Consider the following 118,026-nt stretch of genomic DNA (forward strand, 5'->3'; position numbering starts at 1 on the left):
AACCAGATCACTTGATAATCTTCTCACTGTACCATTGTAAAGACAATCTAATCATACTGATGTGGTACACAATCATTTGAAGGGACATGTCGATTTTCTTTCTGAAAGAGTGGTTATACTGTATTTGTCTACCTAGATGTTGTGTTTATGCAAATGTTCAGTCTATCATCATAATCTGACAACAACAAAATTACGAGGAAAATATGAATGATCGGTTTAAGGTAGATTATTATGAGAATATTTAGGTTATGAGAGTAACCAACACAAGTTCCTGCGAGAAATGTTGGCAGCTTCTCTTTAAAAAATGCCACTACTTTGTTTTGACCAGGAACCTTCACCATGAAAATATGTTAAATATATTCTTGATAGAATAAGAATGGAAAGCACTTAATGTTTTCTGTAATAGACAATAGGTCTGGAAAATATTTGATTTGGGTCTGCAATGGAGAGATTGGAATGTCAAACTAATGTTTAACTATTGTCTTGTTGTTAATTGTGACCATGTGGAAATATGACTATTGTGTTCATTTCTGATAGATAGATTCCATTTGAAAAGAGCAGACCTGCACTGTCTTGCTTATATGGATTAGCCAAACATGCACATCTGTTCCTGAATGGAGTATCTGCCCTTTCTCATGCTGCTGCTATAGTCTTGATTTGATCTCCTGAGAAGCTCTTATACAAAAGGTACATTCACAGACAAATTTTACTTAAAATTTTAGCATGTCTGCCTCATGAATTGTCCCTCGGGGATATATTACGTTTTGTTTTTGTTTTGTTTTCCAATTCAATTCAATTGAATAATACATCTGATGTCCAGAGCTCATCTCCATCCCTTGCCCTCGGACTAATGCTTAAATCATGCTCCGTCATACGACGGTTTCGTAGGACGAAAATAACAGATCTACAAGCTCACAACCCCACTCACGATTTCCGCCACGCAACACCATCATACGCCAAAGTATAAATCGGGCTTAACAGGTGGAGGTTCAATGCCCATGGTTGGAGCTGTGCTTGGTATGCTGAAAAAATCTTGTTAATTTAAAGCCTCACATGGTCACTTTTTTTTATGAATAAAATGTAATTTTGTCCCATCTGTAGAGTTAATACAATATAACTTATACAATTAGGGTGGTTATATTTTGTCTCCCTGCTTTTCTATTGAGGCATTTAGATTGTGTCAAAGGTCATCATGTCTCACCTAGACACTGAATTTTGACCTGATGGTCAAGATTTAATTTGCAGGCTGGCTCTATTGGCTCAATGGTAAAAATCTTGCGCAGGAAACCAGGTTCTAATCCGGGGTAGAAGAGGAAAGTTACATAGTGCTGCTTTAACTCCAGAGTGTAAAAATGGACCCAAATAAGCCAATTTCAATATTGTTTTTACATCAAGCTATCCGTCATAATAACCATTCAGAAACAGGAAAATAAATAGCCTCTCCACTTTTATGTGTAAACCTTGTAAGCTGAAGGATGCAAAACTCAGTTCATGAGTCTGCACAATAGACCTACATTGTATGAGAATAGAATGTAAATAAAATATACAAAATATACACCAGAAGAAGATTGTTCTGTTGAATACTCTGAATGAGAGAGAAGATGATATATGTACAGTAGCCTACATGCTTGAGAATTGTGGAAGAAATGTGGTTGTCTTCACATACAATTAGGGGAAGAAGCATTGCATGCAAGCTCTGCGAGTTGAGGCTGTTAAGCACAGTATTTCACTTGATGAAATAGAAGTCTCACGAAATGTTCAAATTCTGATTCAACGCTTCACTATGCTGGTGTAACAATACACCATATTGAGTTTCACTTTCTGCAAGGAGTTTAGATTTTGGGGGCTTTTAGATGCCATTGCATACATTATAGCAGACTTAAACAATTGTATTATGTTGAAGTTTCCTACAAATCTCAACGTGCAGTATTTAATTTCTGTCTGCCAGCTCTATTATCTATTCAGCAAAATGACTTGCCAATAGGACACAGCCATTAAAAACAGATTATAGCATAACCAATGTTTAAAATGTGATTATAACCAGATGTGGATGCAGATTGTATCTAAGGCAGAGGATTTTCCATATCACACTAAGCATGTTTGTAGAATAGAGCTTCATGTTGTGCCATGAGAAAAATAATCAGCACTCAATCATATCTCTCCCCTCTGGTAAATTTGTAAGACCTATTTAAAAAATATATATCAAAATGGATACTTCATTGACTGGAGTCCCCCAGTGGTCTATACTTGGTCTGCCCCCCCCCCCCCCCCATACACCAAATGTCTTTGCCAAAAATCGTCGATCTACAAGCTCACAAAGCGTTGTGTTGCAAGGTTAGCATGTAGATCTGCTATTTTCACAAATGTTCACCCCATAGGCACACTAGGGTTCATCTGGTTAAAGCTTGTTACCTCTGACACTATTTGGCCATGCTTTTTATATACCGTTGAATACTACCCTAATACATTAATACATCATTAAAATCAAATTGCATAATAGAAAGACAGAAATTGAAATGATGGAAATAATACCTTTTACTCCACTACAATTATTTAAAAACTTTAGTTCTGCAAAGTACATTGCAGATTTAAATTACTAGAGGTTTGGGCCACTACGCGGCCCTCACACCTACGTTGCACCGCTGATCCGACTGAGATGTCTGAGCCATAGTGACGGAGGCCTTGTCAGAGCACCCGTCTGCAGGCGTTCAGGTTGGGCAGTGGCTGCCCACCAGTTTGGGGGTTTGAATACACTGTGGCGTATACGGCTTTATCGAGCGTCGATCTATACGAACACAATTGGCCTGTGTTCGGGGGAGAGAAGCCGGGCGGCGAGGGTGATACTTATCACCCTCCCCTAGGGGCTGGGTTAGTACCTGTCAGCAGGGAGTGTTGGGCAGGAGGAGTAGGACGGAGGCTCGGTGGGGGAACAGAAATGTGTGGGGGGAGGAAATGATTATTGACATAACAAATAAATTGGGGAGAAAAACGTAAAAAGCAACAAAAAGAAAGGGGTGGGGGGGGGTTTACCTGTTTGTCGGTGTTCTCACATAATGGAGATCGCTGTATCTGTCTGTCTACCTGTGTCCCTTTTATGCCCATATATGGAGATCCCTGAAGTCATTAGTATATGCCCATACACAGTATATGGGCATATCGGTTGGTTCGGTGGTTCTGGACAACCGCCTGGCCGAACAACTATCATGATTTGTTTTAGAATTTGTTTGAGTCTGATGTCATGCTGTCACAGTCAGCATGACACACACTGTGTGGGTGTTGCTGCAGTGGGAACTATAAGGTTATATCTGAGTCATGGTGAACTCTATATATGGTTATTTCTGAGTCATAGTGAGTCACCTGCTGCCCACCCCGCCCATTAGCCAATTTTAATATAGGATAAGATTATTACAAAACATACATTAACCACTTAAGCCCTATTTTATATTTCGGCTAGTCGAAAATAGCAGATCTACAAGCTCACAATGCCTGTGATATGACGTGTTGTGAGCTTGTATGCCATTTTCAAAAAACTTTGACACATTTTGAAAAATAACTGTGAAATAGGCCATTCATAATGAGTAGCCTACTGTACATATATTTTGATGTTAATACTTTTTACTCAAGGCATTTTTTGAGTAGTAATATTAAAAAAAATATATATATATATAGGCTATATACCTAGAGAGAGAGAGAGAGAGAGAGAGAGAGAGAGAGAGAGAGAGAGAGAGAGAGAGAGAGAGAGAGAGAGAGAGAGGGAGAGACACAGAGAGACAGAGAGACAGAGAGACAGAGAGACAGAGAGAGTATGTTTATATTGTGGTATTGCTACTTTTACGTAAAGTAAAAAATCTGCACCACTGCAGATAACCTTTCTTCTGTTTACGTTTTCTCCACCGTAACAAGAACTGCAGTTTTCCAAAGACATAAGAGGGCCATGCTTGTAGCACCTGTACAGGGAGGCTTATGTGATATGATGAATAGAGTGATAGAGTAAAAGAAATGAGGAGAGGGCGGTAATTACACTTAATGGCTGGAAATGCTCCTCTTCAAGACATCTTTGTGCCTCATGTCTGATTATGGGTGGTCATTTTCTGTTCTCTGATGAAAAACCAGAGCTCTTAGACGCTGGGTTTTAGTGATGATAGCGGGACAGGACAATAGGCTATTGAAAGGCATTGTCACATTCACAACTTAAATGTCAGAGGTTGAGGCTGTTGAAAAGTCCAAGTCTCGATTTAGGGCAATAACACCATGCTGCAAAGGCCCTGCAGCCACAGGCGCACCGTTTCTCCAATCTGCACCAAACTTGGCACAAACACTGTTCAGGGGTCTGCCATGACAATAGTCACATCAGGGGCCCCCGGGGGCCACAGGCACCATTGCTCCAATCCGCACCAAACTTGACACAAACACTGTTCAGGGGTCTGCCATGACAATAGTCAAACCAGGAGCCACGTCAGGGTCCGCCGGGGGCCACAGGCACACCATTGCTCCAATCCTCACCAAATCATGCCACAAATACTGTTCAGGGATCTGCCATGACAATAGTCACAAGCACACACACAAATGTGGACACAGATGGGAAGCTAAAGCAGTGTTACAGCAGTGTTTAACATTTCAAATGGCCATAACTCAGTGACCATGCTCTGATCAGAGCAATATAGGTATGGATTTGAAGGCTGCATAGCGGCCTGAAACTCTAGTCCTTAGTAATCCCTGAGGACTGATAATGACGCATGTTTAAAAAATATTACTGAAAGGTAATATACAGCACTGATTTTCAAAGTGGGATCCGGAGACCCCATGGGCCAAATGAGGAGTAAAATCACTTGACTAGGCCTGCTATGAGGTGTCCAGTCCAGTGAAAATCAAGTAAACTGATGAGTAAATCACAGGGTAGGGCTGATACTATGTAATGGAAATGGTACAATATACCGTTAAGCACTTTAGCAGTCGGACACTTCATGATTTTAAGTTACAGTGGCTGTTTTTATTGCTTTGTTTTAATTTACAGTTTTTATGTATTGCACTAAATTATGTTCTTGCTTTTTGCATAACATGTAAATATATATATATATATATATATATATATATATATATATATATATATATATATATATATATATATATATATATATATACTGTATATATATACTGTATATATATACTGTATGTATATACTGTGTATATATATATATATATACACACACACACACACACACACACACACACACACACACACACACACACACACACACACACACACACACACACACACACTGAGAGATTACAGAATGGTGGCTGAATGACATTTCATTTTGATGAAAGATGATTGCTGTTTTCAAGTGTTGATTATTATGATGTGTGTTTTCTCACATCATCAAAATACTCTCCAAGGACAATTGTGATTACCTTTAAATGAAATCCAACAAGGCAGTTCATTCAACTTCCATGTTTGGTCCTTAAAATCTCAATTTGTTTGAACGTACAAAGATAAATAAGTGTCACATTGTCACAAAACATTTTCATTTTAATTGCAGATAAGCAATTATGTGTGAAGGAAAATGCCTCATAGAAACAAAGCTGCTTATTAGGATGTTTACCATGGGCTATGGGATCTGTCGAATCTACACATATACTGTATGGACTAGTAATGTAACTAGTAAAGTACTGACATTAGTTTGCAGTTGCATCCCATCTTTGGGAATGGTTGTATTTGAAGTAATGTAAGAAAATATACGAATATTACAATAAATACCAAAATGTACAAATACAAAATCGCTGCCAGCATGTTCCAGTGGATGTTGAAGATTTTGAAGATGCAAAAACCAAAACAAAAAACAATGAGCCCACAAACATAAATAATATTTTTATTTTATAATTCCAATCAGGAGAGATGAGATAACTCATATGGATACAGGATAAACGAATGAATTTAGAAGTGATGACACAAACAAGACAAAATTGGAAGTGCAACACTATAAAATTAAAGCTGATAAATCGGTACGTCTCTCCTGATTGGCTGAAATTGGCCACCCACCTGAAAATGTATTTTCTGTTTATTAAAGAGTTGGAGAGACGGGTAGAACCTTGTTACCGAACAAACACTCTATAGCAATGATTACTATCACTAGTATCACTTCTACTTTTGAGATTATTTAATTTCAATATGACATATTTCCTTGTGAAAACAGCCGATCTACAAGCTCACAATCTTTCGTATCGCAACGATGTGTGAGCTTGTATTTAGGCTATTTTCACTAGTTTGGGTCCCGGGAGACATCAAATGTATCTTTTGGGTCTGGGAACCACTGATCTAGAGCAGTGTTAGTGAATCAGGGCCTTGGTTCATGACAGAAGGAAATACTTTATGCTCATCAACAGACCAACAGGGTGGCCATAGCTTTAGCTCATGGGTAGAGTGGCAGCCTGTGAGTCCGAAGGTCAATGGTTCCTTTCCTGTCCCTGGCCATGGGGTGTCCATGAGTGGGATTCTTATCCCCTAATTGCTCCCCTATACGTGCTACATATGACCACCTCAGCTGGGTAAAGCTGAAATCTAGTTTCCCCTGTTGGAATCATATAAAGTCTTTATTATTATAAACAGCACCCTGACCTCCAATATTGACCCGTGAAAACAAAATGCTGGTGCTACTTAGCTTATTTCATATTTTAGGCTTAAAGGCAATGGGCATTTTTTCTCTCAAACATCTTACAGTGGCAGAAGGGCACCCCCGACATCCACTGTCGAAATATGAAGCCGACTGTTGCGGCTGATAATAGTCCCAATGACTAATCAGCCAGCAGGCTAAGCCTGGGAGATTTAGAAACTGTATGACGCGCATTAGAAATGTAAAATATTCAGTTCCAAACAAATGCTCAAGTTTAAAATGTTTTACTTTGAAGTTCAGTGCACCAATCATTACAAGTTACAATAAATAAATGTAATAAATATGTGCCAAGAAATCTAATAAATTAAACAGTGAGCAGTAAACAATAATATAGATGCGGTCAACAAAAATATAGCTCTCCCAGCTCACCCTGCCTCCAATGGGCAAACCAACTCATGAAGGTGAGCAGGTGAGAGCCACTATTTATAGTTGCTGAGGCCCACCCACAGAGACACACCCATCAACAATGTGCCAATGCGGTGCCTTTGTCAATCACATCAATAATCCTATCCAGTGCACAAATGCAATCCTCATTTGGCTCCTACATTCCGGCCCCTAATTATGCCTGGGCATTAATTACACACTTATTAGTATGCAGGAGACAATTAACCTTAGCGACATTTCATCATTCAAAAAATAGAAAAATCAATGCAATTCATTCATATGCATAATAGTCTGTCAATAGAATCTTCATCCATATTCTCCCCTCCGTCTGCAAAGAAGAGAAATAAAGGAGCGAGGAGAGAGAGATAAAAGTTCAAAGAGATTAAGAGCTCCAAGCGACAAAGGATTCACAGAGCAGGCGTGCTCCAAGTGAAACTTCATGACCCCTCTGCTTTCTGAAGCTATGGCAGTCTGCATTTCCTCTCTGCTTCCTGAAGATACGGAGGTCTGCGTGTCCTCGTGCAGCCACTCATCATCCAGACCCGGCTGAACAAGAATCCTCCTATTCCGAGCCAGATCCATCGACCTCTTGAACCTGAGACGCCAACCAACCATCTTTCTCAACCAGAACTGTTCAGACCTCAAGCGAGATTCCACCCTGGCCCCTCCGGAAGCCATCTCCACCACCGCAGCTGTCAACTCAATGCAAGAACTTGTGATGGATTTCACTGGAGCCACACGTGCCTTACCACCCAATACAAAAGAACAGCGGGCCTCATGAAGTTCCTCTAGCCAGACTGTACACTCCTGGGCAGCACCGACTGTTAAAGCATCACTCCAGCCCAGCTGACTTCTGTACGGGCAGTGAAGGCTTGTCTTGGCATTTAGCACCACAGGTGCAAGGAATCCCATGGGACGTTCAGCAACTTTCCTGTTGTTCTGCATCCTGACAGCAACCAACTGCACAGAACTGTTGACAGACTCCATGAAGTTGTGGTCTTCTTCATCATGAGTGCTTTCAGGGACGTCTGTCTTCATCTGCTGCTCCCACAGCTGGTCAAGTCCTCTGACCGAAATCCGGTTGACGTTGACATCATGACTCACACGAGCGGTGTCAGCTGTGCAGTCTCCTCTCGGGGGGCCATTCACGGTCCAACCCAACATTGTTCTGACCGCATACGGACCTCCATCCACGCTTCTGACCACCTCCCACGGCTCCAAAGCCTTGGGAACATTAGTTCCAATCAGAAGATCCACCCCTGAGTCGATCGCTGTCATCTTGATGTGTTCAAGGTGCGGCCATTTCCGCAGATCTTCCTGCCTAAGGATGTTACCTTGGTGGACAGGCATACATTTCTGCGTGAACAATGTAGGTAGCTCACAGACCAAATCTGTGTCCAGCCCAGCTACCTCCAAATCTATCACAATGTGACTGCCCACCACCTTCTCCTGACCCATTGTCCGTAGGAGAATATCAGTCCTCCTTCCTGAGAGATTCAGCCTGTTCATGAGCCCTTCTGTACAGAATGAAGCCGAGCTCCCAGGATCAAGAAAAGCATATGTGACCAATGTTGTCTGACCATTCTTGGACTTCACCCGAACCGGAAGTATGGCAAGTGTACAGTCACTCTCTCCGGCCCCAGTAAGACAACTAGACTGCACCGAGATCAAAGTGTTCTTTTCTGCTGCCCCCGCTTCTCCTTGAGCTTGCCTTGAACCTTCCTCATATGTAGAGTAGACATGCAACATGGTGGGATGGCTCATACTGCACACATTGCACACAAGGCGTTTGTGGCAGTCTCTGCTTCTGTGCCCAATGCACATACAGCCAAAGCACACCGCTTTCTCTCTCAAGAAGGACATCTTCTCAGTGTGCGTCTTCCTTTCCAATAGCCGGCACATGTCCAAGGAATGCCCAGCTCCACACAGCAAGCAAAGATTAACAACAGATGAGCTGTGTTCCCTCCTTAATCCAGCGTCAATGTTCGTGTCGACTGTAGCGACAGTAGTCGCAAAGCTACTTCCTTTTGCTTCAGAAAAGTACTGTGGTTTAGCAGGCCTCACTTCCTTCCTCGGTACTGCAGGGGAGGAATCCTGTAGATCCCCAAACAGTGGGTCACTTGCCATTTTCACCTGCCCTTCAATAAACTCTACAATCTCGTGAAAGGTGACCCTGCGATGGAACCTTTCCTGCAAACTGTAGGCGACATCTCTCCACTTTTCCCTGAGCTTATAAGGCAACTTCCTAACAACTGTCTGCATGTTAGCAGGGACATCCAGCTCGTGTGTGGACTCGAACTCTCCTAGTGCATTGTAACAAGCCCGCAACAAGAAGCTGTAAGATTGAAGAGCCTTGACGTCCTCAGACTTTAGTGCTGGCCACAAGAAGACCTTGTCCATGTAAGCAGATGTGATCTTCAATGGGTCGCCAAAGTGCTCTTGCAATAAGGATTTGGCCTTGGCATAGCCATTTTCAGGTGACATGAACCGACAGCTTCGAACCATGTCTCTAGGCTGCCCTTCAGTATATTGCTCAAGATAGTATAAGCAGTCCTTTGCACTGCGAGTCTTCTCTTCGATGCAATGCTCAAAGGCTCTCATGAAGGTTTGGTACTCCAAAGGATCACCATCAAAGATCTGAATGTCACGCCGTGGAAGAAAGAACAGTGACTGTTGTTCAGCCAGCAAAGAAGTGATCTGGTTTTGTTTCTCCAAGATAGACACCAGTTGACCATGATCGATGCTGCCTTGCGTTAAAGGTGCAGGTTGGTATGACTGCGACTGAGGACATGCTTGAGTGTTATTTGTTCCACTGCCTACAGCACCAGACACTCGAGAGGTGCCGGAAACTTTCAAGACATGTATTTTAGCTGCTGATGCTGCTATCTCTATTTCCAAATCCAACTGTTCTCTTTTCTTTCTGACCTGCGCCTCTTGCTCTTCCAGAGCCTGTTTCTCCTTAAGTAGCTTCTGACGAGCAAGGAGTGCTGCCATGTCTGCCTCTGCTAGTACCCGTGCAGACAAAGTAGACGAGGCAGTGGACCTACACTTGCTCCCTACAGAGCTCTTTTTCTTTGATGCTTCAACTGCAACATTAGAAATACTGTCATCAGGGTTAACATCATCAACAGAGGTTCGCACCTCATCCTCATGTTCTGAAACACAGGAAACATTGCCATTATTCACTGCATTAGGCATTTCAACATGAAGTGGGTGTGACTGATGTGAAGTAGAAGTAACAGTATTTAGCATTTGACCATTAATGTCTGAAAGCCATTTATTAGCATTTTCAATGAATTCAACTATGCGTTTGTGCATGTTTGAAAACCAAATATTTTGTCTTTCTTGTTCCTCTGGAGGAAGCAATGGCATGACTGAGCCATGAAGCTGACTTGCTTCATCATACAGTGCAGACACATTGTGAAGATGAGATTGCACTGTTTGAGCATTATCAGAACTTTGCATAAGCTCATTGATTACTTTTAAAACACCTTCAATTTTGTTAACCTTAGCTTTTCGTTCCGTTTGAAAATGTTCAATTGCATTTACTAATGCTTTGCCAGTGAGCTTTGATTGTTTTTTCTGTTCATTTGAATGGAACTCCATTGTGCATTAAAAGAATGAACAAAAGACAATACCAAACCCATTCACACCCAAATCGAAAATTAGCACAAGCCCTAGTAGTAGTCTGTGTGTGTAAAATGTAAAAAATAATGAAATTCACAATTAACAGGACACATGTAAATCGCCTAGGCCTATTGTTCCCCACTAAACTGCCTAAATAAATCTAAGCTATCCAATTCAACCCCTATGTCTTCAGCATGGAACGATAGGTATTTACATGCCTAGATATCTCAGTTCTGAGACGGCAATCCTGGGCCAACCCAATCCGGGCCATAGAATGTGGGCCGAACCCGTTCATGCACAGGAAAATAACAAACCAATAGCCTATAACCGGAGCTATAGACTAGAGCAGCTTTGCCTAAGGGGAACAATAAAGGCTGAGTGTATGTGTGCTTGTAAGCGTGTGTAACAGCAACTGTGTTTAGGCTATGCGTGCGTGTAGCGTAGACTGGGCATGAATGAGTCAAAGTAATGAATGAATGCAACCTTACGCTGCCGGTGCGCGTCCATGCGCATTCCAGTTTCCTTGTTTGTGAAGCGCTGCAAGAAGCTAGGAATTCAACGTCTTTTCCGTGGATCTGCGCTTCAGATGCAGTTTTTGTTGACTATGTTGCGGCTGATAATAGTCCCAATGACTAATCAGCCAGCAGGCTAAGCCTGGGAGATTTACAAACTGTATGACGCGCATTAGAAATGTAAAATATTCAGTTCCAAACAAATGCTCAAGTTTAAAATGTTTTACTTTGAAGTTCAGTGCACCAATCATTACAAGTTACAATAAATAAATGTAATAAATATGTGCCAAGAAATCTAATAAATTAAACAGTGAGCAGTAAACAATAATATAGATGCGGTCAACAAAAATATAGCTCTCCCAGCTCACCCTGCCTCCAATGGGCAAACCAACTCATGAAGGTGAGCAGGTGAGAGCCACTATTTATAGTTGCTGAGGCCCACCCACAGAGACACACCCATCAACAATGTGCCAATGCGGTGCCTTTGTCAATCACATCAATAATCCTATCCAGTGCACAAATGCAATCCTCATTTGGCTCCTACACCGACTAACCACATATTGTCGCTATGGTGATAAAATGCTATGAATAAGTATTATTAGAATACTACAATCCACCTGCGTTGTCTAGATGAAGTACAAAAATTTTTATTTTGTTTGTTTTCAGATTACCTTAATTTTCATCATATTTTGAGAAGACATAAATTAACATTCTACTATCATGGCTGTTTCTTACATTTTACAGTTTATCTGTAGTCCTTGGTAAAGGCTACATTTCTATAGCGCCTTTCAACCAAAGTGCTTTACAAAGTGCATTACATTCACAGATCCACGCACCGACAGCAGAGGCAATCATGCAAGACACCAACTTGCTCACCAGGAGCAGTTAAGGCAACTCCGCACCAAACAGACTCGTCCAGACTATTGCAGACTACTCCAGACTGCAACAGACTGGTATTCGGTTGGCAAAAGTTGCCATTTAAGTCTGTCAGCCGACTGGCCATTCATGTGCTAATTAGACTTTTAGCGTGCCAGCGTTGCCAGGTCTGCTTATTATAAGCGACTTTGGGCTTGTTTCCCTGCAAAGCCACTTAGGGATGTTCCCATGCGTTTTTTCTTCACTGACGTGCAGTGGTGTAAAGTAACTAGTACATTTACTCAAGTACTGTACTTAAGTACAATTTTGAGGTACTTTTACTTTACTGGAGTATTTCCAATTGTCTATACTTGTACTCCACAACAATTATTTGAAATGTTTAGTTACTAGTTACTTTGCAGATATAAATCATTATGAAACATACATTAACCACTTTAGCCCTATTTTATACTTTTAAGCTATTTGAAAATAGCAGATCTACAAGCTCACAACGTGTTGCGATGCACGCGTTCTGAGCTTGTAGATCTGCTATTTTCAAACATTTTTGTACTTTTACTTTTGGTACTTTAAGTACATTTTTATACCAATACTTTAGTACTTTTACTCAAGTAAATGTTGAATTCCAGACTTTTACTTGTAACAGACTCAGAGTACATCTATTGCATTCAAGCCTGGAATTTCGTCATTTTAGGGGCAAGGCCACTTGGCCTTTGGTGTTGTAATTTTTTGGAGGGCACAAAGGCCCTGCCCGGCCTTCCTGCCAGGGCAGGAAGGCCATCCAAAAAAATAATAAAGATTTTTAAGTCCAAAAATGATTTTTAAGTCCACGGAAATAATGCATTTAACTTGAAGGTTAAGGATGATTGTATTTTAATATATTATAAGAATAGTATAACTATCTGTGAAATATTACCCATTTATTTCACAAAATAATGTGTTGGCAAATGACCAATATTTAGTTATATAGGTCTCAATATGTCACATTCAGCCCTGGACTTCACTGACTGAAGTAGCGGTCACATTAATCACATTAGATTCACAGAATGTATTTTACCCACAAGTTATTTTCATTCAAATGAAATGTGAATGAACTTGCACTAATAATGACTTTAGTTGATTTTTCACTCTTTAAAATATAGTATTTCTTAATTATTAATAATTACAGCTTGTAGATTGGCTATTTTCACGATTTTAAATTGTTTTTAAATAATAATAAAAAAGGAACATACAAGATTTCCACCCGACAGCCATAATATATAGCCAATATATGGTTCTGTATCAGTATATGAGTCCGTTTTTGAAGATTTCATTCTAATTGGCTACTAGCCTGAATATGAATTTCATGAGCCTGGGTAGGTCACCCTGGCTTGGCGGAGATATGCCCTGTAGCACACTCCGCACAGCAGCAGCAGCAGCAGCAGGTGAAAGCAATTCACTTAATTGCTCGTTCTCTCTCCCTCTTTCCGTCTCCTCAATCTCTCGCTCGCTCTTTCTCTCTCAATCTTTCACTCTCCCTTTTTTCTCTCCCTCTGTCTCTCCCTCTTTCTTTCTTTCCTTCTCTCTCTGCCGCTTTTTACCTCCCTCTTTCTCCCTCCCTCCGTTTCTCTCTCCGTCTCCCACTTTCTCTCTGTCTTCCTCCCCTCTCTCTTTCTCTTTCTCTCCCCTCCTCTCTCTCTTTCCCTCTCTCTCTCTCTTTCCCTCTCTGTCTCTCTCTTTCTCCCCCCTCTGTCTCTCCCCGGCCTCTACCACTCTTCCTCTGTCACTATCTCCCTGCTTTACGAGCCTATTCATGCAATGCTTGAACTCCCACTCAGAAGGACATGTTTACATACTTGCGCATTACATATTTATACATAAACACGGATGCATGTGACTCCGTCACTGGACAAATTTACACACCTGCTCCCAATCACCACAGCGCAAAAGTAGGGCAAATCAATCAATCTCTCTCTCTCTGGGAGCAACAACAAGAAACAGTGAATGTAGGTTTTCATAGACATGGTCGCTTGTTTCTCTCACATAATCTGGCAACACCGACAGCCCTCTGTTGTCACTGCCACTGCGCTACCAGTCGGCTAAAAAGCTGAACATGTTCGGTCGGCTCTGGGTCGGCCGAAAAGGTCCCGACGGACCCCCCGACGGACCCCTAACCGACTGGCCGACGCTTCCCGAAGCCAATTCGGCCCAAAATCGGGCCGACTCAGATTGGTCTGGAGAGGGCTTTAGGGGTTCAGTGTCTTGCTGAAGGACACTTTGACACAATGCTAGGAGGAGCCACTGCAGCTGCTTTAGACCTTGTAGTTGTATGTTAAATATGTTAGTAGGATGAGGATTCAAATTGAAACAGAAAACAATTATATGAAGTTATTAATTAGGTACAAATTGATTGACAAATTCATGACGAATGGGAATGAATGATCACCTGTGAGATATGACAAAAAGTGTCTGCAGTCTGCGGGCAACCCAGTCAGTAGGATGGTTAACTGCAATTTCACAACATACCCCACTCTTTAAACTATTTTAAAGTCTACATTTTATACAAGATTCGTAGGATTTCAAGTGCGATGGAATTGCGATGGAATTTTCAATGGCACAAGTCAAGGTTGGAATTCAACTTGTTTCTGCACTCTGGTCGATGCACAATGATTTATATAGGGTGCATCTTACAGCAAGCTGCCTTTGTGTTTGTCAAGGCTGGAACGCACAGCAGGGCGTGTGCACACACTGTGCTCCACTTAAACCAAGGTCTGAACTTATCCATACTAAATAGCCAAAATAATAATGAATAATAGAGGCAGCAGTGGTCTAAAGGTTAATATTCTATGAAGGTAGAAGATTATTAGTTAAAATGATCAAATAGCATCAGCCATGCACAATGCCAACCTTCATTATCTCACCAGTTTGCCTTACATGTACATAAACAGCAGAGAGAGAGAGAGAGAGAGAGAGAGAGAGAGAGAGAGAGAGAGAGAGAGAGAGAGAGAGGGGGAGAGAGAGAGCAACTCTTTACCTCTCCAAGAGCAGTGTGTTCTCCACTCATTACATCTAATGTACGCAGCACTTTTCCTTCAGATAATCTGTTCTTTAGGTCCGACAGCCAGTGCTGTGGCACTCAAATTGCAGCATCTAATTATGAGCAGTTACCTTCAAACATGCTTACGTTAAGCAGAGGAAAGAGAAGGGAGTTCCTTACATTAAGCTACTATAGCACAATGAGGTTTTTTCAGGTTGTTGTTTTTTAATGTGGGTTGACAGTAGGTCTTTGGTTTCTCTATAGCAGGGGTTCCCAAACTTTTTCAGCTCGAGACCCAAAAGATACATTTGGCGTCTTCCCGGGACCCAAACTTACAAAAAAAAGCTACATTATGAACTAGAAAAAGTGCTCCTCGGAGCACAAGTCTCCGCCAGGTCAGGTAGGTTATTATGGCCTCCTGGTGGCGCTATAATGGCCAATGTGAAAAGGGTGCCATTTCTTCTTAGGCCTTGCACGACAATCGGACACTGCATTCATGATTTGAGGCATTTTGTTCCAAAAATGTGGTTTGCTAATTTAGACCTGCTGGTGGCGCTATAACAGGCCAAGGTGAAAAGGGTGGCATTTCTTCCTCGGCCTAGTGGGAATGTGCGTGCCAAATTTCACGGAAATCGCACACTGCGTTCATGATTTGAGGAATTTTGTTCAAAAGGGAGCTATCCTGCAAACTTTGGAAGGCAATGTTAGCCAAGTCGGATGGAATATGAAATATCGGACACATCCATGTTGATCACATGACTATAGAGATACTGTATACCGATTTGCGTGATTTTTGGACAGAATCTGAAGGAGTAAGAGCAAAAAATTTGTATTACAAAACTCAGCCTCCTGGTGGCGCTCTAAAAGGTATATGTGAAAAATGCAGGGCAAAGGTTTTTTCTTGGCCTCTAGGGAGTGTGGGTGCAAAGTTTCACACAGATTGGTGCAGTTATAGCTAAAAACGTGAATCGGCCTGTTATAGCGCCACCATGGGGCTGATGTGAACGTTTTCAAGTGGCATTTCTTCCTGGGCCAAGTGGGAATCTCTGTGGAAAATTTCACGGAAATCGCATGCTGCATCATGATTTGAGGCATTTTGTTCATAATGTACCAATCCTGTAAACTTTGGAAGCCAATTTTAGCCAATCATGATGGAATATGGAAAATCAGACAGATCCGTGTTGAGCACATGGCTATAGAGATACTGTGTACCGATTCGCGTGACGTTTGGACCAAATCTGTAGGAGTACAGTAAATAAATGTGTTTTTCAAAAAGCAGCCTCCTGGTGGCGCTATGACAGGCCCATGTGAAAATTTTGGGGCAGAGGTTCTGAATTGGCATCCAGGGAGTGTGTGTGCACAGTTTGGGAGCGACCGGGCCAACGGTGCCGGAGATTAGCTGGTGACAGACGGACACACACACACACGGACACACACACGGACGGACGGACGGACAGGGGGTAAAACACTCTCTCGCCATGCCTATCGGCCTGGCGGAGACAATTAAGCACTTATCCCTATTTCAAAAATATCATTATTAGAAAAATCTGAAAAAAGCAACACTGCTGGTTCTGTTGGATCTCTCTTTCAATTTGCTATCTCTCCACTGGTGGCGGAGCAAGAGATATAAGCTATAGTATAATTTAATAATAATAACTTGACTAGATCGTGTCTTCTTAAAAAGTTATTTTCAAGTTCTCAGAGGAGAAGAGGCTCTTGTGGTGGAAATGTATCCAAAAAAAGAAAGAATTTTGACTGACAACTTGTAGTAACATTTTAGATTATATTATTATTTGTAGGTTAAAAAACTGACATTTACTCATGACCCATAAAAACAGTAACACAAACTGGGTTGCAACCCGTTATATGTTTAGAAACACTGCACTATAGAACCATGAACAATTCTTCAGGTATTATTTGTTATTTTAAGGAGGTTTTTGTTTTCTTAAGATGCAGCTGCAGTGGATGGAAGGACAGCATAGAAATACTATGGTTTCTCTGATTTTGGATTTGATTGCCTGTGAGAAAGGTAATCTCTGAGAAAATGCCATGGTAATTTCATTCAATCAAATCAACACATCAATCACTTCATACATTAATTAATGTTATTGTCAATGTTATTTTGTTTATGTATATTTATATTCTTTAAATCAGATATTAGACATATACTAAGAGTCATGGTTGAGTTATTACATGGAGATCTACAGTACATTATTAAGATTGTGTAATTGTTGGTGATGGTGACATTGGTTATTCCAATAGCGTCCATATTTCATTGATAATCAGGAGAATTTCTTGCAAATTCACTGTACTGTAACTACAGACTTTTAAATCCATTTGGAGCAGATAATATGCACCAACATTTAAATTATATTTTACTTAATTAACAGGATTTTTTTTTTTACCCCTTCTCCTCAATTTAGTCGTTATGCCAAATAATGGGACATAGATAGAGCCTTCGTCCTACTCTTCCCGCCCAACACTCCCTGCTGACAGCCACCGCCCCAGCCCGTAGGAGTGCACTTTATCATGGGGGCTTCCCGCCCCCCAACACGGGCCAATTGTGTTCGTATAGATGCTCGACAAAGCCAGATGCACACGGTGGATTTGAGACCACAACCTCCATGGTGGTGGGCACTGGGCAGGCACTTTACCACTGCACCACATGAGCGCCCATTAAAATGAATACATAATAACATGCACATGCGCATGCACATGCGCACACGCACACGCACACGCACACACACACACACACACACACACACACACACACACACACACACTGTCATAGCTGGCTCTTGCTGTGACAAATAAAGGGGTAGGGAGACCAAGGTAAACGTATAGCAAATACTGTTTATTAAATAATCCCTGGCAAAAAGCAACTGAAGCATAACTGAATGAACGCAAGCACAGCTACCAGACGGAAAACCCATTGGACTTAACCAGATCATAAGAAAACAAAAAGAAAATGGAATGCTATCTAGCCCTAAATAGAGAATATACATTGGCAGAATACCTGAGCACATGAGCACCACGCAAAACAAAGGAAAGCCTTGACTAGGTAGGCTACAGACTCAGTTAACAGCCTTGCAATAGAGAGTTTTTTTTGTATACTATTTAAATAGTTTTGAGGAAGATGCTGCTAATTGTCCTAAAGTGACTGCAAAATATTGCTGCTATTTGTTTAAAAAAATCTTTATAGCCTGTAGCCATGATATATAACGACACAATTTGACATAGCTCTGTTTAACACAATGCTGTACCCACTCCAACTGTATACTTCCCCCATTTCCTTAAACTGTTTTTATTATATTTTGACACTTGACACAAGTGAATGAAGTAACAAAATATGATAAGGTTAAGGATCCAATGTGGTGTGGAGTCAGTAAATCAGTAGTGTGTGTAAATGTATGCATAGTAAACATGGTGTAATGCAAGGTGTGTGGATGGAAAGTCAAAACCTAAAGTAACGCATGGAGAGCTGAATGGAGGCTGGTGGAAGACAGCAGTCTTCTCTGGATCTCTCTCAAGAGTGCCATGAACATGAACTGAACTTGTAGGCCCTCCATGCTGAGACCCAAATTATTTTGGGGGGTCCCCAGATGATTAACTTAATGTCCAACATTGTTTTCTCACTCAATAGTAAACAAACCAACATACAGTATGTGTATACATGGTATCTGCGCATTTCTAAAGGTACAATTTATTGACTTTTAAGACCTTTGTAATACCAAATTGGCCTTTTTTTTTATTACTAAGAAAGAGGCAAACATTGTGAAAATAGCCGAACTACAAGCTCCCACTCCCTCCTCTTACTTTCCACGTGGACGACACAACACAACAGGCCTTTCCCATAGCCCTCTGTGTAAATCAGTGGATCTCAAACGTTTTCACGTCAAGGACCCAAAATTCATATCTACAGTAGCCTCTTTGGCTGTGGACCCACATCTGAAAACATTTTGTGCCGGGACCCCCACACAAGATTTGTGCTGTTAAAATGTTCAAAACCTTTCAAAGATTTTCAGGATTTTTGGAAAATAGCTGATCTACGCATCACATTGCAACGCTTGTAGATCGGCTATTTTCAAATTGCCGGTATAGGGTTAAAGTGGTTAAACTTGGTTTTGATGCTATACTGTATTAACTCATTTAGCTATGGGGAGGCCCTGGAACCCCCTCCATGACCCCTTGGAGTCCCCGGACCCTACTTTGAGAAGCACACTGCTCTAGATCTTATTGTAGGAGACATTTCCCATGTTATTGCTGCCCAGTTGAGGGGGCTGCAGCAGGTTCCAGGGGCAGACACGGAGGAGCCATTATGGCCTACAGCGTTGTCAGACTACAAGCCCCAGCTCTGTTTGAGCTCTTTAAGCAGCAGGCGCTTTTCTCCATGGACTGATGTTCTGTTATTTTGCTATTATTTTGTTTATTATTTTGTTATTATCATGTTAAGATCAACTTTGAGTGGTCCTAATCTAAGACTATGGATGTTCCAGAATTGCATTGTCTTCCATTAGTCCCTGGCTTGAATCTATAGCTATAAAACAGAGTTTGCTTATCAGAGGATCAATTCTTTTGTAATGTTTTGTTATTTTGTGTCTGTTTCCGCTGGTATTTTCAATGTGCTTCCTGAATGTCATGCAGAGTGACTCTCTTGAATCAATTCAATGCAGCTACCGTAATGCTTGTATTTCAATATGCTTGCAGAAGTTAAACATGCATCTTTATAAAAGGCTACCCAAAAAGTTATTTTAATGCTGGAAAGATTGTGATGATTATGGTCAAATATAAATAAATACATAAATAACTATACCAGAAAATGTAGGCTGCTTATTCAAATGACATTTTTTAATTGTCTCTACTCTTTAGAGACATGGAATATATATATACGTATATATATATATATATAATTTTTTTACGGCACCACTTGGGAGATTTGTATTGTACTGCTACTGAGAATGTGTTTTGGTGTTAGCATGAAAATAATGAAATGTTGTGGTTTAATCTTCTTCCAGGCTTTTTATTTCCATTGCTCCTGTTGAGCTGTAATTTAAATGCAATTTTAACCTCAGATTGCTGTTTTCTTTAATGCTAATCGTTTGTACTGAATACCCTGTTTGCTAGTCCCATTTAAGATAGGGTTATTTATAAATGAAATCAGAAAATGCTACAAGGGTCAGTAAGCCATCAGTCACGTTGCAGCCCATCAGGAAAACAAAGTTCAGTGTCCTCTGTAGTGGATTTCATTTGACATTAACAATAACACTCCAAATGTAGCTTTCTAAGCCAAAGTGAGCTCTGTGAAAGATACAGTAGTGAAGGACAGGACCATGGAAATAGACAAAGCAGCAATGTTTAATACTATCCAGGGATCAAATCTCGTAATAATTAGACATAACTAGGACGGCACCAGCCAATTTGGGGCCATGCATGTCGGGAACGATGCAAGTCGTGATGCGAAGCTCTGCCAATCAGTTAAGCCGACGGGTCGGGTTAGCCAATCAGGGATTTATACTGGTTTAGCGACACAAACATGACGTGACGCTCTGCCAATCTGTGAAGCCGACGGTTTGGATTGGCCAATCAGAGAAGCCGATGCATGCAACCTCCCGAAAACACAGAGAATGTCTGCCTTTACCTCAGACCCGCGGGCCGACAGATACAGATAGGCTATTTGTGATTTTTCGCTTCTTGGAAACTGTTGGTCCGTCCGGGTGCCATTTGGCTCTGCACACTCTGGGTTATATGAGACACACGCCAAGTTTGACATGCAGATAGACAGACAGACAGACAGACAGACAGAGATTCCATGAATCTAAAACTGTATTTCCCCAACAGGGGACTATAAGGTCTACAAAAAAGACAGAATCTAAAACTGCATTTCCTCCACAGGGGACTATAAGGTCTACAAAAAAGATAGAATCTAAAACTGCACTTCCTCCACAGGGGACTATAAGGTCTACAAAAAAGACAGAAGAAGCACAGCATGTGTAGCCTACTCTTCTTCTTGTTGTATAACCGAAATAAGCCTCACATACACAATGCTGCGGGCTTTACACAGATGAGCCAGGTTCAGAAAAATACTGAAATTAATTAAATGACAGCTGTCAGAGACAGGTGCTGCGGACCACACTGTCATCCAACGCCTGCACAACTAATCACAGAAATATTGTTTCTCTGTAATGTAAGCTGCTGCTGACATGAATAGATAAAATGGTGGACATTTGCTAATGACTTGAGAGAAGCGTAACAGGTCTTTCACACATGGCCTTTTCACACAGGAACTAGTTGGACAACTATGCTGATATGCCCATATATGGAGATCTCTGTATCGGTCAGTCCATGTCCCTTTTATGCAGTATGCCCATACTGTATGGGTATGCCCCCTTTTGTGCCCATATATGGAGCTGACTGATTTGTTTGCGCCTGATGCCATGACGACACAAAGGTTAGGCAACACAATCCATATTTGAGCGTAGCTGCATTGGCAACTCCTTCTATGGTTATGGCTGAGTCATGGTGACATGAGCGGCCGGCCGGTCCTCCCTTAAGCAAATTTTAATATAGGATGGTACTTTATAGCGCCACCATGACGCCAATTTTTGCAAAACAAATTCTTTGCTACTATCCCTACAGAATTTGTCCAAACATCAAGCAATTCGGTACACCTTATCTCTGTAGTCATGTGATCAAGACGTATCTGTCAGATTTCCCATATTCCATTCCAATTGTCTATGATTGCCTTGCAAAATTTGCAGGCGTGGCTCGTTTTGCACAAAATGCCACAAATCATGAACGCAGCTCCCGATTGCTGTGAAACACACACACTCACAGTAGGCCAAGAAAGAACCTACACCCCATTTTTCACATTGGCCTCATTGTGGCACTACAACATTATCTTTTTCCCTCTCCATATATATAAAGCCCCGGCCCCGGCCCGGCCACTTTGCGTTTTCTTCAAAACACACTTTTTGCTATTACTCCTACAGTTGTCCAAAACTCAGACAAACCGGTACACATTATCTCTGCAGGGGTCATGTGATCAAGATGTATGAGTTAGATGTTTCAGATCCCATTCCAAGTGGCTATGACTGCCTTCCAAAGTTAACAGGCACTGGCTAGGCAGCCCGGCCTGGCGGAGACCTGTGCTCTGAGGAGCACACTTTAATTGATATCAACTAACTTCATTGATAATTAAGTGATGATATTGTGTCGTCAAACCCTATAGAATGGAAAACCTATGGCACATGTGCTCCTCCAGGATAATGCACTGTATGGTCCTGTCATGGTCAAACAGGAAGGGAGAAGCCAAGAGAGATATGCAGGCCAGGGTAGTGTGAGAGTTGATTGATACTGTATGGCTAGCCCCTCATTTCCGATAAAAATGTCTTTCCCAGGCATGAAACATAAGGCTCTTACATACACATAACTCAATGTAAAACAGATCAAATTTGTAGGTTGATTGGTTAAATGCTTTTAAATGGCATCTCTGCTCTTTTCAATTGCGTAAGCAAGGGGTACACGCTGGGAGCTAAATGGCTTTGATTTTCTCATGGCCTACAATTGAGTTTAATATACCAAGAGAATTAGACAGATGACCGGTAGGTATGGTATCTGGCACCTCTGCCTGCAGCCTGTAGAACATTTTGAATACATGGCCAAAGTGGGCCATTGAGCCAGTTAAAGGATCACTTCACACATTTTCAACCATTCATAATTTCAATAAAGGAGAGATCAAGTTGTTGCAAATAAAACGTTTTATTGAATAAAAGATAAAACATTTTGGCGATTAGACTCTGTTAACATTTAAAGTAAGCTTTTAATAGGGAGAATCTCGAAAACTGTCTGGAATGCCATGGAATTAGCTGAGCACCTTCATGCTCCATAAAAGATTAACCCGACTAATTTGGTAACTCTGAAAAAAAATGTAAACATGCTGAAAATATAATGGAAAAGATTGACATAAAACTTGATGAGAACATTCATGCTTCCTGGATGATGAAACCTTACCATTAGTGACCTTTCATCTATCTCCACTCTCAGGCCACATTGTCAACTTTGCGCCCAAGATCTCAAAATGTAAATGGTAGATTGCCATGAAACTTTCATGCTCCCCAGAAGAAGAACTATTTTGATTTGGGTGACCCATGACCCCAATTCTCGAGCACCACCCTCAGGTCAAACTTTACATTTGTTGACCCCTGGTGGCAAGGCTCTAGAGATGGCGATGTTGATTGATCAGTTGCTCTTGGGCCCGGACTACACCAAATGACCAAGCTGGTCATTGGTCGGTTGTAGGTCCTGGGGGTGGTGCTGTGCTCCCATTGGTGAACATCTATTTTCAAACCGTCCTCAGGAACACAACACAACACAACACCAGTATTTTGTTTTAAAGCTATACAAAAGAAGTTCCTACTGTGCTCTATGTGAACCTGCATTATGAAGTCAAGGACATTTTCTTTTTTGTTCTCAGCCTAAGGTTGGATATCAATGCTTAACTTGAAAAGCTATTTTGTACTGACCAATTTGTAAAGAACAACTTTGAAGTCAATGGAGGTACTGGCAGTGCTTTCCAAGCTCTAAGAGCATTCCTGGGCAATTTTCTGCACAATATAGGAGTCCATTTTGCGCTAAAGTAGACCTCAAAGGAAATTTCAGCAAGGTTTATTAACAAGGAGTGCTGTTCAGTAAATAAGCAGATAAGGCAGTGGATGATGCCGGCAACATCTGCACTCTCTATTATATATACACACACACACACACACACAGATATTCTTTTTCAGGGGGTCTTTGTCAGCTAAATTAGTGTGAGAACCGTTACCATTTGAAAAATCAATTGAACTCCTGCTGCACCATATAAAACCAATGGTATTACAGTGGATTCTTTGTCAGCTCTTTGATATCTAAAATGTTTTAATGATCAAAACATTGCTGTTGTCATGGTAAAAATGAAATGAAAATTACTGATTACTTGCAGGCTGCTGAAGATAAATTTGTTCCAATGTATTTTGTCTGTTCTGTTAAAACAGAAAAGCAATGAATGAAATCACACTCTCAATATATGAAAACAAACCAATGTGGCATCTCTGGGCCTCCATGCCTAGCCTGGTAAACCATCGGTCGTGTGAATTCACATTATCATGAGTCTTCTGCAGACCGGTCTGGCCCCAGCGCTTTGTGGGCATTTTGCAAAAACAAAAAAGTGGAAGAGCCAATCAGCGTCTGTCTGTGGGGGGGTGGGGGGGGGGGGGGTTTACCAGGCTGCTCCATGCCTTCTTGCAAAAGGAATGAGTGGAGTCCGGCTTTATTGGCTGAAGAAGAGTTGAATAATTAAAAAGATGTTGTAGTAAAATGTAACTTAACAATGACAACAATCGCTCACATGAGTGTTTATTGCTTTAGATTACACAAACCAAAACAGCAAGTCAATATAATAACAGGAAACCCATGATGATACACTTAAAAACAAAGTAAGCTATGAACAACTTTATACAGTAATATTCAAATAATCCTTAATAGTATAGGGATAACAATTCTGTCTTTGTTTGGCCAAGAGATATGTGTCTTCTGGCAGCTTCTGACTAAAGAAGAGAGAACGGAAAATACAGATAAACAAAGCTGAAAACTGATAGAGTGGACAAAGCAGTAAGCTAACCAAGTGCTTAGAACAAATAATTCATTTTCAACCAAAGTGGATGTATGTCAGCTTATTAGGTGAGGTAACTGTGGGACATATACAGTAAATATTTCAGTGTTAATTTAACTCTCAGAGTGCAAATGACCCACTGAGGATTTTACTGTGTACTGCACCATCTGACAAGGAAATGTCCTATGAACATGCTTCTGGGTTCCCTGAATGTGTCTGCATGGATGACTTGATTTCAACTAGATAAACTCAATGGCAAAACACATACACAATAGCTTGAGTTTGACTCTAAAGGTCCTTACACACCGGCGAATGTGCGAATATACGCAAAATTCGGACTTGTTCCGAATAATTAAAAGACGCTTTTTCGCTTCGCTTTTCCGCTTTTTCGCGCCATGTACGCTTGCATTGACTTTATAAGGTTTTTAAAAAAAGCGTATTATTCGCACAAATCGCCCCGGTGTGTAAGGACCTTTAAGGCGGTTACACACCGGCGAATATGCGAATATACGCAAAATTCGGAAATTCGGACTCGTTCCGAATAATTAAAAGACGCTTTTTTCGCTCCGCGAAATGGGTGTGGAAGCTTGCATTGACTTTATAAGGTTTTAAAAAAAAACTTATTATTTGCATGAAAAGGACCTTTAAGGTCCTTACACACCGGCGAATATGCGAATATACGCGTCTTTTAATTATTCGGAACGAGTCCGAATTTTGCGTATATTCGCATATTCGCCGGTGTGTAACTGCCTTTAGTATGACGAATGTAAGGCATTCAACATTTATTTAGACGTTTTAAGAATCTGATACATTCTTTTGAAAATGACACCCCAAGGTTGCTAAAATGAAAAAAAATAAAGTTTAGGGAAATGAATGGGGCCTGAACCTTAGGATGATTGATTCACTGCATGTAATTATTGGTTTCTGCTGATTAGAACACTTCACTTCAAGTTATAGTCAAATGTGCTGCAAGGAAACAGCTTTGTCTTTGTTTATTACACAGGTAACTGTGTGAAACAAAATCACATTCTCAAATATGAATACTTACATTAGCTATTCATCTCCCTCTAGCCTTATGTAATATTAAAACTAGCATAACACTGCCTCAACATAATATGTTGAGGCAGTGTTAAAAAGAAATCACCAGGATTCTTCCCACTGTCACCATCTAGTGGCTTAATCCACTAAATTGGACAACTAAAATGTACTGATTTAGCTGCCAGTCAATCTATTAGCTGATTCTCTGTACAGATTTGAAGATTAATATTTTACTTTCTATGGTGGATTTTCTGACCCATTAATTAATGACAGAGAATACAGACATGACAATGTTCCCATTTAGGATACCTGGAGCATAAATGCAAAGCATAGCTACCCGTTTCTGGCTACTTGTCAAGCCAATTCTGTTATTCTAATCGTAACCACTTAAAGCCTACATGCTTTGACTGGAGTCACCCAGGGATCTACACAAAGCACTCTTTTTTTCCCACTTCCATAAAAATCGTAGCCAAAAAAATAGCAGATCTACCAGCTCATGTCGCTGAATGTTCACCCCCAGAACAGGGACACTAGGGTACTCCATCGCACGAGGATGTCACTTGTCAAAAAGAACAGATCTCTAAGCGCCTCACATTAACTGTTAGATCTGTTCTTTTTGCAAAGTGACACCATTGTACAACGGCATATAAATTAAGCTTTAGAAACACCTGGCAGAGGATCAGTGCAACACATAAGTGTAATGCATGCTGATGGCAAGTGTCACTTCAAACACATAGTTTAAATGAATTAATTTAATTAACAGCAAAAACAGGTTTTTGCTCTCTGTCCTTGGCAAGTGTGTGGAGTCAAGTCCAATCATGTACAGACTTCAGACGTATTTTAAAGTTTGTTATACTGTCAGTACTATATCAGTTATGGTGAGTAATTAATAATTGTCAGTAACAGTAGCCACACAACACTGTCCACATGAACCATGCCGGTGAGCACCTTCAATCAATATGTCAATTCTCCTTCAATCCATCCAGGTGGTTCATCATCACAATCGTCATAAAAGGCTTCAGGTGAACGAGGGGAAAGAGTTGACAAAAAGAAAATAATCTAAAACACAGGCAACTTAAATCAAGGAGAGTAACAAGATATAGGCACACAACTATGAAGATAAAAGATCTTTAAAAAAAAAAAAAAAACAGTATGGTTTGTGGTTATGCAATACAGGTTTGTAAAACATGTTAGGTCTCTTAGGTTTGCCATCAGTACTGTAAACAGGAAGACTCAAAAAACAAAAAAACAGCATATTATATTAAGTTACTAAAAAAAATATCAATATCATAGTGGGGGGCAAAAAAAAGTATCGCCTTAATTTGGGTGAGGAAAATGCTTAGGGTGAAAGATATTCCAACTCCAAAGTGCTCCAAAAATTATCCAATAACATGTACAGGTACGTGTAAGGAATGACTGAACAAGAGATATGCAGTTGAGCATTACATTTCAACGCCATGCTTTAAATTTGTGTCGGGGAAACATTCACATGTCACACACGTCAAAAAACATTCAGATGCAAATGCATAGTAGAGCATTTTATCCAGCATTTAACAGAACTAAAACTTCTTCTTTTTATTAAATAAAAGCCTATTCAAGACAAAATAATTAAGCCCTGATTAAACTAGAGATATTTCATTGAGTGACTTTAGTTCACCAGTTCAATAATAGCCTTGCATAGTATTCGTTTCAGTATGTTGCCTTAACATGTTTGGCTGATTGTGAACAGTAGATGGCAGCAACATGTAACAAAACAGAACAGAAATCAAATGATCTGCGGGTTCCTACTGTTCTCATAGACAACACAACACTGTGTAGTAGTACACTTAAACATATACTGTATAAAACAAAACAAGACTAAAGTGTAGTATTGTAATAATGTTGGGAGTAAACGTTAACTGGACAGAGTATGTCAAAAAGATTTCAGACAAGTAAACGTCTTTAAAAACAGATACTGAGGTCACATTCCTGACTCAAAGCTAATGCAGACAGGTCAGTCTCAGACTGGGATTAGGCCCTTATTTAACACTTTGCCAATGCAATCATCAGAAATGGTCGCAGAATGTTCCCAAAGATAAAGTGCTTCAAGTTAGTGACATAGATCACTTTTAACCACGAAAGAAATCAGTCCTAACCTGAGTTAAAACAGTTCAAAAAATTACTCCATTTTCAAAGCCAGTCTCTAAAACAGAAGATTCTACAGCAATGGAGATTTGTTAACCTCAGCAGTCTTGATGCAGCCCAGATTGCATTGACAATTATAGCCCATCTGTCTTGTAAAATATATTGCTTTTGTTTTCACTAACGCCTGCACAGTAAAACCTCAATTTAATTAAAGTCTGAGAGTGTTACTTCTCTCTCAAGAGGCTTTCACTGTTTGTTCTTTTTTTGTATCTTATATTGTAGCCTTTTTCATTTAAATATGATAAAAAACCCTGAACACCATAAGTGACATCGTAAAGCCTTTTCAACAAATCCACGGGAATGTTTGGATGCAGCTACAATAGACCTATGTGAAGTATTTCTCTACAATAACCCTGAAAAGAGTTGCAAACAGTTGCAATGCCACATCAATGAAAACATACAGTGTCTGTTCTTTGGCTTTAGCAGAAGGACATCTAAAACATTTGAGAGCTACATACACATTCAATATCACCGTAATAATGATGTAAGTAAACATTAAAGAAGGTGCATGTGCACAAAGTCAAAAGAGTTGCCCGCCATTTTATGACAAGACACAAAAAACATGCCAGCAAAATGCTCGTTTACGCAGCAAAATCCAGAGTGTTAATTTTACTTAAAAACGGACCAATCTTTAACTGTGCATGCACACTCAGTTTCAGTTGAAACAACGTCAGGCGTTAGGGATTAGTAGACATGGAGCTAGTCATCCCTGTTGAGTGTCTAGATGAGCCTCTGCCCCAAATGCTCCTCCAGCCACAACAGTAGAGGCCGTAAGGAGACAGGTCCAGCCTCTACGTACATCTGCAGCAGCACCTCTTGCAACATAAGCAGCAGGGGTACACCCAAGCTCAGCAACTCATACAGGTACGCATAGTCCTGGGCATTGTCCCTCAGGTGGAGGCTTAGCACATGAGCCGTGCCACGCACCCAGTGGGACAGCTGCCGGGGGGCATTACACACAGTGCGAGTCACACTCAGAGGCCAGCTCAAACCCTTCCTCAGGAACGAGCGTAGGGTACCTGCTGCTGACTGGCTCGGCTGGCCATCGGTGGCACTATGCCCAACCGCGTCTCCGTTTGGATCCGGGCCGGCAGATTCATCCTGCAGCATGTTTCCACGGTGATTCTGAATGAGGGAGGGAGAGGTTATAAATATTTGGTCGTTTAAATCTAAAGCCCAGTCCATACCAATGATTCGCAACTGCTGCAACTGCAACCACTTGCTTCCACTTGCAACAGAATCCCAAGACTGCACCGACCTGCAACGGGTCGGACCGCTGAAACTGGTTGCAAGTTGCAACAAGTTGCATTGCGAATCTTTGGTGTGGACTGGGCTTTAAGTAATTATGAACTAATAATCTGCCTGACAAGATGCTCCAGAGAACTTACTGAGCGCATGTTGAAATGATTCCGGCGTAGGTTCGTTCCGCTTTTACGTTGAGCAAAATGAGGTTTGCAATACAGTTTACCTGCAAGATGACAACAAATGATCACGCTTCCTGAAAGATAATCATCCTAGATCTTAAAGTGATACTGTATGTGGGCAGGGTGCAGTGAGAGAATTGATACATAAACAAAAAAACAGAACAGTAAACAAGCTGATGTTTGATGACATACCCTGCTCAGAGTCAAAGGCATGTGCTCCTTGACGCAGGGCATTGCCGCATGTATGACACTGAAAACACTTCCTGTGGAAATAGAGTCCCTCGGCACAAATGCGCTCCACTACATACACACGCCTGTCGCAGGAGTGACACTTATCACTTGACTGGGGGAAGTCCCTTCGCACAGCACCCTGGGAAAATAAAGAAGAGACGAGTGCATGTTAGGAATGTAGTCAGAACAAGATATTATAATAATGATAGACTGGACCATCGTCAGGCTTAATTTTCAGGAAATGGAAATCATAATGTGTTCCAAATCCAATGGATCCAATGTAGATATTATTTATTTCAGACACAAGCTCTTGTTTATACTTTTCATTGGTATTTATAAATGTATAGACAGACTTCAACCTGCCGTCCCTATTTTGGGTATGTCATTAAGTGAAAGATTATGTGATGCTACGCATTGTGAGCTTGTTGATCACCTACGGTTCCCAAGGCTAGTCTACTTAATAGGTATGTTTATATAGTATCAGTGGATATATGTGGATATATATACACCTTGGTAATAAGTGTGTATATTTACCTCAGTAATACATGTGGCTATATAGACCTCAGTAATATACCGCTTGTGGATATATATACACACCTCAGTAATACATGTGGGGATAGACCTCATTAATACATATAGACCTCAGTAGTTTGTTTATTAAAGGATCCTCATTGGAGACACACAAATGAGCCTCTAGTCTTCCTGGGGTCCTAGTAGGAAACCCACCAGTGATCTTGCTTCGTCCAGATAATGACATTCATTTCAGGCTGTCATATCCTGAATATCACCTAGCTCAGACAGACCTGCTTACCGGAGATGATGTCGGTGATATTTGGGGTGATAAAGGAGGTGATGTTGGTGACATTTGGGGTGACAAAGGAGGTGATGTTGGGGGTGAACAGTGGGAGACTCTAGACATGTGGTCATTTTCTGCTTTAGCTCCTACTGCCATAGACACCTTCCCAACTGTCCGCTAGCATTCAGCACAGAAGAAAAGACAGAACACAGACGGTGAAGGAAGACAGCAAGCAGGAAAAACAGGACAGAAAAAGGTGACAGGCATCCCTTTGAATACTATATATAGACACACGATTAGGTAAGGAAACAGAGGTGTAACAGTAAAGGAAAAAGATACTCAATTGTTAATGCCAAACTACATTGTGTCTCAAGAAGAACAACAATTAGTGGGCCTTAATTATTTGGTCTGTAATTTGTCTAAATGGAAATGTTCCTACTTTGAGCGCTGATTATTTCTGTGTTGAGTAAAGGGAGAGAAGTTCCTGCCCATCACATTAAAAACATTCCAACTACAACATCTGGCCATTGAGATGGAGCAGATTGTCTGGAATGGGAGGGGCTGAGGAGGCTGCTAAGTGCTGAACCACAAAAAGACCCACTTCTATTCTGATGAGGAGCCTTGGCAACTAAAATACAAGGTTATTCAATGGAGCCTAAAAATAAAGTTCAGATTCTTAATATGCTACGTATTTTCGTCTATATTTGTATGCTGTGATTACAGTAACAGCCCACATGTGGATAATGTAGAGTTGGGCATACAGTATGCCACTTTGAAACTACGTAAGTATTTATTTATCTGCAGAATTCTGTCTGTTGCTGAAATAGAAACACTACTGTGTCATGGTCACTTAATTTAAGCAATTATCTATAAACCAAAAATCTTTGCTGTATCCTAGCTCTCTTTTTAGAAGCAGACTAGTATGTATAGAAGAAGTGCCAAAATAATTAGCACAAATGTGGAAGTGCGGAAGAAGCCACTCACCACATGGCTATGACTCATAGAGTCGTCGAGTTCCTGTAGTCTACAAGTCTTTGATTGTCCAGGTGGACATAAAAGTAAGATGACAGAGAGAAGAGAACATTGGGATAATTAAAAGTGGGCATGACAGGCAGAGCTGGAAAATCAGTGTATTCTAATTTTATGTTTGTTGAGAACATTCAAATACAGGAACGCATGCAGCATACATACATACATACATACATATACTAATGAAGAGACGTGAAAGCCAGAAGGGACTACAGGGAGTTTACCTGTAGCTGTAGAAAGAATGAAGGTATGGCTGATGAGAAGGTTTGAGGAGGTGAAATGGAGATGGAAGTGAAGCCAGGCTGAAGCTGGTGCACAGTGGTTATAGAAACAGGAGGAGGGAGAATGGGATCTGGTATGGCTGATGAGAAGGTTTGAGGAGGTGAAATGGAGATGGAAGTGAAGCCAGGCTGAAGCACAGTGGTTATAGAAACAGGAGGAGGGAGAATGGGATCTGAGAGAAGAGTCTTCCCAGAGAAGATCATTGAACCGTGAGTACACAGACATAATGAGGGTTGATGATTAGGGGAGATCAAGTACAATCAATCGTGCCAAGGTCTGTTTTTTTTAAGTTATTTAAAAACTACTACAACTAATTCAGCTATTGTAACTAATACAATACTGACAGTATCTGTATATCTCAAACCAAGAGAATTCTGTTTTTCATTAAAGCTACAATCCATAAGTTTTCTGTCCATTGTCTCTCTCAAAGAACAGAGAGAGTTAATTGCAACAATGTCCAAACTGCAATTAAGAAGGTGGCATATCTAGTGTTGTCTGCTTAAAATAAATTTATTGACATCGTCAACCGGTAGGTGTCCTGCCCGACACCAGGGTAGCATATGTGCTAGTTATATTGTATTACTATACCATAGAAATGGGGTTAGAATAGCATTTTATTCATTACATTTAGATCTGGATTGTTGCTTTAACATCAGTTTCTGGAAATGAACATGCCTGACTTTAACATTTCTAACTAGAAAAAGTGCTCCTTGGAGCACAGGTCTCCGCCAGGTCAGGTAGGTTATTGTGGCCTCCTGGTGGCGCTATAATAGGCCAATGTGAAAAGGGTGCCATTTCTTCTTAGGCCTTGCACGGCAATCTGACAGTGCATTCATGATTTGATGCATTTTGTTCAAAAAAAATGTTTTGATAAATTAGACCTGCTGGTGGCGCTATAACAAGCCAATCTTAAAAGGGTGGCATTTGTTCTGCAACTTCCGCAACGTGCAAAGTTTGACCGCAATCGGGCGCTGTGTTCATGATTTGCGGCATTTTGTTCAAAACGAGCCACTACTGCAAACTTTAGATGTGAATCTTAGCCTTTCAGGATGGAATATGAAAAATCAAACAGATTGACCTTGATCACATGACTATAGAGATCATGTATACCGATTTTCGTGAATTTTGGATGAAATCGGAAGTAGTAATATAAAGAAATTTGTTTTACATAAGTCGGCCTCCTGGTGGCGCTATAAAAGGCAAATGTGAAAAATGCAGTGCAAAGGTTTTTCCTTGACCTCTAGGGAGTGCGCATACAGAGTTTTACACAGATCGGTGCAGTTATAGGTAAAAACATGAATCTGCCTGTTATAGCGCCACCATGAGGGCGATTTGAAAAATTTCAAGTGGCATTTCTCCCTCTGCATAGTGGGAATGTGCGTGCAAAGTTTCACGGAAATTGCATGCTGTGTTCACGATTTGAGGCATTTTGTTCAAAACGGAGCATTCCTTTAAACTTTGGAAGCCATTTTTAGCCAATCAGGATGGAGTTTAAAAAATCGGAAACACTTATTTCGTTTAATGACTATAGAGATACTGTGTACCAATTTGCATGATGTTTGGACAAAATCTCTAGGAGTACTGTCAAAAAATTTGTTTTGCAAAAAGCGGCCTCCTGGTGGCGCTATAACAGGCCCATGTGAAAATTTTGGGTCAGATGTTCTGAATTGGCATCCAGGGCGTGTGTGTGCACAGTTTCACTGCGATCAAGCCAACGGTGCGGGAGATTAGCTGTTCACAGACGGACACACACATGGACGGACGGACACACACACACACACGGACGGACGGACAGGGGGCAAAACATACTCTCGCCATGCCTTTCGGCCTGGCGGAGACAATAATAAAAATGCTTGGATTGATACATCCTAACTGCCACAATGTGGCTTGATGGATCACACACAGTGAAACTTAACTGTGTCAACATAATCTGTGAACGCTCTTTGAACATGACCCGTGATGGCATTAAATCTTTAACAGGCCTGAAGTTCTGTTGTTGTATAATCACTCCACACTACAGTACACACAGTGATCACGACCCAAAGGACCACTGCTGTTGATGACGATTTATATTTTGTCGTACGATAGCGTTGAGGACCGGAAATAGCCGATCTATAAACTCACAAGCTTCTGAGCTTATAGATCTGCTATTTTGAGCCGTCGTACGACAGAGCATAAATTAGGCATTATGTCTCTCACAATAGTCTCTCAAGCCAGCCTATCTCTGCCACAACCTTCGAAAGCTCCAGAAACAGCCTGTAATTCCACTTGGTAAAAGTTGAGAAGAGGAAACTGTCATCGGATGACACAGCTTCCTTTTTAGAATTTTGCAAAGTTCAGAAAGAGTTCAATCAAAAACATCTGGACAAAACAACAGTCCAACAAAAAAACAACTAGACAACAGGCTGTTTTCACTCCTGTCTGTCCCTGTGTGTTTCCCTGTGTGTGTGTGTGTGTGTGTGTGTGTGTGTGTGTGTGTGTGTGTGTGTGTGTGTGTGTGTGTGTGTGTGTGTGTGTGTGTGTGTGTGTGTGTGTGTGTGTGTGTGTGTGTGTGTGTGTGTGTGTGTGTGTGTGTGTGTGTGTGTGTGTGTGTGTGTGTTCCTGTGTGTGTGTGTGTGTGTGTGTGTGAGAGCAGCAAATCTCCGGCACCGTTAAACCGATCAGCGTGAAAGTTTTCACACTTCCAGCAGGCCAAGGAAGAACCTCTGCTCCAATTTTTTCAAATCGGCCTCATGGTGGTGCTATAACAGGCCGCTTCAACTTTTGGTCTATAACTCTTGTCTCCTAAAAATGTTGTCCAAAACTCACAAATCGGTGCACATTATCTCTGGAGTCATGTGATCAATATCGATATCAGTCAGATTGTTTAGTTTAGGACTGCCTGACTTCCAAAGTTTGCGGATCCTGGGTAGGCCTGGCGGAGACCTGCGCTCAGAGTAACGCACTCACTCTAGTTTTTACTACTCACTGTCAGAGCTTCTGAATTACTGTACAGACAGGTAGGAGAAAGCATTTGCAAATGTTTGGAGGGAACGTGTCTCGTCTTGAGAGAGTATTTCCAACATAACAGACATGGAAGGGGAAATTATTTTAATTTAATGATGTCAGCTAACAGACAGCCAGGGCAAAGGAATTAAAAAAAATCATTCAAAATAGTTGTTCCTAAACCTGAAATCACCTATGTCATATTAAAGACGTGATCATGGGTACTGAATAAGAAGCCAGGGAAGGGAATATGAACATGCAATCAGCACACTCAGTACTCAGAACTAAACCAGTGGTTCTCAAAGTGGGGTCCATGTACCTCCAGGGGTCCTTGAGGGGGTTCGAGGGGGTCCCCAGCTATGTCACTGAAACAAATGGACCCATGCAGGTCTCTAACTCAGAGAATTAACCCTTATGGGTCCATTTGGCTCCATGTGTACCCTCTCATTGTTATGGGGGTCCATGGCCTAATGCATAGCAAACTGTGGGTCCTTGAAATTAAAACGTTTTAGAACCACTGAACTAAACACACAGTGAGTTGTTGGCAGGCAGTGCAAGCAAGGCAGGTTGCGAGGGGTCAGAGGTCAAACGTCTGATAGTCACCTTGGATAGAGAGGTGTCGTCCCCTGAGACTAACCCACTAAGATGAAGCGCTTTCTCCTTTACACTCTTTTTCTGAAAATCTCTAGCGTGGTTTGTCTGAGCTTTCCTCTGCAGGACGACATGGAAAATGGACACAAAGAACAGGCATCAGATGTCAGGAGAGAGAGACTAACCCCATCAGTACAGTAATACATTCTCTCACCATTCCATGAACGTGCCTTAGTGGAGACATAATTAGGTGGACTAATAACCACATAACAAGGAAAACAATACACACTGTTGAAAGCGCTTTCTGTTCGGCTTTCCCCTGACAAAGGTCAGCTTTGACAGTCAAGTGTGTGTTGCGCGGTGGAGAACAATGGTGTTCCTGTGCAAGGTCGAGGCTGCTTTATTGCATTAATTTCACACCTCACTTGATATGACTTGCTCATACTAGGTTCAGTAGACTGAGACAACCACACAGACCTGGCACAGAGAGTAGCAGCGGTGGAAGAAGTGCTCTTGATTATTTTTGCTTAAAAAGTATAGCACCACAATGTATAAATACTCCGTTACAGGTAAGTAAGTCCTGAATTTGAAGTTTTACTTCAGCAAAAGTACAACAAAGTACAGCACTTGAGTGAATGTACTTAGTTACTTTCCTTCACCACTGGATAGTAGAGACCGTAGCAGTCTTCTAGTGAAGTTCACTGGTTGGGTAATCCCAATAAAAAGTTGTTTACTTATAGACACATGGCTCTGTGTGAAAATTGAATAAGGGAAACTACAGTATGCCTACAGTAAGCTGTTCTTAGACCAGCCATTAATCTGCCTGTATCTGCCTCAGCCTCTCTGCATGGTCTCTAGGCCTGCTCTTGCCATTGTGGTCAGGCAGGATAATTTGGGTCTGACTTCACCATCTGAGTACACATTACACAAGTTTAAATGTATAATCACGACAAAACTATATATAATCAACATTCACTTAACAACTTTAAAACTGGCGTCCCTATTTTGGGATGCACTAATTTTTCAACATTTGTAAAAAAAAAAATGTCCCGAAATGGCGAAAATAGCAGATCTACAACCTCACAATGAGGAGTTTATAGATCAACTCTTTGCGCTATTCATCATACGACAAAGTATATAGGGCGTAAGTTCATTGGGGTCTTTACAGAATACATAATGATCATGAGATTATAATGTGGGAGGATGACAGCCAGAGGAGGGGGAAAAAGATAGAAGCTGGAAGAGAAGAGATAGTGTTCACCTCTGAGATCTGTTCATCCACCTCCTTGAGGCGCTGCAGCATTCTTGTCATGGTCCGGACCGCTGAGTGGCACGAGGGAGACAAGCCCGGAGGGTCTGTGCTCTCAGGCTGAGGCTGGGGCCTTGTCTGAGCATGTGTTTGATCAACATGTCTGCATTCCCTAAGAGAATGCCGGGCCTGCCGGGGGCTGGGGGGAGTTCGGGGCTGGGTGTGGAGTTGAGGTTGGGGTTTGGGTGGCGGTCTGTGCTCGGCTGCAGAACCGACACAGGCTGCAGACTGGAAGTGTAAACACACAGGGACCGTAACAGCTTCCCATCAAGCAGGAAATATTCATTAATCTGACTAGGGGAGCATAGAGCTGTGATGTTCTGTACTTGGATTTATATTAAAAAAAAACATTTTGCCTCTAATATTCTTACACACAGCGTATTTTGAGTGTGTGTTTATGTCAGTATGTGTGTATGACATACATACAGTACATACTGTGTCGCTTTTGCTACTATCTGTGTTGTGCATGTACAGTATTTGTTATCCTGTGATGTCTATGGCTGCTCCAGTGTACCTGTGTCCTGGGGGGAGGTTTAGGCGAAACAGGTGGCCTGAGGTTGAACAGGGGCTCAGTCGTGTCAGCAGAGCGAAACCCAGAGGACATCTCAGAGTCAGACTGATTTTCCACAAAGTAGAGTTAATAGGAAGAAATGAAAGTAGGAAAAGAAGGAAAAACTGGCAAGCTAGTGGCTAAAAGACAAGTGCAGACATCCTGGCATTAAATAAAGGAACACCACAGCTTGTGATTGAAACTACAAACCAGCCTAGGAACGCTGGCTCACAGCAAAGTCTATTTTAATATCTGTGTCAGCAATGAAAAGAAATTAACCATCCTGGTGTGGTAAAACTCTGAGAAGGAGGTTGACTGTTTTGATCAAGTAAAATAATAAAAGTAGGCCAATGTGAGCCCTTGGGTGGGGTTTGTACAGTACCTGTCTCCGTAAGGTGCAGGTGGAGTTGCTCTCAAACTTGGCCCGCAGCTGGGTTGCCATGGAGCGTACCCTGTTCACCTTGGGTTCCTGCTCCTCACACACAGAGGAGCCATTCTGAGTTGAGAAGTTGGTGGCCTATATGGTGAGATAAGAGAATGACTAATGTCACATAAAAAGCTCAACAGTTTAGGAGAAACATCTGTCACTCTTTGAAATGATGTGTCATTTCCATCACACGTGGCGGTTGGGACCACACACATTAAAAACTGTGTCATTTTGTGAGAATGGCAATACATGGTATAGTACAGTATGATGATTTTGAAGTAGAAAGCAATTTAACAAACCTCCTCCAAATAACGTCTCCTTTTGTAAATGGGGTCTGTGGCCTCGATCTTCTTCTCATCCTGCAAGCAAGGGAAGAAGAATTCATGAATTAATGATTCACAATTAATTAGTATAATTAAGTGCAGTTTCAAGTGTTGTGTGGAATTAAACTTACATTTTAAGTGGCAAATTGCCAAGTAAATCAAAATTCTAAATTCACACTTCCCTAGTAAAAATGTGGGTTTGCTTGGTACATACAGTACATAACGTATAATCAAAATAGCTATTTAGAAAGAAACTGGTTTCATGACAGTTGTGATGGGATATTTTCATGTCAACAGTTTCCATTGCAAACAGTTCCTCAAATGACTACTATGTGCTTTCATTTTGTTCTATTTGAGAGTTCTTGAGACTGATTGTGTCAAAACAGTTTTTTAAATATGTTCTGGAGAGACTGCATAATGGTAAGTCAACTTATTAAAAAATAATAAAGACAATGGCGACAAAACAAATCCTTCATAGCCTACTTTTAAACAACAAGAACGTTTTTTCAGACATGTTTGATAAATATGTTTGCACATACAAGGAAATGTATTTGGCTGTTGCCCTCTAGTCAGCCTGGAATTACCTTTGGTATCCTTTTCCTTGGCAGTGTAAGACTGTGGCTCTTATTCATATTCCTAAAATATGACTTTGATGGATTGTTTTCATCTGCCCCTCTGGAACCTGAAACATAATTTGTGAATGTGTAAAACTTTTCCACAGTAATTATGAATTAATAATAGGCCTATATGCCAAATAAAGTCAACGTATACTTTTGTATATGTTATATAACTGCGAGCAGCACTTAACAGGGTACAAGCACAGAAGATGATGACTATGAGAAGATGATAATACATGTTTATTCATAAAAAATATAAATAAGTTATAATTTCTCAAATTTGTTGAGTAGTGAGAAACCTGATTTGGCAAAATGGCAGAAAATCTATCAGGTGCAATGGGTGTGGTTTATAGGAATAGATTCACCTGGACCCACAGAATCCAGGAAAAATTACATTTTGTTTGTGAGACTTAAGGTCCTTACACACCGGGGCGATTTTTTTCATGCGAATAATACGGTTTTTTTTTAAACCTTATAAAGTCAATGCAAGCTTCCACATCAGTTTCGCAGAGCGAAAAAAACGTCTTTTAATTATTCGGAACGAGTCCGAATTTTGCGTATATTCGCATATTCGCCGGTGTGTAACCGCCTTTACAGTTCAAACGTTTCTGATACCCAGATACCTTTACGGTGGAAAAATAATCCTAACCGTACAGTAGGGTTCTGGCAGATCACCGCTTGGACCACTTAAAGAAATCCCTCCCTATCCGTATTATTGGGACGCTATACACAGTTAGCTATGGCTAAAAAATAATACATTCTATCATGTGTAACAATTTAACCACTTTCAACGTGGCTTTCCTAAATTATAGAGCATATCCTTTATAAAAATAATAATTCAATAGCGAAAATAGCTGATCTACAAGCTCGTGTCGTGGTGTGAGATGTTGTGATCAACTATTTTTGGCATTGGGCTGAAGTGGTTAAGTGAGGCTTAAGTGAGCGATCTGCTATCGCTGTGACCATGAGGTGACAACCTCTTCACACATGACCATTCCTCTGTAACATGGTACAGTGAATTCCTCTCATGCCACAATACATGACAGACGGCTTCTGTGCCGCAGAGAAATCTATTGACAGGAAATCATATGACATATGACGTATGAGAACATTTCTTTCAGTGAATAAAATGGTGTTTTACAGTACATACCTAAACACCATACCATAAATAAGTGTAGGCACCAACGCAGAAACAAAGCAGAAACCAAAAATATTCTAGGTGCAGGCTGATGTGCTCGTAACTATTGAAACCATACACGCTGAGACTGAGCTCATAATGGAGGATAGTGCAGACATGGTCGAGGGGATGGCTGCGGGCCATGACAGTGATAGCTCGCTCTCAGTTTACTCCTGGTATGAACATTTTGTCCGCTATAGGGGGAAATGCTGTTTGGAGAGAACAGGATACCTGAGGCAGGTAGAGGTGTGCCGCGGAACAGCTCGTAGAATTTGGACAGGTACGTGATCATCGTGCTTTTATCGAGGTCCTGGCCAGCAGGCATTTCCTCTCCAGAAGTGAATGGCTTGATCCCAAACTCCCGCTCAGCGAGGTCAAAGGCCAGCTGGAGATTAGCAACCCAGTCCTCCTCGTTAAGTGAATCAATATCTCTGATGGTGAAATGAGACAGTTGGGTGGCATAAGAAACACATCACAAAAAAGGAGACAGACAAGAATGACTTGTTTGCATCATGCACAGTAAAATCCTCAGTCTTTAATTCTGAGAGAGTACAAATGTACCAAATGGCATTTGGTTATAGAGTTACAAATAGTGGATAAATTAACACTGTGGAGTTTACTGCGTACTGTACCGAGATAATGCTATCGGGGGGAAAACAACAAGTAGTGACTGGATTCATGGATTTCCTGGCACTGAATTATCTAAAATAAAGCGAGATTCTAATAACTTAACACAGTGCCAAATCATGTCATTAAGGTACCATTTATATTTTTCAAGATTGAAAAAGATCCTGCTCATAGTAAGCTACCAAAACATATCACAGCTCAATTCTTAAGATGGAATAGGAGTCTTTTTTGTGAAAGGTAGTAATCCTCATTATTATTATTTTCCCAGCCCATGGGAAAGAAAGTGTCCTTAATAAAAACTGTGAAATGTAGTCGGTACACAGCACTGCTAGCTTGCATAAAATGTCCTTCTGTACTCCAAAGTAGCTCGAAAATGGACTATGTGTTCTATGCTCTGTCGCACCTATCAGTGAGATAGAGACTGCAAACACAGTATCAGCAAGAGCCTCTAGAAAGGGTCAAGTGTCACTCAAGCGGTGAGGAGGAGGCGATGGTTTACAGAGAATAAATCAGAAAGCATGCATATATCCCATGCCTGGCATACTTCAGTAACTTCACACACCCATAAAACATGTATCCCTTTAGTAGGAGTTTCACAGATTACAGGGAGGGTTTTGTGTTGCAACAAACTATACCTTCATTTCAATTTCAGCCATACATATTTAACGAGGCAGCTATAAGGGCCAGGACGCTTCATGTTGCTATGTACAATTCCGACCGTTATCTCAAAGTGGGCTGATAACAGTGTGAGACTTGACGTCATGAGCAATCTATTCTATAGAATGGGGTTGCATGGTGACACTGTATCTTTCAATGCAGGTTAGCAGAGATGTTATCTAAAGGGAGTTACGTACATGAGCTGGGGTTTGAACCTGTGGATGAGGGCACAGAGCGCCAAGCCACTTTGCCAGGAGGATGTTAGGTCGGTCACGCTCACGTTCCTATAGCCCTCTGTCTGTTTCTGACACCAAGTGAGCAGTCTCCCAGGTCTGATCTCTGACTCTAGACAAGAGAAAGAGAGGCACACCAGAATAAAAACCATTAAAAAAAAAGAACAGTCACTCAGGAATCCAGAAATTACAGGCCATGGCACAGAGGCTATGGCATCATCGATAGGAACCAGCCTGCTGACAGTAAATGAGGTTCAAACAGATACAGATACTGCTGTGAACTGAAATGGGTGCTGAGGAATGCAGACATCTCTGTCAGGACATGTTCCACCTCACTACCTGTGTAGAATAACTACAAGACAATGTTGTCTGGAGGGTGATTTATTGAAGGTGATTCATATACAAGCTCACAACTCGTCACAGCACGACGTGTTGTGAGCTTGTAGATCAACTATTTTCGGTGTACGACACGGCGTGCAACCAAATATAAATCAACATGAGGCCTAGTTTAGCATGTAGGCGTGTCTTTATTGTATGTTCTAGTTAAACAAAGACCAAATATATCAAAGTACACATTGTCCCATTGTGACACAGTTTAGATGTTATGTGATGGCAGAAACACAATGTAGGTTACTGTAGCAATTTTCTATGTAGAGATCGGTGTTATTTTAATTCATAAAAAGGTAGCTATATGTTTGTGAGGATATAAGAAAATAGTCAACGTAAACACAAAAATATCAAATGCAGCGGAATTTGGAGACGGCAATGTATATGTGCTTTTCTAATCCATCAACACAAATGGGGCTGTAATGGAAATAAATGATGTCCCTCTGTCAACCTGCCAGGAAGAGACCAGTCTGTCTTTAACCACATTAAGCTTGGCGTCCTCTTTGGCAAATTAAAAAAAAGATCTTCTGGATTAAAAACAAACGTTCAATTTCTTTCAAACTTTTCACATAAAAAAAAGAAGCAAAAGCACAGAATATATTGTGATGCAATGCGTTGTAAACTTGTAGATTGGCTATTTTCCCTATTCGACGTACAACAAATTATGTAGGGCTTAAGTGAGCTGCAGTGCTTCATGAGAGCACTGCTTGAACAGTGTATAAAGTAAAACCATCAGATCCAAATCCTTCCAAGTGTTCCAACCGCTTAGACTCTCTATTCTTAGTAAAACGGACCTGAGCTACAACTGTACATAGGATTGTTTTTTTCCGTATACACCAAATCTCTTCACCAAAAATAGTCGATCTACAAGCGATCTGCAAGTTCACACGCGTTGTGAGCTTGTAAATCTGCTATTTTAGGCAAATGTTCCCCACCATACCAGAATAGGCAGGCTGGGGAAAAAGTGGATAGCTGCACGCTCATTGAAATACCATCAAGCTTTCCATTTATTAGTCACGTACCATGTCTGGCCAGGTTGACAGGTCGCCGTATATCACGCTCCAGCGAGCAAGATTTCAACTCTCCAGTGATGTGCAAGTGACGCACCTTAGAGAGACAAAGAAATGAATGTATTGAAAAATTATATGAGAGTGCATCCAGTTGCAACAACGAGGGCTCTGCGAGCTGCTTCAGAGTGGAGTCTTCTCACCTGATGTGGCCTGACACAGGAGGAGTTCAGGTTAGGGTATCGGGTCCCAGGGTCTATGGTGTATTGCTCAAAGTTTTTGGCTAGGTTTTCAGGCGTTGTCTGTGGAAGTAATCTATAAAGACTCTCCCTATGGACACAAATGGTAAAGAAGAAAATCAATGAGGGTGTGATTTAGAGTTAGGCACAACCATAGAGGTATAATATAACTAGAGGGCGGATTGCCCCGCCCCCAGCTATTCATTTCAATGAAAGTGCTCAGTGGCGTTTTGAAGCACCCGGAAGTCTGCCGGAAGTAGAAATATTGGGTCGTTTTTTAGTCGTTTCGAGCAGCCATAGTTATGAGCATGCGCACTACTGTCCTTTTTGCGTCCTACGTCACAAATTACGTCCATGAACGAGCCTGTGTGTCGAGCCATGAACGCGAGATATTTATTAAATACACTCGAGGTGCATATTTGTAAATGCATATGTATTTATGTATAATATGTTTACATATTTATATTATATTATCTATATTTATATATATAAATATCTCAGTATTTTTTGCTTGTGCATGTATTTCTCCCCGCCTGTAGTTCCAGCTTTGGCCACTGGGGTGGCGGCTTCAATGTTTCTCAGCAGCTCTGGGGGCCTGGGCACAACACAGTGGTAGTTGATCAGGAAATGGAAAAGATAACCGTTGTTCCAATGGATCCAATGTAGATATTATTTGGTCCCAAGCTCTTTTTAATACTATTCATTGGTTAAATGTTTATAAAACCCACAGACTTGACCATTTTCAACGTTGCATCCATATTTTGGCCATGTCAACAAAAATGTTACCATTTTTTAAAAGCTCATAGATCAGCTATTTTGCTACACTTTGTGCAACACTGTCACACAAAGTAAAAAATAGGACTTTCATTTATGAAAAAAACTGAAAAAATGAAATATGGAGATACAAAGTCAAAGTTTCTACCTGACAACAATGATATGCAGGGTATAGTCACAAGCTAGGTTAAGTGCTTTGACAATGAAAATGTACGCAAATGAATATATTTTGAGCAAAGTAAATCAGTGAACCACAAGTGAGACAACTCAGACACACGCAAAATTGTTAGCGTGCATATTTTACATTACAGTCATTTAGCAGACGCTTTTATCCAAAGCGACTTACAATAAGTGCATTCAACATAGGTAGGCAAGATATTTGACAGAATAGGTGCAACTTAAATGTGCATACAGTATCTCAGTCTGCAAAATGGATGTATTCTGCAGCTTTACACAGCTTTTTCTGAATCCCACCCTAATTAACTTCAATGTGACTCAAAACTACCATTAAACGTCACTCTACTGTAGCAGAGTGTGTGTGTGTGTGTGTGTGTGTGTGTGTGTGTGTGTGTGTGTGTGTGTGTGTGTGTGTGTGTGTGTGTGTGTGTGTGTGTGTGTGTGTGTGTGTGTGAGACAGAGACAGACACAGAGAGAGAGAGAGAGTGAGAAATTACCTCTCAGCCAGCACCTCTAGAACTGGTCTACCCTGAGCCCAGCTCTTCACCATCCAGGCTGTGTCAGAGGCAGCCAGGAATCCTCGGGCACACCCCGTCCCCATGGGCCAGAAGGGCTGCAGATCAACACACACATAAACCAATTTACACCTGGCCTCCCTATTTGGGCATATCACTCTAAGCAAGAAATGTCAAAACTTTTCAAAAAACGTCAAAACCTTTACAAATATTGCAAAAAAATAGCAGATCTCCAAGCTTATAGATGGGCTATTTTCACTGTGTGACGCAGTCATATGATACACACCCTATGAAGCCTTCAATTCATGGTCATTTTTATTTTATTTGTCGCATTCCTTTTTTTTTTTAACTCTTTATTTTCAGGCTTTTGTTGCATTCCTGAGCCAATAATTTGATGACCGGCGGACTCAATTGACTTGCATTTGAGTCTCTGCCGGTCATCAAATTATTGTCTTAGGAATGTGACAAAAACAAAAAATGTACTACTTTAAGTAGTTAATGGTACTGTAGAAACTATGCAGTGTGGACATCTTCTGCATTTTGTGCTCCGTTTCATTTGAAAGTTATGATTTGCTTGCAATACCATTGCTATATTTCACTTTTAATAAAAGTTACTCGCACACTGCTAATCCCTTCTTACCTCTAGTAGACTGTCTCCAACGAGAGACACTAATAGCTGGTGTCCAAATCGCTCCCTAACCAGCGCAGCGTTGTCTGAGGCGTACATGTTGGTGAAGTCAAACATAGCCACATCTGGCTGCCCACAGTGGTTCTCAGCAAAATCCAGCGTGGGAAGCTCGTAGTTGGTGCCAAAGGCAGCAGCCTCGCGGGCGTAGCACAGAAGAGCTTCCTGGTTGACGTTCTCGCTGCTCAGCAGCTTCTCTGTGTCTATGTAATCCTGTTAAACAAAAGCCTTACAGTCAGAGGGAATTCAAGTAGAGGACATACAAGCTTAGTAGTTTGTTTTAATTCTGTCCCCTTTTTGTTCTTTTATTTTAAATAGAGCTTTTGTATCATCTACCCCAGTTTTCCCCAAATGGCGTGCCGAGGCAGAAGGAGAAAAGGATTTTGTGACAACCACACATTATTATTGTAATACATTATATTAAACTATACAAAAGGTTCTTTGATTATTGAGTGCACACTCATTCCCCAATACAAAGGCTAATTCCACACCGTAATATTTTAAGCACAATTGTCGTCCCTATTTTGGTCATGTCATTATAGGTGATTTTATTGTATTTTTTATTTTAATATCCCCTCTTGTGCCTTGGGCACAAAAAGTTGAAAACCACAGCTACACTTTATCAGAAACATTATTTTCTTATGCGCTGCCCTTTTCACAATCGCTGCTTTACAATTTGACACACCTGCTGCTGGCAATATCAATGTAAAACGTGTCTGCTTACATGGATGACAACTCCTTTGTCTAGTAGGCTTTGTTTCTTGGCTGTCATGACAAAGTAGTGAGTGTTGTCCTTGTAGTACACAATGTTCTCCAGATCAACACCTACAAATTAACACACACACACAATGAGACCTAGGATATGTCAAAAAACATCCATCACAGTGAATGGATGTATTGGCGCACACACACACACACACACACACACACACACACACACACACACACACACACACACACACACACACACACACACACACACACACACACACACACACACACACACACACACACACACACACACACACACACACACACACACACACACACACACACACACACACACGTGAATGGATGTATTGGTTCTCTAACACTATTTTATGCTATTAAGTAGTAGTCATTCTCATTAATGCAGACAGAACAAAAATAATTGTATTCCTTTCACAGGAACTGTCATTCGCTTCATTATGTCGTCACTGTCAGGCAGAAACCTTGTATCTTCATATTTAATATTTTTATGTTTTGTATTTTCATAAATGAATGCTATGCGATATCATCACTGGTATCGCCCACTCTCTCTCAGAGGTCCATATAAGCTCCTGTTTATGACAGGGTCAATGATGTGTGCATTGCTGCTTGTTTGCAATACGACTACTGTGTGCCCACCCGTCTCCGCCTTGAGGTCAAGGAAAAACTTCTGGTTGAAGATGAATGCCACTCCACTGATCTCCTCCACCGAGGCCTCTGCAGTGGTGTTCCTGTTGATGAAGTTCGCTGTGATGGCAATCGCCAATTTACCTCGGAACTCCTTCCTCTTGAAACCTGAGAGGGAGACACGCACGCACGCACACACACACACACACACACACACACACACACACACACACACACACACACACACACACACACACACACACACACACACACACACACACACACACACACACACACACACACACACACACACACACACACACACACACACACACACACACACACACACACACACACACACACACACACACACACACACACACACACACACACAGAGAGAGGGAGGAGAAACAGACATGGAAATAATATTATGTCTTCCTGAGCCAACAAGTCTGTTAATCCAAAGGAAATCTAGTCTTCAACCACAATCACAGGGCAGTTATTTAAAGATAAGAGCAACAAGGTACTGAAGGAAGGCTTTATATAAACCAACGAAACAAAAGACAAGGAGTACATGAGTGAGAGTTAGACCTTGACTTCTAATAGTAATTAACCTTGATAGATTTTTTCACAGCTGTCAGAACAGCAGTAAAGGTTCCATTCCTATGTTTATAACATAAACATTCCTTAATCATTAGTCATTCTATTTTATAGTTTCAGATGTCAAGAGTTTGTTAAATATCTGCCATGTAATTTATCACACCTTAATAAATCTTGACAAATGTATTTATTTGAAATATAATTCAATCAATCTAATGATCTAATACACTTGGGAAAATATTACATTTTCCATATCCTATGAATTTGGGAAATGAAATTAGGTAAATGACAAACTTATTTCAGTTCTTTCCAAGACTAAACTCACTGAACTGAGACATGGGCTCCAGCTTTTACCGCAAGACTGATTCAGTTACAGCAGGCTCCTCTTGCTGACATGTTCACTATATTTTTGTGAAATAAGCCGTTAAAATAAAAATTAGCCGTTAAAATCACAAAGAAAACACTGTGATACTTTTTAACCACTTTCAACCCGGTGTACCTATTTTGGGAATGTCACTGCGACGTGTTGTGAGCTTGTACATCGGCTATGTTCACTATTCGTCTTATACAACAAAGTATACAAAGATGTCGTCTCTAACACTTCAGAGCTGGGACTGTATGTAGGAAAGGAAATCCAATAGATTTCAGTCTCAGTAACATAAAATAAAAGTATGAGGCAAGAGCTCCCTTTTACGATTGTCATTTCAAGGCACTGTTCCAAATGCTGCAATGATTAGCTGATCTTCAACTGTGCTTTTAGACAACAATAGCAGCTCAAAAGCAGTGTCACTGAAGGGAAAATTGTTTCCCAGAGGCTTCTTCATAATTGTTTAATGAGCTAAACTTCATAATGTCCCCAAATATCCTTATTAGGAATAAACATTGCATGTGAATTGTTAGGTGAGCATTTCAGAGAAAGAGAGAGAAAGGGGGGGGGGGGCAGAAATGCATAGCAACCACAATAATAAAGGAGCCACTTTATCAATCTGTATCAATGTCTGCCAAAGACTGATAGTCGCATCTTTGTCACCTAAAAATACTTGATTTAAATGAGAGAGAGAGACAGGAGAGACAAAGAGAGTTAGATAGCGGGGGTGAGAGAGAGGGGAGTGAGAGTGAAAAGGGAGGCTGAGACACAGAGGTGGAGAGAGATTGCATGTATGAGTTGTTGAACGGCCTCCAGATGCTGCACTGGACCCTAGCACCCGTCTGTTTACATGCAGTGTTTTGGTGGTTTCATGTGCAACCGGTCCCCAGGGAACGCTGAGTGACCTCATAGGAATATAGCATTACAAAGACAACTTCAATTTTAAGCCTGCATAACTATCATGACCGTAACCTATTTTTTGATAGATGCTAGTTATATTATGCAGAATGATGCATGTTGTTACTTGTTCACATGTTATGTCATGTTATGTTTAGACAGATATATTCTGTAGCTTGAACACAAAATGCTAAGAATGTTTAGATAGCACGTTGTTTAGTCAGATGCTAGGTTTTATGTTTACCTGGTATCCTAGTTACTTTGCAGCACTTAATTGTTTTCTTCTTTGCACTCTATTTAAGTGACCATTTACCCTGTCATTTGTTGACAGGATTCATGACACTTACTCTGATCTTCTACAGTAAGTCTCTCTCTGGATAAGAGCGTCTGCTAAATGTCTACATTGTAAATTGTAATCTTGGATGAGATATCTGTTATGCATTTGAAATTAATCAAAAGAAGCATCCAAGAGCAATCTTGTGGTTTCTCTTGATTATATTTGCCATACAGTAAAACAAAGGGTGTCCTGTGTTTCATCACACTTAAGCTGCTACCTAAACATGGTTTTGGATAACTTCATATGACGCTTGTAGGCTTTCAGAATAAATCATGCAGATGAACTTCGATGCAGACCTTCACTTTGGGAGGGAGAAAGTGTTCAGCAAACACTCTGAGCAATCTGTGAGAACTAAGCATTTAACCAGCATATGTAAATACAAAAAAAAAACATTCCCTTACACCAGCCTATTAAATGATGCATCTTACAATAGTATATTTTTAAAAAGTCCTATATGAATTATCTTTATGCAATGTTTTGGATTTCTGGTTAATGCTATCTCAACGGTATGTTTCAGTTCCACACAGAAGCAAATGCCCTTTGGCCCGTCTCTCCATTCATCTCACCATCCAGAGTGTTTCTACGCCCATCCGCCCCCACCACCACGTCAAAGTCAAAGTTAGACACGGGGTGATCAGCTGGTCGGATCTCTGCCCTCCAGCCAATGTCTGTGAGAGAGAGAGTGACAAACTTATACAGTACTTGTCAGCACACAGCACAGGCAGAGTAAACAAGTACAAGGTAAACAGATTGCATATCTTGCTTGTTTTGCAGTTATATTTGTTTGGAATTAACCATCAATCTACTACACTAGAGTAAAAAGTGGCTTTTCATTCATTAGGAGAAAAAGAAGAAGAAAGAAACAACAACAAAGGAAACATTTTGAAGACCTAATAAATCTGTGATGCAAGAGGAAGATATGGCCGTTGATGACACCAAAACATCTGGATAAATTTAGTCACATACTGTAGGTCAGCATATAGAAGACTAAAGCCTGATTTATGCATCATCAAATGACAAACTATAAATAAAGCATTGGCCTGCTATGATCAACCATGCATCAACACCACACCTCAAAATAAAATCCCAAAAGGCTAGTATGCAATATAGTAGTACAGTAGATATTTAATGTTGTGGTGGGATATGTGCCAATGTCCTACAATAAACTATATTGCACTGTAGTCTGTTGTGTAATATCACCATGTGGAAAATGCATTCCGTCACATCACAGCCAGTCACAGCCAAGTCTGTCACAGTAACAAACAAAAAAAGAAGCAGCAAAGTCTGTTTCTAAATTTAGTAAAGGCTCTTGATGGCATCTGTGTATTGACATTGCAGTTTGAGAGACAACACTGGACGGCAGCATGTGAACTTTAGAGGAGGTCAAGTAGATAGTCGAGCAGTTCAGCTTGCCAACCAGAGTCCAGTTTACAGTAAATGCAAAACATTAACATCTCCATTCTGACAATAATTGTCAGAATGGAGGGAAGTGAAATACTAGGCTATGTAGAAGAGGAACTGAAATGTTTAAGTATTTAACTGATAGGAACTAGTTGTGAGGTTTCTAACTACCTTAAATGAATCAAAATTCCTGTATCATAAAACCGTCAGTTCTAGAGCATTATTATTTGCATGGGCTAATACCTTCATTTTCCTGGTCTTCTGGAGGTTCCAGCAGCTTGACAAACTCCACATTGATGTGAAATTCCACAGCAACAAGAAGGGCAACCTTTAGCAGCATCAACTGCAGCTGCTGAATACCTATCAAAGATTTATGATCACAGGTCATTTAAGATGAAAGATGAGCATACTGAGCAACCCATTTCAGCTATAACTAGGAAGTAACATAAATAGTCATTTTAATCATTGCCATAAGTTAAGGAGAGATTATGTAAGCAGACACTTACTGATGTGGTTGATGGAACCAGCACAGAACTTGCCATAGAACTTTTTGGCCCCCAAGCCCCGTAGGTCCTGAATGGTGAAGGGCCACAAGTGCAGCACATTATTCCTAGCGAAAGAGTCTCTCTTCTCAATCACCACCACTTTTGCCCCCATTAGGGCCAACTCAATGGCTGTCCGCAAACCACATGGGCCTCCTCCAATGATCAGGCACTAAAAGAGAAGAACAGACAAAGTCATGTCAATTTGATTTATATAGCTCAAAACCACAACAGAAGTTATCCAATCACACTTTACATATAGAGCAGGTCAAGACCATACAGGAAAAACTCAATCCTCAAACAGAGCCTAACAAAGAGAGAGAAAGATAGAGAGAGAGAGATGCACAGCAACCACAATTATGATAAAGGAGCCTCTTTATCAATGACTGCCAAATAACGATATATCTCTCAATATTGATAGTCACATCTTTGTCACCTAAATACTGTAGATGATTTAAAATAGATGATAAAATGAGAACTGCCTTTTAACCCAGTGATATATTATTATTGCACTAGGGTGAATTATATTGCAACCATAATTCATTTAAATACTTTCCATTTCCCACACGATGTGAAAACATTACCTGTGTCACAGAGACCAAAGCTACCACTTGGCTACTTTGTCAAGAAGATGAGAAGTGTAATGGGAGATTAAACAGTGATTAGTGGTGAAGATGTGTAGTCAAATCCTCTTCCCAGAAGTATGGTTGCCCATGCCTTAATTACCACTGTTATTATAGTCTTTCCATATCAAAAGTATTACTCATGCATCTGTCTACCTCAAATATGCATGAAGTCAGTTTTTGGGGGGTTTACAGCATCTGTCTGAGAATGTGTGATTCAAACATGACTTCATTTTTTGGAAAGGAGAATAAAAGAATCAATTAACATACCCCTTCTCCCTCTCTTTTCATATCCAAAGGTACTCATGAATCTAGTATAGCAGAATTTGACAAGTGGACATTGTGAGGCTTTTTATGGTTAAGAAGTTTTTTTTTCTAGAGTTAGGTTTACAATCCGAGAAAGTGCGAGCAGGTTAAGTAAAAATATAATTTTAACAAAAAATGTTGGACATACTGTACAGTAGGCTAAGACAGGGCTGAGAGAGCGAGTGAGTGTGTGTGTCTTTAATCTTTCTAGGATTCACTCTAAACCAAATTCCTCCTGAGTCAGACAGTAGTGCATGCTGTGGTCAACAGGGTTTCTGTTTCCATAACCTTCAGCTTTCCTTTTAACTTTCCAGGAGTGAGCTCCTGCATCGTGTGGCCTTCCCTGAAGAATTCATTAAACTCACTTAGTGAAACAGAATCAAGAGCTACCACTCGGTGGTGTGACAACTAAATCCACCCCCCATGCAGAGAGTGGGCTGGCAACATATTAAAACAGTGGGACTCTCTTCCTGTCACCCTGTGCATCTGCCTGGAGGGGCCACAGGAACTCCATGTGAAAGGCTATGCGTGTCAATATTGTGACAACTCATGTTTCAGTACCTGCCTTGGCCTCTGGGACCTCGTCATGCTTGTGCAGCTCTACGTGGTGTCCTGTGTGCACCTACAGCTTCTCTTTCATGCTCTTCTCTCCATTGCTTACCCTCCGTTGGGGCTCTATGCGAGTCACAGCTCCAAGCGGAGAGCTTTCTTCCAGGGTTTAGAGAGCACTGTGTGCCAGTTGACAGCAATCCCAGATCACTCCCTACATGGTCTGCTGCACCCAGCAATAAAAATAAATTGGGCTGAAGTCATTCTATTTTCTTACTTTGTGAGCATGATTAAACCCTAGCGTGTTATCAGAGGATGGCGTCAGTGATGGAGAAGAACATTTGGAACAATTCGAGCTGCAGCTTTAGATTAGGTATTTATCATCTTTCTGGCAGGTGTGAGCCAAACACAGGTGCTGGCAGTGCTACCTGGACAGGGCCGTTTGCTGTCCAAGTACAGTTCGGTTTTTCCAACTGAAGGGTGATTATTCGTGCACGACAATCTGGTGTGTGAAGACGAGATAAAAACAATTCAGATGTTCCCAAACCACAAATCTCACAATGTGGGGATCTTATCAATGCTCATGTTTTGGTTTGTTTAATCGGTGACCATGGTACGACCAGAAATGAGTCGTTGGTTTTAGAGCGGTTCCACGCTCTGATGTGTTATTCCAGATATGAGGGCTTCCTGAGGGCTCGCTCCGCATCTGCTGAGTCAGGACACACACATCCTATCAGCTCACCACCTGTGGCCTTTATGACGGCACGGCTCTGCCTGCCCCAGGGTCACCTTTCACCTCCGTTTAATTACAGAACCCTATATCTGTCAGTCAAAATCAAAGCACAGACAGGGGACCAACTCAACTTTTTTCAAAAAGTGGCCAACGTGTATCCTGACTTAACCTGACATGTTGCTGCCGTTTTAGCTGTTGTTGATGATAATGATGAAGATGATGATATGCCTTCCTTGAAGATGATGATATGCCTTCCTTTGTCTAACTACAAGCAAGCAGCCATGCCTTAAGGCACCGGTAGATAGTCAATCAGCGGTAGCACACCACCCGGGGAGCCATAACATGAACTGGCAAGAGGCAACTAGCCAGCCACAAAGACAGGCATCTAGAATGTCATGGGGATTACACCAAGAGAAATGGTCTGTACAGTAAAATGGACAGTGTTAATTTAACACTGTAAGAAGGGAACAAAATGGACCCGTAAAGTAAAGGTTCATTATTGACATTTGTACACGCTGTGTTAAATTAGCAATGAGGATTTTACTGTGAGGGCATGAAGTCCCAGACCTAGACTTTAACCTGAACTTCTGCCCATATTGTGCTGTACAGGCTGCGTGAGGGAGATTTTCCAGTCACTAACCATCCAGCGAAGCTTATAGATAAATTTTTTAAGATCTTAGAGTTGTCCAGAATGTACTATACTATGCTATTTTGTTGACATACATTGTTTCAATTACTGGGTGAACACACCAGATTGAGATTTATTACCATGGAAAGAGCCATCGAGCTATTGAGGAAAGCTCAACTAGAGGTAATACAGGAATATGAACAGGAAAATCCAAGCTCAGAGAAATCTACAGTGTAAGACTTTATTCATAAAGTATTTTTTGGAAAGTATTAGACACGGTATTAATAGCCTATGCAAAAGAATGTTGGAGACTCAAAACTACAATTTCACACTATGCACACATGTGAGACAGATGACAAACATCATTGATGTTTTGCTGAAATTAACTGGCTCCATTGCAAGTCGCTTCCAGGACTGAGTGGGTTCAAATAGTTTCCTTGCACTGTCTGACACTGTCCAGCATCCCCGCCCTGGAAAAGTCTCTCTCTCTCTCTCTGACCTCAAAGCAGCAGAGCACATTATTACAAAAGCATACACTGTTACTGAGTATTGGAAACAAATGGTGGGTCATCAGAGCATCCCTCAGCTCTATTATATCATAAGTGTATATACAATGAGTTAATATGTCATATCCCTATATGGATAAAAAAAATATCGCATGATGCAGAAAACAAACTATCGGGTGTGCGTCAGCGGCATTAAAGCCAGCTGTATCAGGTCATAAAGCAGGGATGACATCACATCCTATACAGATTGCTGTTCCAGCAGGAATTTGGAGGTTGTGTGGCGAGTGATATCACATCTTTCACTGTGAGAAGAAAGCACAGCTCCAATAAAAACATGAGCCATCATTTACGTCACCCTCGCCTTGGTTTGTGAAGACATAAATCTTTTATCAAGTTGTGGCCCGTGGCCTGTACAAAAAATTTGAACAGGCAGCAGAGTGCTCATATACTGATGAAACACAGAAATGAGTAATTTCTTAAGCTAAGAAGACCCATTAACGAAATATGTAACACACAATTACAGTAAATCTGAGAATTTTACACATAATACACTAGTGCCTATCCAGCAAACAGGTTTGCTACAATGGTGCATTGTTTCTTTGAATTTACTTTCAACACTCTCCTGCTGTATGTAGAGTGAAGAGGTGCAATACAGTATGACTGAAAGCTTTTGGCACAGGCGATGGTACCATCACGCAGTTTCTACTGAAAGATTAATTACAACTTTGTTGTGGCTTGAATCAAACTAAACTAGACTTGTAAAAACGCAGCTCTATCTGAGGCACTGAAAATGCATGTTAATAACAATCTGGGCCTGGCTCCAGCCTTTGAGGAGTAGCCCATAAAGAACACCAGCAGTACAACCTACAGGCAAATAATCACACTTGCTGAGTGATGCTGTCTGTTTCTCCGTGCAATAAAAACACAGCTTGACTGACGGAGGGAACTGTATAGCTCTGCGACGCAGCACCTGCCTGTGAACTGCAGTGTCAGTGCAAAGCATTGTATAGCTCTTTAACCACTTAAACCCTATACACTTTGTTCTATACTAGGCCCCCTCCTTTTTCCCTCTACACCAAATCTCTCTCTTCGCTGAAAACAGCCAATCTCCAAGCTCTGCGACATGTTGTGAGCTTTTAGATCGGCTAATTTCTAAGGAACATTCTCCCCAGAACAGCGACGCTAGGGTGCATGTTGTTAACAGGCCAGCTGTAGTGAGTGAGTGAGTGTATTGAAGCTGATCTGATGCATCTCGACAGGTAGAGGTTAAAGTGATGAAACCAACACCACTTTCCAAGCTATAGACTTTAAGGCTATGTTCAGAGTGCCAGGCCAAATCAGATTTTTGGCCTACCCATATAGGCTGCAATCAATTTTCTATGTGTTGCTTTGCTGTTCATTCTGATTCCAATCAGATTTGAACCACATTCCTATAAGTGGTTTCAAATGGGAATCTGTTTTCTAAAGATGCATCTCTGTATCGACATTCAGACACTAAAGCCGGATTTTTTTTGTCGTACGGCTCGCTGAAAATAGCCGAACTACAAGTTCTCAACTCGTTGCACTCGCAGCGCGTTGTGAGCTTGTAGGACCCCTTAAAACTGAGTATTGTTTAATGTTTACTGTGTATAATTTTCACCATGAGATCATTTTGCTCACCTTGGTTCCCACACAAGCATGGCTTTTCTTGTACTCTTTGTGACTCATCCTCTTGTCTAGCTTGCTCCATAGTGCCTTGGCCTTCCAGGAGGTGACCTTAGTCCTCAGAGTGCTGTAAAAGGTGCTGTGGTCCAGAGGGTCCAGTTCCAGCTGGCTACACAGGAGGTTGAAGGCCTGCATCGTACCCTTACAGGTGGAGGCCTGGACGAAGTTCTCAAACAGCTTCCCTCCATGATTCCTGTCCTCCTCTATCTCCCCCATCTTTCCCAAGAAGGCCTCAGCCAGTGGTGGAGAGGATTTTAGGATGCTGAGATTCGTGAGACTTGGGTCAGCAGTCTCCACCAGCTGTCCCTGTAGCTACTCCCTCTGCTTAGCCCCTCCAGTCATGCCCAGCCTGCAGGGGTAAGAAAATAAAAGGGTCTGATGTCATCTTACAGCAAGGAATCCTTCACATATGGCTTTTGGCAACTGATGTTTGCTTCAGTCTATTATTAGCATGAAAGGACCATTCCAGATCCATTGGATTATTTAACTTGTTGAAGGGTGTAGCCAATTCATTGGATCATTCAGCATGCAGCCATTTGATACTGCAAGTGAAGTATGCATACGTTATCTGCAAAATGCAGCATAGCTGTGCTTCATCTCTTGATGAATGGCTACATCATGTAATAACATATTGCAAACGACAGATTTGACTGGTGTAATTTAAGGAATTTACAGTTATGAAGATGGCACTCTATACAAGTCCTGACTGATCTTTAACGTCTCAATGTGTAAACATACATTCCAAAAACACACCAAACTCACACCCACTGTAAATGAACACAACGTCAAGACTATAACATAATGCTGGTGAGATATGGTGTATATTTTGCAAGCAGGGACAAACTGCAGCAAGTAAGAAACATGAGAAAGCTTGATGTGGTCAAACCGTTCCCATGCATGTTTAATAGCAGCTTAAATGGCAGGCTGTTTTTAGACTAAATTAGGCTTTATGGAGCAACTGCTATTAGAACTACTTGAACTTGTAAAGAGCCATTTGCTGTTCTATATAGCATGTATTGTGTCTCACTTCATCAAATTGTTAAGTCTCCAAAACAATTATATAAATAGTGGTTGAAGTGTTTTCATTTAACCATGTGAACCCTAGAGTCCCTATTCTGGGCATGTTATAATAGGGAAACATTCTGCCAAAATAGGCAACCTTTCATCAAAAATTGCAGAAGATCACAACACGCGAGTTTGTAGATTGGCTATTTTTGCTATTGACGAACAACAAAGTATATAGGATTTAGATGTTTAAGAAAGAATAAACAACAATTCTAATGGTTCGCTGTAATTCCATGTGACAATAGTTCTCAAACCTTGGAGAAGCACCATACAGTAAGCACCACCACTATGATTACTACAAGCCAGAGAACCACTATGTGTTACAGATAAGCAGCTTTCTTTCCCAGCGTGCATCTCTGGCTATGGATAAGCAGGCAGAGCAAGTATTTGTCTTGCTCTCCTGTTGCAGACAGACAAAGGGATTTTGTTTCAGTCGTCATCTCTCTAAAATTAGTTGGAATGCAACCGTTCATTACTCTTGGTAATTAGGACTAGGAGTGCCTGCTTAGTTACTCCACCCTAACATTATGTTCATATTGTATCTTACGTACAGCATAGGCATGCATGCAAATACCATTGTCAACCAAATGCTGATCACCAGCCTTATCGAAAATCACTACTCACTTCATTACTCAGATCAGTCACCAACTATTTTGAAAACCAAGCTAGAAAGATCTGTAGGCAGCAGAGAACTACAGCCAAATATGGTGATATTCTAACTTAAATATATGTGTGTTCCTTTGGGTGGAGACCATGGTTTCCGTTAGGTTTGAGAACGGCCTGCGTTTGATATTCCAGTGTCCTGTGGAGAGGAATGGGCTGGGCCAGGGGAAGGTCAGGCTGGGGCCTGCTCTAGTGCAGTGTTTTCCAAACAATGGGTCGGGACCCGTTTTTGGGGCCATGGACCAATTTTTATGGGTTGTAAGTAAATATTCCTTTTTAGAATTTCCTACAATTCCCCCCCCCCCCCCTTTTCAGACAATTTTCAAATAAATTAATAAAATTGACGCATTGTGAGCTTGTAGATCACTTCACTATTAAATAGTGCTTAATGAGAAAATACGTTTTTAAATAGCTTTATATTCTGATAGTATTCATTGCTATGGAACAGAGTGTTTGTTCAGTAACAGGAGTCTTCCCGTCTCTCCAGCTCTTTAGGAAACAGAAAATGCATTTTCAGTTTGGGATACCAATGTGATCCAATCAGGAGAGAGATCTCGCACAGCAACAGCATACAGGATAAACAAGTGAAATTGGAGGTGGTGACACAAAGCAATGAGCAGACAAAATTGGAACTCAAACACTATAAAATTGAGGCTGAAAAATGGGTGCACTCTCCTGATTGGCTGAAATTGGCAACCCACCTGAAAATGTATTTCCGTTTATTGAACAAACACAACAGAGAGAGATTTTTTTGTTCCCGTTTTTTACCTGTTGATATGTTGAAATACTAAAATAACTCCACCTTACTTACCGCAACAAACATCTTTAGTGTTAGATGACACCCAAATATAAAAATACATTTATTTACTTAGATGCTAGATTTAAATCTCCAATGACTGAAGCTCAATGTTTGGCCTCGTTTTATTAGTACACTGTGGGTGATTTGGAACAGTTGATCCTGCAGAAGCTAACAAGCAACATTATTGTATTGTACAAGATCCTGTTGAGCAGAATGTTTTGCATCCTGTTTTGCTGTTGCTCTTGTAATGCTTTTACAAACATCAACTCTGCCAGAAGAGGAGAGAGACACCAACAAGCCCATACAAAAAGGCCAGAGTAGGCCAGAGATTGAGATAAATTAAAAGCCATAAACCAGTGGTCTTCAATGCTTTTCAGGGCAAGGGCCCCCTAGCTGAGAGAGAGATGAAGCAGGGGCCCCCACTACATATTGTATTCATGTTAAATGTGTGTTTTCACAAACTCTCTAAACTCTAAACCTGACCGTTGGCTCTGTACTTGGTCTGCTTTTTCCCCCCCTCTTCAACCAAACCTCTTTGCCGAAAATAGCAGATCTACAAGCTCACAACGCCTCGCAGTGCTTGTATGCTTGCTTGTAGATCTGCTATGTTTGGCTAATGTTCCCCTCAGAATAGGGATGCTAGGGTTCAAGTGGTTTGTGTAAAAAAAAATCCCTCCCTATCACACAAATATTTGGCAGCCCCCCTGTAGTGACTGCCATAGCCCTGCCATAAACGATGAGAGTCAACTCTGTAAATGATATTCTTTGGATTTACCACCAAACAGCCTCACACAGCACCAGGGAACTCATTGAGTAGTGAAACACCAGGATGGCTTCCAACCAGTTACATTTACCTTGGAGGCAGCAAAGCAGCTTGTCCTGCGGAGCTCAAGACACTGACGCTAGACAGGAGGGTGTGGAGGGCAGCGAGTTGGTGTTGGCTAGTTCACATTCTCGCATCGCAGTTAAAACCTGGAGGCCTTTGACTGAAGACAGGCAGTCCTAGGGCTGGGCGATATTTCAAACTTTTGCCTCGATTACGATTAATGAACGATAATCGTTTTTAAAGTGAAATAGCAGATCTACAAGCTCACAACGAGGCACAACAAGCCGTAACGCGTTGCGAGCAATAGATCAGCAATTAAAAAAACAATTGTATGCCATAATTGTGCAACGAAGTAACATACAAGGTTAATTGGTTAATCACACTAATGAATTTAGTCGATTATAAAAAAGCTATTCGATTCGTTGATATAAAACATAAACAAGAAAAAAATGACAAGTCATATTATACCAGGTGCTGTGAGCATGTGTGTGTGTGTGTGTGTGTGTGTGTGTGTGTGTGTGTGTGTGTGTGTGTGTGTGACGGCCGGGCGGTAATACACGGCCGTCAGTCGCAGAATGAAAGACGGGGAGAGGGGGGGAGAAGAGAGACAGGGGAGGGCGTATGATCCCATCCCGTCTCCCCAATGGCTTAAAGGACAGGCAAAACGGGGAAGTGTCCCCATTGGCTTAAAGTAGTGAAGGACAGCCAATGATTGAAAACATGTTGCGAATCTATCGAGGATGACTAGTAGGTCAGTCTCTTCATAGACCCGACGCTCTTCAAGCACCTGGTAAAAACTAATATATATTTTTTAATGCTTCTCGATCAATCTGAGCAAGATTAAGTCGGTTATTGGTTCTAAATATCGGTTTCTATATGTTTTCGGTTAATTCCCTAGCCCTAATCAGTCCCACACACAATGGGTCTACATACCATTGCCACGTGGGTAGTATAGCTCTGAACTGCTCCATCAGCATGTAACCACAGGCAACACCCATGCAGACTGCATGCACTCGTTCAACCACAATGATGGCTGATGGCATTCCTTTGCCACATCGCCCACTCCATAGTATTTTGTTTTGCATTATAATTTTGTATGCATATTTTTTAATGGTGAGAAGTGGCTTGGATGGGCAAGGCATGTTGTGCAGGTGCTGCAATTATTTATGCAGAAGACGAGACTGTGAGGTCATTGCTACCCATAGTATGTATGAGTCTATGTTATTCTGGTGTGAGGATTATTTATTTTTTACCTGGAAGGTGTGGCACCTAAATACGTGAGGCTTACGTCATAATTGCAATAGCTTCTTTTGCCAGTTGTGACTAATGTGAAACAGATGTTAGGCCGGACGTTGTCTATTCAATAATTGTATAGGACAGTCAGTGGTGACTCACTGTGAACTTCCATTTAGGGAAACCACTAAGAAGTGGTCATGCTACAAACGCAATACTTTTCAAACGTTATCTTTGCAGTGGACAACTGCGAATAGCTATAAGTGATCTGGTGGAATGTTCAAATGTAGACATGCTGACTAGATTAATGCAATTGCATTTAAAGTGAATGGTAAAAAGGCAGCACTATTGGAACCATCTGGTATAGAAGTCTCTGTGGGTTAATGAAAAGGTACCACATACTGTCATAGCCAGCTTCACGCTCAATGCTCCAACTATATTGTCCCAGACAGAATCCTATGACTTCACCATCTTAGTCTGACAGAATGGAAAGTCAGCTGTGGGCAGACGGAACCAACCCACAAAACGGCTGTAAAAATACATCGCTCGCACACACACACACACACACACCCCCACACACACCCCCACACCCACACACACACACAGCAGACTTTAACATCCCTATCTGTTTAAAAAATCATCATTTATTGACTGTGACTGAATGAGAAGTACAGTATCTGAGACAGTCTGAGGCAATGATTAGTTTATTTTTAAACATTGGCTATGAGTTATGAAGAAATCAGTGGGCTGTTATTAATCTTTAACCATTTAAACAAATAATCACCACCAACTCTGCACTGCACCCATTGTCAACTGTGTTTAACAGTACTAATGATAGTTTGCTTTTTTACAGTATGGGTTCATTTTTACACCATCAAGTTAAATACGAGATTGTACTGTGTGAAAACACTTTTCAAAAGAACTATAGTAAGCCTAAGCCTATGCAATGCATCATCTGTGTTATGCAGCAGTAGCCCCATTCCATACAGGATACAGGTCGGCTGCATATCTGAAAGTAATAGCATGCTATCAGATTCCAGTAAGACAGAGGAATTTCAGGGATGTGAAATATGTAGTTGTTACACCTGGTGTCCTGGAGAATAAAATCAAAACATACACACAAAACACACAAGCATGCACGCACTCACCTCACACACATCATCTCATATAATCTATTGAAAATAACACCAAATTCAGCTTTGAGAATGGCATTTGTCAAATGACGTCTTAGCCTGATCAAAATTGAGCAAGACAGCACTTAGAGATTTCGCACTGAAGGTCTGGCATGTTTAGCCCATGGTGAAGTTGACATTACTGCCGACTATTTTCCAAAGCATAACTGTACAACAGTTTGTTTGATTTTCAATATACTGTAAGTCTGAAGCTGTAAATAGACACATATTGACATGTATTGACACTGGTATGGTTTAACCATTGATTAATCTCCAACCAGTGACATGACGTCTGCAGTTGGCGCAGCAGTGCTTACGGCCTGAGGCTATCAGAAAACAATAGGAAGCTGACGACATAAGGAAAACAGTGGGAGTGCTGGGAAGGGAATCACACAAAGTGTAGCCTGCAAGCCACAGTAATTACAGACTGGACTGAAGGAAACCAGGAAGGAACCCTCTGCCCCTGATAAGCAAGCAGGCAGCAGGGCCTCGGAAAACAGTCTAGTCCAGTGGACATCCAGCCCTTCACCAGGCCCCTGAACACCATAGTTATTATCTCACATCTCTGCTTTTTCAAGCATCGGTGCCAAAAAACTAAAAAGGAGGTATACAAGCAGTGCTATCTGGCTGGCCCCAATAAATGTCAGTCATCGCGAAATGTATAAATAAATAAAAAATGCAGATTGAAGATTGTATAATCCACATAAACAGAAGTAGGCTTCTGAAGATGACAGCAAGTCATCAAGCATGTCCATTTGACCCCACGGGCCGCGTGCTCGCCACATGTCCTCTTTGGACCAAGGTTTGTCTGGACACACTTCAGAGACTTTTGAACACACCGAATTATGACTCCCTGGTTATTCAGAGTCAGACATAAATAATCCACTTAACCAAATATTTTGATCCTGCGCAGTCACACATTCTTTGCCTCATTTGTTACAGTGCGGAAGTAGTCAACCAAACTGCTTATCGTCACAGTGTGTGGCGAACAGATAAAACTAAGAATACTCTGTCTTGGTTATATCACACAATAGACTTCTGGCTGAATGAAATATGTGCAGCTGTCACCGTAAAGCGCACATGCAACTTTAAATGTAGCATTGCAAATAAGTGATGGAAAAAACTGGAATATATTTGGCAAAATCTCAAACAGTTGTTTCTCAAACTAGTTTTGCACTGGGACCCGATAACCCGTTCAATCCGGGAACGCAGCCGTCATTTTAGATTTCGAGTGCCGCGCTATGAGCTTGTAGATCTGCTATTTTTGAAACATCGTGAAATCTTTTGCAAAATCTTTTAATATATATTTTTTTAAAGCGAAAAAAAAAAAGTGAATTTGTAAAGTATTTTGTTCCAGGGACCCCCAGAAGCAAACATTTGAGTAACAAATGTTGGTCAAAGATTTGCACACATTTTCAGGATTTCTTTTGTATATCTGCTATTTTTGAATAGCCAAAGAAATCTAAAACGACAGAGATGCGTTCCCAGATTGACTGGGTTAAGTGTTATTTTGCACTGACCATGGAGTGAGTGACAGTGGCTCAGGAGGCAGAGCTGCCATCTGGGAGCCAGAAGGTTCCCGGTTCGGTCCGTGACTCCTCCTGTCTTCACGTCTAAAAGCGTCCTTGAGCAAGACACTGAACCTCTAATTGCTCTCAGCCTTGCATGGTTGCCTCCACCATCGGTTTGTGAATGGGTGAATGTAAATGCAAATTTTAAAGCATTTTGGATCAAATGCGCTACGGAAATGCCGACTTTTTTATTATTGGGATCCAGTATATTAAAGTGTCAACACATTCTGTAGACCTGTGTCTCTGTGACCCTGTCAGCACATCCTGTGACCCATCATATGGTTCCAAGAAATACTGTTTGTGCCACTGTGCAAGGCATAAATAGTGGAGCCCATGAGCCCTGCAGGGAAGCCATTCTCAGAATAGACAAAGTATCATGTTCCAGAGGAAAACAGCACATGACACTGAGGGCTATGATAGGAACCTTTAAACAAGACTAACATCAAACATAGTTTTCAGCTCTATGACTTCTGGTCCATCTTCGTTACTGGAGGGGTACATTTATACAACACAAACCATAGTTTTACTCATCAAACTAATGGTTACAAATTGCGGTAATACGTGTATGGCTATAAGCTTTGGTCGACAGTCATGTCTCTATAATCGTTGGCAGGCAATAAAAAGATTGTGGTGTTATAAGACAGACATATTATTCCCCAAACTACATTTCATATATCTGTGGCTCAGCTCAGTTTAGCAAAGCTCCCATCAGCTGCATGACATGTACAGTACAATGTCCCTGTCGAATGTGTCTAGTTTCCTGTCCAGATCAAAGCCATGAGGAGGGCTGCCATTGTAAAAATTCCCCCTCTCTCTGTCAGAAGGACCTTGTTAATGTTGTCTTGAGGAGGATGTATTGCCTTTAAAATAGGTGGCCTACTTCGCACTTTATTCTGTACTGCCATCTTTTTGCTGACCTGGTGGCATAAGATAAGGCGTACAATATCTTCCAGTAGCTACATGTGTGTGCATTGTCCTTTGCATGACCCAAACAAAAACAAAAAGTATTATTGTAATTTCTAACATGTAGACAAAGGGAATTTGATCCTTGCAAGTGTACATAAAGTGCACATTGAAAATTCATAAGAAGCGGCTATTGAAAATCTATTATCATTAAATCAACACATGCTCACAGAACTAAACTAAATAAAATGTGTCATAATTAGTCAATTATACTGTACGTCTTATTTCTATGATCATTTCATGGCAAGCTATTTGAATTGACTGTTAGTAAGACACAGTATGACGACCAGTAAGGATCAGTGAATGCATTGTTCTAACCCGATCGCAGGGTTCCAAACTAATGCCATCAAACGCTACGCAAAACAATTTGTGTAGGCCAACTTTTACATTTTCTGTCCACAGACAAAATGTTTTGATTTGCTGTCTAGCTACCTACTAAAGGGAAGTTATAATTTACTGCTTCTTTACACGGCTGCAGGTCTGTTGTATGGCTGATTTCTAGAAGCATGTGTCCATTTTTACAGTAGGAAGGAAATATGCCGCAGAACGGAAGAAGAAAGTTTACAACCTCTCTCTGGGAATATCGAGTACTAACCGTCACAACCATAACATTCAGTATACACTTTCCATTGTCTTTGTCCAGAGCTTTTTCCACAAAGCCATAATAAAGAGATGCTACTCTCAATGAATATTGTTGTTAGTGATCTCATAGTTCCATAAATTTCAACCATATGGAAGGAAAATGACAAAGTAACGTAAAACACAGCAGGAGGGCATATAGAAATATCTTATAGAACGACAGGTGTTGGACAATAATATTAAAAACAAAGTAATGGTTGTAAAATACAGCCTAACATGTTTATATTCTTTCAGTGTACTGTCAGCTTCAGTTCAGCTCACAACTTCTAAGAGACTGAAATATTTTGTTGACCTCAGCTTATTTGGTGCATTTCCTTCACTGTACTAGGCCTACGCTAAGTTATGTACAGGGGACAGTAAATACGATGTCAATTCAAGGTCAAGTTCATGATGTAGGCCTACATCTGGTTACATAATTAGAGGGACCTGTGCCACATTCTGGAATGCTGTTGCTAATCTATCTATACCCACGATTCTAAAATTAAGCTCTAGCCCAACCACTAACTGCAAACTAAAAATAAGAGGCTGGCAGAAACATTTGCAGTTGTGTAAGTTACTGCAACGATTAGCTACAGCTATCAGCATAATAGTATGGTTGAAGACCTTCAGTAGGGCTACATTTGAAACAGTTTGGCATCAAATAAACCATTTTAGACATTTTGGGGTTACATTTAGGCCTGCTTCCAATGTCCTAAAAGCTAAATGAATGTTTATGTTTATCGTAATACCTGTGTTTCAGGTATTCAGGCCTTAAACATTACACTTCTGCATTTTAAGCATCTCTTAGAGCCACAAGAAAACAAATTCATAGACTTGTATTCATACTGTATAACCTACCTACTATTCTAAGACGGAGGGTGGGGATTAGGACTAGGATGATAAAAGTTAAATCACAGGTAAACATGAAACCTGTTCTGAAAATAAGTCTCAATATTTGACAACAACAACAAAACACACCAGAAACTCGTATTAAATTAATGGTTAATGGGTCAAAAGAGAATAAAGTTAGGTTGTTGAGCAATATTGTTCACAGTGCCTTTTCATGAACTGCACATGAATGACTCACAAAATTGCACATTCCAAAGGAAACTCCGGCAAGACATGAGAAGAATGTGGATGCAGTTGAATGTTTAGGCATACTCTATTGGAATCTACAAACATTTGAAATCTTTTGTGGACGGTCTGTGACTGAGAGCGTTCCGGAGTGTTTAGATGTTAGCACATAGGTCTACATGTCTACTGTAGGTGTAGGAGGTAACACTGTACTGCCTAACACGCAAGTAGTGAATCACACTGTATATAATATAGTCCAACTCAGGACATGCCACCCATTCAAGTCACAGAATGCACAGGAAATTACTCATTCACAGGGGTGGAGGAAAGTTGCCTTTGTACCCCCCCCCCCCCCCCCCCCCCAAACAAATTAAGGATCTTCTATCTTGTATTTTTAACATGTAGATTTGATCCTCATGTTGTTGTTTTTCAACCATGGAAGATTTTCTGATCTATTGTCTGACACTGTTTTATCCCAATGGAAGCATCATGCAGGGATTCCCAAAAGGAGTCATCATTCTTGTCAACCTAAGGTTTATAACAAGTTCATGTGAAAGTTAAATCATTGAACTCTATGAATTGATTAAATAGTACAACAAGTCTTCCTTAATGTCCTTAATTAAAGTAATCCTTCAATTGTAGGCTACTATTAATTCCATTCAAAAACTGGAATGGTTTATTGGAATGGAATATTGGAATGGCTGCTTCCAATATTTTACGTTTGACTTGAGAATTGACAAAAAATCTGGGCAGTGGTGTAAAGTAACTTTTTACTCAAGCTACAGTACTTAAGTACAGTTTTGGGGTATTTTTACTTTACTGGAGTATTTCCAATTTTCAGTACTTTTACTACATCTCAGAGACAAATAATGTACTTTTACTAGTACTAGTTACTTTGTAGATTTTGATTATTATTACAAAACATACAGTAACCACTCCAGCCCTACATACATTTCGGCCATTTGAAAATAGCAGATCTACAAGCTCAAAATGCGTGGAGATGCGATGCATTGTGAGCTTGTAGATCTGCTATTTTCAAAAGATTTTTGGGGGAAAACTTGTGGAATGGGAATTCTGCATAAATGAATATTTTTATGCCAATACTTTTGTACTTTTACTCAAGTACATTTTGAATTCCGGACTTTTACTTGTAACAAGAGTATTTTTACAGTGCAGTATTGATACTTTTACTTAAGTAAAAAAAGATTGTACTTTTCCCACCACTGTGGGTATTCAAAACATAACAGCATGGTGCAGTAGCCTAACGTGACTACTCAGACAGCATTGATTCACTCACTGTAATTAGGCTTAAATCGGAAAAATGGCTGAGACACGAAACTTATCAGACGTGAAAGAAAGATGAACAATTTCAAATTCTAAAGTATCCCCAGTGTAGTGGTCACTTTTGTCAGGTGTCTTAATTTCAGACCACTGATATCCACGGATTCAAACAAACAAACAATAGTAACAACGCAAGGTATGGAAACTATAACCTACTTACGTCATTTGTTCATCAAGAATGAAAGAAATGTAAAAATAAAAAAATTTATATACAGCAATTCGTCCAATTTCTTTGCTCGAAGCGTGTCTTTGAAAGCGTTGTGTTGTGTCAGTGCTTATTCGAATCGTCACTCACTCAGTGTGATGCAGTACGGACCTGCCTCTATAGGCTACTGAGGGCGGCGCTCAACAGATCACATCCAATCATAGGAACCAGTAGCCATGGATCCAAGACGGTCATCTGTCATGACCGTCATGGATGAACTTCAACTTGGTGTTTGCACTTTCTCCCTTTTTGTCCCTTACATCTACATGTACGTTCAAATTTCAAATATAAAGGAATGACATCATGGCCACGGATGTTGCAATTATGTAAGGGCTCTCAAAAGTACCCGTATCTTCCGTATTGTTTAATAAAAAGCATTTTAACCCAATTGGTGGCCATTTTCTTATAGAGTTATAATGTATCAGAGTGCAATACACCTCCCAACCAATAGGGTCGCGTGGTTAAAAGCATCCGGAAAAAATGGCCACTGATCGGATTTAAATGCTTTTTATTAAACGATACAGAAATACGGGTGCTTTTGAGGGCCCGGACATCATTTTAACATCCGTAGCCATAGGTTTGGCACTTTATATTTGAAAGTTTAACTTTTATGTAGATGTAAGGGCCAAAAAGGGAGAAGGTGCAAACACCAGGTTGAAGTTCATCCATGACGGTCGTGATATGACAGTCATGTATCAGGGTTATGAAACCAGAGACACTGATGGCTCTGATATAAACTTTTACCTACATTCAAAATGAAACATTTTTATTCAACATCAGAGACGTGCGCGCGAGCGCTCACACACGATCTCTCTCTCTCTCTCTCTCTCTCTCTCTCTCTCTCTCTCTCTCTCTCTCTCACACACGCACACGCACGCACGCACACATGCGCGCGCGCGCACACACACACACACACACACACACACACACACACACACACACACACACACACACACGCACACACCTCCCTCCGCAGTCCCCACACACACCTGTCTCCCTCCCTCCCTCTCTCTTTCTTTCTCTCTCTCTCTCTCTCTCTCTCTCTCTCTCTCTCTCTCTCTCTGTCTCTCTTAATTCAATTCAATTCAAAGGAGCTGTATTGGCATGATTGAGAAAACATACGTTTACATTGCCTAAGCAAAAGTGAAAAAAAAAAAAAAAAAATGTATGTATAGGCTACAAATAAATATTGAATATAAATAGGAATAATATAAAAGTGTAAACAGAGCTGTGTTACATTGCAACTTTGAGGGAAGTTAGGGACTATCTTAAACTATAAAAGGTGTGCATTTTCTGTCAGAAATAGTTATACATCCATATAGGAGAGGTTAGCTTAATTGGTATAACAAGCATGGAATCACACTGTATAATATAGTCCAACTCTTACAGCTGTCTTTTGAAAGTTGACTGCAGTATTTCAATGTTTTGCATTCACTTGGTATAAAACCTTTGCAACAAGTAGCAGCAATATATTCAAATGTAATTGAATCTCTCTCTCTGTGGGAGTCTATTCTCCAGTCTCCACTGCATTGTAGGCCTACATGGTAGCCTAAACACTGATGCTCTGTGTTAGCTTTCATCAGTATAGTATCCACTTAACGCGCAAACTTGGACATGTGGGTGGATAGAGACATACAGTAATAGATCCTTCCTAGAGAGCATCCTACTTTTTGACATTGTATAATTATGTCAGGGGGAAAATTCAATTGCATCATCGTTCTTTATTCATGTACAATATGTGTTCATATGCCCATGTCTATATGGACCAATGCTATGCTCTGCTAATCCAATGCTCTTTTTTGCACTCAATAATTATGAAGTCATGCTGTGTTACGTATTGTGTATGTCTTCCATGTCTCTGTGTTGTATTGTTACATGTGATCTGATGCCACATGACACAGTTTCCTCAATCAATCAATCAATCAATCAATCAATCAATCAATCAATCAATCAATCAATCAATCAATCAATCAATCAATCAATCAATCAATCAATCAATCACTCACTCACTCATATCACAATGGATAATGTTTAATTTGGACAAAAGGAACCCAATTCAATACCCCAGACCCCCAGGAAAAACTTGGCCTGAAGTGTGTTGAACAAGGCACTGAGCTGTTCAGTGACCAGCAGCTGTAGGGTGGGTAGCTCCCAGGTGTGAATGTGTGAAAGCTGAAAAATGTCCCTCTTGAAAAAGAGATGGAAATGTTTGTGTGTCTGACCCTGGTTATATAAAGATTTTTTTATTTTTTTTAAAGCAAAGTGAGTCTTATCTCACTGAACTTCCAGCTTATTCCTCTCTCCCCTGCTCTTTCACTGACCTGCCAGAAACTAATCCCAGCACATAAAGGCAGCATTAGCACATACTGTTATGTGCATACTCAAAGCACATACTGTCAACACCACACCTATTGTTACTTCTATCCCCATACCCCACTCATATTTTTAGATATTTACAACTGTGGAAGCTGCCAAGCCAGTGGGGCCTGTCTGAGAAAGATTGATTAGCCTCCAGGCATGAAGCAAACATGTGGTGGATTAGAAAGCTCAAACTGAAAGAGTTGATTAAATAGTAGCCTACAGGTGCAGGCACATAAGCAGTAGAGTTGCAACAAAAATGCTGCTTGCACAACCCGGTAGCTTCCAGACTTCATCTGGACAGAATATCCAGATGTAAGACAACGCAGACAGTGTTCATTCTCTGTATTTAGCCTATTGTATATATTAATTAATTAATATTAATTAATAATTAATAAGAAACAAAACGTATCAGACATGAAAGAAAGATGATCAATAGCCTTATAAATTAAATTAAATGCAAGCTCCCCAGTGTCACAGAAGCTGTAACTTTTGCCAGTTGTCCTAATTTCAGACCACAGATATTCATGGATAAAAAACTAAACAAAAACAAAGGTATGGAATCTACTTACTTCATATGTTCAGAAGAAAATAGTTATATTTTTATGCTAGAAACACTCTTTTTCTTGTGTCAGTGTGTCTCCGTCACTCATTCAGTCTGATTCAGTAGGTGGAAGGTGCAGTACAGTGGACATGCCTCTACTATTTGGGGCGGTGCTCAACATGTCAGTCCTGTCACCAGTGGTGGAAAAAGTACTTTAGTAAAACATAAATTGATAAAAGTATCAATACTGCAATGAAGAAATACTCTGTTACAAGTAAAAGTCCGGAATTCAAAATGTACTTGAGTAAAAGTATAAAAGTATTGGCACCAAAATGTACTTAAAGTACCAAAAGTAAAAGTACTCATTATGCAGAATGTTACATTTCAAGTTTTCAAATGTATGACAATCTTTTGAAAATAGCAGATCTACAAGCTTACAATGCATTGTGAACTTGTTGATCGGCTATTTTCAAATGGTCGAAATGTATCTAGGGCTGAAGTGGTTAATGCATGTTTTTTGTTAATAATCAAAATCTGCAAAGCAGCTAGTAACTAAAGTTTTCAAATAATTGTAGTGGAGTAAAAGTACAATATTTTCCTCTGAGATGTAGTGAAGTAGAAGTATAATTGGAAATTGGAAATACTCGAGTAAAGTACAAATACCTCAAAATTTTACTTAAGTACAGTACTTGAGTACATGTACTCATCCCCAGGGTTAGTGACAGGTAGTCTACTGGGGGAGAAGTTGCAGGCGGAGTTAACCACCTATTGTTCCAGCTCATTACCTGCCTATGTCAGAGGAGTGAAAAAAAAACAGAAGTTCAAGTGATATTTTCTCTGCTGATTTGAAGTGCATAATATAAGCATATCTTCTTCAACTATTTCAGAGTTGCAAACTTTACAAACTGAAACGTGTGCCCTACTTCAGGACCTAAACATTAGCTGCTGTCACATATGACATCCAATTAACCTCATATCCTGGTTTCTATTCACTGTTCAGTACATAGATCTTGTCTAGAACTTGCCTACTACTCCAAAACTGTATATCCAGTCATTTGAATTCAGTTCACGCCACAGTGTTATTGTTTATTTGTTCAAATAGTCCTTGTAGAGAGGATTATAGAAAGGGCTTAAATGTAAGAGTTCCGACCTAAAGTGTGGGAATGCACAAGGACTCATAACATGTGTGTGTGTGTGTGTGTGTGTGTGTGTGTGTGTGTGTGTGTGTGTGTGTGTGTGTGTGTGTGTGTGTGTGTGTGTGTGTGTGTGTGTGTGTGTGTGTGTGTGTGTGTGTGTGTGTGTGTGTGTGCGCGTGAATGCAAACATTTTGGTTTGTTTCTTGTGCCTGTGAAGATTTAAGATTATGTGTTTGTTTTTATCATTAAGTGTAAAAGTGTACTAAGTGTGCAAAGTGTTATGGAAATATGTTTAATGTGAAAACAAGGCCATCTTGTGGTCAGAGAACTGGAATGCACCCCCGAAAGAGAAATATGTTCAATAAGTGAATGTATAATTATTCTACAATAATAATAATTATTATTATTATTGCACTTTAATTATCTTTCTGTTGGTAGATGTGGAAAAGGGCCAGTTTTAGCAAATGGCTGTTCCCACAGCCATACAAGATTTAAATAAGTAACCTCATCTCAAGTTACAAAAAATCTGTGGTGTGTGGAGTGTCCATCCATGACTTTGACTCTCTGGTGTGAAAATATGAACGAAGTGGTAAATTAAGTTAATTAGTTTTTCGTTAATGTTGGGCCAAGTCTGGCTAATTCTATTCCACAACACGATGGGAAAAAAGATGGTGAATGGGAAGGGGGAAGTAAGATAATGCAGTCCATGTATCTAGGAGAAGTGAGTAAAAATGAAATTAAATCCATTGTAGCAAAATCAAAGAACAAGAACAATCGTTTTGTAATAATAATCACAATCTACAAAGTAACTAGTAACTACAGTTTTCATATAGTAGTCGAGTAAAGTACAATATTTTCCTCTGAGATGTAGAGGGGTAGAAGTAAAAGTATTGAAAATTGTAAGTACTGAAGAAAGTGAAAATACCTCAAAAAATGTTTTACATGTAGGCCTACTTAGTTACTTTACACCACTGTTGTATACTTAGTGGAAAAGGCTGCAAGGTGTCTGAACACCATCAGAAACAATGGAAAATGAATCACATAAGTGAGGGTATCCTGTGAGGCAGAGAGACAGAGGGGGGCGATTAGCCTACATGATCACATCTCCTTTCTAAAATGCTGATTAGTTTAGTTTAATTCTTTCTCACAGAACAATGTTCCTCTGAGGTATTCTGGAATGTTGAGACAAAAAGGAAAAATGCATATTTGTATCCTGTGTGTTGAGCATGATGTCATTTCTGTTGGGACGGCTGTGCAATTTGTGTTGTGACTAAGCATACAAGAGAAACAATTTGAACATTTCTGTTGGTACGCCGACAGAAAATGTCCAACTACTTAGACAGGATGTAGTAGACCTTGAGGGATTTGCTGCCACCTGTTGGTGAAGGACATGACAAATAATGAGGTCTAATAAAAGACAGTAGCTAAACCAATAAAAGCATTAAAAGGTAGATTTATATGAATCCAGAATTTAAATTCCACTAGAATGCCCAGACTTGAACGTGTCTTCTGTGAAACGATTAGGCCTGTCAATAATATTTGGGGTTTACAAAATATATTTTTAAATTTAACATGTCTCTGCCAAGTTTAATCAGTGGTGTAAAGTAACTAAGTACATTTACTCAAGTACTGTACTTCAGTAAAATTTTGAGGTACTTTTACTTTACTGGAGTATTTCCAATTGTCTATACTTTTACTTCTACTACATCTCAGAGGCAAATATTGTACTTTTACTACACTACAATTATTTGAAAACTTTAATTACTAGTTACTTTTCAGATTTACATTATTACATTATAAAACATACATTAACCACTTTAGAACTATTTTATACCTAGGCTATTGTTTTCCCATTGTAGCCGAACCGGGAGCAGTACTGGCACCGGACTTAGGGGGGGTTTCCGGGTTGAATGGGAAACATGGCCACAGGCTGACCAAATAAGCGATTTAAAAGGGTAGTTTCGTCCCCGACCTAAAATATTGTGTGCCGGACCAAACCTTAAACATCTGTACGCTTTGGACTCTACCATTAGTTTTTGGATACGATGTGGCGAAAAGGGTAAACAGCGGACCCTTTGCGGCCGTTCAACCGATTCTGTGCGACCTCGGCGTAGGACCTCATCTCGGAGCTGTATAGCGGAGTGAGAGGTTCTTAATAGGGCTATATTTCTTTTAAATGTAGTAGGACACGGGAAAAAAGGAGATATTTAGCCTACTCGCGAGTCGCGACCCATAAAAATTGGTCCACGACGCGACCCAAAGATGGGTCCCGACCCACTGCTTGGGAAACAGTGACCCACCTACCTACTGCATATTCATGTCGGCAAGCGACACCGTCTGGTCTGACGGTGCATTTGGCATCAGCTGGGATGATGATGCCGATGTTTCTCCTCCAGGCATCATCATCATCATCCATCACCACCACCACCACCACCACACCCACCCTGGTCCTGGTGCACAGCAGCAGCAACAGCGGCATAGCAGCAGACACGATGTTGACCCTCCTGATCGCCTTAGTTCTTCTGGGCTTCACCACAACACCCGTCAATGCGATTCTCCCTGAAATAGTGCATGCAGACTACACCGTGACTCTGGGGGACCATTCAGCATCAAACAACGTGTTTGTGGAAGTGGAGGATAGTCAGAAGAAACGCGATGAGGAGGATACGGTGGTCTTTCAAGTAAGCCAGCTACCTATACCTACTGTGTTATCGTCATTTATAAGTGTGTGTTTTGTTGCAAATAAGCCCCAAGTAAGTTACTGATTGCTGTTATTTTAAATCTTAAATAACTTTGATTGATTTCATCCCACATTCTAAAAATAGAAAGAAGCTGGGTCACGCAGCTGCTGTCCCCCAAGTGTCTGACCTATCAGAGAACAACATGTGCATAGGTTGTATAGCCTAGTGGTTCTCAAACTTTTTCATGTCAAGGACCCCCAAATTGATATATATTTGGTCGTGGACCCCCATCTGAAAATGTTTTGTGCCAGATACCCCCAGAAGATAAGATTTATGTAAAAAAAAATAGCAGATGTACAAGCTTTGTGACGCGCTGTGAGCTTGTAGATCTGCTATTTTTGAATAGCCAACATATGAATGGATATAAAGTGGTTAAAATGATTGTGATGTTATGTTAACAGCTTTTGCTGGGGGGGGCCTGTAACCCCCCCCCCCCCCCCCCCCCCCCCAAGGACCCCTGGGGGTCCCCGGACCCCACTTTGAGAACCACTGGCCTACAGTACAGTCCCAAGTGTTAATTCAACTCATTCAGGATCATTTTGCTGTGAATGACTGCATTATGCAGAATTATGTTGCTTGATTTCCACATGTTAACATGAATCAATATGTCAATCATTTCTAGATGGACAATGAAAGTGTTGAATCAACAGTGCAGCCCAGTGACCCTCCATCAACTCATATTGACAATGTCTCTGAAAAAGTGACTGACAATCAAACTGTCCTCTCCTCAGAGACCATGGATAAGGTAGGATCATGCATCTACAAAAGCAGCATGGTTCTCAAACTTTTTTCAAATTTATATGTATTTTTCCATGGAACCCCATCAGAAAGTATTTTGTCTTTTGTGGCTGGTACCGCTTACAATATTTCCAAGATATTATTTATTTATTTATTCAAAAGATATTGTTTGAAGATAGCAAATCTACAAGCTCACAACCCATCACAATGCATTTTGAGCTTGTAGATGTATAGAGTTAAAGTGATTAAACTGATTTTGATGCTATATTAACAAAGTATGCTGGTGACCCCCTGGAACTCCCCAAATGACCCCTGGGGGTCCCCAGACCCCACTTTGAGAACCACTGCACAAAAGGACAAACCAAAGTGCAAAACAGTTCTTTATTTTCTTGTGATACTAAATTGTTCCCCTTCATTCAGGAGACGGACAACATTACTGGACAAACAGAGCCCTACCTTACAACTAACAGCATCGAACCTGTTTGGAAGGACAATGATATAAATCATGTAAGTGAACTGTTAGACTGGCATTGTCCTCCTGAATTCCTGGATATAATAACATATTCATGCATATTATCCGTTAAGGTGAAAACTCACCCCATACCAGATTCATCAAGTCTGAATGAATGAACATGAAAACGTCATGTCCAGTTTGAACCAAATACTCATTACAAATCTTTGAGCAAACAAAATCATCTCAATAAATAGCCTGTCCTTACTAACTTTAACATAATAATTGAAATAATTCCATACCACAACACATATTATTTTAAATATTGTGTAATGATGTAATAGTGTGTTCATTATGTCACTGTTGTATTCTCTGGTTTCCTGTTTTTTGTTTGTGTGTAAAATTAGATATGTTTTCTTTTGGTCAAAATGACTACAGAACCTCAGGGACCTGATAGTAGCTAGGTATGTCCTCTTTAAGTCTGCATCCTGGCCATTAATAATGCATAGCAATGTTAGCATATTATCTGCTGATTGGGCAGGATGTCTGTAAAGGAATCAACTGATCTATCAAACTAGATTAGCTGTCTGTGAGTCTGTGGACCATAATACATATGTGTATACAATCAATAGGTTTCATACATACTGCATGGATAACAAATTATATTTTTCCATTTTTTTCCCCTCAAAATGTAGAGTTGCCAATTATGATTTATCCCAATTAATTGTTATGCCAATTACTCCTCCCCACACATTTCTGTCTTGTCACTGCTATTGTACTCTATTGGCCCACCTAGTGACGAGCCTCCACCGTCAGGAGTCAGACGTACAGTAGCACCTCCGTCAGACAGTCCTGCTCGGTACTCCCAGTCCCCGCTGATAGGCTCCGCCCCCAGTCCGTAGGAGCTGCTTGCTCAGCAAGCAACAAGATCACCCTGGCTTCCCTCCTCCAAACACGGCCAATTGTGTTCATAATAGACACTTGGCCGAGCCAGATGCATCGCGGTGGATTCAAATCCCTAGACTCTGCAGTGGTGGACAGGTACTTTCCCCCTGTGCCACCCGAGTGCCCTGGAAGATATAGTATGCATACTAAAATACTGATTAAAGAACTGCAGGGCTAATGAAGCACATGGCCAAAGGTTCAACTTTTTAAATTGGTATACATAATGTAGGCTAAGGTACTTTCAGTACTTAAAGTCAAGAGGAAAACGTATTTTCTATGAATACATTAAACAGAAAAGAAAGAAAGAAATAATTAAGCCACTGTGTGACTTGCAGTTACAATACAGTATGCTCTGCTCCTGGTTTAACTGCTTTTAGATGCTGGAATAGTTGTACATGAATTCTCCAGAGACAGGGCAAAATGCTTTGCGTGGCGTTATTTCAGATATGTAGTTGGAGAACAATAGAGCGGTAAATAGATTTTTTGCAAATGTCTGTCCTACTTGCAGCTGAAAGGTAACTAACACCAAGGCAAAAATAATACTAAAGGGTAAGGGTTAATATGGTAAATAATTGTAGCATGTAGGGGAACCAATCCCCAACTCATTACCTGCCCCAACTCATTAATGTGTACATTTCACACTGTATGTGCCACATTCCCAATGCTCCTAAACATGAATGTTTATAATACCTTACAATTATGCTAATTGAAATGTAAAGTCTCATAGCAGCCCCAGGTATTTCTGTGTCTGCAACATTGTGGTCTGAATGCTTTTGTCCTTCTTTCTGCCTCTCTAGTTGTGCATCATTGATGAGGACTGTGAGAAGGGGAGGTACTGCCTCTTTAACACACACGGCTCTAAGTGTCTACGTTGCAAGGCTGTAGATGTGGTAGGTGAAATTAACAATTTCAACCATAGCATCCCTATTCTGGGGGGAATATTCGCAGAAAATTGTTGCATTGTGAGCTTGAAGATCGGCTATTTTCGGAAAGATTTAGTGTAGAGATTATACATTCACAAAAATAACCTAGTTTGAACTACTGTAAAGGCCTTTGCAGTCAAAGCTTGGTGCGTTTTTTTCGTGTGGAAACAGACTTTGTCTGCAAAGGCCTTAAGTATATATGGGTTTAAGTTCATACACAGGGTCTTGGTCTTCAATATTCCACTTACCATCCAGACAAGTATAGTGAGTCATGCACCCACGCACGCACGCACACACACAGACGCACACAGACACACAGACACACAGACACACACACACACACACACAGACACACACACACACACACACACAGTCAGTTTTGTGTTGTAATTATTCTTTATTTTAATATCTAATTGTATATTATATTTTTTCTAGGTTATATACTGTTATATATCTATATTTGTGTAAGATGTTGTGACAAACATTATTATTAGAATTGATTTAGATTGTACTTGATAGTTCATTATTGATTGTTGAGTACACTGTGCTGTGACTGCATTGCAGCAGGTCTACAAGTGTAATTTGAGTGTCCGTGTGTTATCAATTTTGAAAGCTACAGCAGCTGCTCTGGGTTTCATTTTAAGGACAATGTGTGTCAAGGTTAAATATGAGCTCTTTGTCCCTCTGCTCTCAGTGAATACAATGACAGGCAATAACAATCACATGTAGAGAGACACTCTCTTGTCTTATTAAATATTAAGCCACTGTAGAGTCATGCTAACTAGGAAGTGCCTGCTTTGGAGGAGGTAGTGCTGGTGATAGAGTATACAAACGTCTACAGGGATGAAGATGCTGGCAGTCTGTCAAAATCATGGACGTGTACTGTGCAGTACAGGAAGTGACAGGAATATATATATATATATATATATATATATATATATAGTATTAGGTATGTGATATATTTGTTAAACTAAGTGTTAAATAGCGCTATATTCGATTAGTAATCATTGCTATGGAGTGTTTGTTCAGTGTTCCCTGTCTTTACCCTTTACAGCTCTTTAGTAAACAGAAAATGCATTTTCAGGTCGGGATAACGATTGTATGTTTTTTTTTGGTGAGAGAACTCATGCAGGATAAGAAATTGTGAAAGTGATGACTAAAAGAAATTAGCTGACAAAACTGAAACTGGAACACTATAAAATTTAAGCTGAGGAAAGTCTGTTTTTAAGTATTGACAAAAACCATAATGGCAGTGCTTACTAGGGCTGCGTATTGGCAAGAATCTGGCAATACGACACGTATCACGATGCAGCGGTCACGATTCAATTGTGATATGTTGCGAAGGCGATATTGTAAGCAAGGTGATATATTGTGAATTATTTTGTATCTAATTTTAGTAAAACAGTAGTATAAACCACAGGTTCTCAAAGTGGGGTCTGGGGACCCTCAGATGTAGATTGGCTATTCCCAAAATACATATGCGGCCAAATGCATATTAATTTGGGAGTGCTTGACATGAAAATGTTTGAGAATCACTTTTCACTTTCTTTCTTTTTTCTTATCAGCCCTGTACCAAGGATGAGGAGTGCTGTGCTGGACAGCTGTGTGTGTGGGGTCAATGCACTCAGAATGCCACAAAGGGTGAGGCTGGCAGTATTTGCCAGTACCAGACTGAATGCGGTACAGACCTCTGTTGTGCTTTACATAAAGGTATATGCTAATGCTTCCCACAACAATAGCATCGCACATGTAAAAGCCTTAGTAAAAGCCTTAGTAACTAAGGCACAGGTTTTCAAAGTGTTAGCCGCAGCCAGGGGGTGCCAAGTTGGCCACCTGGAAAGGAAAATGAATAAATAAATAAAAAATAAATTATAAATATATATATACACACACATATATATATATATATACATATATATACATACATACATACGCACGCACGCACTCGCGCACACACACACACACACACACACACACACACACACACACACACACACACACACACACACACACACACACACACACACACACACACACACACACACTTCTGTCAGTGTGTGTTTGTGTGTGTTATATCTGCAACCACCCAGAAGATGCAGTTGCACAACTTCGACTTTGGCTGTATCAAGGTATTACAGCATATAAGGGTATCCAAAAGGTATGATCTTCAATACCACCACCACAAATACAGATGTTTCTAGATATGGAATCACATTGCCACAACTAACTTTTCTTAGTAGGCTAATAATTTCATATTGGAGACACAGGGTTGTAAGCTAGACAATGTCATACGTGCTACAATGACTTCTATCACTGGCAGCTCAGCTTTTAAATTTTTCTTAATGCAAATACAGCATATACCGGTGATGTCAGTATGAAACCGTATGAAGGTATGAAAAAACAGATACTGCCCAAGCCATGACCTCTACAGTAGGTTTCCTCGTTCATTTAATTGGTTTCATCTCTGCCCTTACATTTGCCCAAGAAAGTTTTTAATGTTGAAATTGTTCATTACACTTGCATAATATCTGCTCGAAAAACAGCACTTAGTGCATTTGTGTGTGTTTTTTTTACTGTATCAGCTTTGTGACATGTGTGTGTGCGTGTGTGTGTTTGTGTGTTCAGCGCTCCTCTTTCCAGTATGCTCAGCTAAGCCCATTGAACGTGAGCGGTGCTATGGTTCTCCTAACCACCTGATGTCGCTGCTGTCCTGGGACATGCAAGGTGAGTATGGAGTCAGAATAGACTCTTAATTATCTGTATCCATAAAAACAGATTTGTACTCGTACAAGAGTTACAAATTGCACTTTACAAGTACAAATCTGATTCACACTTACAGACTGTTTGTTTTACGAATTGCCTCTACGAGTACAAATCTGTTTTTACGGATACAGATAATTAAGAGTCTATTCTGATTCCATAGGTGAGGGGCCTCGGGAACACTGCCCCTGTGCAGGCAACCTGGAGTGCCAACCACTGGGGTGAGTACAGTGGCCTTTAAGTACATTGCACCCTGCTTCATTCAGTCAAACAATGGCATTGCCCTTGCTTACCCTCTGTAGTTAAAGGGCACTGGGACTGTATTGAATACTGCACCTGCACTTGAATATGGTAATACTGTATATAATGTAATGTATTTGTAACCTTTCGTCCATATGCCACAGCAGCCACACAGCAAGCTTTGCCACTCACACAGTAATACTAAAAAGTGCATTATCCCCTCTTGACAGGCGAGGCTCCATGTGTCTTAAAGAGCAGAATTCAAGTGAAGAGGAGATGACTGATACACTGTATTCAGAGATAGACTACATAGTCTAGAAATGGGTAAATTCAGATTGCCTCAAAACTACCAGACAGCAGGGTCTCCATTCAATGCAGGTTTGAAGAAGTACTGTACACCCCATGTTCATGACACACCTTCAAGATTTGCTCTATTGCCCATTGCTTAAGCCTTAGCCAGTACTTTGTTGCAAAGAGTGTTTCCAATTTGTTAACTTGATCCAAAGTGGTGGAACTTTACACCACGGAAAATGACTGAACCTGAATTAATGGAGAAATGTGTGTTGAGAAGTGCATGTGCTCTTTGCTGAAATATTGGAATCCCATGTGAGATTTAATAGATGTTGACAAACATGTAACGTGAACGTGCAGGACACTAGTTCAATCTTGGAGCAACAATGAAGCAGACAAATGAATGCCCATGTGTGAGCAATACTATATTTTCAGCTAGATTGTATGCTCAGTCAGGAAGTAATTCTAAAATAGTCCTATTATTACAACAATAAATCTCAGGCGTCACTTCAGAAAGTGCAAACTACTTAAAAATGTCAGGTATTCCTTAGTAGAAATGATTAAATATGGATATCTCTTTTTGAAAGATTCATCTATTTATACTACCAAGTTACCTTTTTTCGTCAATGTCAACTGTTTGTGAGCAAGTCTAACATGCAACACTCATATGACAATCATTTACATATTTGTCTATCAGCAAATTCATTTATTTCATATACTATTGTAAATAATATAGCATGTGGTATACTGTAACAAGCTGTCCCATGACAACTGTAATGCCATGGAGAGGGACAGATATTATTGCAATAATCTTATCCTTAATATTACTAACCTCTCCCATTACATTTTAAACATTGTGCTTGGCTTACTCATATTAAAGTTAAGGTACTGGTAATCCAAAATATAATTAATATTAATAAATTGTAACTAAATTACTTTTAGCAAATTATATTGAAACAATTGTTTCATATCCCAGAATTCTGATGGTGCCTCTAGATTCGAGTCACATGTTGAGACTGTTGGTCCCCGAGTAATAAGACAGAGGACTTCTGAGCAAGTGTCCACACTTCCAAAAAATAGCTTTTATACTTCACACAGTGGTATTCATTTAACCTCAATGTTAATTTGAACTACTGTTCTGACCCATAATTTTGTGTGCACAGCAGTTTTTCATTTCATGTAGGCTACAGTATATATCCATATATCCTATCATAGTATCTCTGACTGTCCCAATCAGACGTGAAAGATACAAGAGCAATGCAATAATATGTTTTGCAGCTACACTGGTGCTGGATGATAGAATTCGCATGAAACTATCATAATGTAACCTGGGTTCTTTCATCATATGAGGGCCTGCAGCTTTACACATGTAGCTTGTACTACTTCTGCTTTGGAGGAAAATAAAATATTTTAAAAGTTTTACCAGGGTCAGTGGTTCTTTAAGGTCTTACACGTAAATTCAACATTAGTATATAGAGAGAATTCCTGAAGTTGTCATTTACATTGACAGGAAACTGCAGTTATGAAAAAAAGCATTTTAATTTGTTTCTAAAATCATCTTATACTATGTTCACACAGGATTTCAATTTCAAAGAAATAAACATAAACAACCCACAAAAGAAAACAAGTTTTTCTTCAGATATTGGCATTTCTACAGTGAAAAGCTGGTGGCAGCATCAGAAGCCCAGAGGGGACTGGAAGGCTGGTGTCCAGTGTGCAGAGCAGATGCCCTAACGTCTAGCACGTCCAAGGGCCTCTCTACACCCTCTGGTGTCAGTCTATCAAGCAGCAGTAGGTAGAAGCGCCAAAACAACCACTCTCTTTGCCAAAAAACCACTGAGGGCTCCTACCCCTCAATCCAACACCACTCAGGCTTATTTTCTTTGTTGTATGGCCGTGTCCCTCAAGAAGAATTGCACATTTTCCAGTTGAAAATATGCTATTTTTGTCAAAGGACACGATAATGTGATGAATAAAACATCAAGAAATAACCTTTCTAAATGAAAACAAATGGTTAAACAGACAAACGTGTGCCAGTATTCTCATAAGACCTAATATATAATTAAGTCTGGAGCAAAATAATAATTTACAATAAACAAAAACAAAACATTTTCTTAACATAATCAACTTGGTTTTGTTTTATTGTCCTTGATAGCAAAGGACCAATGGCCTATGTAAGTGATTTCAGAGAAGCAAGGCTCCTAAAGCATGTGAAAGCAGCAGAAAAGACAGTCCACAATGACACTGTGGCTTTCTGGTAGAAAAGCAGAAACAGCCCCTGGGTCAGCCATTCAAAAGTTGCTTTTTTGAATTATGATCTAATTTTGAGTGTGAATAACTTGTATACCTAATAAACCCGTTGACTCACCAGAAGGGTGACCCACAGGGGATTGAGGATTGGAAAAGGCTCTTTGCTGCAGATACTGTTAATTGTATTGTCGAAAAATGAGGGACAATGTTGGATAAGGTCTCTGGATTTTAGAATTTGGACGATGAAACAGACAGATGCTTAACAGTGCCCAAAACAGTAAGAGAGACACCCAGTGACAGAGGTGGGGAAGTGCCATTATACATGAGGGGAGACAGATGACAGAAAGAGACACTGACGGATGTCTTCCACTCCAGGTTCACAGTTCTAACATCCATCCCTGCAACACTACATCCAACTGATTTGTCTATACAGTATGTGATTAGTCTCTTATTCAATAGCTTTTGTACTTCCCTTTCAACTTTACAGTACAAGACACTATAGTGCACCATTAGAGCTCAGAGTGGAGGGCAAGAGAGCGCCAGGCGCACAGCACTGCTTTGACCTTCAAGTCAATATGGAGCCCCACAGGGTTCCCAAGGTCAGCCATGCTACATTGCAGCAGGCAGGTGATCCAAAGTAACCGGGACCAGTGTGCTGTGCCTCAGTCCTGACCCGGGTCCTTGGGAGGGCCTCCGTCCAGGTAGATCTTGAGGGCTTTCTCCTTGCGAGGAGAGTAGCTGACGCGGTGTCCAGTCTTAAGCAGGCGGCTGCTCTCTTTCTTCATCAGCTCATTGCGCTCATCTTCAGACAAGTCCATAGGCTCTTCAGTGTTATCCCTGTACAGACATATGGCATAGTAATATACAGTATAACTGAGATTGTTTTGTGGAATATAAGTGCTATTTTGTATTGGTGGAACCAATTAAATGCCTCGCAATACTAAAAAGCATCAATACTACAAAGGAAAACCCACATCTGGAAATAATCTCCAGCTTGTTGAAATTTATTTTGTAGGGATGTCAAACGATTAACATTTCTAATCAGATTAATAACAGATTAATAATTAATTAAAACAGACCCTTCTGTAATTAGACATCAACTGACAGTGTAACATGTGTCAAGCTCTTTTACCTGTAGAAGACCACAGCTCCATCATCACAGATGTAAAGAGGCCACACGTTCAGTGTTGACACCTTAGGGTTCCAGTCCAACTCCTGATGGATCTCCAACACAGAGATATCACAAGGAAAGGTTCCTCTCCCCTGCAGTCAGAAATATGCATAGTCAAAACTTTAATTTGTTTAGCAGGTAAAGAGTTTAGAAATATATAGTTAGATACACGTACTGTGTAACAGAAGGTAGCTTACATACCTTTGCAAACTCCAGGTTTTCAAGAGGAATACGACTTATTTCACTGAGCTGCAGAAGAGTGTCAAGAATGAATCGTTATTACCCTCATTGCTGCCATCATGACAATTAGTCTAAAGAATCAGTTCCCAAACCTTTTCAGCGGAGACCCAAAATATACATTTTGTGTCTCCCCAGTACCCAATAATACAAGCATATCAATTAACCACTTAAGCCCTATTTAAAAGCGACAATGTGTGTTGTGAGATTGTAGATCTGCAATTTTCACTATTTGTTTACGTTTATTTTATTTATTCTTTACATTTATAGATCTTTTTTTTCTGAAGTTCTTTAGAAATGTTTACTTTTTTTGCCTTTTTTTCTCCACTGGTCTAACGAGTGGAATCAAAGTGTCGACTGTATTCTCATAGTGATGCATAAAACAGCAATGTTGCCGTGTGATACTTAGTGAAGAAATATGACACCAATGCAAATACCATTGGCTGTCCATGGGTGAGAATGTTGACAAGAGAGGAAAACAAAGGCAGGTCAGGGACAAGGAGTGAGTCAGTAGTGTGAGAAGCAAGGTCAAACACATCACTGAATGTACGTTTAAACACTGGTATTAGGTTGGACCAAGGTTATTATAGTTAAAGCTGCAATCTGTAACTTTAACGTCCTATCCGGGATTCAAACCCTGGTCTCCCACGATACCAAATTACTACTGTTAGCCAAGAGGCAATACCCGCTTATCTAGGGGATGTATGTATGCTTATGAGCACTACTTGTCAGCCAGTAGGTGTCCTACCTGATACCAGGGTCTAAATTCCTCCAAGGACCACTTCCAACAACTGCAGATGTGCTATATTGTATTAACGTACTTTACCATACAGAGTGGTTAAAACGTTTTATTCATTCAAGTACATTCTAAATTGTAGCTTTAACAAAAAACAATGAAATAATGAAAATTAGATTTAAAAAAAAACTAAAATCATAGAGAATGCCCTTAGTTTTAGTCTGTTGTTTTATCCTATACTAATACAATCGCGTAGTGGCTGGACTTCCGGGTCATCTGGGTAGGACTCTTTATTTCTGCTATGTTCTAGCAGACCACGTGTCCAATTTCCTACACATTTCGCCTAAAAATCGCAGCCTCTTTGCGCAATATTTCGACTCAGTAGCGAACCACTCTGACGTCACGCATATTGTCTCCCTGGAAGGGAAAACATCCCGCCCTTGCTGTGGAAAAGGGGAGGGGAGCGGGGGCCTGAACGTGCCGTGTTTGCAGTTTGTTCTTCTTCTAAACATCCCAAATGATACTCAGCGGTGAGTCAAACATACTATATGGTTTATTGTCAATGCTTTGGTCGGTTGGTTGTGTTCAAATGTTTTGAAATGCATCAGCAATATATATCTTTACGTTAACCTGCGATCTGCCTCTGTCTATCATTCATTGGTTTTTCATACACACATAGAGCTCTGAGTCGAACCTGCCAATTTCTGGTTTTGAGCTGTCAATTTATCAGTCTAACTATACAAATCTTTAAAAGCTGTTATCCTTACGTACTTGCTGCACACACACACACACACACACACACACACACCTTCAGCGTGGACATAAAGGCATGCGATATGCCTTTTCAGAGAGATCGTATAGATAGCGATACAGTGAGTGTGCGTGTGTGTGTCGCTTTGGACTATATTGACTTACTGGCTACTGCCGTGTGTCTGTGTAATAATAGTATATAGCCTATATTGTAGGCTGCGGTGTGAGGGCCAGGCTACTAGATGTGAGGGCCATGTTGCGGCCCGAACCTCTAGTTTCATACATAAGCCTAGTATTTTGGGTAGATATTATGAAATATATCTTCCAATTTTATAGCTGTGCCAGTTTTTGGCCAAACCCCCCCCCCCCCCCAAATGTAAAACTAGCACACCTGGTTTAAAAACAAATTAAAACAAAATTGAAAACAAGTCAAAATGAAATAAAACGAAAAAAAACTAGGGAAAACTGCAAACTATAATAACCGTAATGGACAGATGCAAAAATGCACACAAAGACGAGCAGATACACACCTTTTCCTTGAGTTCATCTACACTGCTACTCTCCAGAACCACCTCCTGGAAGGGCTCCAGCTTCATTTTAGCCGGGCTCCAGCGTCTGGTCAGAACAGCCAGCTGGGACATGGACTTCATCTTCTCTGGTTCTGAAGAGGACATAGGAAACATTACATAAATTCTCTAACACAGTGGTTCTTAAACATTTAAATTTCAAGGACCCCCATAAAGTTACAGACCTGTAAGGGCCCATTTGGAACCCCACCAAGGAACCCTGAGGGTCCCTGCAACCCACTTTGAGAACCACTTCTCTAACACCATATGGCTCTCAAATGCATTGCTTCCTAGATGTTCACTTCCTACAAGCACACAATTTCACCATTTGCAAGACGACACCGATTTGTCTACACTGTGACCAAGCAGCAACACCGTAAAAGAAAAGTAGGGTCATTTTTAAAACATTTCTTGTTGCCTAGTGACGGCTTGGATGTTACACAAACTGTGCAGCAAAACATCAGTTCTAGGGTTATTTGTCAATCTGCACATCATAGTTTTTGAAAAAAGTTAGACATTTATTTAAAGATAGTGAAAAATTATGAACATTTTGAAGATTTCGCCTATAATGACACATTGAAATGGGTCAGTCTGGGATATGAGATCTCGAATCCCTCAACTTCTGTGAGTGTAAAACATCACTTTACAATAACGTGAATGGAGAAAAAAAAAGGATATAATTTAAACCACCATCTACAAGTTCACAGCGTGTCACATTGCGATGTGTTGTGAAACTGTAGATCGACAAAAACAAATAGTGCCAACAAAAACAGATTTCGTGTCTTTTTTCTTCTTAAAAAAAAATCTATGAACTCAGGAAGGAATTAATCAATGGAGTGGGTACAGGGACACCGTTTTCATCCAGGTGGCAATTTCCACAGCTGCTATGCAATTTGATGGGGTTTTTTATTGCTTTTTTTCTTTGCTTTTTTTGACAACAAATAGAGAAACAAGTAGCTGGTATGGTTATTTAGCATGGGGTGCTTAATCCATGGGGAATGTCAATAAAATATTACCACACATTCTGGATGGCAATTACCTTTAGTGGAAATCATTTAGTGGCATCAAACTGAATGCTTCAGATCTAATGCTCCAGTGAAAAATAAACTAGATGTTCATATACAGAATGTGAATTTATTGCCAGAATTAGCTAATTTTACAAGGAAATGGCAGTGCTGCAGTTTACTGCTGCAAATCCCGCAAAATTATTTTATTATTCGTCTTTGAGCTTACAGTACCAGGTGAAAAAGCAGCAGCATGAAATGCACCACTGAAATGGCTATTTAAGAAAGATTGCCCCTTGAACAACAATCTTTATAAGTCTAGAGCAGCAGAAACAGACACAAGGCTAACAGGTATTTTATTTCCCAGAAACATTTGAATGTTGTTTTACCATCAAGAACCTCCAGGAAGACTTCCCAGTTGGAGGAGATGTTGATGTCTTCTTCATAGACATGGTAGTCCAAGAACACTGTACCTGGGTTCTTCCATGTCTTCTTCCTGAGGCGGAACCTGACCAACCCCACACACACACACAGTTTTACAATAAGAATATAGCTATGGGACCAGTCCACCAACAGCTTCAATAAATGGCTTGAATGTATGTTGATAGATGTGAATGGCAAATAGTGTTTGGATTGCTTAACTTAATCATACGAATGGCAAAAATAGAAGATCTACAAGATCATAATTTGCTAGTTTTTTAAAATATTATTTCTTTTGAATATTTTCATCTATAATGACATGCCCAAAATATGTATGCCAGGTTTAAATGTAGTTAATGACTGATGTGTTGTGTCTAATTCAATATTAACTTTGTCACACAAAGTGGAACATTTACAATGTCTCACCTGTCAATGCTTAGGTCCAGCTTGCACTGTTCTTTTAACTGAGGGAGCAGCTCCTCTTTAGACTGTCTGACAGTCATGCCCTTGGCAAACACAGTGTCCAGGAGAAACTTACAGGGCTGGCAAACACAAGACAATACATGATGTCAGTCACACAAACTCTCATAAGAACAACAATGTCTTCACAGCCACAACTAGGCCTCCATGATTTTTTACATAATTAATTAATCAAGTATTTTTTTTTCATGATCACATTGATTATTTAAGCAATAACAGGGCTACAGTAAAACAAAATACAATTTAACTTTGTAAAGAATACACACTATCAAATCATGCAATCCCATTTATAATAAGCACCGCTGAATATGCGATTAAGCTGCGCGCAGGAGAAAGAAGTTGCCCATTTATTTATTTTTATTTGGCATTTATTTGCTTTATTTAGATCATTATTTATATTATATATATATATTATTTAGAGCAGGGGGGAAAACGACTCATTTTGTATGCACGATCGCTCCGCCATTGTTACTCGCGTGAGAGATGTTATCGTTCCAGGCGTTAGCCAGGACCATCGGGCAAAATGGAGGCATGCTTTTTTTCACATGGAATGCACGTCGTGGAGTCTACAGCTTAAACAGCGCTGCGCAGCTCAACGGTGAGATTTCTGGCACCGAACGTAATCTGTTATTATAAAATGCTGGCACCGGATGTGTTAGGACAGATACAATTAAATTATTAACTGTGTTTAATAGGTAAAAACCTGTAACAAAAAAACCCCAATGAACATAAAATTCAAACTAGAAAAAGTGCTCCTCGGAGCACAGGTCTCCGCCAGGTCAGGTACGTTATTGTGGCCTCCTGGTGGCGCTATAATAGGCCAATGTGAAAAGGGTGCCATTTATTCTTCGATCGGACACTGCATTCATGATTTGAGGCATTTTGTTCCAAAAATGTGTTTTGCTAAATTAGACCTGCTGGTGGCACTATAACAGGCCAATGTGAAAAAAGGTGGCATTTCTTCCTTGGCCTAGTGGGAATGTGTTCGTGAAATTTCCCGGAAATCGCAAGCTGTGTTCATGATTTGAGGCATTTTGTTTAAAACGGACCAATCCTGCAAATTTTGGAAGCCAACCTTAGCCAATGAGGATGGAATATGGGAAATCGGACAGCTCCGTGTTGATCACATGACTATCGAGATACTGTGTACCGATTTGCATGACGTTTGGATAAAATCTGTAGGAGTAATATAAAAAATAGGTTTTTCACAAATTGGCCTCCAGGTGGTATAACAGGCCCATGTGAAAAAATTGAGGCAGAGGTTCTGAATTGGCATCCAGGGAGTGTGTGTGCACTAGGCATGTAACGATTCACTCAACTCACGATACGAGGTTCACGATACGATTTTTAAGCACATTTATTTTCCAGACAAATTACTGAAAAACCTTGATTATTTCTCTTACAAAAATCATGTATTTTTTAACAACTACGTATTTTCTCTTATTCTCTTTTCAATATATTAAATAAAGCCTTTTTATTCATGAGGTACATGCATTAACTGTAAGGTACACATTAACCCATTAACTGCTAGCGGTATTTTCATATTTTTTTAGCCAGTGCCAGAGTTTTTCATTGGAAAAAAAAAAAGTACTCAGGAGCCGAAATAGACTTTTTAAGTTTTAAGTTAACAAGGAAGTGGATAGGAGTCTAGATCTTCAACTAATCATATCTCCTTGGTCTTTGGGTGAAATTGGAAAAAAACATAAAAAAAAAAAAAAAAACTTCACGTAGATCTACGCGATTGGCACGTGGCGGCTTTAAATCGGTTCGCGTAGATCTACGTGATTGGCAGTCAATGTGTTAAGACATATACTTTTTTATCTGTAAAATAATAACTTTAAATATATAAGTATTATGAAATAAATGAATTTTAAAACATATATCCCAGATGAAATACATTATAAAGAAAACCTTCAAATAAACAAACTAAGGCTTAGCCTTTGTTCCAAGCTTAGGATTTACAAGTACTTTTTTATCTATGCTATATTCTCAGCATTCTGTATAAAACACCACATTTATGTAATAAGGGAAACTGTTTTAAACTGCTCCAAATTAGATTAGATAAGAATTAATTGATTAATATCAATGTAATTCGCTATATATCTGAAAGACAGTGTTGAAATGAGTTTGACGTTTTCAGCAGTCTGATACAATTGTTAAATTATTAAATTAGATTATTATTCATTGTACTCTGCAGCCGCACCGAGGCGCTCCAGAATTAGCCGTTTTCATTAGAAGCCTATCAGTTGTATGTTTCCTACAGAGTTTAAATCAGACAGCTAACAACAGCTAACAACATTGTCAGACGGGGGAGGGGGTAAACGGTATAGTTTGGGCTATTCATCAATCAAATAAACATGTTTACATGCGATGCACATTTCCCTCTTTATGCAGTGCGATCGCCTAGTTGTTTAGATTTCATAGCCTGAGAGGACGTGAACCCCACTCTGCCGTTCATAGCATGCCGTTGAGTGAGTGAAGAGACCGAAAGCCGGCAGCTATGGGGACCCTGAGGGGACAAAATAGTAGGCGGAGAAGAAGGAAGGGAGTCTGACTCGATTGCGCCCTCTGCTGGTTGCATCGCGATGTATGTTTTTATGAAATCGATTTAAATCGTCACCAGTTTGAATCGTCACCGGGCCAACAGTGCCGGAGATGAGCTGCTAACACACACACACACACACACACACACACACGGACGGGCGGACGGACGGAGGGTAAAACATACTCTCTCGCCATGCCTTTCGACCTGGCGGAGACAATAACCTTAATACAACTGCTAAAATGTTAATGACCACATACCAGCTAAGTACATTGTTTGTACAGGCTAAGCCTATACAAACAATGTACAAGCAGCGCTTGTTGCTCCTTCTCAAAGTAATAAAATGTATTTAAGTTAACTTCTGTTTTGGACAGGGTTCAATTTGCTGGAGAAACGCCTCTGCTTTTGATATCTCCCTCTCTCTATCGAGGTGATATGTTTTATCCCTGCACCTGGTCAGATGTGTTAGTTAAATTATGATATCAAACGGTGTAAGCCCAGTATGTTGAAGTCCAACCTCCCCCAGCATGAAAATCTCCATTTAATCTCTGCAACTGTAATAGTCTTACCTCTTGTTCGTTCACTAGTAGTTGGTACACCTTCACCCTGTATTCCCCCTTTTTCAGTGCTCTTCCTAGTCGAATTGTTATCTATGAAAAGTGAAGGGATTGGCCATTACAAACAATAGACTGCATTTGGACACACTGAATCCAAAACACAAAACAAATATACAATTAAAACTAAAGCCAACAGCAAATGTGTCATGGCAGACCTTGTTATCATCCGAGAAGGATGAGAGTGTTTCATTGAGCCGTACACTCTCAAACTCCTGGTTGTTGGCGTAGACCCGGAAGACCTTGAACTGGGTGGAGGGGACTCCTACGAAGGGCTCCATGTTCTGTTTGAATGCTGCCAATGTTATTCTCTTGTCCACATGGACGAGTAAACCTGTTGCACAGGGCAAGCAACAAAGAATTAAGTCATTAATTTCTTTCCGTTTCAGTTGTATTAGGTCAATTGCTAAATGTTATGTGTTGCCACCTTCTTAAAATAATGTCCTGTGTCATATTTTCAAGTTTTAAAAAAACTGTATAAATCTAAATTCCATTCATCCATCTTCAACCGCTTATCCAGAATCGAGTTGCGGGGGTAACATTTCCAGAGAACTCCAGACTTCCCTTTCCAGAGCAACTTCCTCCTAGGGGATCCCAAGACGATCCAAGGCCAGTGTGGAGATATAATGCCCCCATCTGGTCCTTGGTCTGCCAGGGGGTCCCCTCCCAGTGGGATGTTCAGTGAGGACCTCCCTAGGGAGACGCTCGGGAGGCATCCGTACTATATGCTCGAACCACCCAAGTTGGCTCCTTTCCAAGTGGTTCTACTCAGAGTCTCTAAGGGAGAGGCCGGCCACCCGTCTTGAGAAAACGTATTCCGGCCGCTTGTATCCGCAATCTTATTCTTGCTGTCATGACCCACACTTCATGACCATGCGTGAGAGTAGGAACGAAGACTAGTGCGGTACAGCGACTGCAATACCACTACATCCATTATTTTAAGAAGGTGACAATGTTAAATATTATTAAGAAGGTGACAATGTTAAATATTATTAACTCCCAATATTCACTATCCCTCCTCCCAACATTTAAAACCTGGGTGTGATATGAGCAGTCAGTGAGTAATGCTAATCAAGCATTAGTGGTGGTGAGACTTAATCGCTTTCCTTTGCACTGAATTTACGCTGCCGTTTGTCAACTAGGGTTCATCATGCCATTTACTCGCACTTGCACTTTGTTCAATTGCTCTGCGTAGGAGTGGCTAAATACCCCCCCAAAAAAAATGAGTCTGACCTAACAAATAGTTTTGCAATCTGTTAGCTGACATTATTATTCAGTTAATTAACGGTCATAAAACATAATACAAATTATTATTTGATTAACGGTGTAGCCCGAGTCTGAAATATAGTTATGATGACCCACACACTCAACCCGAAATGTAAAATGCATGCACACAGAATGAATATTTATCAGAATAGTAGACATTAATTTACTCCTTTACTAGTAATCCTGTCGTAATCTTGCACAGCTCAAATTCTGTAGTTAGCTTACACAGCTTGACCCAACCCAGGCTCGTGGCTGTTAGTAGGTTACATATTTGAATTAAGGAAGATTAACCTATCAACACGTTTTGGTATCAATCTATTGTGCACTGCAGTCTGTTGAGCGTAACGTTCACTGCCGATTTGTCAAGGATATAAGGGATCTCCTTATATGGCCCTCAGGTCGTTTCTCTCTTAAGCCAATTTTAATATGATGCAAATGAACCAATAAGCATATTCTGATATGTTTTTATAAACAGCTAACCGAATAACCGTTTACATCCCTAGAAGACCTAACATCTAAAAAAAAAAAACACCTCTGCTAAAATTGCTAGCATTGTGTACATTGTGTTTTGTGTCATAAAAGGAACCATACATTTTTGTGCATCCACAGACGAGGTGTCCAGTGGACAAGGCTCTGCTCTGAAGTAAAGGTAGTGAGCTTCTGCCTTGCTCTTCCCGTTTTCGTCGTATTCGCTGTCCGTTCCGGAGTCTTCCTCTGCGGTGTCCCAGGTCTCTTTCTTGCCCTCGTGTGCCTTGGAGCGACGGCTGCTGGTGATGCTGTGCGAGTCCAGGCCGTTGGCCAATTGGATGGGCCCGCTGTCTGCGTTGCACAGCGTATCACTGCTGTGGCTGGAGCTCAGTATATCACTGTCCACTGAGCTGGTGCTGCGGTCGTTATTCACCTCAGAGTCTGAGCGTTCCTCAACGACAAACTGGCTTTCAGGGTCGGAGGCCCCACCGCTGCCTGCACCTGCGTTGGCCCCGATCCGGTTCTCCAACTCTCGGTTGTCTGCGGCCACACAGGCAGAGGAGGCGGAGTCGGTTTCCTGAGAAGGCGACTCAATATGTTCAAAGTCACTGGTATCTGAGCTCTTCTGGCTGTCACTTGTGCTGGAACTCTGCTGTTGCTGCTGGAGAGACAGGTTCTTTAGTTTCTCTGTGCTTTCTTCTAGGATAGCTTCAACAGACTTCCTGTTACCCTTTGAGCCCTCTATTGACACAGAGTCACCAGCAGATTTTTGGCAGACAGTTCTGTTGGCCAGGGTACCAGGAGACTGTTCAGGCAGCGAAACCAAGAGTCTGATTGTGTTCCCGTGTCGATCAAGCAGTTTCCACAAGAGAGAGTCAGTGAAAGTGAGCTGATGATCTGGCGAGTCTGAGCTCTCTACAAAAACCTGCAAAAAAATAAAAGATGACAATCCAACTCATTTGTTTTTCTAATGAATATATACTAACAACACATACACAACAGCATCAAACAAAGGCAATTCTTATTTGTTTGAAAATATTAATATCCCTTTATCAGACAAAAACAATCTCACAACCTTGTTGCTCCTGAAGAAACCCTCAGCTTTCAGTGTCTTGTTTGGGACACAGAGGAGCCGAAGGTCATTGTAGCAGCGCTCCAGGACCACACGCATGGCGTCTGCAGACAGCTCGGTAACCTGGGGACAAACAGTACACATACTGTTGATTTGTGCTTGGTTGTATGCACGCCGAAAATAACCGACATACAAGCTCACAACGAGTCACATCATAACACATTGTGAGCTTGTAGATCTGCTATTTTCAGTGTGCGACACAGACATGCAATACGTATAAGGCCCCTCCACGCAAACACCACAGAATTGGATCTCACTGACATTACAGGTAATGTAGCATCCGTTTAGTCTATTTCATAGACTCGTAGTGGTACAAACTAATCCATTTAGAAGGGATATTTCGAAGAAAATTTAGGTATTTACAACAAGTTATTTCCAGTTTGTGTGAAAATAGGTAACAGAATAAGCAAGGGCAATCTTGGCTGTTTAGAATATAGTGTATTATGTGTTTGTTTCCTGGATTCTAATACTTACATGATACTATAGGAAAGGGAAAGATTGTGTCATTGTGTTCTGAAGAAGTCTACCTGTGCAATGAGCTGTTTGAATTCAGTGATCGTCTGGTTCAGGTAAGCTCTGACACTGACTGGAGTAGCGATGGTCTCACTCTTCAGATCCACTACGTGAACCTTAACCATCACCTCTGCAAAAGAACAGGTGCACAACCCATTAAATATGGCAAGCAATGAGTCAACAGTAACCACTTTGGAGCCAAGATGCATTAATTTCAGCAGTTACTACATCATTGATTAAATATATTTTGTACTTGCAGAAGGCTTCTGACGAGTTAGGCACTATTGCATTAAGCTGTGAACTTGAGTTTATAATAGCAGTACTTCAGTTGTATATCACTTCCCAAGACAACGTTACAAAGTGCTGTATGAAACAAGAAAAAAATCGAACTAAAATTGCAGGGACATAACAAGGAAGAGATCATAAAATGGTACATTAAAAAGATACATTTTGTTTTAAATTGAGCAATAATTGCTTTAACCACTTAAGCCCTACTACAATATTTTCTTATGTCCCCAAATGTTCTAAAATAGCATAGATTTGCATATAATGACATGCCCAAAATAGGGAAGCTACGGTGAAAGTGTTTAATCTGTATAAAACAAATCGATTACACACGATGCACTTAAATGCACACTTCAAACTAGAGCTGAAACTATTGATTATCTTCTTAGCGATTATTCTAGCAATTACTTTTTCGATTATTCGAATAATAGAGAAGCACGTTTTGTTTGGAGATTTTACTTGAACTTTTCTATTATTTGAAAATGGATTATTTTACAGATAACTATTTTTTTTAAATAATCGATTAGTTTGATTAACTGTTGCACCCCTACATCAAACAGTTCATAATAGTGTAATGCTGACCGCCAGGTTTGTAGGGCTGGAACACTTGTTCAGGCTTGCGTGTCTCCAGCAGAAGGTCAAACATGTAGGAGGACTTGACTCCTCCCAGCAGCAGGCCCATTGGCGTGTCGTCCTCGCCCTCATAGGAACGCTCCAGGTACTCATGGAACTCATCATATTTCACCAGGCGACAGCATTCCAAAGGGACCACGCCCTCTAACTCCATCAGCTGAGTGAAAGAGCACACAGATACAGAACCAAATCAAACACAGACAAATCTATCTTTGAGCGACGAAGACATAATTAGTAATACCAATGTAACCACAACAACTCAGGCTTTAAAGCCAAACTAAAAGAACAGCTGAAATGTGATTTACAAATAGGAACTTTTTTTTTTTTATCCTAGTGATACTCAATATTTCTTAACTGGACTGGAAATTATTTTTTACATTACAAAATTACTTTCAAAACGGTTATAACAACAAATAAATTATTATAATAAAAATAATTTTGAATACTGTAACTGTCTGAAAAGGTGTCATATAATCCCATGAGGGATGGGCCACGAGGTGGCATGACACTAAAATAAAATAATTCATTCATAACAGATTCCCAAAGTGATTCCCACATCCATTAAACCACCAATGTAATGATGGTTTAATGCTGCTCTAAGACACTGAAAGTTAAGTATGTTTTTTCTTGTGAGAAAAACAATTCTGGTCTCAACTTTATTTTGGGACATTGAAGAGGCACATACCTTGTTCTGCTCTAAGCTTTATATTTGTGGCTGCACCTGCTCACTCAATTTGGGGGATATTGACAATATTCTCTTACAACATTGTTGTAGTTTTTTACACTGCTGTTTTTATTCCATGTGATTTTATTTGAAGCGTGCATTATTATTCTGTATTAATGCAACAGTTGTAATACATTTTCTCTTATGTTTTCCAGTTTTCACAGGTACCATACCTTGTAGGCCATCTCTGTTGCTTCTCGTAGTGTTTTGTCCTTGTGCACTTCCAGTTTGTTCTCCATCATCATCAACATCTTTACAGGATGCATGCAGAACAGCTTGATCTGAATGTAAACAAAAGGCAGTGAAGATGGTCAGACAAAGGCTATATTCAGACTGGCAGCCAAAATCCAACTTTTGGCCTCTAGATTGCAATCACATTGGTTTTATCTAGTCTGAATAGCAAAAAATAAAAACGACATGGGAACAGATTTTTGCTAATCAGATTGAACCACATTCCTAGGTGGTGGTGATGCGGTTCAAGATTTCTAAACATGTGTCTCAGTCTGGACACCTAAGACTGATTTACTTTAGTGTCGCTCGTCGAAAATAGTAGATCGCCCATTTTCGGCAAGCAACACTGTCGTACGAAAGTATAAGTTAAGCATTACTCACGCCTATGTCGTTACTACAGCAACCAATGTACTAGATAGGTTGATGATGTTTGAATACACAAATCCGATTTAATCCCTTGCTAGTAACAGTGTGTACACTGTTACTGTCAGTCCTAAAGATTGTTATTTGAGAATAAAATCTGATTCGCCTGCAGTCTGTCTGGAAGAAATTGATCCTCGTACAAAGGATCATGAACCAGAAGTCACCTTGCAGGTGTTGCGTTCAATCTCCCGTTGTCTCTTCTCATGCTCCTCAGACTCCTTCTCCTTCTGGACCAGACGTTTGATGTGCTCTGGGAAGTCCTCCGCATCGAAGTACTCTGCAGATAATGACAGACAGACCAGCCATCAGAGAGACAGTGTAGGTCAAACCCCAGAGCCAGTTAAATGATCAGGTCAGATTAATATATAATGATCAATATACAAAACTATGGTCAAACTATAGAAAACAGCAACATGAGCCCAACAGCAGCGGGAATGGTTGTAATAGCTCTATATTAGTGTGGCCGTTGTTTTATTGCAACTCACTAATCTGTATGAAAGGGTGTAGTAAAGCTAATAGAAAAGATGTTTCAATCCCTATGGTAAGTTGGCGCTCTTGAATTTAGCAGTCAAGAGTGGAGTGGTGAAAAGGGAGGGTAGGTCCTTCAATGGGGTCATTATGTGGGCACCCTGCTTCATCAACGTTCCACTGATTAGCCCACAACGTCTCCAGAGGGCTCAAAGGTGTACCTGGCGCCCCAGGTATACCCCTGTTCCATACCCTCCATATCTCCCACTGGACTCATGTAAATTAATATCAAGATAACTGTTCTTCTGTCCATGAAGTTCTTACCAGCTGGGAGTGGTATATTAAACTACTGCACCCACATGGATCACATAATGGTCCCACAGTGGTCTGAGAAGATTGTCGTACACTGACCTCAACCACATACATACAGTCTTCCTTAATAACCAGCATTCATCCCAGCTGAGCATTCTAAAACTACTGAACTGCCATCATTGAAAATGTATCAACAACCACCAAATGATTCAAGTCATTGTACTGCAGCAAAACTACAACACAGGTAAATGAGTAACTTCACAAACAAGAGTCACCACCAAAAAACATTATATTGATTATATTTTCATTTTGACCATAGCATTGCGGATTTAACAGGACAAATCCCTTACTTGCATTCCTTGTGGGATCTTTCAACCTATAGATCAGCATGTACGCATTTGTAGAGCTGTTGAGAGAAAATAGCATGTTAAGCAATAGATGATAAATGGACAGAAAGAAAATGATGTATGATCCATGCCATCTAATGCCGTTTGCTTACGTCCTCAATATCTACATGTTTGAACAAACTGACATCCAAGTCAGTTAAAGAGAGCAATTTTAACAGTTGTTCCATTTAAAACTCATACAAAAAATGTCACAAATGATTTGCTCACAAATGACTCAGAAGCCTCTTACAGAAGACTTGTTTATGTAGAAATATGTAAATAAGTATACCGTGACATAATCTGCATGACCCTGTTGAAGGCCATAAGCCAAAACACGGTCAGGCTATCCCAGAAATTATTTTCCTTCAATTAACCTGCATGTAACCAAAACATTAATAACAATACTCAGTAGAGCACATACTGTACGTCCCCTTTTGACCAATAGAACTTCATGATGCATGTGACCAGTTAATCAGTTCTTCATAGGCCCATGGCCATGGTTTAAAAAGATTCTGATAACTTGCACACATACTGTAAGCCCTATTTTCCAAAATAGCCGTTCTACAAGCTCACAATACCTGTGATGTGTTGTGAGCTTGTAGATCTGCTATTTTCACTATTTATGATTTTTTTAGTTTTTTGTCACGATGCGACACGTTGCGACTTTGTAGATCTGCTATTTCTGCAATTTTTCAAGATTTTAGAAAAATGGTAGAAATGTTTGCCTACAATGACATGCCCAAAGTAGGGACGCCATGTTGGAAGCGGTTAACATATGTACACAGAGCAAGCATTTAGTTGTAAATGTTCCCACTGTCAGCCTGCTGTGATCAACACAGTGGGTGACCTGCACAAGACAACTGACCTGGCAAAGGCACTGGAATAATATCCTCTGCTCCCTGAGGACCCTCCATATGTCTTCCTGATATCCTCCTGCGTGATCTACACGACAAAAATAAAATGTAAAACCAAGTAGTCATCATGTGCTAAAGCAACAATACCAAGAGAGGTAATTGTAGCTTTAAAAAGGACATGGATAAAAGAATAATTCATTGTCTTGGTTTATTTAAAACCTATATCAGTGGAACTTAGCATTCATGTAGCATGGCGATTTAGTGGGTCTGTAGATGTGCAGAAATATCCATTTGAGAGCTGAGGCTAACCTTGCTAACATGCTGATCATTGAAGCTGTACCACTGGCCGTCAGTAAAGGATTTGATGCAGGCATAATAATGGCCACCTGCGGCGCTCCCAGAATGGACCATGACGGAGAACAGCTCAAAGGTCAACGCATTCTAAAGAGAAGAGAGGGGAAACAGTTACAGTGTGTTAAGACGATAACAATCAAAACAACTAGTGCACCATGTCCAATCATTATCTTTGAGCTCAACACCCAAGCCAAGTTCATCAATATGAACAATGATTGCCGATTCAATGGTGAAGAGGGTGATTTATACATCGTTGTTCGCCGGTGTCGTGCACTGAAAAAAGCAAAAGCTCACAACGCGTCGCAGCGCGATACGTTGTGAGCTTGTAGATCGGCTATTTTCAGTATGAGGCATCGGCATGCAACCAAGTAGGGGTGGAAATTGGTAGATAACTGACTATTCAATTCGATTCCAAGGGCTACGATTCAATTAAATTGCGATTATTGCGATTAATTTACTTCCATTATCTTTTATTGATAATAAAAACTAATAGAAGAGATGTGTCACTGTCAGCTGGAAGGTTATATTTGCCAACATCAACAATTGCAGAAAGTCCTTTTTTGAAAAATAATACTGACTTATAACAAAGGCTTCTCAATATTCTGATAACCAACCAAAATATGGCTGCTGCTCTGTGCAATTAGCGATATGATTTTTTTTAAATAATCGATTTTTGACATTTGTGAATCAATTCATTATCGTCCATGTCCGAATCGCGATCAATTGCTGAATCAATTATATTTTCGACCCCTACAACCAAGTATCAGAGGTTAGCTTGCGGAAATGGACTAATGGGCTGCCAACATCTATATGCTGCCAGGTATTTAGTAGCATCAATGCAAAATCCTGTTGAACACTACAAACCCATAGGCAATGAAACTGAATGCCATTAACCATCAAGAACAAAGACCACATCCACATTAAATAGCGTTTGCGATGATGTTCCGTTATCGCTGTTCGTTGTTCGATATGCGTTTGACAATATTGGGGCTGGCTCACCTTTGGCTTCAACACTCTCTCAGCAGTGGTGCTGGTGCTGTCCAGACAGATTCCCTCGTCCAAGCAGTCATCAGTGGAGAAATCATTGCTCATCTGGTCACTGTGGCAACTACCCTCGTTCTCTGCCCCACTGTCTGTGCAGCTCTCTGTCTGAGGTGATTTCTACAAGGGGAAGCCATTCGCAACAATGAACGGTAACGGTCAATGCACAACGGGGTGGGACAACAAGGTCAACCATAACTGAATGAAAGAATTATTAATTACTTTGTGGTGACTAATAGGAAAACCAGAGGTGAGTTCATGCGAAAAATGTTGCACTATGCTGAAGGCCTTTGAACGTGGTGTAACTCAGAAAAGGTTGAATCCCCACACGGCCCTACCGTGATACCGGGTCTCACCTCGTCCTCCACATCAATGAAGGGACTCATGTCCAGCTCCTCGGGAAAGGTCATGCGGTCATTCAGCTTGATCCGATGCATAGTGGTGTAGTCAAAGTCAAAGCGCTTCAGCTGCAATGTCAGCAGGTAGGGAAAGTGCAGAAACCTCAGCCCCTGTGTAAATAGTGCATCAGTCAGGGCAGAGGTACGGTTAATGGTTACGCACCATCTTCACTCAACATGCCTTCACCACCTTTTTTTTCACCGTTTCTCACCTTACGGGCATCACATTTTTTTTTGCAGCGCTCACAAAAGTACTGGTTGGGCCCGTCCAGAGTTTCTGGTTGAACGAACGCCTGCAAAGCTTCTTCCTGTTGTAGCAGAATGACACCATTACCACATAATAAAAAAATACGATTTATTTTACTATTACCATTACTGCCATTACGATAACTGCTATTGCCATTACATGTAGAAATAATTACCAATTAGTTAAGTTTTTGATATATATGAATGAGATATTCATCATAAAATACAACAAATGTAATCCCACAAAATGAAGTCAATGTCAGCGTGGGTGTGAAACTGAAAGTATCAATAAAAGGAAAGCTAATGCATGTTGCCATGTTTTTTTCTGTCAGTGTGTAAAAGTGGTTAGATGCAGAAGGAAACGCACCACACTGCCATAAGCCTGGTTGGCTCCGAAGGGTCTGATGACAAGAGGGATGTCCAAGTATGTATCGATCCTCCAACTTTCATTGCCACACTCCAAACAGCGCACATAGTCCTTCAGCTTACCCTGGTACAGGTGGTTGATCAGGTCAGCCTGCGGGCAAGGCAAAACCAAGAGTAAGTGTTTCCCATGTGGTACTAACGTTACCTACCAGGTTTCCTAGAATTGTTTTTGGCCAAGGTCCTGGAAGGTCCAGAGACAACATGCATGCATGCACGCACGCACGCACACACACACACACACACACACACACAAACAGTACTATTCAAAGTATCATACTTGATAAGTGTTCAATATTAGGTCATTCTGTGGACAGAAGGCCATATTTACTCAAGGTATCATAGGATGCCAACAGAATCTTTTAAACCCTCAACTGTACATTTCAATCAAATAGGCATTTGTTTTTCACAAGCAAAGTTAGCCCAGAGCTCACGTACACAGACCTGAGTGCACACAAATAGGGAATTTAGTGTTTAGGGCAAACTCCTGAGATCAGAAATAGCAAACCCTGGGGCTTATTGACCCCATTCCCCTGTTCTCACAGTAGGCCTTTTGTTCCGACAGTGGGATAGCATTCAGACAGGCTGCTGGGATTATTGCTGTAAGAAGAGCAGTGGACAAGTTTCTCTTACCTGCTCCGTCTGCTTCCACTTTTGCTCCAGGGCATCAAACATGACCCTGCACAGCTCCTGGACGTCGTGTTGCTGCCAGGCTGAAACCATACATAAACAATATAAATAAATGTGCTGACACAGGGACATTTGGTCACTGTCCGATCTGATCTGGGTTAGAGATGAGGTGCTCACCCTCACTGCTGTCCCAGCCAAAGCTCCGAGTCACATCGGTGGTCTCAATGGCCCGTTTCTTACTTGTCTGCAGCAGAACAAACAGCCTCTGCAGCTGGAAGGGGATGCTGGTTACTGGGTCCTCCTCAGACTCCTCAAACTCCCAGCTGGAGAAAAAAAGTGGATGCAGAAAACAAGAGTTAGAATGTTGTCTTGTGACGGAATGCAGGCTGCAAAAATAAAAGGCTCCATGGTCACAATCACTTACTTGTACAGTGCATTTCTGAACTCCGGTGTCATGTACAGTGTTTGGAGAAGGCTATTCAAATAGCAGGTCATAGCTTGATTAACCAAACCCACGTATCCTAAACAATAAGAGAGAAGGAGTGAGAGGGCTTGTGGGAACGTTAGGAGATGCTTTCTTGCATACGGAAGGACAGGAACTACCTGTGTCAGATTTATTGAGGATAGAAGAGTAGGAGTAAGAGGGACTGCTATAGTCGCTACCACATCCCGCAGTGCTGTCTCTCGGCAGGGGTCCAATAAAACGCTCTTGGGAGCTGTCATCAAGTCCACTGCTGTCTGCTGTTCCCGACTGATCCTAATGTAACACACACACACACTTCATGCTTTTGCTGCTACGACACCTGAATTTCCCCACAGGGATCAATAGTCGCTATCTCACGACTCGATTCCGATTCTTGGGGTCACGATTCCGATTTTTTCAAAACAAACGATTCTCAATTCAAAAAAAAATAATTTCCGATTCAAAACTATTCTCGATTCAAAACATAGGATTTCAGGATCTACTCCAGTCTGCTGCCATGAGAGCAGAGTACATTTACGTAGCTTTTATAATTGTAAAGGTTTTATCAACTAAACACACAAAGGTAAATTCAAGAAATCTGAATCGTCCAACAGTAGAATCGCGATTCGTATTCGAAGGGATCCTAGGGATCAATAAAGGTCTATCTATCAATCCACTTATCTATCTACAATTTATTACACACAATTGAACCTTTTCAAAACTGCTGCTACAGTAATCAATCCCAGTACAGTATTCTAAACCTAAACAAATATACACATGAAGTCTAGGAAATCAAGAGCTTCTACCACTCACCGATGCAATCTGTGGCTGTTCTCCATCTTTGTCTGTAAGCTGAAGGAAATTCTTCTTCCCAGCATCAAACCCAGATTCAGACAGGGGCATTTCACTGCGGTGGTCCAGTGGTGCCTAAATTGTGAGAAGTAGTTTTGATTGATTGAATACTTTATTAAACAGAAAATGTAACCAGCATGGAGGTACAGTAAAACATTTAGGCTAGAAGGATAACACAAAAAAGTCCTGGCTGTCCATTGCGGTCTTATGTATTCAGTTCATCAACAGAGCATAGAATATTAAACTCATTAATAGATGTCATCAACAAATAGCTATATATACAGAAAAAAAACAACACCACAAAAACTGGTTTGCCTAAACGATTCCATATTTAAGAATGAAGACAGTGTAGGGTTTTCCAAACCACCAACCAAAAGAAATCAGCTTACAAACAAACTCAGGTTCCCAATGAATCCATTTTGAATATCTTCTCCTTATGGAAAGTACCTTGCAGCCAACGAGTGCATGACCCTAGTATATGCAACAGAGGACTGGCTGAGGCGGAGGCACATGCAAAAGACTGCAGTGGAAAGAGAGCCTAATCCACTGACCTACTCAGTGAGATAACTGCAGCCATGGCACCTGGGCTCTAGCCTGGGTCAGCAGCAGGATTAGCCAAGGCTCAGTACAGAAAAAGGAGTAGAATGCATGCATACATAATAAGCACATGCACAACTAGAAAAAGTGCTCCTTGGAGCACAGATCTCCGCCAGGTCAGGTAGATTAGTGTGGGCCAGCATTATTCGGAATTGGCCAATCAGGCTGGAATGTGAAAAATCTGATGGATCGGACGGATCCGTCTTGAGCATTTGACTAAAGAGATCATGTGTACTGATATGCGTGATGTTTGGACAACATTAGTGCGAGTAATATAAAAAAAATAGTTTTCCAAAGATCGGCCTCCTGGTGGCGCTATAATAGGGCAATGTTCAAAGGGTGGCATTTGTTCCTCAACATAGTACAAATGTGTGTGCAAAGTTTCAATCGGACGCTGTGTTCATGATTTGCAACATTTTGTTCAAAACGAGCCACTCCTGCAAACTTTAGATGTCAATCTTAGCCAATCAAGATGGAATATGAAAAATCTAACAGATCCGTGGGAATGTGCGTGTGAAATTTCACGGAAATCGCAAGCTGCGTTCATGATTTGAGGCATTTTGTTCAAAACGGACAAATCCTGCAAACTTTGGAAGCCAACCTTAGCCAATGAGGCTGGAATATGGAAAATCGGACAGATCCGTGTTGATCACATGACTACAGAGATACTGTGTAGCGATTTTCATGACCTTTGGATAAAATCTGTAGGAGTAAATGGGCTTTGCACAAATCGGCCTCCTGGTGGCACTATAACAGGGCCATGTGAAAATTTGGGGAAGAGGTTCTGAATTGGCCATTCGGCCTGGCGGAGACAATAATTCATAGCTTTTTGTAAATTGCAATAATGTGTGGTTGTCTCAATATCCCAAGCACAGCCTGGACTTCTCACGGCACACAGTAGAAAACACTGGTCTAGTTAAATGAGTTGTGTAGCTCTGCATGGAAGAGGTAGTGCATGCAGGATGCGGGAAAAGATTATGGATATATTTAATTTCTAACCATGTTAGCTGCATTGCCCCAAATGAGGTCAAAGGTGCCATTCACGTAGCCTGCTTTGTGGCCAACATCTTCAAAAAGTTTGGAGAGCGAGGTGGAAGCAGGCAGGTTGTGGGTCAGCCTCTCATTTACAGTCTTTGCATTGGTGGTGTCCTGAATAATACACAGCACTCTGGGCTCTTCAGCTGCATTTTCTATCTGCAAATCACAGGGGAGGTAAAAGGTAAACATGAAAAACTTGACTATGTTCCATTTTAAAAAACATGCCATCAGAGCAATAACAGCGTGAAATTCATGCTCTCACACCAACAGAGATCCCCAGTTACGGTTAGAACATTCCCGAGGCTATGGCAGAACTTCATCATTACAAACACACTTAAATAATACCCCAGCTGTGCTATGCAGTTCTTATATGATGCATGGTGAACTAGTAGCCGTTAGGTTTGTTAAGGGCATAGCCAAAAACAGAGGTCAGTATAACCCGTGGTACCAAAATAAAACTTACGGTTAGGAGACTTTAGGTTTAACAGAAGAATGTATCAGTGGCGGTATTGCATACCATCAACTCTCCAACCAACTAGCAAAGCTTACATCTTTCCCATTGGCTTCTGTACCACCCTAATTTGTGTGGTAGTAGTACTTTCTAAGGTTTGGCGGTATGACTTCAAATAAATATCTCGATTATTTTAAACGTTTGCCTTGATTACGATTAATGAACGATGATTAAAAATACAATTATTTATAGAGAAAGAGATATATAGCGAAAATCGCCGATCTATATCACATTGTGTCGATCATATACTGATCCTTTCATAAATCATTAAATAAGTCTTCAATTTCTGCTTACTATCATGCACAGCAAGAATATTTCAAAATGCACTTTTGAGATTGTCTTGTCTCTAGCCTCGATCTCCTCGATCTCCAGGCTTTTATTTTAGTGTTGCTAAAAAATAAAAGCCTGGCCCAGCGCGTCGGTGTAATCGGTATGAGGAAGTGTTTCACTTCCCAACCAACCAGAGTGCAGTGGGCGTCGCTCGTAATGTTGTGTTAACGGGGCGGGGGTTGACGGACAGATCGGTGAACCAATGGGATCAGCCGCAATCTCTCGCCGGCTCTTTACACCCGCCCCTCTATACACGAAATCAGGAGCGTTGGGGCAGTCTATCTTGTCTCAGACCCATGTATTCTAATAATATTCAGGCTTACACATAATCTGGAAAGCAACTTGCATTACAACATCATGCTGGAAAGCCAATTAGATTATAAATTGCAGTAACAGATTATAAAACAGATAATAAAATCAGTAGCCTAGTTATTAAATAAAATGTAGATATAAAACCTTGATCTTTGCAACCAGTTGACAACCATTGTTTGAGCCAATACAGTAATTCCTCTGCACCAAGCATTTCCTGCATACTGGGTTAGATATCCGTTTTACTTAAATCATCCTCAAATAAACATTAAATAGAAAACATAACACTATTAGCAGGGGTTACAGCCCAACACTATGAAGTTCTTCATGCAACACAGTGCACACCAAAACTCTTCTACAGCCATACACTCTCCTTCACACACAGGCAAAATATGGTTGGGCTACCTGAGAAAACCTTTTCTTCATTTCATCAAAAATATTCTGTCTGCAACTCCAAAACATACCCTAATATATGGAGTAGGTTGGGAAAATAGATATTGTGAATTAAAACTGGAAACACCTGAAATATAAGTTGTGCAACATCAACAGCATTTAAAACTGTAGTGTAAACACCTAAAACAAGAGGGAAATAAAAGGTTGTGCAACATGCTGGTCTAGGCATCTACCAAAACACTTCATTCAAGCAGACCATCCCTTGCTAAAAATATCTAGACTGGATTAAAGGTTAATTTTCATGGATGATAACAAGGTACTGCCACAAATGCAACAGTGTATGGGATGTTGTTCCTTAAATAAATTCTGAAGGCAGAAATATATGAATATCAATGTTACAGTGAGTCAAGGGGTGGGATGATACTTTTTGTATCATCCCAGTTGAGTTGAATGATCTGAACTTGAAATAAACTAATAACACACAGTGTGTTCATTTCCTGAGATGTTTATGTAAATCTGACCTTTATTATGACCTTGAACTTTTCAACCCCAAATCTCTTTCGGGACTACTGAACATTCCCACCAAGTTTAAATCCAAAGATCCTAAGCAAAGTAGTTAAGTGTTAGCACATAGTTCAAGGTAATCGTTTATATATACCAATGACATGCAATATCAGCCAGTGAAATCTTAGATGTATCCTGGGCAACCGATAGCCAAAAATATGAAGAGAATCGGACTACAATCTAAACAGCACTTGCTAAAGATAGCAAATTCACTCTGCACTTAAGGTAGGGTAAGAGATATTTTTGGGTTAAAATGTTTTGGTTAAAACAAAAAGTATTTTGTTAAAAGGTTAAAGCACTATATTCTGATAGTAATCATTGCTATAGAGTATAGAGTGTGTTCAGTAACAGGAGTCTCCCCGTCTCTCCAGCTCTTTAATAAACAGAAAATACATTTTCTGGTAGGTGTCAAAATCTCAGCCAATCAGGAGAAAGTACCCATTTTTAAGCTTCATTTTTATAGTGTTCCTTCCAGTTCCAATTTTGTCTGCTCATTTCTTAGTGTCATCACTTCCAATTTCACTTGTTTAATCTATATCCAGATTGAGTACTCTGTCCTGATTGGATAAAATTGGAAATGCAACTGAAACTGAAACGAAAATGCATTTTCTGTTTAATAAAGAGCTGGAGAGACAAGGAGACTCCTGTTAGTGAACAAACACTCTATAGCAATGAGTACTATCAGAATATAGAGCTATTTAACACTTATTTTAACCAAAGAAAATCACTTACCCTACCTTTAATAATGTTACATTACATCTAGACCATATTGTCTCCTAGATTGTTTGCTTTTTAGATTTCTTTATGCGTTTACATTTGCGCCATATTAATTCAAATGTTACAGAATTCCAGGGTGTCTGGTGCGACTCCTGTTTTGTCTTGAATGTGTCTCTTCTCTTTGCCCTTGGTTTCCTGTCTCTCTACACTGTCTGAAATAAAGCATAATACCATTATGCCAAGAATAAAACTTAAATGTTAACTTTCCCTTTGGCTTTGCTGTGATCGGTTGTTGTGACTGATACTTGGAGGGCAGAATCAAAGAATAGTGGAGGCCAACGATTGGCTGAAAGTTACAACTCAAAACTTGTGAGAATTTGCTAACAAGAAACTGAGTAGTCAGCCTGTGTGCCATTGATTGCAGTCAAACTTGGAAACTACATACAGAAAGTGCACTTTCTTGAGCTTGCTGTACCCTACACCCATAAACTGAGTGCCTCTTGAACTTGAGATTTCAACCTGGGCCACTTACATCAACCTAGCTCACCCAGGAGTAGAGCCATGCATGACCCCCCCCCCCCCCCATTTCGCCATCGACGACAGTACTTTTCATCATGCACAAATGTTACATTTAAATGACCCCAAATAATGATTTATATTAAATTTACTGACACATAAAACAATCCCCCACCCATGACATTTTGTTGGTCCTTGTGGGATCCGCATGAACCGAATCCCATTGCAGTCCTCTCCCAGGGAGTTGATAAGTGGACCCAGAAACTACTTGTAGTAGGGAAAGTGTTTCGCTGTGTGATTTGCCTGAATGATTAATTATAACTGCTGGTCATTTGATTATTTCATTCTACGTCTATGCTGCATGGTCATTGACGTTTGTTTTGTTTGGCTTGTAGTGTCATGGATGTGTCTATCATGTATGTCCTATGTCTTGTTTGAATGTCTCTTCAGAATGCCTACCTCATGAATTGCCCGGCAGGGATAAATTACGGTGTTTTGTTGTTGTAGTTTGTAATGTTAGCCTCCCAGAGTAATACAGTAATTCAATAGTGAAAGTAAAAGGCAGTGTACTTTTCACAAGGATTCATTATGCCTACTAGCCACTTTCAAGTCTGTGTTTTTGCACACCTTCTCAACATGAATGACAGTGAATAGCGTTTGGTATGGAGCAAATCTAAACATAAGGGATCTGAAAGAGAAGAATTATAATTAAGGGAAATTAAAATATGCAAAATATGTGACCTAAATGTATGTTGTAAAAAGGACACTCCTCGGAATAAATGTCAGCAAGACCACTAATAAATGCATCGTCACTTATATGCTCGAAAAACAAATGACACATTTCCCAGTACGTGTTGACGGTTTAACCACGTCATCCACGATGTAACTATGTCATTTCACAGGCAAGTTCGTCGAGGATAACCAAAAAAAACATGAAGGGAACTTTTCCGGGCCCACCCAAGACTACACTATTCTGATAGATAACAACACACTTATCATCTTTGTCAGATATGGCATGTCTGTCTTGTTCAGATAAGTTAATTGTAACCCTGGGCTATCGACAACAAGCTGCGTTTAAAAGGGAATGTTTAGCAAGAACAAAGCTAACCTTCGCTAATAACTAAACAACTATAAAGTTAAAGAGTTTTCTAAACACATTGTGTTTTGCAAACTCTTTAACTTTATAGTGGTTTAGTATCTTTAATCTTTGTACTCCATCCATGGTACGACGATGTCGCCTGTCCAAAAACAGCAGATCTACAAGCTAAAGCGACGCGTTGTTAGCTTGTAGATCTGCTGTTTTTGGACAGGCAACGTTAGCGATAGCCGCCAGCTGCTAGCACTAGCCTGCTGCTATAGCTAGCTATGACATATATTAAAAGGTAAAGGTTGTCGTGACGTTATTATTAGCTGCTATCTGGTCTATAAGTGACGAGACAGCCAGCCCATGATGTTCATTTTAAAAGGGTATTTATTTTTAAAATGTTAATATCTGAGCTAAAAAGTTTGTCAGAGCTAACAGTCAAACTAGCCGCTAGCTGTTACTAGCCTTGTCACGGAAAGGCCAGTGCTGCCATATTTTGTGAGAGAAATAAGCAACCAGGTCTAGGAAAACAAGCCCAAAAGCAGCAACTAGGCCACATGAGCACTTTAAACCTATACGTGACGCAACGCGTTGTGAGCTTGTAGATCTGCTATTTTCAAAAACTCTTGCAATAAAATGTAGAATATTTGGAATATTTTTTAAACATTCCCTGGCACAAACATTTATGAAAATATTTGAGAACCACTGGTTTAAATATTAAAAGCAAGTACGCTTTAGAAACAAGCCCAAAAAAACCGTAAACACCAATATTTTACAAGCAACTTCGCAGAAAAAGAAGCCCAAAGTCGCTTATAAATAAGCCAACACGGCAACACTGACGGAAAGGCCGTTCTGATCGTGTCTATCCTGTTTGCTCATTATCTGGCCTGAAAATGTTTAATCGCAACCGCGTTTTTATAATGATATAATAATAATGTGTTCCCTGTCAGGAATGAGTGCTAAATGTCAGTTGTCAGTTCCACGATCCGTCCCGTAGTAGTAATAATAACAATAATAATGTCTCACCTCTCTGGGTACGAGCTGGGTCTCTTCGTTGGGCACCATTTCCATTTGGGCGACACTTTTCTCTACACACACATCTATCCAGCTTAACGATCGTCAACGGGACACTAACACGGCGGCGCAGAGCACCGACATTGTGGTGTGCTCTAGTTGGGTTTTAGGTTTAGGCCCGTAAAACTTGGTGACACAACTTGCGGTGGTGGGATCATCCCAAGTGACACACTTTCTCTCACTCAGCTTCCCAAACAAGCACAAAAGTAAGCCCTGCGCTGCTGCTGCTGATATCAATGGAGAAAGATGGCCGATGCTCAACTCCGCGAGACTTCAGTCACGGTGTCAGGCAGCGTCACATCCCAACCAGACAACAAGAGCCTGTGTGTGCGTGTGGGGGGGGGCTGGGTTAGCGGCCACGCGCATGTTTACAATTTACAATACCGTTGCCTTCTACCAGTGCCTGTGCAAGTTGTAATAACACTTGCAATCTGGGAACCCATCGTCAAATAAAAAGGAAAAACAGCGCCCTCTGCTGTTTCCTGAGAGATTATAACACTTGTAACTAGGAAAAGGTGCTCCTCGGAGGCGGAGCACAGGTCTCCGCCAGGTCAGGTAGGTTATTGTGGGCCAGCAATGTTCCGAATTCACCAATCAGAATGGAATATGAAAAATCAGACGGATCTGTCTTGATCACTTGACTATAGAGATCATGTGTACCGGTGATGTGCGTGAATGTTTGAACAACATTTGAAGGAGTCAAATAACAAAAAAAAAATTGCAAAAATCGGCCTCCTGGTGACACTGCATGTAACAGGCATTGTTAGGGTGGCATTTGTTCCTCAATGTAGTGCGAATGTGCGTGCAAAGTTTCACACAATCGGACACTACGTTCGTGATTTGTAGCATTTAGTTCAAAACGGGCCACTCCTGCAAACTTTAGATGCCGATCAGAATGGAATATGGAAAATCAAACAGATCCGTCTTGTCTTGATCACATGACTATAGAGATCATGTGTACCGATATGTATGGATTTGGACACAATCGGAATGAGTAATATTTAAAAAAATGTTTTACAGAAGTCGGCCTCCTGGTGGCAGATGTGAAAAATGCAGGGCTGAGGTTTTTTCTTGGCCTTTAGGGGGTGCGGCGCGCATACAAAGTTTTACACAGATCGGTGCAGTTATAGTAAAAACTTTGGAAGACAATCTTAACCAATCAGGATGGAATATGAAAAATCGGAAAGACTCTTTTTGTTTAATGACTATAGAGATACTGTGTACCGAATTAGGCTACGTGATGTTTGGACAAAATCTGTAGGAGCACTGTCAACATTTTTTAAAAGTAAAAATCGGCCTCCTGGTGGCGCTCTATAACTGGCCCATGTGAAAAATGTGTTGCATAGGCTGTGCACTTGTAATAACAACTGCACACTTGTAACAAGTGCACAGGCTCAGTCACAGTTGTTTTCCCAAGGGTTTAAAATTGGAGAAAGTTTATTTTTCCCCCAAGTGTGTACATTTTACTTAGCCTCAATGAAAAGGGGCAATTAAAGTGACAATCTTCATCACAGGCATAAACCATTTCATTCAGGGTCATAATGAATCTGCTAAGATATAGTATATATTTTATACTTGTATTTGTTTTTGTATTCTGTATCCACAATTTAACAATCCAGGCACGGTGGCGCCTGGCGCAGTCGGTAGCGCTGTCGCCTCACAGCTAGAAGGTCCTGGGTTCGATTCCCGCAGGGGACGCTGTGGGCGCTGGGGACGTGTTCTCTCCTCCGTGTCATCAGTGCCCATACCCTAGGTGGGGTTGGCGAAAGGGCCTCTCTGTGTGGAGTTTGCATGTTCTCCCCGTGTTCCCGAGGGTAGGTACCCTCACAAAAACATGCAGTAATCCTGGTCACTATACTGCCTCCCCCTGACCAGCTGGGGCGCCTGATGGAGGGGAAAGGAACTGGTTGGAATAACGTGTTCCTTCCATGCGCTACGTCCAACCAGGGAAACTCTCCCCTGTCAGGTGACAAGAAGGTCAGTTGGCTCTCATGCATTGAAGGAGGCATGAGCTCGGCCCTGGCCTCCCTAGGTTGGCAGAGGGAAGGTAGTGCCCAGGATCACATAGACAATTGGCACTGGGTGTAAAAAAATAGGGTTACAAAATCGTGGGATAAAAATTTAGAAAAAAAAGAAGAAAAAAAACAATCCAGGCAACTGACTTGACCCTAGTAATACCATCTGATTCTGATATCAGCAGCTATTTTGCCTCTTCTGTTATGTCTTCCATTCCCAGAAATGGTATTTGTGGGAAGATTTTTGTTTTCATTTTCTGTGTAATTTAGACACAAGACAAAAACAGCCCTCTATTCAAACAGATCCATATTACGTACAGTATGACATCACACATTTAAACCTTTGCGCTCCGATTACTAGCTGTAGGCTAGAGTTGTTCATGCTCTGAAATATAGGCACAGATTGTCCATAACAGCACATTGTGCCAGCAGAAGGCACACCCAGTGTCAATTATTTACTACATTTACAATAGGAACCTAAACATGTGCTTTTCAGCATGAATACATATTTTCTTCTTTTTCATTCATCTCATTTTCATTTTTCCTCTTTCAAATAATTTAACAGTTATGTGGAAGATGATATTTACAAACTGATTGATGATATGAAATGTGAACTTGTGTATTGTGGAATCCAAACAGCCATAGTAATATTATATTGCTATAGATTTCAGGTTAGAAACCCTATCCATCAATCGAACGGTCTGTATAGCACCTTCCTGTGGACCTACCGATGCACTGCTACTTTTTTTGCACCATTATGTACATACCTGCTACTTTTTGTTGTTGTTGCCATACTGCAGTGGTGGAAAAAGTACTCAAATGTTTTACTTATGTAAAAGTATCAATACTGCAATGTAGAAATAGCCTACTCTGTTACAAGCAATGTATAAAACAGGGCTAAAGTGGTTAATGTATGTTTTATAATGTAATAATTTACAAAGTAACTAGTAACTAAACTTTTCAAATAATTGTAGTGGAGTAAAAGTGCAACATTTGCCTCTGAGATGTAGTGGAGTAGAAGTAAAAGTATAGACAATTGGAAATACTCCAGTAAAGTAAAAGTACCTCAAAATTGTACTTAAGTACAGTACTTGAGTAAATGTACTTAGTTACTTTACACCACTGCCATACTGTATGTATAAATGTAAATATATTTTCTTCTCCTTGCTCTCCCTCTCTTTACCCCTACCCCCTTTCTTTTTCATAAAAAGAACTATGTATGATGGAGCTTGCACAAAAAAAGAAATTTCACCCACTTCTTTCTGATTCTGAATTCTGAGCACAACTTGTACTCATTCACCCTACAGGTCACACTACATAGCAAGTAACTTGGGGCTAAAGCAGATACCCATCACCAGTCATCCTGGTTACCACAAGCTCAGTGCAATTCAGGATCAGGTGGTGTTTAATGTGTCCTACAGCAGGAACTTTTATGTGATTAGGGAGTTAGTTTAGGGTGCTTAATGCATTTCTGGGCTATTACGTAACATGGTGCATCGGAAAACTGGAAGAGAGAGAGAAATAATTACTTGCTGCAAAGGTTGTGAGTCACACTTGCTTTTGTTTTGTTATTCCAGTTTTATTGGAAATACAAACGATGTTCACTGGCCACTTGTACGTTATTGTCGTTGCTGTTGTTATTATTCCCTTGCCGTTGAGCATGTATCCTCAGCATGTCTCATGGAAATGGAATATACACTGTTTATCTGACACAGAAGAGCAGGATCTAATTTGCAATATCATATTCATAAGTTTCTGAGATATTGCATGAATAAGCACAAATTATTTTATGTTTAGTGATCACTAACTCTTTATTTTTTTGGAATGAATGCAGCAAATCCATGACATCTGAGCAACCTTTAAAAAAAAAGATTCAAACAATACTTGTGCTGCATGCATGGTTTTAATTAATGACCAGCATAAATGACCATCAGGTTGTCAACAACCATTTGGTCTCATTACGCCTGATTTATACTTTGTCATACAACAGAGTATAAATCACACCTTAGTGGTATCCCAGTTAGGGAATGAGGTATTCACAAATGTACTTTTTCTGGCTTCGACAAACCTCATCGTACCACTTTCCATGTGCAGCCACTGAAAGAACAACACAGCTCTCCCTCTTGGTTCCTGTGGGCTGCTTCTTGGAGCGGTCCCAGTTGAAGAAGCTGATGGGCATGCTGTTGACATCGATGTATTGGCCCTCCTTCACTATGTCTGCCACGCCAATCCAAAAGTCCTTGGTGCCTGGAGCGCTCCTCTTGGCATAGTCCCTCAGGTCATTGTTTTCATTGATGTCTCGTGGGGTGGCCAGGGTGCCCCCTTGTGCAATGCAGTCTTCATTTGCTTCATGGTAGTGTTTGGGTTCCTCAATGGTAAGGTAGCACTTCCTGTGAGCTTTTATTCCACGAAGACAAACTGAAAATAGAAAAGGTTTTTCTATCTGTGAGTTATGGCAGTGGTGGAAAAAGTACTCGTATGTATAAAATGTATTCAAATCTTTTGAAAATAGCAGAAAGTTTAAAGCCAAAGTTTAAATAAGGCTGAAGTTAGGGTTAATGTATGTTTTGTAATAATAATCAAAATCTGCAAAGTAACTAGTAACTAAAGTTTTCAAATAATTGTAGTGGAGTAAAAGTACAATATTTGCCTCTAAGATATTGGAGTAGAAGTAAAAGTATTGGAAATTGGAAATACTCCAGTAAAGTAAAAAATACCTCACAATTGTACTTGAGTAAATGTACTTTCCACCACTGTGTATTGGAATGCACAGTGGTGCAATCTGATATTGAAAATGGTTTAATGAAAACAAAAAAGCATATTTTGGCTCCCCATTATATCATACAGTATATGTTTTAATGAATGCTCTGACATTATATAATGTATCAGTACAGCATGTTTTTCCTGAATTTTTTTGCACCTATGCAAACATACCATCCACAAATATTTCCTCAGGATCTAACTTTGATTGGTATTCTTGCCCCCTACTGGTGACTTAGCATGACAGCATGATCCACGCTAGAAACATTCAGGTCCTTGCTATAGTATTCTATGTCAGTCTTGTACCTTGGGTCTATAAGATCATTACAATTTCTACAATATCCCCACTGTGGGAGGAATTGTTTATTATTTTCACAAAAAAACGGAAACTCTTCTGAATCTATGTGTGTGGGTCCTCTCATAAACACTGACCCTTTCATCTGCTTTTAGATGTGAGATTCATACTATACCTGTCTGCAAAGCCTGAATCTCTTTCAGAGAGTTCACCTCCTGCCACAGTTTATCAAGCTGGGACTTCACATCACCTCCATCTGCAGCTGTATATCCATAAGTAAAAGAAAAAAGAAAAACAGCATTGATATGCAATGTTAGTGAGCACGTACGACAGTAGATCTTATGCTGGGTACAGTTACCTGTCTGTGGAGCTGGCACCGCCTTCCTGGTTCGAGATGGTCGGCTGTAGCAATGATGGAGCAAGGAGAGGCAAAGCAGCAGAAAGATGGGGAGGAACAGACGTGCCATGTCTCAGATGAGTGGATCCAACGAGACACTGTCAGAGGAACTGAAAGCCCTGCGGGCTGGTCAATATATACAGGCCCTCTGTATGCCCCTCTAGATACGTCCCCTCCATTGGCTCATGCTATATTTATTTTTTTCCAAACTTCTGGAGGAGGGGGAGAAATACGGGAGGAGTGGCAGACAATGATTTCCCTGTCTTTGGCCATTCATAAATATTTACTTGGGACAAGGTGCAGTTCAGTAAGCAGTTTTTTCCCTTTCATTTCACAAACAAGCTTTAAATTCATTGACTGCTACAGAGTGTTCTGTATGAGAAAATGTTACCATCTCTATACTGTAGTAGATTCCATTCCATCCGTTCCCTTCCATCGTGGCTATTTCAGACCTGCTAAATGAATACTGTACAAGTGATAAATGATGTTACTGCTGGGTGTCTACACTGGGGGGAAAAGTGTCAATATCACCACGGCTGTCAACAGGGATTCTTCAGATTTGAAGAAAAAAAGTATCTAACAGAACCAAATTTGTGTGCAAAAATTAAGTAATTCACAGCTAACACACAACTTTGTGAAGACCAGTTACAGTAAAATATTGTCTTCAATGTGTGATGAAAATACTAACTTACAGATGTATACTTTTGGAAAATAAAGAGGCTATTAGATGAGAGGAAGTAGCTCCCAGCTCTGGTGCAGGCAAGGCTATTTTTAGAGTGTGATGTTGTAGACAGAAGGGAGAGGGGATCTACGTAAGAAAAACTATGCTGTCTAGAGGAGCTGAGGTACTCGTGTTGATGTCTTGGACACGTGGGCTCAACATAGAAACAACTCAAAATATCTAAAAATATCTAAATGTAAACAGTTTTTAGTTACCCTATTTCCTTTAAGTAATCACATTTTCTTCCCAGCAAACAAATAGGGTACAAGACCTAAACAAGACTTTGTCAAACATAGACTGTATCATCAATATCTTCTGCTGTCATTTGGACACAAGACTTATACATTGAGATTTTTCTTTTAGTTTGGTGACTTATGTTGGTTAGTGGTCAGGTCAGTGATATGTGGGAGGAATTGTTTTACTGTGTTACAAATTTGAAGGCCTATATTGTATTTGGGGTGAGTGCCATGGTTTGGCACATGGGATTTTTACTCATTGTTAAACCCTCAGTCATGCCTTGTGTGTTTTTTGTGCGTTATGTACAAGCCTTAAGTTGATTAGCTCCATTTTTAACTTCAAGTCCTCTAGAAATAGCTGGCTGTATAGCAACTGGATCTAACCACCAATAAGTTGAGTTGTAACAGGTTCCTTTTACAGTAGCCTACCCTTGTTGTTCTTTGCTATTTTACTTGTGTAGTATGTTAAAATTGTATGAATTATGCCTATTATGGATTATTAATTTCTGTATGTCTCTGCTTCTCCCACCAACCAAACACATGGCACACACTTTACACACACATATTTGCACTCAAAGGACCACAATGGAAATAAGCTCTCAAGTTTTATCCTTTGACAGATATACATCTGTATACAAATTGTGGTCATGCGCGTTTTGTCAATAAAAACTTAAATCAATCAATAATCAAAAAAGGGCCACCCATAAAGTCTTTACATAGTTTCTGCAATGCTGTCTATGTTTCAATTTCCTATTTTTTCCACCCAGTTTTAGCCCCTACATTATATAATTTGGTTATTGGCATTGTGAGCTTGTAGATATAAAAAAAAAACTCAGATAATACATTGTTAAATATAAACATTTAGATTTCTTTTATTTTAGATTTGTTTTATTGTCCATTCTGCATCTAGCCTAGCTATATTTAGTCTAGTAAGTCTGGTGATTAAGGTTCTTGTTTTATTTGAGAATAAATTGAGTATATTTATAGTATTCTAAATACACAAATACAATCTCTCAAAGTATTTGGTTACAAATGACGTTAAATAATATTATTCTATTATAAAACTCTCATAAGTAATAGGTATTTTAAATACAATTAATTTAAATACTTCCCATCTTTCCAACAATGTTGTAGGGCAGTCTAAATCGAGCTTAAAGATGAGCTAAATTACTGCAAGATGCTAATAAATAAATGGACGATGGGATTACTTGGAAAAATGAATGCTTGATGTTTCTTCTAGCTAGCCAAGAACACACATTGCCATAGAATGCTTTGCAGATACATTTATTCAAGTAAACAACACTAGATTTCTGTATACGTAGTATAACCAAAACATATAGAAAGTAATAAAAATAGTATCACAGATAAACAATATAATCT

General features: G+C 40.4%; 4 protein-coding genes across 15 annotated transcripts; 1 reads left to right on the top strand and 3 right to left on the bottom strand.

The window, feature by feature from the left end:
* Positions 1-24,463: 24,463 nt before the first annotated feature.
* On the bottom strand, positions 24,464-70,115 carry mical2a (microtubule associated monooxygenase, calponin and LIM domain containing 2a). 11 transcript variants are annotated; one of them, XM_080436072.1, is made up of 26 exons: positions 70,021-70,115; positions 55,516-55,909; positions 50,476-50,683; positions 50,213-50,329; positions 49,135-49,236; positions 46,380-46,535; positions 45,718-45,818; positions 44,949-45,206; positions 44,291-44,406; positions 42,807-42,933; positions 42,619-42,703; positions 41,174-41,321; positions 39,924-40,123; positions 38,483-38,580; positions 37,875-37,934; positions 37,531-37,665; positions 37,113-37,214; positions 36,551-36,826; positions 35,302-35,409; positions 31,387-31,434; positions 30,418-30,579; positions 29,568-29,745; positions 29,340-29,419; positions 28,971-29,076; positions 26,722-26,783; positions 24,464-24,666 (listed from the first exon to the last, which is right to left on the bottom strand). In XM_080436072.1, the coding sequence occupies exons 2-25, from the start codon at positions 55,774-55,776 to the stop codon at positions 26,722-26,724; spliced, it is 3,294 nt and encodes a 1,097-aa protein (XP_080292198.1). In that variant the 5' UTR covers positions 55,777-55,909; positions 70,021-70,115; the 3' UTR covers positions 24,464-24,666. The 11 variants fall into 11 exon arrangements, with proteins under 11 accessions (XP_080292198.1, XP_080292199.1, XP_080292190.1 ...); XM_080436073.1 differs by having other exon boundaries at positions 24,464-24,660; positions 26,716-26,783; XM_080436064.1 differs by lacking the exons at positions 24,464-24,666; positions 26,722-26,783 and having other exon boundaries at positions 26,799-29,076.
* A 3,505-nt stretch (positions 70,116-73,620) lies between these two features.
* dkk3a (dickkopf WNT signaling pathway inhibitor 3a) lies at positions 73,621-81,501 on the top strand (the record flags this gene model as incomplete). The annotated part of the gene is made up of 8 exons (XM_080432634.1): positions 73,621-73,809; positions 74,492-74,614; positions 75,028-75,114; positions 76,801-76,893; positions 78,492-78,636; positions 79,552-79,650; positions 79,850-79,907; positions 80,157-81,501. 8 exons carry the CDS (start codon positions 73,621-73,623, stop codon positions 80,242-80,244), a joined length of 882 nt encoding a protein of 293 aa, XP_080288760.1. The 3' UTR covers positions 80,245-81,501.
* Positions 81,502-81,737: 236 nt separating this feature from the next.
* On the bottom strand, positions 81,738-110,474 carry usp47 (ubiquitin specific peptidase 47). 2 transcript variants are annotated; one of them, XM_080435252.1, is made up of 29 exons: positions 110,175-110,474; positions 106,280-106,339; positions 104,686-104,880; positions 103,051-103,164; positions 102,378-102,531; positions 102,199-102,295; positions 101,952-102,097; positions 101,778-101,857; positions 101,089-101,238; positions 100,688-100,783; positions 100,434-100,586; positions 100,036-100,197; positions 98,992-99,123; positions 98,694-98,770; positions 97,793-97,848; positions 96,827-96,939; positions 96,182-96,289; positions 95,234-95,441; positions 94,381-94,496; positions 93,797-93,916; positions 92,845-93,646; positions 91,146-91,321; positions 90,943-91,023; positions 87,778-87,893; positions 87,321-87,439; positions 85,892-86,022; positions 83,840-83,887; positions 83,600-83,730; positions 81,738-83,304 (listed from the first exon to the last, which is right to left on the bottom strand). In XM_080435252.1, the coding sequence occupies exons 1-29, from the start codon at positions 110,217-110,219 to the stop codon at positions 83,130-83,132; spliced, it is 4,161 nt and encodes a 1,386-aa protein (XP_080291378.1). In that variant the 5' UTR covers positions 110,220-110,474; the 3' UTR covers positions 81,738-83,129. The 2 variants fall into 2 exon arrangements, with proteins under 2 accessions (XP_080291378.1, XP_080291379.1); XM_080435253.1 differs by lacking the exon at positions 106,280-106,339.
* Positions 110,475-114,057: 3,583 nt separating this feature from the next.
* clec3a (C-type lectin domain family 3, member A) lies at positions 114,058-115,788 on the bottom strand. The gene is made up of 3 exons (XM_080425966.1): positions 115,651-115,788; positions 115,468-115,554; positions 114,058-114,655 (listed from the first exon to the last, which is right to left on the bottom strand). Exons 1-3 carry the CDS (start codon positions 115,757-115,759, stop codon positions 114,258-114,260), a joined length of 594 nt encoding a protein of 197 aa, XP_080282092.1. The 5' UTR covers positions 115,760-115,788; the 3' UTR covers positions 114,058-114,257.
* Between the last annotated feature and the right edge of the window lie 2,238 nt (positions 115,789-118,026).

The sequence above is a fragment of the Gymnoscopelus braueri genome, assembly GCF_963280865.1.
Source record: "Gymnoscopelus braueri genome assembly, chromosome: 1".
In the NCBI taxonomy this organism is placed as follows: domain Eukaryota; kingdom Metazoa; phylum Chordata; class Actinopteri; order Myctophiformes; family Myctophidae; genus Gymnoscopelus; species Gymnoscopelus braueri.

Excerpts from the sequence above, each read along its gene's own strand:
- mical2a (XM_080436064.1), bottom strand. The coding sequence starts at position 55,776 with ATGGGGGAGATAGAGGAGGACAGGAATCATGGAGGGAAGCTGTTTGAG. Across the intron at positions 50,684-55,515 it reads ATGCTTGTGTGGGAACCAAG|TGCCTGATCATTGGAGGAGG; the intron begins GTGAGCAAAATG and ends CTTCTCTTTTAG. Across the intron at positions 42,934-44,290 it reads CTAGAGGTGCTGGCTGAGAG|GGAGAGTCTTTATAGATTAC; the intron begins GTAATTTCTCAC and ends TTGTGTCCATAG.
- usp47 (XM_080435252.1), bottom strand. The coding sequence starts at position 110,219 with ATGGAAATGGTGCCCAACGAAGAGACCCAGCTCGTACCCAGAGAG. Across the intron at positions 87,894-90,942 it reads TACTAGTGAACGAACAAGAG|CCCTGTAAGTTTCTCCTGGA; the intron begins GTAAGACTATTA and ends TGTGTTTGCCAG. Across the intron at positions 83,305-83,599 it reads GGAGCTGTGGTCTTCTACAG|GGATAACACTGAAGAGCCTA; the intron begins GTAAAAGAGCTT and ends ATGTCTGTACAG.
- clec3a (XM_080425966.1), bottom strand. The coding sequence starts at position 115,759 with ATGGCACGTCTGTTCCTCCCCATCTTTCTGCTGCTTTGCCTCTCCTTG. Across the intron at positions 115,555-115,650 it reads GGTGCCAGCTCCACAGACAG|CTGCAGATGGAGGTGATGTG; the intron begins GTAACTGTACCC and ends ATGGATATACAG. Across the intron at positions 114,656-115,467 it reads GATTCAGGCTTTGCAGACAG|TTTGTCTTCGTGGAATAAAA; the intron begins GTATAGTATGAA and ends TTCTATTTTCAG.